Source organism: Oncorhynchus gorbuscha, linkage group LG11 (genome assembly GCF_021184085.1).
Source record: "Oncorhynchus gorbuscha isolate QuinsamMale2020 ecotype Even-year linkage group LG11, OgorEven_v1.0, whole genome shotgun sequence".
Lineage (NCBI taxonomy): Eukaryota > Metazoa > Chordata > Actinopteri > Salmoniformes > Salmonidae > Oncorhynchus > Oncorhynchus gorbuscha.
The window spans coordinates 35999633-36141105 of NC_060183.1; the positions used below are offsets into that span (position 1 = coordinate 35999633).

The following is a 141473-nucleotide window of genomic DNA, read 5'->3' on the forward strand; positions in this document are numbered from 1 at the left end:
CAGTTCTACAGAGTTGATGGCCGAGATGTTAGTGGGTAAGTGAGAGAAGCCACCGAGCTAACAATTCTAGGGAGAGGGAACGTTTTTGTAATTTTACCTGTAAATGTTCCCCTAATGTTTGAATGTCCACTTTTCTGTTAGTTAGGGGAACATTAGTCTAGGTTAGCAAAAACTTTCTCAGAACCTATTTTAGCATTACAGATAGGAGAACATTCCCTTAATGTCGAACAAAACTTACCCAGAACGTGGTTACCATGTTCTCAGAATATAAGATATTCATGTTCTAGACACATTTAATGAGACGTTGCAAGAACACTCCTATGTCTACTTTTCTGAGGGTTAAGAGAATATTCCATTAACGTCCCACCAGACATACACAGAACATGTCAGTTCTCAGTTCATTTGACTGTTCTCTCATCATTCAATTTGATTAACTTATTTCAGCAATTTAAGGGCTTTCTGCATAGTTGTCTATTGCTGATGGGGAATATTAACCTGTTTTAATGATCAAATCAAATCAAATCCAATTGTATTTGTCACATACACATGGTTAGCAGATGTTAATGCGAGTGTAGCGAAATGCTTGTGCTTCTAGTTCCGACAATGCAGTAATAACCAACAAGTAATCTAACTAACAATTCCAAGACTACTGTCTTATACACAGTGTAAGGGGATAAAGAATATGTACATAAAGATATATGCATGAGTGATGGTACAGAGCAGCATAGGCAAGATACAGTAGATGGTATCGAGTACAGTATATACATATGAGATGAGTATGTAAACAAAGTGGCATAGTTAAAGTGGCTAGTGATACATGTATTACATAAGGATGCAGTAGATGATATAGAGTACAGTATATATGTATGCATATGAGATGAATAATGTAGGGTATGTAAACATTATATTAGGTAGCATTGTTTAAAGTGGCTAGTGATATATTTTACATCATTTCCCATCAATTCCCATTATTAAAGTGGCTGGAGTTGAGTCAGTGTCAGTGTGTTGGCAGCAGCCACTCAATGTTAGTGGTGGCTGTTTAACAGTCTGATGGCCTTGAGATAGAAGCTGTTTTTCAGTCTCTCGGTCCCAGCTTTGATGCACCTGTACTGACCTCACCTTTTGGATGATAGCGGGGTGAACAGGCAGTGGCTCGGGTGGTTGTTGTCCTTGATGATCTTTATGGCCTTCCTGTAACATCGGGTGGTGTAGGTGTCCTGGAGGGCAGGTAGTTTGCCCCCGGTGATGCGTTGTGTAGACCTCACTACCCTCTGGAGAGCCTTACGGTTGTGGGCGGAGCAGTTGCCGTACTAGGCGGTGATACAGCCCGCCAGGATGCTCTCGATTGTGCATCTGTAGAAGTTTGTGAGTTCTTTTGGTGACAAGCCAAATTTCTTCAGCCTCCTGAGGTTGAAGAGGCGCTGCTGCGCCTTCTTCACGATGCTGTCTGTGTGAGTGGACCAATTCAGTTTGTCTGTGATGTGTATGCCGAGGAACTTAAAACTTACTACCCTCTCCACTACTGTTCCATCGATGTGGATAGGGGGGTGTTCCCTCTGCTGTTTCCTGAAGTCCACAATCATCTCCTTAGTTTTGTTGACATTGAGTGTGAGGTTATTGTCCTGACACCACACTCCGAGGGCCCTCACCTCCTCCCTGTAGGCCGTCTCGTCGTTGTTGGTAATCAAGCCTACCACTGTTGTGTCGTCCGCAAACTTGATGATTGAGTTGGACGCGTGCGTGGCCACGCAGTCGTGGGTGAACAGGGAGTACAGGAGAGGGCTCAGAATGTACCCTTGTGGGGCCCCAGTGTTGAGGATCAGCGGGGTGGAGATGTTGTTGCCTACCCTCACCACCTGGGGGCGGCCCGTCAGGAAGTCCAGTACCCAGTTGCACAGGGCGGGGTCGAGACCCAGGGTCTCGAGCTTGATGACGAGCTTGGAGGGTACTATGGTGTTGAATGCCGAGCTGTAGTCGATGAACAGCATTCTCACATAGGTATTCCTCTTGTCCAGATGGGTTAGGGCAGTGTGCAGTGTGGTTGAGATTGCATCGTCTGTGGACCTATTTGGGCGGTAAGCAAATTGGAGTGGGTCTAGGGTGTCAGGTAGGGTGGAGGTGATATGGTCCTTGACTAGTCTCTCAAAGCACTTCATGATGACGGAAGTGAGTGCTATGGGGCGGTAGTCGTTTAGCTCAGTTACCTTAGCTTTCTTGGGAACAGGAACAATGGTGGCCCTCTTGAAGCATGTGGGAACAGCAGACTGGTATAGGGATTGATTGAATATGTCCGTAAACACACCGGCCAGCTGGTCTGCGCATGCCCTGAGGGCGCGGCTGGGGATGCCGTCTGGGCCTGCAGCCTTGCGAGGGTTAACACGTTTAAATGTTTTACTCACCTCGGCTGCAGTGAAGGAGAGTCCGCATGTTTTCGTTGCAGGCCATGTCAGTGGCACTGTATTGTCCTCAAAGCGGGCAAGAAAGTCATTTAGTCTGCCTGGGAGCAAGACATCCTGGTCCGTGACTGGGCTGGTTTTCTTCTTGTAGTCCGTGATTGACTGTAGACCCTGCCACATACCTCTTGTGTCTGAGCCGTTGAATTGAGATTCTACTTTGTCTCTATACTGACGCTTAGCTTGTTTGATAGCCTTGCGGAGGGAATAGCTGCACTGTTTGTATTCGGTCATGTTACCTTGCCCTGATTAAAAGCAGTGGTTCGCGCTTTCAGTTTCACGCAAATGCTGCCATCAATCCACGGTTTCTGGTTAGGGAATGTTTTAATCGTTGCTATGGGAACGACATCTTCAACGCACGTTCTAATGAACTTGCACACCGAATCAGCGTATTCGTCAATGTTGTTATCTGGCGCAATACGAAACATATCCCAGTCCACGTGATGGAAGCAGTCTTGGAGTGTGGAATCAGCTTGGTCGGACCAGCGTTGGACAGACCTCAGCGTGAGAGCTTCTTGTTTTAGTTTCTGCCTGTAGGCAGGGATCAACAAGATGGAGTCGTGGTCAGCTTTTCCGAAAGGAGGGCGGGGCAGGACCTTATATGCGTCGCGGAAGTTAGAGTAACAATGATCCAAGGTTTTTCCGGCCCTGGTTGCACAATCGATATGCTAATACAATTTAGGGAGTCTTGTTTTCAGATTAGCCTTGGTAAAATCCCCAGCTACAATGAATGCAGCCTCAGGATGTATGGATTCCAGTTTGCAAACAGTCAAATAAAGTTTGTTCAGAGCCATCGATGTGGGGGGGGGGATATATACGGCTGTGATTATAATCGAAGAGAATTCTCTTGGTAGATAATGCGGTCAACATTTGATTGTGAGGAATTCTAAATCAGGTGATCAGGTGAAGGATTTGAGTTCCTGTATGTTTCTTTGATCACACCACGTCTCGTTAGCCATAAGGCATACGCCCCCGCCCCTCTTCTTACCAGAAAGATGTTTGTTTCTGTCGGCGCGATGCGTGGAGAAATCCGCTGGCTGCACCGCCTCCGATAGCGTATCTCCAGTGAGCCATGTTTCCGTGAAGCAAAGAACGTTACAGTCTCTGATGTCCCTCTGGAATGCTACCCTTGCTCGGATTTCATCAACCTTGTTGTCAAGAGACTGGACATTGGCGAGAAGAATGCTAGGGAGTGGTGCACGATGTGCCCGTCTCCGGAGTCTGACCAGAAGACCGCCTCGTTTCCCACTTTTACGGAGTCATCTTTTTGGGTCGCCGCATGGGATCCATTCCGTTGTCCTGGTTGAAAGGCAGAAAACAGGATCCGCGTCGCGAAAATCATATTCTTGGTCGTACTGATGGTGAGTTGATGCTGATCTTATTATCAGTAGTTCTTCTCGACTGTAGGTAATGAAACCTAAGATGACCTGGGGTACTAATGTAAGAAATAACACCTAAAAAACAAAAAACTGCATAGTTTCCTAGGAACACGAAGCAAGGCGGCCATCTCTGTCGGCGCCGGAATGACTATAATCAATAAAAGTTGTCTTTTTTGTGTACTTTTAACAGAGTTGAGATCTACTTCGGAGTGTTTTCACCCTATTGCTTACAGCCTTACACCTATCAGATCTACAAAATACTTCGTAAACAACAGGTGTAGACTAATAGTGAAATGCTTACTTCCCAACAATGCAGATAAAAACAAATATATATATATATATAAATATATATAATATATATATATTAATTGAGGTAGATATGTACATATAGGTAGGGATAAAGTGACTAGGCAATGGGACAGATAATAAACAGTAACAGCAACCTATGTGATAAGTCAAAAGATCTAGTGCAAAAAGGGTCAAATCAGATTGTTCTGGGTTGGTTAGCTATTTAACTAACTATGTAGCAGTCTTATAGCTTGGGGGTCGAAGCTGTTCAGGGTCCTGTTGTGTCCAGCCTTGGTGCATCGGTACCGCTTGTCGTGCGGTAGCAGAGAGAACACTCTATGACTTGGGTGGCTGGAGTCTTTGACAATTTTTAGGGCCTTCCTCGGACACCGCCTGGTGTAGAGGTCCTGGTTGACAGGGATATACTGATAAACTACCCTCTGTGGCGCCTTGCGGTCAGATGCCAAGCAGCTGCCATACCAAGCGGTGATGCAGCCAGTCAAGATGCTCTTTTGAGGATCTGAGGGCCCATGCCAAATCTTTCCAGCCTCCGAAGGGGAAAGAGGAGTTGGGGTACCCTCTTCACGACTGTGTTGATGCGTGTGGACCGTGATAGTTCCTTAGTGATGTGGACACAGAGGAACTTGAAGCTCTCCACAAGTGCCTAGGGAGGTGGGATTAGGGTTTCTTCTGGACAGGGCCTAACTATACAGGCCCAATAAGTACATGTCCTAGGGATATCCCTTATTGGGACAGTGGTTAGGGTGTCCTTCATTGATGCTGATGGCCTAGGTTTGAGACCCGCTAGGGGATTTGCTGTACTCTCACATTCTTAGCAAATCATGTTAAAAGGGCCTGCACTTCCTAATTTGGCATTGTTATGGATTTGGTTCATTAAGAAATTCTAGCAACCATTCCAACATGAGTTGGTTTCAGGTTGTGGTTTGATATGGGTGTTTTGTGTGTGTGTTCACAAGTGGGAAGAGTTGGATAAATTATTTTGCCAATTAGCTTCAGCCGGCTGGTGTACACTGTGGCAAAGTTTGACTTTGGATAGCCTGCCTCGGGCTAGTTAGGGACCGTCAATAAATTACACAATGTGAATTAGACAATATTTTCATGTTGCACACCTTTTAGTTTTCTCATGAAATCCTTTCAATATATGTATATGAATTTCTACAATTTATAGTTGGTTTGAGGTTTTTACGTCATTGAAACCTGGAGCTATTGGAATTTTAACATATTGTCCCATATGTACATTGTGTAATTTATAGATGCCAGCTGTGGGCATGTGGGTAGGATTGAAGCAAACCCAACCTTCATTTATGTTGTGATGCAGTCACAACCACAAGTCTCACAATCTCTGTTTTGGATAAGACTGACTTTATGACAAAATGTAACAAATGTACACTTTGTAGTACATTTTGTCAGTAGAATAAATGTTTCGGACTCATATCGATGCCACATAGGCTGTTTTCAAAATTAGACGTTTTTAGGGGAATTTGCTCTTTAATGTCATTATTTGGCAACAGTTACACAACACACCTATCTGATCTAATAAAATTAGTTTCTCATTGAAAGATGGGAATCCATAGGATTTCCCTTTGAGCACGAATTATGACCACATTCAATTATCAGTATTTATTGATTGTATATAGCTGAGCATCTCAAAGAGAATACTATCGTCTTTTTGAAATCTAACACCACATATTTCATGTAGAACAAACATGTGTCAATGAGAAATTAATTGTAATTAGGTCAGATAGGTGTGTTTTAACTGTTGCCAAATAATTACATTAAGATTGCTAAAAATGTGAGAGTAGGGTGAGGGGGGGGATTTCTTTGGGACAATCAGGCGATGTCCTGACAACTGATACACAGAAATGTTCTCGCAAAGTTACTATGGAACGTGTCAAGAACGTTAATATCTTATTTTCTGAGAACATGGCATCCAAGTTCTGTGTATGTTTTGAGGGACGTTGATAGAATATTCTCCTAACCCACGGAAAACTGGACACATTACTGTTCTTGCAGCGTTCCCATGAAACATGTCTAGAACATTCATATCTTAAAAAATCTCTCTCTATTTTTTTTCTCCCCAATCGGTAGCTACAGTCAACTTCGACGGACTCAGGAAAGGCGAAGGTCGAGAGCCATGCGTCCTCCGAAATACGACCCAACCAAGCCGCACTGCTTCTTGACACAATGTCCGCTTAACCCGGAAGACAGCCACACCAATGTGTCGGAGGAAACACCATACACCTGGCGACCGTGTCAGCGTGCACTGCGCCCAGCCCGCCACAGGAGTCGCTAGAGTGTGATGGGACAAGGACATGCCTGCTGGCCAAACCCTCCCCTAACCCGGACACTGGGCCAATTGTGCGCTGCCCCATGGGTCTTCAGGTCGCAGACTGCTGCAAAAGAAGCCTGGACTCGAACCAGGATCTCTTGTGGCACAGCTAGCAACTGCTATACAGTGCCTTAGACCACTGCGCCACTCGGGAGGCCTCATATCTTAAATTGTGAGAACATGGTAACAATGTTCTGGGTAAGTTCTATTTAACATTAAGGCAATGGTCTCTTGGAAACATTCCTTGCACCTCACAGGAACATTCTTATGCAAACCTTAGTTAATTAAGGGAACATTTTCTAAAGTTGTGGGAACGTGTTGTTAGCTGGGCAGGTGGAAGGGTGGAACATAGAATTATGGACACTCCGTAGCTATTTCCTGTGGACAAGCTGTTGTGACTATTATGAGCTGCTCTGAGGACTCTCTCTCCGTGGCAACCATCCAACAGGACTGCCTGTATAGAGAGAGGACGGTAAAATGAACAAGTTGTAGAGTAGAACATGTGTTGTCAACTTGGGGTAGGGACTGACATTGGCATGGTAGTTCATCTAAAGGGTTCATAAAAACTCCTATGAAATCTTCATAAAAGATCTTCACCCCGTATCGAGACTTCACTCTTATATCGATTATCACGATCAGATTGATTAGATCATGTCAGTTTAATCTTTGACAGTGAAAGTAAACCATAGCTGTTTTAACCAGACATCCTACTAGGGAGTTCTAGAACTACCCTGCCCTAGGACAGTTCATCTCTCTGGTAGCTACAGAACGGACAGTTGTCTGTATCCTTTTTCTCTTCTCTGGCCACTTTCTCAGATCTATGGACAGATGAGGAGGGAGTCCCAGCTGTGAATATAGCCTGGCTTGGTCCGCTGGTTTCACAGTCTACCGAATGTTTGTCACATAATTAAAAAAAATCTGTGACTGACGGGAGAGACAAAGGATTATGCAAATAAAAATGGCACCCTATCCCCTACATAGTGCACTACTTTGGACCAGAGCCCTATGGGTCTCGGTCCAAAGTAGTGCACTATATAGGGAATAGGGTGCCATTTGGGATGGCTTCTCCTTTGAACTTTCTCTTTGTCCTCTGCCACCAAGGGATGGGTGCATCACTCCACTAACAGACGATTGAAGATGCATAAAGACATTTGATCTAACAGAAGATTGTCACCGTCTATGACAGACACATTCAAACAAGCCGAATTGTAGGCCGACAACTGCAGCAAGCAAACGTATTTGATATTTATCCATTTCTCATTCTCTGGAATCATCCAAAAATAATTATTATTACACTAACAGATGATTAGCAACCATGAGGGATGGAATGAGTAATAAATAATACATAATGAATTAAGGATAACAATTGTTTGCATAGCAGTGATTGTGAAATACTTTTGTATGATTTCATCTTTGAGAATCTCATCCATTCTGTCCTTGAAAGCAAGCATTGATGTTTGTAAATCTGCTTTCTTGGAAGCTTGCTTTCGCGTCGAGCATTACAATTCATGACAGCTATTGGGAAAGGCATACTAATAGATTTGGCCTGTACAAAGAATTGTTTTTGGAGTGTCAGTAACCTGAAACAATGGTTTAGTTTAGTTTATTAGGATCCACATTAGCTACTGCTCATACAGTAGTTACTCTTCCTGGGGGTCCACATAAAACATACAAATACATTACAAAGTACAGAACAGTTATAGACAAAAACAACATAAAATATTACATTCAATTCAAAATAAAAAATTATTACGCGGATTGACCTGCGATTTCTGGGAATTTGTGACAGAGACACATAAAACAGCTATATCCGATTGGAAACAACAAACAGAACGCAACTATAATCCCTGACATCAACAACAACTACAGAGTACCGTTATCTGATAACTTTATTAACAAGTTAAAAAAAGACAATGAGTTACAATATTTACAGAATATCCAGAGATAAAATAGAATACAATTGTAAACAATCATTCTAGGTAATATCACAACCCACCATCAGGAATCAGATTTTCACAGGAGAAAGGCAAGATGGAGAATCTAAGGTAGTCAAACAACGAAGAACAGTCTGAAGAGAAGAAGAGAAACATCATGGAAACAAACTAAATATATACATACAAGTATCCAGTGTGCTATGACGAGCAGGGGTTCAATTGGGATGCGGGAGGAAGGGGTGAGACCAACAAAGTCTCATCACCTTATGGTACAGTGGGACACTGAATACAGTGAGTATTTAACAGATGTCTATTCAAAATGGACAGTGGAAAAGCAACCAATTTGGGATACAGAGAGACAGGACAGTTCCAACCACCTTACAAAATCACAAATTAACCCCACTTCAAAAAAGCTTATTTCCTCAAACAAACATTTCTCTATTGGGTTCATGTTTAAAAAGCTAAGCTAGTCCTTTTAAAGGAGGATGGGTAAAAGATTCAGCACCAAATCACCCCCATGTTGTTGTTCTTAAAGGTACAAAATAAAAGAAGACATATTTCTTATCAACCAGACGTTGTACAACAGCTTATTATTACGTTTTGATTTGGGAGTCTGAAAAACAGCTCACTCCACAAAGGTTTTCATGTTTTTACTTGATCTATTTTTGTTTATTTGTTTCATATGAGACCAACACCTAAAAGGAAAAAGGTAAACATTTCCTTTCTGAAACACCACAGTTTCAAACACTTGACAAGTAGTTTGTTTTTCTATACACAACTGCATATCACATATGTACATGCATGACTCTCGGAATGCACCCTATAGGGGACTAGGATTTTACCAGAGCCATATATACATGTATTATGTCTCTGGGTTCCAACCCCCTTTGCAACAATGGTTCGTTACTCAGGAAAGAACATTGTAGCAAACATAGCCAGCTAAATATTTTGGTACCAAGAGCACATTTCCATTTTTGTTTTGTTTTTGCGTTTCTCCTTTGATGACTCAAAGGAGTCATATTACAGATACACTGTCAATCACTTTGTATTGGTTTGTATCGGTTCCAACCAACCAGTGTTGGAAGGAAAGCATTTATATTGACGAAGCTTGAGATAATTGCTATTCATTATTCTAATAAGGCTTTGGGGTATTTGAGCAGCAACTTCTAACATATACAATCTCTGCCTTATTTGTCAAAACAGTGTAGTCTAAAAAGCATACAGGAGACCAGACTTCAGAATCATCTTCACACACAATAATAGAACACAGCACTGTACACTGCAAAATGTAAGTTAAACACCTAAGTGTTGTACTTTCACATGGCTGGCCAGTCACGTTTTATAATCCGTTTCTCTAGCGTACTTACACGTTCTCTTATAAATGCTGTCACAATTATCGGTTGATGAGGTGAATTATCTGCTTGCATCATGCCATTTCCCCCATGTTTAATGTCAGAAAGAGAAACTATAGCTTCAGGATGTACAGCATTCCCTCTATGTTCTTCTGACATTGATGACAAGCACTGTGTCACAGACTACAGTGTAGGTTTTACAACAACATCTGACTTGTTATTGATAAACAAAAATAACAAGGAAACCAATCAATGGCACAATAATAAACATTATTGATTCAATTGCTGGTTATCATGTTGTGGGGACACTTGTGTCAGTTCACTTTCAAATTTACAACTGTCAGAGGATGGACAAAAGACAAAAGCTGTATTAAAGAGTGGAAGTGCTGGGAATGCCTAAGGCCTTTGGGGCAAAAGTCGAGTCAATATTCTAAAAATGTAACAAATCAAAGTTTGAAATCTACTATAGACAAATAAGGTGCAACTATTCCTCAAGGAATTATTCTACTTGATTAATAACACAAGGCTAAAAATAAAAAGATGAACTAATGTAAAGTTACCATCCGGGTCAAATCACAGAAACCGTTCTACCGTGTGGTTTTACAGCTAGTATGGATGGGGTGGAGAGTGACAGCTGAGAAGATTGATCTAGGATCAGGTCCCCCATGTCCATATAATCATATTCAGTTTGATCTAAAAGGCAAAACAGCTCTCCTACTCGGAAATGTTTTATGAATACAGGCCCAGATCATGGTGAGTCATCTCTCACACACGGCCTGTCCCTCAATATTACAACACTAGATGATGGGATTATAAGTATATTAGGATCTTGTTGGTAGCAGTGAGGTTAAAAGGGCGTCAGGGAACTGAATGTGGTAGCTCATACAGTAGGTTATCTATATTTATAGAATCCCTCATTTGGAACTTCCAAGGGGTCAGTATATCTACGTATATATAAACAGAAAATTCCCCCAACATTTCTTCCCACAATTTCAAACACGTTTTTGGGAAATGTGACCTACTCTTTCTTTCTACAAAATATTGTAGTTAGTAGACATGATCTCGGACTTTAAACTGTAGAAACTGCAGATTTGACCATAATGTGTGCTTTACAGTAACATTCACTATTGGTTACCAATATATTAACATCTGTCCTACGGGACCATTGACTCATTTTAAGGTTCAGCCATTTAAAAAATGTAGGATGTAACACAACCTATAGTTTCCAATATGTAACACTTAAAATCTAACAGTACTCCAAAAGGTGACGATTCTTTTTTGTTTCCATAATTTTCTTTTCTTTCTTTAGCAGCCTATTTTTGATACCCAACCCAATATCAATATCAATACAACCTAATGTATAGTCTCTAGCAAAGTGACTACAATGTTAGGCCCCAGTACTCTTCTCTTCCATCTTCTTATATGTCATTTTTTGGTTTCAAGCATTTCTTTGTTGTCTTCCTCATTCAGATTGTTACTACTCTGTAATAGGTCGGAGGCATATTCTTTCCCCACTTCCATGCTGTTGCTAGATAGGTCCAATCCTCTGTCCGTCATCGTCCCAATGGTCGACGAGCCAATAGAAGGCAGAGCTGAGGCTGATGCGTCTATTGCGGGGGTGGTGCTAGTGTCTGTTCTGCTGTTGGTAACAGTCCTGTATTATGATGAGAGGGGGAAAGGTCAATGTCCATTACCACAGGAGAATATTGAGAGAAAACATACAGAAGACAGAGAAAGGGAGGAAGAGGGGTAAGGAGAGAGAGATGGGGAGGGAGGGAGAAAGTATGTGAGTGAGGCAGAAGGAGAGACGGAGGTAGGAAGAGAGAGAGAGAAAGAGACTTACATGCCGTGTCGGAGGACGTGCCGTTCCCACTCTATGCTGTTAGTGAAGCAGCGACCACAGAACTCACAGGGGAAGCGCTTCTCAGCGGAGGCAGCCACACTGCTGCTGCTGGGGGAAACTACTGGGACGTCTGGGGAACAGACAGAGATCAGCATGATGAGAGGGGCGTATGATACGATATCAGCCCAGACAGATACAGCAGAGACCCAGTCATGTCAGATTACAAGGCTTGAGTGAATCCCATTTAAATTCAGGAAGTAACTGAATTGGAATTTCTGAATTGACTGCATTGAAATGGGACTGAGCCCAAACCTTTTGGTAGCAGCCAACAGAGATGCAATTTGGCATTGTTAGTCATATTGTTAGTAGTAAGTAAGTAGGCTTGCATGAGCCTTGGCTTGTGCGAGCCAGAATGGCTCATAGGGAAGGAAACTATCTTCTGTTTCTGTAGCGAGAGGCAGTTTTATGTACAAGTACACCCCCTGGACAGGACCCTAGTCTATCGCAGGGCCTTACCCCCAATATATCTCCTTAATGCTGAGTTCCAAACGGAGAAGCATCAGGTCCCATTTTTACAGTATTTGGTATGACTCGGCCAGGGATTGAACTCACAACCTTCCAATCTCAGGGCGGACACTAACCACAAGGCCACTGAGTTGTTAGTCATATCAATAATGATGATGAAGATCCTTGTTAACCTTTTGGAGCTGGCTTTTCTGCCTCTGCCTCTTCCTCTTCAATCCTCTTCTCCTCCTCCTCTCCCTCCTTCTGCTCTAGCTCTTCATCTATACTCTCCTCCATCTCCACCTCATCCTCCACAATCTCTTCCTCCATCACTCCTAATCCATCCTCCTCTATCGCCTCTTCCTCCTCGGCACTACCGTTCCTCTCCTTTATAGCATCCAGCTGATCCAGGTTGATCTGCCCCATCAACTCAAAGTTACGGATCACCTGATCAACAAAAAAAGACAAGAGGTATGATTGATTGATTAATTAATAATTGATTGATCAGTATGATCAGTGTTGCAGTGGAAGGTAAACGCCTTGAGAGTAAAAGTGCATTGAAAGTATAGGAAGTGTTACTTTATTCCCCGTGAATGGCAGTTTATTTTTTCCCCACTACATCACTGAGTATGAAGACCCCATTGGGTATTACTGGAACTGATACAATAAATTCTGGTTGTGAACAGGTTGTAATGAAGTCATTTCAATATGCTGCCCAATGGGACTGTCTCTGAATACACATTCTACAGGCTGTTCAAGTTGCTCATGTTTAGTGGTCCTGTATATAATACTATTATTCAACAAGAAGTACATTTTTATTTTACAATCTATGAGCACTCCACCACACACTATGATTGACAGGTATCGTGTCAGAAAGAGTTGCTGTAATTGGCCAAAAATGAGCACACAGTAAGAGTAACTTCTCTCTTCCTTCCCTTGAAAGGGAGCAAGCACTGCTGTCTCCGTCTCTGCCCCTTTTAAGTTTAATGTATACTTCAACCTCCTGAAATGCCATGTGACCTCGCTCAGCATCTCATGCATTATCCCCATTATGGGACTAAGGGAAATGAAACCTATTATTTGTGATATGCACTCAGAATAGATAGCAGGCAGCTTCTTCCTACCAAGCATATGTGTGTGGGATTTGAATAATCTGGCATGATCTACTTTGTATGACTACAGATCCTTTTATCGGTAAGCACATTTGATCTGCATGTCATGGAGATATCATGATACAGTACTGAAATAACTCAGAACTTATTAGACACTGATGTTAAAAACACTAAAGACCAATTGAAGCCATTGTTTTACAATCAAGGTATCCAAGCCTTTTGGGTTTTCATCTCTGAGGTTAATTTGTGCCAAAACGGAACTGTATACAAGTTGACACGACCTCGTGACTGTCTCAGGGCGACATCCTTAGAAAACTGCCTGCTTTAAACAGTAAGTAGGTCATTTTGGATCATTTTCTTTTAAAGCCGACCCCTCCTACCAAATGCTAGCTCACCAGGTACTTGTATTAAAACAGCTGACTGTAGGTTTGAGCCAGGGTGCATGCTGGGACTTGTAGTTCTGACCTACCTTGTGCTCCTCTCGGAGATGTGTCTCCAGCTGGTAGCGCTGCCTGCTGTCGTAGTAGCACAGCTGGCACTGGTAGGGTTTCATCTCATTGTGCTTGGTGAGGTGCAACTCCCCGCCGGCCAGGTGGCGAGACAGCTTGTAGCGAGACACTTCCAGGGGCACCACACGCTCCTCTGGGGTAGGGAAGGAGGGGGTAGAGGGAGGGAGTGAGAGAGGGGGAGAGAGAAAGAGATAAATATTACATTTACATTTAAGGCATTTAGCAGACCCTCTTATCCAGAGCGACTTACAAATTGGTGCATTCACCTTATGACATCCAGTGGAACAGCCACTTTACAATAGTGCATCTAAATATTTTAAGGGGGGGAGGGGGGGTGAGAAGGATTACTTTATCCTAACCTAAGTATTCCTTAAAGAGGTGGGGTTTCAGGTGTCTTCGGAAGGTGGTGATTGACTCCGCTGTCCTGGCGTCGTGAGGGAGTTTGTTCCACCATTGGGGAGCCAGAGCAGCGAACAGTTTTGACTGGGCTGAGCGGGAACTGTACTTCCTCAATGGTAGGGAGGCGAGCAGGCCAGAGGTGGATGAACGCAGTGCCCTTATTAGGGTGTAGGGCCTGATCAGAGCCTGGAGGTACTGAGGTGCCGTTCCCCTCACAGCTCCGTAGGCAAGCACCATGGTCTTGTAGCGGATGCGAGCTTCAACTGGAAGCCAGTGGAGAGAGCGGAGGAGCGGGGTGACGTGAGAGAACTTGGGAAGGTTGAACACTAGACGGGCTGCGGCGTTCTGGATGAGTTGTAGGGGTTTAATGGCACAGGCAGGGAGCCCAGCCAACAGCGAGTTGCAGTAATCCAGACGGGAGATGACAAATGCCTGGATTAGGACCTGCGCCGCTTCCTGTGTGAGGCAGGGTCGTACTCTGCGGATGTTGTAGAGCATGAACCTACAGGAACGGGCCACCGCCTCGATATTGTGTCAACAGCATCATAGCACCTCTAACTGTGAAGATGTAACTTAATAAGTATAGCTAATCATTTTGGTGTGCGACAATACGGCGCGATGTCAAGCACTAAAATACTAGTACAGGTTTGACTTTTAGGGAGACTCAATGAGCTCCTTCCACCTGGCACTAACAGTTATTTCCTCTAAATTGTCTTAACAATATTTGAGCACATAAAACAAGTAATCACAGGTTTTGTCTTGGCTTACCCCTGTGCAGGACGATGTGATCGATCATATTGCTCTTGTATTTGGTGTGGTAGAGACAGAGGGGACAGTGTAGGTCTTTGGGACCCTCCTCAGGAACCACAGTGTGTCCTGCTTCCACATGCATGGTGAATGCCGACCTGAGAAGAACAGAATAGATCTAGTGAGGCCGAATGGACATAAGAAAAAACAACCCACAACTCCGTTGTCAACCAACCATCATAAAAAGAAGAAAAGGAAGACATAGGCTCTTTCCCAATTTGTCTCGCCATGATTTCGTACGTCCACTCTCTTCTTCACTTTCTCAAAATGCTTTGGAGGAGAAGGTCCGAAATGAGGGACCTTGGATCCTCTCCTCCAATGCGGTTTGAGAAAATGGAAAGAGGACGTGATTGAAATTGAAAAAGAGACCATCTTATGTTGTCACAGTAACATTCATTTCCTTACTTGGAGCAGGTGAAGAAGGAGCAGTCTTTGCACTTGAACAGCTTCTTCCCTCCGTGTCGGTCTCTGTAGTGGCGTCTCAGGCTCTGCATGTATCCCGAACTGAACTCACAGAACTCACAGGTCAGGATGCCGTCCGGCCGGGTGTCAGAGCTCACAGCCTGGGGCCGGGCGGTAGGGCTAGAGGATATCACATGACTACGAGACGCCACCTGGTAGTGACTGAGCTGCCGCCTCACGTCCACTGTCTCATGCATGTACCCAGCACCTGAGAGAGAGAGAAGTGTGTCACTGTCAATATTGACAGTTCTGTAAGTCGCTTTGGAAAAAGTGTCTGCTAAATACTAATATCATAAAATGTTGAGGTCAGAAGTTAACATACACTTAGGTTGGAGTCATGAAAACTCGTTTTTCAACCACTCCACAAATTTCTTGTTAACAAACTATAGTTTTGGCAAGTCGATTAGGATTTACTTTGTGCATGACACAAGTAATTCTACCAACAATTGTTTACAGACAGGTTATTTCACTTATTATTCACTGTATCACAATTCCCCTGGGTCAGAAGTTTACACTACATACACTAAGTTGACTGTGCCTTTAAACAGCTTGGAAAATTCCAGAAAATGATGTCATGGCTTTAGAAGCTTGTGATAGGCTGTATTTCAAGGCCTACCTTCAAACTCAGTGCCTCTTTGCTTGACATCATGGGAAAAACAAAATAAATCAGCCAAGACCTCAGATAAAAAATTGTAGACCTCCACAAGTCTGGTTCATTCTTGGGAGCAATTTCCAAATTTCCATTAGTATTATTGTTTGTACAGATGAACGCGGTACCTTCAGGTGTTTGGAAATTGCTCCCAACGATGAACCAGACTTGTGGAGGTCTTGGCTGATTTCTTTTGTCCCATAAACATCATGGGACCACGCAGCCGTCATATCGCTAAGGAAGGAGACGCGTTCTGTCTCCTAGAGATGAACATACTTTGGTGAGAAAAGTGCAAATCAACCCCAGAACAACAACAAAGGACCTTGTGAAGATGTTGGAGGAAACAGGTACAAAAGTATCTATATCCACAGTAAAATTAGTCCTATAATGACACAACCTGAAAAACCGCTCAGCAAGGAGGAAGCCACTGCTCCAAAACTGCCATAAAAAAGTCAGACTACGGTTTGCAACTGCACATGGGGACAAAGATCATACTTTTTGGAGAAATGTCCTCTGGTCTGATGAAACAAAAAATGGAACTGTTTGGCCATAATGACCATCGTTATGTTTGGAGGAAAAAGGGGGAGGCTTGCAAGCCTAAGAACACCATCCCAACCGTGAAGCACGGGGGTGGCAGCATCATGTTGTGGGGGTGCTTTGTTGCAGGAGGAACTGGTGCACATCACAATATAGATGGCTCCATGAGGGAGGAAAATTAAGTGGATATATTGAAGCAACATCTCAAGACATCAGTCAGGAAGTTAAAGCTCGGTCGCAAATGTGTCTTCCAAATGGACAATGACCCCAAGCATACTTCCAAAGTTGTGGCAAAAAGGACAACAAAGTCAAGCTATTGAAGTGGCCATCACAAAGCCCTGACCTCAGTCCAATGGAGAATTTGTGGGCAGAACTGAAAAAGCGTATGCGAGCAAGGAGGCCTACAAACCTGACTCATTTACACCAGCTCTGTCAGGAGGAACGGGCCAAAACTCATCCAACTTATTGTGGGAAGCTTGTGGAAGGCTACCTGAAACGTTTGACCGAAGTTAAACAATTGAAAGGCAATGCTACCAAATACTAATTGAGTGTATGTAAACTTCTGACCCACTGGGAATGTGATGAAAGAAATAAAAGCTGAAATAAATCATTCTCTCAACTATTATAATGACATTTCACGTTCTTAAAATAAGGTGGTGATCCTAACTGACCTTGGGGCGGCAGGGTAGCCTAGTGGTTAGAGCGTTGGACTAGTAACCGGAAGGTTGCAAGTTCAAACCCCGAGCTGACAAGGTACAAATCTGTCCTTCTGCCACTGAACAAGAAGCTGTTCCTAGGCTGTCATTGAAAATAAGAATTTGTTCTTAACTGACATGCCTAGTTAAATAAAGGTAATAAAAAAGACAGGGCATTTTTACTAGGATTAAATGTCAGGAATTGTGAAAAACTAAGTTTAAACGTAGTTGACTCAGGTGTATGTAAACTTCCGACTTCAACTGTAATTACAGAGAAGGGCCGAGTGTGGACATGGTGAATGATAATCATGGAGGAAATATTACCATTAACCAGGATACAATAACTTCCTAACACCCTTCCAGAATCTGAGAAGTGTGAGGATTTACCCAAAGACCCAAATAAGTAAACATAGCTTCAGAATCAGAATGGATTTGAAGTGTGCAGGGTTTTTCTTCTGGAATTCCAGATGATCCTGGAATGGAATTCAAACCCCATCACAGCTCTACTATAACATCCCAGAACAGTGGCTGTGATTGTCACCACAACTCCCCCCTCCGTCCCCTCCCATTCCCAGTGTAGTGTATAATATCAATGAGCAACCTCATCTACTTGTCCTACTTCCAGAGTACACCACATCAATAAATAAAACCAAGTACCGGTATAAGGATGTCTGCATGTGAAAAATACTTCATTCAGCAGTGCCAAGATGAAGCGAGCGCAGAAGACAGCAGAAAGACTGATTTAAAAAAAAAATGAATTTCTTACTTGGGAAAGAAAACTGGGTCCCGCTTGAAATGACGTTCAGCTTATAAAGGCTTCATAAGGCTTTCATAAGAACTACATAAATGTGTTAAAGCATCTGTAACTGTATGTCATGCTTTTACAACGGGTTCATAAACGTGTCATTACTGTGTGTCAAAGGTGACATAACTCTCTATCTCGATATGATATAAACATGTGCTTTATAAAGGGTGACATGTTGTACTGAAGGATGGCACACTCTCTAAAGTGAAGTCATGTTCGTCACATTACACCTAATATTTGAATGAAGGCCAAAATGAAGGCCAAGTTCGATGCATTGGTCCACCACGCGTGGAAGGTCTGGTGGACCAATGCATCAAACGTGGCCATTAATTAGGGTTAAGTTTAAAATCCAATTTTAAGAAAATAAATTATGGAAATGGACAGGGTATAGCCATAATGATTACTTTGTGGCTGTCTTTAATAGTGAAAACTCAGTAAGGTCCCTCCCATAGTGGGCGTGACCATAGAATTCTAAGGCCAATATTAAATGGTTGATATCTCAGGCTTAGATGTGCTGTGTGCGCAATAGCCTGAAGACGGCATTATACCAAAAAACACTTATCTTGATGAAAGCCCCCAACATAAGGAAATTGAAAGTGTGTTTCTTCCTGGAAGCAAATCACCTGTTCTTCAGTACACAAACACACACAAAACTATATAACGAGCCATACCGTGCATTGATGGACCAAGTCAGGTCTTTGACACATTCACCCACTCTCCCGCTGAAAAATCAGCCACAACAAGTTGGCACCATTGTAACAGATTGCAATCAAGCCCTGCTCTCCAACATGGGAACAGAAGACGAATACCTGATGCGGTAGTCTCACGTAAGACTACTCCAAATCATCTTGGCTCTGACACACACACACACACTTCATTTATCAGCAGAGCGTTAATAACCTATGTATTGACACTATGTAGGTGTCCTGTAATACTTTGTTTGAAGTGAGACAGCTTCGGTCATTCATAAAACATCCATAAAGATTTATCATATGACGCTTTACTTACGACACTAAACAAAAATTACAGCGCAACGTGCAACAAATCTTTTACTGAGTTACAGCTCATATAAGGAAATCAGTCAATTGAAATGAATGAATTATGCCCTAATCTATGGATTTCATGACTGGGAATATAGATATGCATCTGTTAGTCACAGATAACTTTAAAAAAGATAAGGGTGTGGACCAGAAAACCAGTCAGTATCTGGTGTGACCACCATTTGTCTCATGCATCGTGACACATCTCCTTCACATAGTTGATCAGGCTGTTGATGTTGTCCCACTCCTCTTCAATGGCTGTGGGAAGTTGCTTGATATTGGTGGTAAGTGGAACACACGGACGTACATGTCAATCTATTATCATGCTGAAACAAGAGGTGATGGTGGCGGATGAATGGCACGACAATGGGCCTCAGGATCTCGACACGGTACCTCTGTGAATTCAAATTGCCATCGATAAAATGCTATTGTGTTTGTTGTCCGTAGTTTATGCCTGCCCATACCATAACCCCACCGCCAGCATGGGGCACTCTGTTCACAACGTTGACATCAGGAAATTGCTCAACCACATACCCGTACATGCTGTCTTCCATCTTCCCGATACAGTGGAAACCGGGATTCTCCAGTGGCCATCGAAGGCGAGCATTTTCACACTGAAGTCGGTTTACGACGCCGAATTGCAGTCAGGTCAAGACCCTGCTGAGGACGACGAGCACACAGATGAGTTTCCCTGAAGAAGTTTCTGACAGTTCATGTAGAAATTTGTGCAAACCTACAGTTTCATCAGCTGTCTGGGTGGCTGGTCACAGACGATCCCGCAGGTGAAGAAGCTGGATGTGGAGGTCCTGGGCTGGTGTGGGTACACCTGGTCTGCGGTTGTGAGGCTGGTTAAATGTACTGCCAAATTCTCTAAAACAATGTTGGAGGAGGCTTATGGTAGAGAAATGTACATTCAATTCTCTGGCAACAGCTCTGGCGGACATTCCTGCAGTCAGCATGCCAATTGCACACTCCCTAAAATTTGAGACATCTGTGGCATTGTGTTGTGTGACAAAACTGCACAATTTAGAATGGCCTTTTATCGTCCCCATCATTGTGTTGTGTGATAAAACTGCACATTTTAGAGTGGTCTTTTATTGTCCCCAGCACAAGGTGTATTGATCATGCTGTTAAATCAGCTCCTTGATATGCCACAGCTGTCAGGTGAATGGATTATACTGGCAAAGAAGGAATGCTCATTAACAGGGATGTAAACACATTTGTGCACCAAATTTGAGGGAGATAAGCTTTTTGTGCTCATGGAAAATGTATGGGATCTTTTATGTCAGCTCATGAAACGTTGGACAGACACTTGTTCAGTATATCAAGTCAGACACTTTTGGTCATTCATGACACATACATAAAGGGAATTATCACTAACAAGTAACACATATAAACATACATTAAACCATACATTTCCTTGTATTTATACACATATATTAAGTTTCCAAAAGTCCAGCAATGTAATTTGATACATTTCATTCATTTGCTGTGCATGACTGCACTTTAAAGTGTCTCATCCTGTAGTCCAGCATTTTAGGGAAAGTTGAGGTCAGGTTCAATCTTGGCGATGCACCCAAGAGAAAAAACGGTTGGGCCATCCTGGTTTAGAGTAATATAATGTATGCAATTTAGCAGACACTTTTATCCAAAGCGAATTGCAGTCATGTGTACGCGTGCATACATTTTCATGGGCTGTCCCGGGAATGGAACCCACTATCGTGGCATTGCAATGCTCTACAAATATGCATGACAAGGTTATACATTCTTTGTGAAGCCTCAATCTATTATGATTTATAAATGCGTTATTATTTTATTATGCGTTACTTAAAACACAGCTTTATGTAATATTTGACATAGTGGGTTGTGTCGCATTTGACATGGGTGGTTATGCCACACTTATGCCACATTTATTAACCCTTCATAGAGCATGACATACAACTATAGATGATATGTGACACATTTACAGTGGGGCAAAAAAAGTATTTAGTCAGCCACCAATTGTGCAAGTTCTCCCACTTAAAAAGAGAGAGGCCTGTAATTTTCATCATAGGTACACTAACTATGACAGACAAAATGAGAAAAAAAAATCCAGAAAATCACATTGTAGGATTTTTTATGAATTTATTTGCAAATTATGGTGGAAAATAAGTATTTGGTCAATAACAAAAGTTTACCTCAATACTTTGTTATATACCCTTTGTTGGCAATGACAGAGGTCAAATGTTTTCTGTCTTCACAAGGTTTTCACACTGTTGCTGGTATTTTTGGCCCATTCCTCCATGCAGATCTCCTCTAGAGCAGTGATGTTTTGGGGCTGTTGCTGGGCAACACGGACTTTCAACTCCCTCCAAATATTTTCTATGGGGTTGAGATCTGGAGACTGGCTAGGCCACTCCAGGACCTTGAAATGCTTCTTACGAAGCCACTCCTTCGTTGCCCGGGCGGTGTGTTTGGGATCATGCTGAAAGACCCAGCCACGTTTCATCTTCAATACCCTTGCTGATGGAAGGAGGCTTTCACTCAAAATCTCACGATACATGGCCCCATTCATTCTTTCCTTTACACGGATCAGTTGTCCTGGTCCCTTTGCAGAAAAACATGCATGATGTTTCCACCCCCATGCTTCACAGTAGGTATGGTGTTCTTTGGATGCAACTCAGCATCCTTTGTCCTCCAAACACGACGAGTTGGGTTTTAACCAAAAAGTTCTATTTTTGGTTTCATCTGACCATATGCTATTATCCCAATCTTCTTCTGGATCATCCAAATGCTCTCTAGCAAACTTCAGACGGGCCTGGACATGTACTGGCTTAAGCAGGGGGACACGTCTGGCACTGCAGGATTTGAGTCCCTGGCGGTGTAGTTACTGATGGTAGGCTTTGTTACTTTGGTCCCAGCTCTCTGCAGGTCATTCACTAGGTCCCCCCGTGTGGTTCTGGGATTTTTGCCCACCGTTCTTGTGATCATTTTGACCCTACGGGGTGAGATCTTGCGTGGAGCCCCAGACAGAGGGAGATTATCAGTGGTCTTGTATGTCTTCCATTTCCTAATAATTGCTCCCACAGTTGATTTCTTCAAACCAAGCTGCTTACCTATTGCAGATTCAGTCTTCCCAGCCTGGTGCAGGTCTACAATTTTGTTTCTGGTGTCCTTTGACAGCTCTTTGGTCTTGGCCATAGTGGAGTTTGGAGTGTGACTGTTTGAGGTTGTGGACAGGTGTCTTTTATATTGATAACAAGTTCAAACAGGTGCCATTAATACAGGTAACGAGTGGAGGACAGAGGAGCCTCTTAAAGAAAAAGTTACAGGTCTGTGAGAGCCAGAAATCTTGCTTCTTCCCCACTATCCCCTGGGTACTTATACCTGTGTTCTCTGTTTGGCTGCTGCCAGTTGGTCTTGCTTGTCAAGTCAACCAGCATTTTGTCTCAGCTCCTGTTTTGTCCAAGTCTCTTTTTTTTTCTAGCCCTCCTGGCTTTTACCATTGCCTGTCCTGACTCTGAGCCCACCTGCCTGACCACTCTGCCTGCCCCTGACACTGAGCCTGCCTGCCGTCCTGTACCTCTATTCTGGATTATCGATCCCTGCCTGCCTTGACCGGTTGTTTGCCTGCCTCTGTTGCTGTAATAAACATTGTTACTTCAACACAGTCTGCATTTGGGTCTTACCTGAAACCTGATACTTACACAGCCTGGAGGTGTGTTGGGCCATTGTCCTGTTGAAAAACAAATGATTGTCCCACTAAGCGCAAACCAGATGGTATGGCGTATCGCTGCAGAATGCTTTGGTAGACATGCTGGCTAAGTGTGCCTTGAAATCTAAATAAATCACAGACAGTGTCAGCAGCAAAGCACCCCCACACCATCACACCTCCTCCTCCATGCATCACGGTGGGAACCACACATGCAGAGATCATCCGTTCACCTACTCTGCATCTCACAAAGACACAGCGGTTGGAACCAAAAATCTCAAATTTGTATTCATCAGACCAAACGACAGATGTCCACTGGTCTAATGTCCATCCTCTGCAGCAGCGGTAACTCTGGTTCTTCCTTTCCTGTGGTGGTCCTCATGAGAACCAGCTTCATCATAGCGCTTGATGGTTTTTGCGACTGCGCTTGAAGAAACTTTCAAAGGTCTTGAAATGTTCCGCATTGACTGAAGTCAATGTCTTAAAGTAATGATGGACTGTCGTTTCTCTTTGCTTAATTGAGCTGTTCTTGCCACCTCATGAAGCTGGTTAAGAGAATGCCAAGAGTGTGACAGCAAAGCTGTCATCAAGGAAAAGGGTGGCTACTTTGAAGAATCTAAACTATAAAAGATATTCTGATTTTGTTTAACATTTGTTTGGGTAGTACATGATTCCATATGTGTTATTTAATAGTTTTGATCCCTTCACTATATTATACAATGTAAAAAAATAGTAGCAATAATGAAAAACCCTGAAATTAGTCGGTGTGTCCAAACCTTAAACTGGTACTGTATTTAATAGTGCAAAACCACCATGGAGCAGCAAGCAGCAGAGTCGTTGGGGAATTTAGAAGATCAGCCAAGGAGAGAAGCCCTTTAAAACGCCAAAGACACTACAAGGTTGTAATGTCCTGCATTGCAGCAAAGTTCTCCAACGGCGTGATCGAATTAAAACTGTAGCAGCCTCCAGCAACGATAGCTCGTCATCTTAAAAATTGTTTTACACTAGTATCATTACGATCACAGACAGTCAAGCAACAGACGAGATCGTTCATAGCTTAAAAACTCTACACCTAACTAAAAGTTTAGCAAGCAATCCACCAGCTTTGCCGTGTTACCAAGCTACAAAGATTGAGAGTGAGAGAGAGATATTTGATGGGCTCTGGTCCTCCTCAATGCTTAATTTGTTTTCTGTAGCCAACGGTGACATGGGGGTTGCATTCCATAGTGCTTCTCTGCTCTGTCTGTGTTCCATGTTTTGTGTTCCACTTCCACCTAGAGGGAAAATTCCATTGTGCCAGCAGCAGATGACAGCTGCCAAGAACATTCTTGAACAGAGCGGACGGTCGGTTGGACAAATGGAGAGCCGGGCACCTGACACGCTAGATTAACACCTTCTGGTAACCAGTCATGGGCACAATCAGAAAGATATATCCTGTTTGATCAGGTCTAACACCGTGAATTCTGTGATCTCAGAGGAAGACCATGCTTTTACTCCTACCACAATGTTTCCCAAAGCGGTGAAATGGGCTGCTCTGCTGAGTTCTGATGCTCTCCAGACATGAAATGAACAAGACTTGAACTGGTAGTAATTGAAAATGTGTATTTGTGTCAACAGCTCCTAAACTGCATATCATCGAATAAATTATAAATTAGGGCTAATTTGAAAAAGTGATCTATCTAATTGTGAATTTCCTGGTAACTAAAGAATAAATAAATAAGACAAAAATAAACAAAACCAAAAACTCTAAGATCAATAAAAGTCCCCCAATCTGTTAGATGCTACAGATGGAGCTCTTACCGTCAAGGTCAGAGGTCAGGAGTGTCTGGTGAGGATCTGAGCCCAGCCTGAAGGGCCTGATCTGGGGATCGTGGCCGGCCTGGGGAACCTGGGTGTGGGTGGTAGTGCCAGCGCGCAGCTTGGGGAGGGTCAGGGCCTGCCCATGGTCCCTCAGAGAGTGCTCCTTCAGTTGGCTGATAGTCATTGAGGAGAAGGGGCAGGACAAGCACTTATACGTGTTCTCGCCTGTAAAATAATAATAATAGAAGGGTTTTATAGAGCACTTTTTAAGGACCTAAAGACGCCTGTGTGTGTCAAGAGTAAACAGGAATGAAATAAATTTTTCATGAATCTCGCAGTTTTATTATGACCCCCTCGGACATGAATAATTATCGCCCAATCTCTAAACTACGTATATCTGTTGCTTCTTTGGTAATAAATTACATTGTAAATAGCATTGACCAAAGGCATTGTGCTGCCCTTTTATAGACCTGTTAAAGGCTTTCGACACTGTTGACGTTCCATTATTCATTCTTAGACTGTCTAACATTGACCTGGGTCAGGCAGTTTGCAATTGGTTTGAAAATTACCTGATAGACAGGACACAATGGGTTGCTTCTGATGGTGCTAAGTCAGGTTTCTTTGACATTATGAAAGGTGTCCCGCAAGGGTCAATTTTAGGTCTTGTACTTTTTACTGTCTATATAAACAATATTTGTCTTTCTGCAATTAATTTTTTAATACATACTATACTCCTGTAGGCAGATGACACTGTTGTTGTATGCTATTGCCCCCGCGGTCGGCTCTGGCTCTTTCGGAGCTCCAGTCTGCCTTTAATGCCCTGCAGAAAGCCTTCGTGTAACTCAAATTGGTACTAAATGCAGGTGAAACCAGGTACAGTATGTTATTTTCTAATTCACGTAAAAATACATCTGATTATTTATATATAATTATGTACATTTGATGGTGCCCTCATTGATCGTGTCCCCGCTTATAAATATCTGGGCGTCTGGATTGACAAAAATCTTTCAGAAAGGATGTTAATGAGTTAGTTATGAAATGAAGACTACAAATGGGTTTATTCCAGCTTTAGACTATGGTGAGATTGTCTATATGAATGCAGCTGCCACTGTATTGAACGCAGTTTATCATAGTGCACTAACTTTCATTATACCAATAGGTTCAGTATACATCACTACATTCTTTATCAGAAAGTAGGATGGACCTCTCTCAAGTCTCGTAGAACAATTCACTGCTCTGTTTTTGTTTATAAATCCTTCTAGTGCAAACTTCCACGATACCTTACTTCATTGTTAAATTACAGACATACGAGTTACCAGACCCAATAGCAGGGATGGCTAACGCTAGAGGTCCCGTTGATCACTAAAGAATGAGGAAATCTGCAAAGCCTTCTGCACTTTGATGGTCTGGTGCCTCGAGGGCAGTTCAAGTCGTTAACGAAGGACCTCATTGTGTTTGTTCTTAAATTGCTTGTAGTATTGTATGTTTTTTATTACGTTGTATGTTTGAATGCTGTACATTTTATGAATTGTGCTCATGCCGGGCTTGATTTCAATGGGACTCCCTAAAATGCTAAAATGAAGTAAACAAATATATACTTCTAATTTCATTAATGCCGAAGTCACAGTTCAACCCAGCTAAAAAGAAAAAGACAGAGTGCACAAGCAAGGACTCTCTCTCTTTGGCAAAGGAGCATTAACTTTGGTCAGAGAGAAACTCTTTTGAGTGGCTTTATCCAACTTAGTATAGAGTTGAGCATGTCATTCAGTGTTCAGACTTCGAGTAGCACAAGACACAAAAATCTGCCTCCGTCAACAATTTTCAATTTTTTTTCAAAAACTATTTTTATGATGACCACCCTCAGTCCATTCAAGGGAAAATCGATAGGCTTGATACTATATAGTAAGCCCAAAAGCTTTCAGCCAGACAGACAGAGCCAGCCGACGGATCTGAAAAGAGGGGTGTTGACACTCATTTTCTGCTAATCTACCCTTGAATGACTTTTGCACCTTATCGAGAGAACCAGCATTCACATACCACACGTTACCCACTGTGCACACCATGTCATTTCAACGAGGAAATGTTGGTAATATTTAGTTGAGATGTTGATCAATGACATTTCAATCTTTATTCAGCCACTCACAAGGAGGGTAAGTAGTTTGTTGAATTCCCAACGTATTATCACTATGCTTAAAACCATCTAAAAGAACAACCAAATTCCAATAAAAAAAACAATGTTTGATTTTTGGTTTAGTTGTCTTGAAACACTGCGCTTTCAACTATTTAAAAGCATGACAAAGGCCTAGGTCAGATCAAGCATTAACCGGCGATAGCCGACACCCGCATAGGTAGTGCTTTGGCGGTGTCTGAGGTAGAGCTGTCAAATCAGAACGGCTGCTCCTGTGGTCATTGTCACGAAGCCACCCACTTGTGTTAGAAGTTTAGAACGAGAAAGTGTCGGCTAGCACGGATCTGATAGAATCTGGCCCAAGGTTCAAATGGGAATACAATGTCAGATATTCTGTATTTGTACTTCTTATAAGTTGTATTGCTCCTAGGTTTTACACAGTCAAATGTAACAAATATCTAAATTTTCTATGAAAAGAAATGTACAAATGATACATTTGTGACATCAATATATATATATATATATATATATATATATATATATATATATATATATATATATATATATATATATATATATATATATATATATATATATATATATATATTTACATTTGACATTTTTGTCATTTAGCAGATCTAAAATCTATGAATCTATTACTGAGAACAGTAATATTTTACACAAACATGAAGGTACCCATAAGCAATCATTTCTGAACAAAACAGACAAATGTAAAAAAAAAACGTTAAAAAAAAGGCGGATATGGCGTTTTGAAAATAAACTCTTTAAATACTGTTACAATAGTTTGCAAGATGGCATTTACTTTAGACTATTTACTGTATTGCAAAAGTAATAATGAATTGTGTTTGGTTGACAATGCAAACAAATATCAACATGAAGTGCATTTAAAGTTTGATTTGATTTATTCCTATCCTTTATCTTTGATTTTTGGCTGGAGACGTGAATCCAACACGTTCATTATTAACTTGACGATTACATCTGAAATCAACCTATGCTTGAAGTCCTAGGCTTATATGTATTGGACATTTTTTGTTGAACACTGGGTTGAATTGAAACGTTAGTTGTTACTAACTTCAAATGCCGTAGGCCTAAATAGTATCCTTGACGATATATCACTTATAAAGTAGGGTTATATTTTATTTGCCCTGTTAAACCTACTCTTTAAAGGACTTCGATAGCAACAGTGAATATATTTAGTTATTAATAGATAGATTCAATAATCATTCTCACGATAGCACATTGGCAGTAGTCAGTGACAAATACAAAGCTCAGCAGGGCTGACCTTAGTTAAAACCCTGGATGGGAGACTAATAGGTAACTGTACTGTAGATAGGTCAACTCTCCAGTAGAGGGTGCAGCCCAGCTTATCATTTTTTTTCTCTGATGGTGGATATAACATTGAAAATATGACGTTGTTTCAAAGGTACAAATTCAACATATTTTATACAAGGTGAAAATTGGTGACCATGATGACATAATCCTGTGGTTGAAATATTATCCTCAAAACAACAGTTTTGATGACTTTTAGTAGATTCTACGTCACAATGAGTTGACAAATTACGTTGAAACAACGTTGACTCAACCAGTTTGTGCCCAATGGGTATGGATTCCACAGCATAAACATTATTCATTACCAAGGCAGCAATCAAAACCCACAGGCAAATAAGTGGCTGGATGATTGTGAGATTGATACAATACACAACAGAAGCAGAAAACATGGTGTTTTTGACACCACCACCAACAGACCATGTCAGAACACTTTCAAAATGTAATCAAATTCTAAATGGCTCTGGTTCGGAAGTCGATTATCTGAATCAACTGTTGATTGTTGTTGACTCATCTTTCTGTGTTATTTTCCAATCATAACTGTAGAAAACCATTCATGACTACTTTTTGTACTCTCATTGTCATTTGTGATGATTGACTATCTATTCCTCTGCTCGGGCATTGGTTCACTGGCTGCATCTGTGGAATCAATTTCTGTAGACTACAGAATCCTTTGCGAAAATACAAAATATCTAATGAAAGAAACATAACATTGAACAGAGAAAATATATAGGCTGCGTCTGCAATGGCACCCTTTTCCCTAGGCACCCTTTTCTCTATATAGTGCACTACTTTTTGACCATTTTGGACTCAACCAAATACTTGCATAGCTATGATATTCAATGTACTCAATCACAAGACTCAATTTAAGATATTCCCATAGGGGACATCCTAAGGGAATGACGATATTAGTGTTGATTTAAGATTCTCAAACAGCTGTGGTAGTCAGACATTCAGACTAGCCCACAGCCCAATACACAGGTGTGGTCAATAACCCACTAGTCTGTTTCAGGATCAGTTTGTGCTGTTTAGCCAACTACGAGTAAAAATTCTACTTACAGTGCCTTCCGGAAGTATTCACACACCTTGACTTTTTCCACATTTGGTTGTGTTACAAGGTGGGCTTAAAATGGATTCAATTGTCATTTCTTGTCAACGATCGACACAAAATACTCTGTAATGTCAAAGCGGAAGAAAAACATTTGTAAAACATTTATGAAAAATAAAACACTAATATATTTTGATTACATAAGTATTAAACCAATACATGTTAGAATCAATTGATTACAGCTGTGAATATTTCTGGGAAAGTCTAAGAGCTTTGCACACCTGGATTATACAATATTTGCACATTATTCTTTAAAAGATTTTTTTACACTCCGTCAAGTTGGTTGTTGATCCTTGCTAGACAGCCATTTTCAAGCCTTGCCATAGATTTTCAAGACGATTTAAGTAAAAACTCAGGAACATTCAATGATGTATTGGTAAGCCATGCCAGCGTATATTTGGCCTTGGGTTCTAGGTTATTATCCTGCTGAAAGGAGAATTTGTCTCCCAGTTTGTTGGAAAGCAGACTGAACCAGGTTTTCCTCAGATTATTTTTATTTAAAAACATCCCTAGTCCTTGCCAATGACAAGCATACCCATAACATGATGCAGCCACCACCTTGCTTGAAAATATGAAGAGTGGTACTAAGTGACGTGTTGGATTTGCCCCAAACATAACACTTTTTTATTCACAACATAAAGTTTCACTTTAGTGCCTTATTGCATACAGGATGCATGTTTTGGAATATGTTTTATTCTATACAGCCTTCCTACTTTTCACTCTGTCATTTAGGTTAGTATTGTGGACTAAGTAAAGTCACCATTGGCCTCAAGGTGAAATCCCTGAGCGGTTTCCTTCCTCTCTGGCAAATGAGTTAGGAAGGATGCCTGTATCTTTGTAATGACTAGGTGTATTGATACACCATCCAAAGTGTAAGTAATAACTCCACCATGCTCAAAAGGATATTTAATGTCAGAATTTTTTTTTACCGATCTTCTAAACATTCCTGGTCTTTGTTGTTGAATCTGTGTTTGTAATTCACTGCTCGACTGAACGACCGTACAGATAATTGACTTATTGACTCAAGACATTTCAGCGTACATTTTTTAAATGAATTTGTAAAAATGCCTAAAAACATATTTGTACTTTGACATTATGGGGTAGCGTAGGCCAGTGACACAAAATCAAAATTTAATCCATTTTAAATTTAGGCTGTAACACGACAAAAATGTTCAACAATTCAAGGGGTGTGAAAACTTTGAAGGCACTGGAAGTAGAAGTTTTGCCCCATAACAAACAATGACCACTCCAATGACCACTCGTGAAGTCGTGGTGAGCACAGAGTAGTGAGGTGTGTGGTTTTTACCTGGGTGCGCTTTGTGCAGATGACTCTTCAATCGGCTCAGGTAAGCAGACTTAAAAGGACAGAGCTTGCATCTGAACGGCTTGTGGTGCCTGTGGTGAGACTGCACATGTTTGTCCAGACTGAGGAGAGAGACACAGACAAAGAGGAGCGAGAGTGAATGAGAAGAAAGGGTGGGAGACAGAGAGGGGGGGGGGGGGTCAGAGTGGGATGTAGAGAAAGAAACTTCTACACCAGGTGTGGGCAAACTACGGCCCATTCAATCCAGCCCACGGGAGGTTTGATAAAAACTTTCTTCTTTTTTTCTTTTTTTTTTACTCTTGAACGTCTAAAACTAGATAGAAAGTATGTAGAAATTAGAATGGACTTTTCCTGGCCTGCAAATGGATTTACAATCAAATAAATTACAAAAAATCTGTGCGCCGCTTGAAATTCTGTGGCCCTTGAGCCGAAATGTTTGCCGACCCCTGGTCTGCACATGTTTCAACACATCACAACAGAATACTTCCAAGGAAGCAGAGGGAAGCTGATTGTATCCAACTTGATTTTCCGAACCACAACTAGCAGAGAATTTCTAGTGACTATTGAACAGAGGCCATAGCAGAAAACCATCTACCATGGTCCCAGTATCCCTAGTGTATCTCTGTGTGTCTGACTGCAAACCACATAGAAGGGATCTGGGGAATATGAATGTGTTTTCATCCCAGCCTCTTGGGTGGCATAGGAACACATTTACTTTCTGGGTCAGCAATACAGTGGGACTACACAAGGGAGCTGAGATGAGGTCTTTCAGCTTTGGATAAGAAGACAAATTACACTATCAAAATGTCTGCCATGTCTACAGTGTCTCAATGGATTCTACTGGAGTGAGTTTTGGAGGAAATGTGCATTCCATCTAGCCTGGTGCAGGATCTCTTTGTGCTCTTTTCTACCCCGTTGCTCTGTCATTGTCAATCACAAACAGACTGGCACTTAGGCTACATTCCATCCAGAGTGTATGTCCGATATAAAGCACAGCTCAGATGACAGATGGCGTCGACAGATAGGGCTGCCGTGCTTCTAGCGCATAGGAAACTTTGCAGTATCTATCTTTTTTTGTGTTCTCTTACATTATTAATCCATCATTTTTTTGTGTTATTACAGCCAGGAAAAACTTTTGGATATCAGAACGGCGGTAACTCACCAGCATTACCAGCACTACGACCAGGAATACGACTTTCCTGAATCTGATCCTTTGTTCTTACCCCCCAGGGCAATTGAACTGATTTCAGAGGCTGACAAAAAAACACCGCCGGCGGAGGAGAGGTCCTTGGAGTGGACTTCTAGTCCGACACAGGAGGTGCGCACACCACCCATTTTACTCACTAAAGTTCAGTCTCTGGATAATAAAGTTTACGAGCTCAAGGCGAGGAATTCCTTCCAGAGAGACTTCAGGGATAGTAACATACTCTGTTTCACGGGAACATGGCTCTCTGTCTGAATTCATACAGCCAGTTAGGTTCTCAGTTCATCACGCAGAACATGAATAAATATCGCTCTGGGAAGAAGAAGGGCAGAGGTGTATGTTTCATGATTAACTACTCATGGTGTGATTGTGATAACATACAGGAACGTTTTGTTCACTTAACCTAGAATACCTCCAATCAAATGCTGACCGTATTACCTCCCAAGAGAATTCTCTCCGGTTAGTCACAGCCATGAATATTCCCCTGAAGCAGATACCACGACGGCCCTCAAAGAACTTCACTGGAATTTAAGCAAACTGAAAACCACATATACTGAGGCAGAATTTATTGTAGCTTGTGATTTTAACAAAGCAAATTTGAGAAAAACGCTACCGAAGTTCAATCAACACATTGACTGTAGAAGTCGTGTTGCTCAAACACTCGACCACTGCTACTCCAACTTCTAGGATGCCTACAAGACCCTCCCCAGCCCTCCCTTCGGCAAATCTGATCATGACTCCATTTTGCTCCTCCCTTCTTATGGGCATGAACTCAAACAGGAAGTATGCTAAGGACTAGTCAACGCAGGTCTGACCAATCGGAATCCACGCTTCAAGATTGTTTTGATCACGTGGATTGGGATATGTTCCAGGTACCTCCGAGAATAACATAGATGAATACACTGATATGGTGACTGAGCTTATCAAGAAGTGTATAGGAGATGTTGTACCGACTGTGACAATAAAAACCTACCCTAACTAGGAACCGTGGATAGATGGCAATATTCAAGCAAAACTGAAAGCTTGAACGCATTTAACCATGGCAAGGTGACTGAGATATGGCCGAATACAAACAGTGTAGTTATTCCCTTCATAAGGTAATCAAACAGGCAAAACGTCAGTATAAAGACAAAGTGGAGTTGCAATTCAAAGGCTCAGACACGAGACGCACACTTGAAGTCAAATACATTTAAACTCAGTTTTTCACAATTCCTGACATTTAATCCTAGTAAAAACTCCCTGTCTTAGGTCAGTTAGGATCACCACTTTATTTTAAGAATGTGAAATGTCAGAATGATAGTAGAGAGAAAGATTTATTTCAGCTTTTATTATTTTCATCACATTCCCAGTGGGTCAGAAGTTTACATACACTCAATTGGTATTTGGTAGCATTGCCTTTAAATTGTTAACTTGGAACATGCATTTCGGGTAGCCTTCCACAAGCTTCCCACAATAAGTTTGGTGAATTTTGTCCCATTCTTCCTGACAGAGCTGGTGTAACTGAGTCAGGTTTGTAGGCCTCCTTGCTCACACATGCTTTTTCAGTTCTGCCCACAAATGTTCTATAGGATTGAGGTCAGGGCTTTGTGATGGCAACTCGAATACCTTGACTTTGTTGTCCTTAAGCCATTTTGCCACAACTTTGGAAGTGTGCTTGGGGTCATTGTCCATTTGGAAGACCCATTTGCTACCAAGTTTTGACTTCCTGACTGATGTCTTGAGATATTGCTTCAATACATCCACAATTTTCTTCCCTCATGATGCCATCTATTTTGTGAAGTGCACCAGTCCCTCCTGCAGCAAAGCCCCTCCACAACATGATGCTGCCATACTTTTGTACCTGTTCCCTCCAGCATCTTCACAAGGTCCTTTGCTGTTGTTCTGGGATTGATTTGCACTTTTCGCACAAGTACGTTCATCTCTAGGAGACAGAACGTGTCTCCTTCCTGAGCGGTATGACGGCTGCGTGGTGTTTATACTTGCGTACTATTGTTTGTACAGATGAACGTGGTACCTTCAGCTGTTTGGAAATTGCTCCCAAGGATGAACCAGACTTGTGGAGGTCTACAATTTATTTTCTGAGGTCTTGGCTGATTTCCCCATGATGTCAAGCAAAGAGGCACGGAGTTCGAAGGTAGGCCTTGAAATAGATCCACAGTTACACCTCCAATTGACTCAAATTATGTCAATTAGCCTATCAGAAGCTTCAAAAGCAATGACATTATCTTCCGAAATGTTCCAAGCTGTTTAAAAGGCACAGTCAACTTAGTGTATGTAAACTTCTGATCCACTGGAATTGTGATACACTGGAATTGTGATACACTGAATTAAGTGAAATAATCTGTCTGTAAACAATTGTTGGAATAATTACTTGTGTCATGCACAAAGTAGATGTCATAAATGGCAAAACTATAGTTTGTTAACAAGAAATTTGTGGAATGGTTGAAAAACAAGTTTTAATGACTCCAACCTAAGTATATGTAAACTTCTGACTTCAACTGTATACACTAAGTGTACAAAACATTAGCAACCTAATACTGAGTTGCACCCCCTTTTGTCCTGAGAACAGCCCCAATTTGTTGGAGCATGGACTCTACAAGGTGTCGAAAGAGTTCCAGAGGGATGCTGGGCCATTTTCCCACACATTTTCCCACAGTCAAATCGGCTGATAGTGGATCCCTCCGAATAACCCAGGTCATCCCACAGATGCTCAATTGGATTGAGATTTGGTGACTGGGCAGGCCACTGCAGTAAGATGAATTCGCTGACATGTTTGTGGAACCATTTCTGGACAATCCTAGCCTTGTGGCATGGGGCATTATCCGGCTGAAAGAAATCTATTTGCACTGCTGCCGTGAAGTGCTGCACCTGATTGGTAATGATGTTCAGACATCCTGTGACATTCAAACATTGCTCCACTTTTATTAAGGGGTCCAATGTGTGCCATGAAAACAGCCTCAACACAATCACACCACCACCACCAGTGTGCAAAGTTGAAACACTGATGAATGTATGTACCCGTGTGGTTTTCTCCATACCCTAAGTCCTCCCATCAGTGAGAAACCGCAGGAACCAGGATTCATCAGACCAGGCAATATTTTTCCAATTCTCAAGTGTTCACAGTGTTTTCGTTCCTTAGCCCACTGCAACCGAGGTCTCTTGTTTTGATGCTGAAAGAAGTGGAACTGAAATACCACATTGTGTCAAGGTACGACGAGTTATTTTATGTCTTTGGGCATCAATGGTGTACCGGACTGTCAGTTGACTAACCGTAGTCAGTCTGTTGCTCTGCACAATTCGTGTCAGCCTCCTTTGTCTTCTTTCATCAATGGCCCGTTTTTGACCACTGGCTGGATGTCCTTTTGGTGGTGGACAAATCTTTATACACACAAGGAACTGTTGAGGGTGAAAAACGCAGCAGAATTGCAGTTCTTGACACACTCAAACAGGTGTGCCTGGCACCTACTACCATACCCCATTCAAAGGCACTTACATATTTTTTCTTACCTATTCACCCCCGGAATGTCAACATACACAATCCATGACTCAAGGCTTAAAAATCTTCCGTTAATCTCCTTCCGTTCATCTACACTGATTGAAGTGGATTTAACAGCTGACATCAATAAGGCTTTCACCTGGATTCACCTGGTTAGTCTATGTCATGGAAAGAGCAGGTGTTCCAAATGTTCTGTCCACCCAGTGTAATATAATATATTTAGCAGAATATTTTATCCAAATCAACTTACAGTCATGCGTGCATAAATTGTACGTATGGTCCCGGGATACAAGCCCACTAGCCTGGCGTTACAAGCTTAGGTGGGCTTAGGTGGTGTGCGTGGCATGGGGCATGGCAGGGTACATAGCAATGTGCTGGATTTTAGATAACAATTTAGAGGCCCCCATCTTGAGGTGTAGAGAAATGTTTTCATATTTATTCCTGGAATTCTACCAATATCTCCTTGGAGTTAAGTAAAAATGTAGTAGTTTTAAAGCTAATTTCCTGTGATTCCACATATTCTGCCATGGAGCTGAGAGAAAATTGTGCAGTTATAAGCATTTTGCCATGTGTTAACGCTGTGTTCTTTTGCTCAAATATAATAGCAAAATCAATACTGCTAAATTCATTGTTTTGGGAATTTTAGCTTTTATTTTGGTGAATGTTAGTTCTCAAAGATTATATTATAAAAAAATATATAGGTCCATTGTCTTTTCTACATATTATATATGGTTTTAGTCAGTGAAGTTTACAGTGATAACGTGTTTCCATCCCGTAAATGTATTTACAAAAAATATATATATTTATATGCAGTACCAGTCAAAAATTTGGACACCTACTCGTTCCATGTTTTTTCTTTATTTTTCCTATCTTCTACATTGTAGAATAATAGTGAAGACATCAAAACTATGAAATAACACATATGGAATCATGTAGTAACCCAAAATGTGTTAAACAAATCATAATAAATGTTTTATTTGAGATTATTTAAAGTAGCCACCTTTTGCCAGCTTTGCACACTCTTGGCATTCTCTCAACCAGCTTCATGAGGTATTGACCTGGAATGCATTTCAATTAACATGTGTGCATTGTTAAAAGTTAATTTGTGGAATTACTTTCCCTCCAGTCAGTTGTGTTGTGACAAGGTAAAGGTGGTATACAGAAGATATCCCTATTTGGTCAAATACAAAGTCAATATTATGGCAAGAACAGTTCAAATAAGCAAAAAGAAACGACAGTCCATCATTACTTTAAAACAAGTTTCTTCAAGTGCAGCCGCAAAAACCATCAAGCGCTATGATGAAACTACTGGTTCTCATGAAGACCGCCACAGGAAAGGAAGAAGCAGTTACTTCTGCTGCAGAGGATAAGTTCATTAGAGTTACCAGCCTCAGAAATTGCAGCCCAAATAAATGCTAACAGACACATCAAAACATCAACTGTTCAGAGGAGACCGCGTGAATCAAGCCTTAATGGTCGAATTATCGCAAAGAAACCACTATTAAAGGACACCAATAAGAAGAAGAGACTTGGTTGAGCCAAGAAACATGAGCAATGGACATTAGACCAGTGGAAATCTGTAATTTGGTTTGACGAGTCCAAATGTTTGATTTTTGGATCCATCCGCCGTGTCTTTGTGAGACACAGACTAGGTGAACGGATCATCTCTGCATGTGTGGTTCCCACTGTGAAGCATGGACGTGTGATGGTGTGGGGGTGCTTTGCTGGTGACACTGTTGATGATTTATTTTGAATTCAAGGCACACTTAACCAGCATGGCTACCACAGGCATTCTGCAGCAATACGTAATCCCAGTTGGACTATCATTCGTTTTTCAACAGGACAATGACCTCCAGGCTGTGTAAGGGCTATTTGACCAAGAAGGAGAGTGATGGAGTGCTGCATCAGATGGTCTGGCCTCCATAATCACCCAAACTCAACACAGTTGAGATAATTTGGAGTTGAGTGAAGGAAAAGCAGCCAAAAAGTGCTCAGCATATTGTGGGAACTCCTTCAAGACTGCTGGAAAAGCATACCAGGTGAAGCTGGTTGAGAGAATGCCAAGAGTGTGCTACTTTGAAGAATCTCAAATATAAAATATATTTTAAATGGTTTAAAACTTTACATTGCGCATGGTGATCTTAGGCTTGTGTGCGGCTGCTTGGTCATGGAAACCCATTTAATGAAGCCCCAGACTAACAGCTCGTGCTGATGATGCTTCCAGAGGCAGTTTGGAACTTGGTAGTGAGTGTTGCAACCGAGGACAATTTTTACATGCTACAGCACTCGGCAGTCCCGTTCTGTGAGCTTGTGAGGCCTACCACATTGCGCCTGAGCCGTTGTTGCTCCTATACTCTTCCACTTCACAATAACAGCACTTACATTTGACCGGGGCAAATCTAGCACTGCATAAATTTGAAGAATTGCTGGAAATATGTGACGTTGAAAGTCATATATGACGTTGAAAGTCACGGAGCTCTTTAGTAAGGCCATTCTACAGCCAATGTTTGTCTATGGAGATTGCATGTCTGTGTGCTCGGTTTTATACACCTGTCAGCAACGGGTGTGGCTGAAGTAGCTGAATCCACTAATTTGAAGGCCATGACTTTTGGCCATGTAGTGTAGAATGGTAGTCATCTTACATTTGGGAACTTCACAGACCTATAGATCAAACAACAACCATGAAAAAAGTATGCTCCCTCCCTCAGTTGCCTATGCACATCAACAAAAACAAGATCAACTAATGCTAGCCAGAGAGAGATGAGATCAAATCTAACGAGGGAACACTAGATAAACCCCCTCAAACTTTGCAGCTAGTTGGCCGTCAAAATTGCACTGTTAAACGATGGGGAGTAACGTTAGTAGCCTGCACTTCCTTCTGCAAGTTGTCTGCCTGGACTAACCCACATTTTGACAACTGAATGGGAACTTTCCTGCCTGCCTGCCAAATACATTGACTGACAGCTAAGAGATGTGCTAACTGTGCATAAGTTCAGCATAGCTAGCTAGCAACACGATTCACGTGTCTGTACACTTTCCCACCACTGCTCACTGTAAACGGGACAAACAAATGCAAAGCAATTGAAGTTGAATTCAATGATGCAAATGCATCAGCCTGTAATTTCATTGAGTAGAACTCAACTGTTGACTTGCTTGTGTGTCCTATTCGGCCCGCAGGCCTTGTGTTTGACACTTACGCTAGCCAATTAGCCAAGTTATGACTGACTTGTGATCATTGCCCTTGCTAGTTTGATTGTATTGACATTCCCAGCCTTAGTTACAGTAATCAGTTTTTGCTCAAAATATTGAGTCGTTGAAATTGAAACAGTGTATCCCGAATGAGTGGAGGCAGCAAAAAATGAACCAGGCCAGCTGTGATTTACAACCTGATAGCAATATTTTTTGGACTACCAAGTACTGGTGAATTATATTAATTATGCATTGAACTGCATCTATCTATTCTGCCAACACTGTACGTCATAGAATTTTGAGTCAAATAGAACCTATTTGTAAAACCTCTTATAAAGTTGGTTTTGTAGCATAAACTAGGCATTTTATATTTTTGACTGATAATATGATTGTCTGTTTGTTTCACATTTGCAAAGTAGTTAAAACACTGTCAGTTCCACTTTAAGTTTATATTATGTCCTCTTACTTGTGTCTGAAGGGGGAGACGAACTGGCAGTACTGGCAGCTGTACTTGTCCTCTCTGGTGAACATGGCCATGGCTGAGTGGCTCCTCTCGTGGGACCTCAGCCCCTGCATGGACATGAAGACACGGTCGCACTGGGCACACGGGTGTCCCCCCGTCAGCCTCTCCTTCACCTGGTCAACGGGCAACACCGCCGCCCCAACCACCGGTGACATCCCAACTGCCATCTCTGCCGTCTCCATGGCAACAGCAGCCCCGGCGACCACCGGGCACATCGCAACGGCCACCATCGTCAGGTCCTTGGGGACTGACTCCATGACAGAGTTGTTGGTCACCTCTTCCACCTCCCCGTTAGTGAGGCTGCTCTCAGCCGGGATGGTGGACAACGGCACATCTGCGACTTCCTGCTGTTGAAACATTAGAAGATAAATATTTACTCTCAATTTCCATTTCACAAATATGCTCTGGCAAGTAACATGACATCCAGACTAGAGGTCGACCGATTAAGCGGAATGGCCGATTAATTAGGGCCGATTTCAAGTTTTCATAACAATCGGAAATCGGTATTTTTGGACACTGGTATTTGGTATTTTTTTAGTTAACTATACATGGTTGACGATATTACTAGATATTATTTAGCGTGTCATACATAATCTGACTGAGCATACAAGCATACAAGTATCTAAGTATCTGACTGAGCGGTGGTAGGCAGAAGCAGGCGCGGAAACATTCATTCAAACAGCACTTTAGTGCGTTTTGCCAGCAGGTCTTCCTTGTGCGTCAAGAATTGCGCTGTTTATGACTTTAAGCCTATCAACTCCCGTGTTCCTGGTTTGAGACCAGGTAGGGGCGAGGAGGGGGACGGAAGCTATACTGTTACACTGGCAATCCTAAAGTGCCTATAAGAACATCCAATAGTCAAAGATATATGAAATACAAATGGTGTAGAGAGAAATAGTCCTATAATTCCTATAATAACTACAACCTAAAACTTCTTACCTGGGAATATTGAAGACTCATGTTAAAAGAAACCACCAGCTTTCATATGTTCTCATGTTCTGAGCAAGGAACATAAACATTAGCTTTCTTACATGGCAAATATTGCACTTTTAATTTATTCTCCAACACTTTGTTTTTGCATTATTTAAACCAAATTGAACATGTTTCATTATTTATTTGAGACTAAATTGATTTTATTGATGTATTATATTAAGTTAAAATATGTGTTCATTTCATATGGTTGTAATTGTCATTATTACAAATAAAATTAAAATTGGCCGATTAATCGGCATCGCCTTTTTGGTCCTCCAATAATCGGTATCGGCGTTGAAAAATCATAATTGGTCGACCTCTAATCCAGACTCATGTACTGTACTGCGAAATGTTGCCATTGTACGGGAGGTGAGTAACCTTGCCTGTGACCTAGGCACCTTGCCTGCGACCTAGGCTTTAGCTCAGGCTAAAACAGTCTTGATATTCAAAGAGCACCTGGAATCGAACTCAGTCAGTCACACCTTTGTGGCGGTTATTTGATTCCTGATTTATTTGCCATAGAAAACTAACTTTGCCTTCCTGTAACTGAAGAGGCCTCCTACCAGGAGACCAGAGACCACAGCCTGCCCTAAAAATGTTTTGCAATGGAAAACAGAAATGAACATTTCTTATTAGAGTCCAAATCAAATCAAAATCAAATCAAATTTTATTTGTCACATACACATGGTTAGCAGATGTTAAATGCGAGTGTAGCGAAATGCTTGTGCTTCTAGTTCCGACAATGCAGTGATAACCAACAAGTAATCTAACTAACAATTCCAAAACTACTGTCTTATACACAGTGTAAGGGGATAAGGAACATGTACATAAGGATATATGAATGAGTGATGGTACAGAGCAGCATACAGTAGATGGTATCGAGTACAGTATATACATATGAGATGAGTGTGTAGACAAAGTAAACAAAGTGGCATAGTTAAAGTGGCTAGTGATACATGTGTAAGTCGCTCTGGATAAGAGCGTCTGCTAAATGACTTAAATGTAAATGTAAATGTGTTACATAAGGATGCAGTCGATGATGTAGAGTACAGTATATACATATGCATATGAGATGAATAATGTAGGGTAAGTAACATTATATAAGGTAGCATTGTTTAAAGTTGCTAGTGATATATTTACATCATTTCCCATCAATTCCCATTATTAAAATGGCTGGAGTTGGGTCAGTGTCAATGACAGTGTGTTGGCAGCAGCCACTCAATGTTAGTGGTGGCTGTTTAACAGTCTGATGGCCTTGAGATAGAAGCTGTTTTTCAGTCTCTCGGTCCCAGCTTTGATGCACCTGTACTGACCTCGCCTTCTGGATGATAGCGGGGTGAACAGGCAGTGGTTCGGGTGGTTGATGTCCTTGATGATCTTTATGGCCTTCCTGTAACAACGGGTGGTGTAGGTGTCCTGGAGGGCAGGTAGTTTTCCCCGGTGATGCGTTGTGCAGTCCTCACTACCCTCTGGAGAGCCTTACGGTTGAGGGCGGAGCAGTTGCCGTACCAGGCGGTGATACAGCCCGCCAGGATGCTCTCGATTGTGCATCTGTAGAAGTTTGTGAGTGCTTTTGGTGACAAGCCGAATTTCTTCAGCCTCCTGAGGTTGAATAGGCGCTGCTGCGCCTTCTTCACGACGCTGTCAGTGTGAGTGGACCAATTCAGTTTGTCTGTGATGTGTATGCCGAGGAACTTAAAACTAGCTACCCTCTCCACTACTGTTCCATCGATGTGGATAGGGGGGTGTTCCCTCTGCTGTTTCCTGAAGTCCACAATCATCTCCTTAGTTTTGTTGACGTTGAGTGTGAGGTTATTTTCCTGACACCACACTCCGAGGTCCCTCACCTCCTCCCTGTAGGCCGTCTCGTCGTTGTTGGTAATCAAGCCTACCACTGTTGTGTCGTCCGCAAACTTGATGATTGAGTTGGAGGCGTGCGTGGCCACGCAGTCGTGGGTGAACAGGGAGTACAGGAGAGAGCTCAGAACGCACCCTTGTGGGGCCCCCGTGTTGAGGATCAACGGGGAGGAGATGTTGTTGCCTACCCTCACCACCTGGGGGCGGCCCGTCAGGAAGTCCAGTACCCAGTTGCACAGGGCGGGGTCGAGACCCAGGGTCTCGAGCTTGATGACGAGCTTGGAGGGTACTATGGTGTTGAATGCCGAGCTGTAGTCGATGAACAGCATTCTCACATAGTTGTTTCAGTCTGTTTTCTTCCATTTCGTGCCTAATGAATACGACCTCAGGCTGCCCTGGTCTGTACGTCCCACTTCCTTGATCTGGGAAAGCAAAATATTTGGTTTCTGTCCTGTCTCTCACACACACACACACACACACACACACACACACACACACACACACACACACACACACACACACACACACACACACACACACACACACACACACACACACACACACACACACACACACACACACACACACACACACACACACACACACACAGGCTTTTTATGGCCTACGGGAAGCTCACTATTTCTGCTGAAGGACCTGACCCTGCACTTCATAGGACCATAAATAAGATGGGCGTCCACAGTGCTGCCCAGCCTTGTATCATCAGCCTATTCTCACCAACTCTATGAGAGCGCTAGGGGACAGACCAGGGCCAGTCACAATGTAAATGGCAAGAGTACAAATTGGTACAGAAAGTTCTAATAGCCTTCATGTTCATATGAAACTAATATAGTAGAATTATTCCCTTTCATTTGTGTTTCTCTGGCAGACTTCATATCATCATATTTAAAAAAAAATCCAGCACACCTATGGCCAAAACTCAAAGGCGAGCATGCATGTGATTCATTTCAGAATGCCTTGTTTTGAATTATAATGACCCAACCAGGCGGGTTGTCCACTTTGACGCCTCTCTCAATTCAAAGGTGTCTATTTTCAAAGGTGTTGTTGTTTTGTTTTTTAATTGGAAGAGGTAGCTAAGTGTTGAGGCTTTACCATTCATACTAAATTAGACCAATTTGTCCACTTATGGAAACACAACATCACTATCAGCAAAGATGATTGTAGATATGGACTATCCTGCTAGCATACAGTCAGGCTCGGATTAATTCAAAATACACCAGAGAACATAATTTGGCCACAGAGGATAAATCGTTTCTTCCGGAGACACCTGAAACCCCACCTCTTTAAGGAATACCTAGGATAGGATAAGTAATCCCTCTCACCCCCCCCCCCCTTTAAGATTTAGATGCACTATTGTAAAGTGACTGTTCCACTGGATGTCATGAGGTGAATGCACCAATTTGTAAGTCGCTCTGGATAAGAGCGTCTGCTAAATGACTTAAATGTAAATGTCTAAAAAAAAATATATAACTGTGGATTGTTTTATCACAAGCACATACAGGTAACTGCCAAAATAAAGGAAACACCAACATAGTGTCTTAAAAGGGTGTTAGGTCACCATGAGCTGCCAGAACAGCTTTAATGTGACTTCGCATAGATTCTACAAGTGGACCTAAACCATACCAGGAAAATGCACCCCCACACCATAACATATACATATACTTTGTATCCTTCATTTACTCAAATGTTTCCTTTATTTCGTCAGTTATCGGTATGCCTACAGTTGGGAAGGCTTCAATTTGGGCAGCATTAGGGCTGTTGCGGTGCTCCACAATGGCAGTCTTGAGTCATGACTGCAGTAAAAATTTCCAGTGATTGTTGAGTCACAGTAATCTCCTTTTATGCAGCCTGGACATGTGTTGGTAGGACCCAACTCGCTAACGACCATCAGGTCGCTAATGGCCTGGTACTCAGGGCTCCATTGTCCTTCTAACCACTCTGACAGCAATGCAAATGCTAGAGAAAACCCCATCAAACACTTATCATCGAAACAGTAGGTGTTTTTATAATTCACCTCACTGTGATTTGATCAATTCGAAGAAAGAAGTTCAGCATGTGGAAAACATGGTCATTGTGGATGTTGTTTCAAAGCCTAACACAATGAAATGGACTTTCTAATGATCAATTTAAAACACCCATGTGCATTTTAGAGAAACCCTGAATTACAATAATGATTGTACTGTTATAAAGATTGTGCAGAAAAACCATTCGAAAAAAGAAAAACTGGATTTAAGATGTCTTTGGTACATAATTGGTCTAGCCTACCTCCAAAATTAAACACATTTTAGTAAATCGCCTTTGAATGTGGACTGTATTACTATGCACACTGACTGGGCTGGTTACCTTATGCTATGATCCAAAATGTTCTATTCGTGAGTCTGGGAGAGAATGTACAGGCCTAGGCGATGCTGTGGGTTCACTGACTATGCAGGGCGTCTAAGCCTACAATTATAGTTATTTTGTATTTGATATTGAATAGCCTAGTAATAGGGACTTAAAATCCCAATTAAAAGGCTGACACATTTACCGTTAGCTACAGAATATCTCACCCCTGTGCGTTTCCATATCCTCTCTCTCCTTCACATCCCTTTCTCCAGCGTGCTGAGAGAGTGGCTGTCAACAATTTAATGATATATGTTTTGTTGTGAATACATGCTACTATCGATGTTCCCGAACAGATTTCACTAGGTTTCCCAAATTAAGCACTGGGTAAATGCAAGAACAGGGTTGGAGAGCCCATGGCATACAGAGTTTGGGCGGAATATCACCTGTCGGGCAGTGGTTGATTAATGGTGAAATAACCGGAGTAGCCTGAAGAAGGAACCAGTGGAAAGTGGCATCCATTCACTATTTGAGTGCATATGGATGACATGTCTTTTGGAAACAAATTTCACATCTTAATAAAGACTAGATTAAATTGAGAATAGTGAAAATATGATCACTTGTTGAGAGTGTGCAGCCTGAGGCAAGCAACAGAGTGCAAGCTTTTTTTGCTACTTTCTCAAATCATCAACAGCCTATAGTTGTATCATGCAGCCCATATATGTTTTGATTTCTAAGACATTATAAGGTTTGTTTCATTCATTTACATTACATTTAAGTCATTTAGCAGACGCTCTTATCCAGAGCGACTTACAAATTGGTGCATTCACCTTATGACATCCAGTGGAACAGTCACTTTACAATAGTGCATCTAAATCTTAAAGGGAGGGGGGGGGATACTTATCCTATCCTAGGTATTCCTTAAAGAGGTGGGGTTTCAGGTTTCTCCGGAAGGTGATGATTGACTCCGCTGTCCTGGCGTCGTGAGGGAGTTTGTTCCACCATTGGGGGGCCAGAGCAGCGAACAGTTTTGACTGGGCTGAGCGGGAGCTGTACTTCCTCAGTGGTAGGGAGGCGAGCAGGCCAGAGGTGGATGAACGCAGTGCCCTTGTTTGGGTGTAGGGCCTGATCAGAGCCTGGAGGTACTGAGGTGCCGTTCCCCTCACAGCTCCGTAGGCAAGCACCATGGTCTTGTAGCGGATGCGAGCTTCAACTGGAAGCCAGTGGAGAGAACGGAGGAGCGGGGTGATGTGAGAGAACTTGGGAAGGTTGAACACCAGACGGGCTGCGGCGTTCTGGATGAGTTGAAGGGGTTTAATGGCACAGGCAGGGAGCCCAGCCAACAGCGAGTTGCAGTAATCCAGACGGGAGATGACAAGTGCCTGGATTAGGACCTGCGCCGCTTCCTGTGTGAGGCAGGGTCGTACTCTGCGGATGTTGTAGAGCATGAACCTACAGGAACGGGCCACCGCCTTGATGTTGGTTGAGAATGACAGGGTGTTGTCCAGGATCACGCCAAGGTTCTTAGCGCTCTGGGAGGAGGACACAATGGAGTTGTCAACCGTGATGGCGAGATCATGGAACGGGCAGTCCTTCCCCGGGAGGAAGAGCAGCTCCGTCTTGCCGAGGTTCAGCTTGAGGTGGTGATCCGTCATCCACACTGATATGTCTGCCAGACATGCAGAGATGCGATTCGCCACCTGGTCATCAGAAGGGGGAAAGGAGAAGATTAGTTGTGTGTCGTCTGCATAGCAATGATAGGAGAGACCATGTGAGGTTATGACAGAGCCAAGTGACTTGGTGTATAGCGAGAATAGGAGAGGGCCTAGAACAGAGCCCTGGGGGACACCAGTGGTGAGAGCGCGTGGTGAGGAGACAGATTCTCGCCACGCCACCTGGTAGGAGCGACCTGTCAGGTAGGACGCAATCCAAGCGTGGGCCGCGCCGGAGATGCCCAACTCGGAGAGGGTGGAGAGGAGGATCTGATGGTTCACAGTATCGAAGGCAGCCGATAGATCTAGAAGGATGAGAGCAGAGGAGAGAGAGTTAGCTTTAGCAGTGCGGAGCGCCTCCGTGATACAGAGGAGAGCAGTCTCAGTTGAATGACTAGTCTTGAAACCTGACTGATTTGGATCAAGAAGGTCATTCAGAGAGAGATAGCGGGAGAGCTGGCCAAGGTCGGCACGTTCAAGAGTTTTGGAGAGAAAAGAAAGAAGGGATACTGGTCTGTAATTGTTGACATCGGAGGGATCGAGTGTAGGTTTTTTCAGAAGGGGTGCAACTCTCGCTCTTTTGAAGACGGAAGGGACGTAGCCAGCGGTCAGTGATGAGTTGATGAGCGAGGTGAGGTAAGGGAGAAGGTCTCCGGAAATGGTCTGGAGAAGAGGGGAGGGGATACGGTCAAGCGGGCAGGTTGTTGGGCGGCCGGCCGTCACAAGACGCGAGATTTCATCTGGAGAGAGAGGGGAGAAAGAGGTCAGAGCACAGGGTAGGGCAGTGTGAGCAGAACCAGCGGTGTCGTTTGACTTAGCAAACGAGGATCGGATGTCGTCGACCTTCTTTTCAAAATGGTTGACGAAGTCGTCTGCAGAGAGGGAGGAGGGGGGGGGAGGAGGATTCAGGAGGGAGGAGAAGGTGGCAAAGAGCTTCCTAGGGTTAGAGGCAGATGCTTGGAATTTAGCGTGGTAGAAAGTGGCTTTAGCAGCAGAGACAGAGGAGGAAAATGTAGAGAGGAGGGAGTGAAAGGATGCCAGGTCCGCAGGGAGGCGAGTTTTCCTCCATTTCCGCTCGGCTGCCCGGAGCCCTGTTCTGTGAGCTCGCAATGAGTAATCGAGCCACGGAGCGGGAGGGGAGGCCCTAGCCGGCCTGGAGGATAGGGGACATAGATAGTCAAAGGATGCAGAGAGGGAGGAGAGGAGGGTTGAGGAGGCAGAATCAGGAGATAGGTTGGAGAAGGTTTGAGCGGAGGGAAGAGATGATAGGATGGAAGAGGAGAGAGTAGCGGGGGAGAGAGAGCGAAGGTTGGGACGGCGCGATACCATCCGAGTAGGGGCAGTGTGGGAGGTGTTGGATGAGAGCGAGAGGGAAAAGGATACAAGGTAGTGGTCGGAGACTTGGAGGGGAGTTGCAATGAGGTTAGTGGAAGAACAGCATCTAGTAAAGATGAGGTCGAGCGTATTGCCTGCCTTGTGAGTAGGGGGGGAAGGTGAGAGGGTGAGGTCAAAAGAGGAGAGGAGTGGAAAGAAGGAGGCAGAGAGGAATGAGTCAAAGGTAGACATGGGGAGGTTAAAGTCGCCCAGAACTGTGAGAGGTGAGCCGTCCTCAGGAAAGGAGCTTATCAAGGCATCAAGCTCATTGATGAACTCTCCGAGGGAACCTGGAGGGCGATAAATGATAAGGATGTTAAGCTTGAAAGGGCTGGTAACTGTAACAGCATGGAATTCAAAGGAGGCGATAGACAGATGGGTAAGGGGAGAAAGAGAGAATGACCACTTGGGAGAGATGAGGATCCCGGTGCCACCACCCCGCTGACCAGAAGCTCTCGGGGTGTGCGAGAACACGTGGGCGGACGAAGAGAGAGCAGTAGGAGTAGCAGTGTTGTCTGTGGTGATCCATGTTTCCGTTAGTGCCAAGAAGTCGAGGGACTGGAGGGAGGCATAGGCTGAGATGAACTCTGCCTTGTTGACCGCAGATCGGCAATTCCAGAGGCTACCGGAGACCTGGAACTCCACGTGGGTCGTGCGCGCTGGGACCACCAGATTAGGGTGCTAGCTGGCAGTGGGTGCGTTGTTGACACTACACTAATCAAGTCGTTCCGTTGAGTGTAATAGTTTCTACAGTGCTGCTATTCGGGGGCTAGCTGGCTTGCTAGTAGTGCTGTTTACGTTACGTTGCGTTAAAAGAACGACAATAGCTGGCTAGCTAACCTAGAAATCGCTCTAGACTACACAATTATCTTTGATACAAAGACGGCTATGTAGCTAGCTATGTAGCTAGCTACGATCAAATAAATCAAACCGTTGTACTGTAATGAAATGAAAATGTGATACTACCTGTGAATGCGACCGGGTTGTTGAGTTCTATTCAGAAGACGTAGGCTAGCGTTGGCTAGCTGTTGGCTAGCTAGCAGAGTCTCCTACGTTAAGGACGACAAATCGCTGGCTAGCTAACCTCGGTAAATTAAGATAATCACTCTAAGACTACACACTCTAAACCTAAACAACACAATTATCTTGGAACGAAGATACGAAGACAGCAAAGACAGCTATGTAGCTAGCTAACACTACACTGATCAAGACGTTCAGTTGAGTGTAATAGTTTTCCCAGTGCAGCTAATCAGTGGACGTTAGCTAGCTGGCTAGTGAAGACTACGTTAGGACGGCGAAATACGATAATTACGCAATTATCTTTGATACAAAGACGGCTATGTAGCTAGCTGAGAAGAAATTGCTAAGATTAGACAAATCAAACCGTTGTGCTATAATGAAATGTAAAAAGTTATACTACCTGCGGGAGCGAAGCCCCCGATGCGACCAAGCCGATGCGACCAAGCCTTGACAACTAAAGTTGCAAAAATCTCTAAATCTAGCATATAGGACCTTTTTCAAATTAACACTTTTAAGCTCAAAATAGCCACTTCATATGTTCACTCGCTCCAGATGGGAAACATATATTTTATTCAGCTATGATCATTTATAATCTTATTACTATAAAATCATATAATATAAAATAATGGCATGGGACTTATAAGCATATCTTCTCTGCTAAATGATCTTATCCTTATCTCAGCATAAGCAGCACCCACCCGTAGCACCCACTCCAGCAGGTATTTCTCACTGGTCACCCCCAAAGCCAATTCTTCCTTTGGCCGGCTTTCCTTCCAGTTCTCTGCTGCCAATGACTGGAACGAACTGAAAAAAAAATCACTGAAGCTGGAGACTCATATCTCCCTCACGAGCTTTAAGCACCAGCTGTCAGAGCAGCTCACAGATCACTGCACCTGTACATAGCCCATCTGTAAATAGTCCATCCAACTACCTCATCCTCATACTGTATTTATTTATTTATCTTGCTCCTATGCACCCCAGTATCTCTACTTGCACATTCATCTTCTGCACATCTACCATTCCAGTGTTTAATTGCTAAATTATAATTACGTCGCCACCATGGCCTATTTATTGCCTTACCTCCCTTATCCTACATCATTTGCACATACTGTATATAGACTTTTTCAACTGTATTATTGACTGTATGTTTGCTTACTCCATGTGTAACTCTGTGTTGTTGTATGTGTCGAGCTGCTTTGCTTTATCTTGGCCAGGTCGCAGTTGCAGATGAGAACATGTTCTCAACTAGCCTACCTGGTTAAATAATGGTGAAATAAAAAAATAAAAAAAGAATGAACAATCCTACAGTGTCATGTTGGTATGAAGAGATTTGGGAGAAAGGCGCAGGAATGCGCAATTAAAAATAAAAATTACGCCCAAATTACGGTGTGCCGTGTAAAGGCATGGGCACAAAGACCAAGCAAACACCTAGTAAAACACAGGGTAGAAACCCAAAACAAAAGAGCGAGGAGTACCTCAAATAAATAACACACGTGCACAATGATTAACACCTGGGACGAGACCAGTAATCATCTGCGCAATCCACAATGGCAGGAAAGCCTAAACACACAGCACAGGTACTCACACACACCAACAGACATAGTAACAATAATGGACAGCCAAATGGAAACCAAAGGGCACACTTATACAAGTACTAATCAGTGGGAATAGGGGACAGGTGTGCGTAATGAAAGTTCCGGAGGGATCTGTGATATACAGCCAATGGCATGACGCATAGCCAGATAACATACAGTAGGCCATCCCATATTTTGTTCTTCTGAAACAAAATGTCTTCCTATCATAATGTTTCTTTGGACCTGCTAAAATAAAAAATGGATTTATTGTGATGGTGTGTATTAAACTGATTTATTCTACTTTTTAATTTTTTTTAACGTAGATGTTCCAAAGGTACGCATCAGTGGCTTGTATGCAAGGAGACGCTAAATGTGTTTATGTTAATTAACGGTCAATTACAGTGAGACCGGCACACTTTTGCATGACAATAACCGTCTGGCAAAATGTAATTACCGCCACAGCCCTAGGCAGCACGCTTGCCAAATATAGAACAGCTTGTTGCTTTGTGGCCATAGACATGTAGCATAATCCATAGAAGGGTTTTAGAACCTTTTTTTTAGAATAATGGATCCCAGTCCTGCCTTGACTGTGAACTGCCATCTCTGGATTATATTTCTATAGTTAGTTGCAGCTGTAATTTTGCCTAAAGCAAACTTCAAAATACAATTTTGGGGAGAATGTACAAATCGGAATGCAAATGCCTACTGTTGAAAAGAGAAGACTAATCTTTCTGTAGAAGCAATATAACAATTAATTCTCAACAACTCCAAACTTTAAGCGACCCTCGCCATTTTTTAAATCAAAGTAGCTTATCTTCAGATAGGATATTGCCATGACGAGTGCATCGGCCATAACCGGTAAGTCAGTGTGTCACTGGAAAGTTTATTTAGAAGCCTACTATAGCCTGCAATACATACGGTTGAAGTCGGAAGTTTACATACACCTTAGCCAAATACATTTAAACTCTGTTTATCACAATTCCTGACATTTAATCCAAGTAAAAAATGACCTGACTAGTATCCCTGTCCCTGCCGCTGAAAACCATCCCCACAGCATGATGATGCCACCACCATGCTTCACCGTAGGGATGGTGCCAGTTCCCTCCAGATGTGATGCTTGGCATTCAGGCCAAAGAAGTTGAGTCTTGGTTTCATCAGACCAGAGAATCTTGTTTCTCATGGTCTGAGAGTCTTTTAGGTGCCTTTTGGCAAATTCCAAGCGGGCTGTCATGTGCCTTTTACTGAAGAGTGGCTTCCTTCTGGCCACTCTACCATAAAGGCCTGATTGGTGGAGTGTTGCAGAGATGGTTGTCCTTCTGGAAGGTTCTCCCATCTCCACAGAATAACTCTGGAGCTCGGTCAGAGTGACCATCAGGTTCTTGATCACCTCCCTGACCATGGCCCTTCTCCCCCGATTGCTCAGCTTGGCTGGGCGGCCAGCTCTAGGAAGTGACTTGGTGGTTTCAAACTCCTTGTATTTAAGAATGATGAAGGCCACTGAGTTCTTGGGGACCTTCAATACTGCAGAAATTATGTGGTACCCTTCCCCAGATCTGTGTCTCAACACAATCCTGTCATGGAGCTCTACGGAAAATTCCAGGCTTAGTTTTTGCTCTGACATGCATTGTCAACTGTGGGACCTTATATTTTAACTGACCTTTATTTAACTGGGCAAGTCAGTTAAGAACAAATTCTTATTTTCAATGACGGCCTAGGAACAGTTGGTTAACTGCCTTGTTCAGGGACAGAGCGACAGATATAGACGGGTGTGTGCCTTTCTAAATCATGTCCAATTAATTGAATTTACCACAGGTGGACTCCAATCAGGTTGTAGAAACATCTCAAGGATGATCAATGGAAACAGGATACACCTGAGCTCAATTTTGGGTCTCATAGCAAAGGGTCTAAATACTTATGTAAATAACTCCTTTTTAATTTAGCTAATATTTTTCTTACTTTTGAACTATTTTGAACTCAAATCCTTAGGGCCTATGATTTCTTAATCCGGCCCTGCATACAGTCACTGCTCTGCCTGTCCAGTCCTCACTCTGCTTGCTCCGCTCACCCGCTTCTCGTGAGTTTTTCACTTTAGTTGGGGGCAAATTTACAGCGTTTTTGGTATGAAGATGGCTTCTCTCGCTCTCTTTTTTTTTTTTTGGGGGGGGGTGTAAAATAAACATACGAACAACAATTTACAAACACCCCTATCCTTAGTGCCTGCATTGTTTGCCACATGGACTTAAATTATGCCAATTCGTTTTTTTCTCAATCGCCCACGCTATATTTCAATAATAAATCATTCAATTTTTCCATTGTGTTAATGATGGCAGATTACGTTTTTTCAAGATGAGAAGGGAATCGTCCAGCCCATCGGGTATCTAACTACACCCCCATATTCCGTGTTCTGAAATATGCAGACAGACGGATTAAAAGTAAGTGTGCATAACTTTTGGACTTTACAGCATTCCCAGAAAGCATAGATTATTGAATCATTGTTAGTTCTAGACTTAAGATATGACTCTGCCGTTGTACTGTAGAATGTGTAAATTTAGTCTTTTGTATAATAAATTCTATACGTTAGTTTATACTGGATTAAGCGTACATTTTTATTAACTGTAATTTCATTAGTTATGCTTCAGCTTTCCCTCCATCTTGTGCCAACATCAGTTCTTTTTAAGTCAAATTTTACTAAGAGATTGTCAGTTGGATAGGCTCTCTGCAAGGTTTTGTACATCTTATCTATCATATGAACATCCCTTTCTGACTCAAATAAGATTCCCTCATGGGTTGCTCTGATGATCAAAATATTTCAAATCGAAATTGATTGTGATATGTAACTTTTGTGATATGTATTTGAAATGATCTACGTTGGTCAGTCCAAAATTACTTTTGAAACTCTGGAACGGAAATACGGAAAATATTTCAAGTTACCAAAGTAAAATGATGGTTTCGACGCCTTTCCTTATCCAGGTTGTGTTTTTAGAGAGTGATATTGGTTCTTGTAGAATAGGTTACATTTTCTTCTATATTGTTAAAGTGTTCTTAACTATGAAGTTGTTCATGTTTTTAGCTTTATCCTTTGAAAAATAGACACATAAACAGATTCTGGGGATGAGCATGATCACCTTCAATATGTACCCGTTGTTCCTCGTTAGTGCAATTAACTACATGTCTCAAGTAAAAGCCCTGGGTGGTGAGGTGATACCACCCGCATGCTTTCATATGGTTGAGTAATGGAATTCTGTTGTCTTTATATATTTGTTGTTTGTTGACACTTATTAAGCATTACATGTATAATAATCCACAAAGGATTGTTGTAGATTGTGAGTTATTCTTTTTCCTATTGCCATTATTATTATTTTTTTTACTCCACGTTATTTTTTATCCTGAGATTTCAGAGTATTCTGAAAAGGACTTCAGACAGGCCATCTTCTGTATTCAGTGTACAACTGCCTGGACTGGCCTGGCCCTGGTCTGCAAAACCAACAAGGCCTTCATTTGGCTTCTGTCTTGGGTGAGGCGTTAAATCCTCAGGCCTGCCGTCCCTTTGCCAAGTCCCTGGCGACCTCATCGGAATACTAATGTTGAAACGGATACCCGCTGCCCTCAATGTTATGGCCTCTTTTCCCCTTGCCTGCCTGCAACGGTCAGGAGGGACTACCTCGCTTGTTTTCTCCAGGGGAAGTTGACAGACTGTCTACCCAGGGGTCTCCGTTGCAATAAAAAAAAAACTGGAAACAGAACCCTGCCATCCGTAAAAACAGATTTCGGCAGTGTGGGGTCTCTTAGGGCTGAGAGTCAAAGGTCAAGTCGGACTCTGAACTAAAGAGTTGGGGGACACATTGGAATTTAGAGAGAAGTTGTAGGGGAATTCTACATATATTTACAATCAACTTTACAAATGACATCCTATAAGATTTTAGAAACTCACAAATGTTTTACGATCTCCGCTTTAATCTCCTCTAAAAGTTGTCCATCTGTGAAGAACACAAAGGTTTTGTTTCACATCTACAAATATTTTTTTTTGTTTTGTTTTTTAAACTTGATATAAAACCATTTGTGTTTGTTGTAGAACGATCCGACTGGGCACACAACATCATTTCAATGTGGATAATTGGGTAATATTTGGTTGAGATGTTGATCAATGAGATTACAACCTATACTCACCCACTCAAAAAGACAGTCAAAAATGTTTATCACTTCCAATATGTTATCACTATGCCTTTAACCATCTAAAACCACATCCACATTCCAATGGAAAAACAATGTCTGATTTTTGGTTTAGTAGTCACACAAACTATTTAAAAGTTCAAATGAGAATACAATGTCAGATATGTTGTTTATTTATACAACAGATGAATGTGTTATCCCCGTGCTTCATCTAATAGCACAACCAAATGACATGGATTGCAGATGAGAATACATTTAAAGTATATAGCGCAAGTGATCAATGCTGTTCGAGATTCTGCACAGATTATTATAGCAATTGTAAAGATCTCCACAGACCTATTCTTTAACTTAGATTTTTGTTTGAGATGGGGATAGAAATCACACAAATAAACTATTCATTTGTTGACAAACTGGAAAACAAGCCAGAATAAGTCAGTGGCACAGATGGAACTATCCAAGCAGAACTATCCAATCTCCTTCAAATGTTGATATTTGGTTGGACAGACAACCAAACAGACAACCAAACACAATTCAACATCCAGTTTGTCTACAACTTAATAATTGATGTGTTGGATTCACATCTTCATCTCAACCAAACCTCAAAGATAAAGAAAAGGACTAACTCTAATCCAATCAAACTCTAAATGCACTTCAAATAAAGTTGTTTTTTTTTAGTCCCATTTTTTCAATTAATCCAACATATTCATAATTAACTTGAAGCCAAAACCTTATTTGTGTTGTCTATTTTCTGTGGAAACCTGGGTTGAATTGAAACAGCTCTTGATGACTTAGCCATAGGCCTGAATAGTATCATTGATGATATATAACTTATAAAGTATGGTTACATGTAATATTCTCTGTTAAACATACCCTTAGGTAGCAACAGTGAATATGTTCCGTTATTCAGAGACCTCTCAATAAGGTTCCAGCTTCCAGTGGCTGTGGATATGTAACCTGATACCCCAGGGTCTTCTGAGGCAAACTCAATTCAATGAAATAATAACGTAAGTCCCCAGAATTGCGGAGTTTACGCTTAACCGGTTAAATCCTGAAGGTATAATGCATTATGATGTGGTTATAATGCATTGTAAGAGCATGCATGACCCCCGTGTGTTACCAAACTCTTGGCTATTTGATCTTACCTTGACATGGCCCTCTTTGACCTCCCCGTACTGGACATGTTTCCTCAGGTGGTTACAGATGGCTCTGAGAGTAGGGTGGACCTCCACACAGAAGTTACACCTGTAGCCGATCGGTGCTTTGTCAGCATTATTCACCAGCTAAAAGAAAAGAAAAAAGGGAAAAAAAGGTGGTAAATCTAACAGCCTTACACTCATTCCACTGCTATTCTCTATAACTGATTTCATTTCTAACGATAAAACTTTAATCATCAATACTATGTGTAACATTTCTATGTTAGTCCAATACAGTGGAAATGCTTCATATACTGTTAGTTATTATTCACAGTCTCATTTTCGTTCTCATTCTAGTCCAAAACAATGGCCACATCTAGTATTTTACTGAGATGATAAATCACCATCCTTTTGTAAACTCTTCTACTCACTTTCTCAGGCTTTGTCTCCAGTGGCTCGGATGACTTCTGCTTGCAAAGGAGCTGTTTCCTCCTCTCTTGCCGCATCGCCCTCTTCTGGAACTCCTCGTTATGGTTCATCAGGTGAGTGCTGAGGAGAGGAAGGCCCAGGAACTTCAACTCGCAGTGGGAACACTGATAGAGCTCTGTCTCCGTCCCATCTTCCGTGAGGCTGGGGTGGATGACAAAGTCCTGTTTGTGGTCCTTGCCACTGTGATGGTCGTTGTAGTGCATGGAGAGAATTTTCACTGTGCTGAATCGCTGGAAGCATTTTAAACACTTGAAAGGTAGCCACTCGGCAACCTCTCCCTCTGGCTCGGGCTTCGGTTCAACCTCCACCACTTCTATTACCTCTTCAACATGTTCTGGTTCTTTGGCATAGAGCACAGTGAAGTAGCGTCCAAGCTTGCTGGTGTGTTGCCGCTTGGGGAAGACTCCTGGATGGCGTTTGATGTAGTGTGAAACTATGCTCTTCCTGCTGAAGGCCTGGAATGCACAGAGCGAACACTCCCTCCTCTCCACGGCCAATCGTAGCTCCTCGCTCAGCTCCGACCCTTCAGCCTCCGATGCCATGGGCACCACCACTTTACTGGGCTTCTCCGTCAAAGTCTTGGAGGCTGCCAGGCAATGTGTGTAATAGGCATCAATGTCATGACGTTTCTGGTAATGTGCCGCCAGGCCTTTGCGAATGGGATTGGTGTATGAACAGAGAGCACACTTGAAGACGTTGTTCTTGCCTTCCGGTTGAGCTCTGACGTTGTTGTGTTTGATGCGGTAGTGTCGAGCTATGCCTTTCCGGGTTGAGCAGAAGTACTTGCAGAGCTGACACCTAAACACAGCATGGGTCTCTCCTTTGTTGATAGGGAACTGGGTGAGAGCAAGTTTGAATTCGCTAACCTCTTGTACCTCTGATGATACACTTGTGGCACTGCATTCAGCGACCACCTCATCCTTCACAGTGGAATATGGCACGAGGGAAGGCTTGAACATATCTGAAGCAGGTTGATTGTGATATTTCTCATAGTGAATTTTCAGTTTCTCCAATGTTCCATGAGTGTACGGACACATTTTGCATCTGTATGCTCCATAACCCTGTCTTTGGGTCTTGCACTTGTCATCCACTTCAGTTATATCTTTAACCTGCTCGATGTCATCCGCAAAGTCCTCAGCGGTGACTTTCACCAACGGATGCCTCTTCTGGTAATGAGTAAGAACTCCATGGATGCGTGAATTCACATATGGACAGTGTCGGCACTTGTAAACTGAACTTGGATTTATATCAGCTTCTTGTGCGAAGTCAGCCGCCTTGACTTTCATGCCTGGGTGTTTTTTGCCATAGTGTGTCAGAAGTCCATGTAGGCTGTTATACTCAGACAGACATACAGTGCACTGGTAGGGGTTGTTGGAGATCGAGTTGCTTGTGTGGGAGAGCCTGGGATGGTATTGGTGGTGTTGGTGCTCTTGAGGCGAGGTAGGGATATCCAATGGTCCTTCATCGTGAGCAGTTGGAAGAAAAGTGAAAGGTGGTCCTTTAGCCATTGAGGGGTGGACTTTCTCTTGGGATCTTGGACCTTTGATTATGTCCAATAGTACAGACTCATCCCCTTTGACAGCCCAGGGGTGGACAGCTTGGTAGTGGTTGGTAATATCCCAGATGGAGCACGCCTCAAAAGCACAATCTCTGCATTGGTAGTGCTTACTGTCCCCAGCGTTCCCCCCTGGCTGGGAGGTGGTGGTATCAGGCCCGGCCCACAGCTTGCTTGCCATGTACGTGTAGTCAACATTGTGCTCTGGGTGGCGTCTTTGGTAATGCATTAGCAGCCCGTTGGGTTCCGCATGGGAGTAGATGCACCACTCACAGTGATAACCAGCCTCCAGGATGCCATCTTGGTACGCCCAGTGTAAAATGGTCATGGCTGTGGCTTTCACAGTAGGATGATCCTTCTTCAGGTGCTTCTTCAATGCGTAAACGTATGGAGATGTATAAGAGCAGTGCCTGCACTTCAGTGAGCGAAGACATCCAGAGGATGCCTCCGTCTCGGTGGGAGCAGCAGGGGCTATGGCAGAGGCGGCAGTGCCTGACTGGCCCATCTGCGCTCGCTCTCTTTGACTGCGGACCACTGCAGTGTGCCGGCGTACAAGGTCAGCATTGGACTTTGCTTCCCTGTGCTTCTTCTGGTAGTGAATAAGCACTCCTTTTACAGTGCGGTTCCCGTAGTCACAGTGCTGACAGAAGAAAAGCATCTCTGCTTCTCCTTTCTCTGTAACAACTCTAGCGTGAGAATTGCTGGACCCATCAAATCCATTGTTGTTGAACTGTTTGAGAAACTGCTTTGGGGGTGCAATCTGAAGCTCATCCATTAGTTTCATCAACCCAGAGGTGGGAGCGGCGTGCTTGATGTATTTCGCAGTCACCTTTATTTCTGGATGTCTCTTTTGATAATGGACAAGAACTCCCACTACAGAGCGGTTGCTGTACACACAATGTTTACAGTAGAATATCTCCTCATCTGTACCAAATGGCATGGCGGCGCTTGGCGACTTAGCAGGGGTTGGTATATTGATGTTGTAAGAAGAGTTGCCTGCTGACTGTGGCCTATCGATTGTGATAACTCTCATGGTTTTCTGAATGCGGAAATATGAGGCCTTTTGCTCTGGGTGCTTTTTCTGATAGTGAACCAATACAGAGTGCATGTTAGGGCTAGCAAAGGAGCATAAGTCACAGTCATAGACCACAACATTACCAACCTCTTTCAGGGCCTCTGTCTCAGAGCTTGAATCTTGTGTCTTTCCAACACTTTTGAGCACAGGACTGGACGAGGACTTGGGTGTGGAAGTGGTGGAGCTACATGTGAAACTCTTGGGACCGGAATTTAAAATTTCTCTAAGCGTTTGAGATTCTGCTCCCTTGTGCTGCTGTTCCACCACATAACTCGAGAAGATCATAGCGTTGTTTATTTTCACCTCAGGGTGCATTCTTTGGTAATGGGGCATCAAGCTTCTGACGTTTGGACTTGTGTACGAACAAAAGCGACACATGTACACCAAATCTGGCTGGTTGAAGTTCAGCACATTGCTGGCTTCTGGGTGGTGATCCATGTAATGCTCATGAAGGTTGTTGAAGTTGGTGTATTCGATGAAGCACTCCAGACAACGAAATACGGCACTTTGGTCCTCAGGGTCGAGAATGTATCTAAAGCTAAACTTAATGTAGGGGTGCATTCTCTGGTAGTGGGTGCTCACACTGCGGGCTGACTTGTTATGGTAGTCACAGTGCTTGCAATAGAATCGTGCCATCCCTGAGTCCTCTGTATAGTCAAGGTTCTCCTGGAAAGAGGTGTCCCGGCTGTCTTGGCTGCTCTGGTCTTGGAGATCCGATTTAAGATCAACAGACTCCTTGTCCTCATCATCAGAGAGTGTCATTGCAATAGGAATGTTTCTTAGCTTTGACGTGAGGGTTCTTTTTCTTTTACCCACCCGGCCTTCGTAAAGCTTGTTGTAAACGTAGCCATGATTTTTACTCTCACCGTTGTTCTCCTCCTTGTCTCTGCCTGCATCTTCATTCATGTTGAGCTCTCCTTCCTCTTCATCATCAATTTCTTCCAGATTAATCACTAGATCCTCCTGTTGCTGACTGATCTTGCTCTGAAGGTTGTTGGCAATTTCATCAATCCTAGTTCTCTTCTTGACTGGGGACAGATCCAAAGGTAGATCATTGATGGACTTCCTTGCAGTTTTCCCAGTTAAGTGCTTTTTGGATCCAAGTCCTAGAATTGAAGTCTGTGTTTTTTGTACCTGGCTCGGAGAACTGGAGAATGTTTCCAATTCCGAGTCCTGTTGCTCATTTGTAGAGCCCTCCAAGCTGGCAGCTTGCATGTCGTCACAGTAGGAGTGCTTGTGTTGCTGGTGAACTCGCAGCCCTTTCAGCGTGGTTGTCGAGAAGCTACAGAGTGTACAGCGGTGAGGATTTTGCTGGTTTAGATCATTGCCCACATTACTTAGCTTTTTCCCATTGACTTTGGAAGCAGCAACGTTTCCTCCGTTCACTGATTCTGGTGTCTCGTTATTCTGAGGACCTGGGCTTTCACTGGTCAGGTCCATGGTGTCCCAGTCTGAGGAGTGACTTTGCTTGTGCGTGCCTAACTTGAGAGGGCTGGTGCAGATAAAGGGGCACTCATCACACTTGTATACCGTCGTCTTCCCAGATAGGTGTATGTTCTCAATGTGACGGGAGATGCTTCTGCGATGCATGGTGAGGAAAGAGCAGAAAGGACACTGGAACCTATTCATGTACCTTCTGAATGGTATCCCTTTAGTCTCCAGCATCTTGTTATCCTCTTCGGACAGAAGCTGCTTGGCAGAATCCCCAGTTGACAAGGGGTCGGTGTAATTGGGATCATCCTCATCACCCAGCTCCTCGTCATCTTCCTCAGAGGTGCTCCTGGAGTCGTCAAGCATGCTCAAATCCATCTCCATGGCAGAGTTGGAAACATCAGACATGACGAAGGTGGACCTGTCAGACAAAATGGAGGATCCCGTGCTGTTGGGCGCTACCGATTGAATCTGTGAATACTGATAGGGTGATATCCCAGAGGCAGGCTTGTTGAGCTTGAAAACTGAGGAGTTGACTATAGAGGAGCCTTCATTACCACTCAGGTCTTTGAAAACCATTTTGGAGTTAGGGGGGCTTCTGGGGGAGGAAGGGGAATCAGATTTAGAAGAGCCTGCGCTTCCTTCTCCTTCTCCACCCGGCTGGATGGTTGAGATCATTTTCACCATGTTGCGGTGCTTTTTCATCATGTTGTCACACCACTCTCTTCGAAGTGCTTGGTTTCCCCTCGACTTCCCCAGAGGTTTAACCATGGACTCTAGGATACCACGCTCTACCACATCTTCTGATAGTTCCTCACTGGGCTCCTCGGACGACAATGACTCAGGGTCATCAACAGCCTCAGACAGAGATTCTGGGGGGTCCAGATTTCCTTTATGATACATCTTCTGGTGCTTCAGGATCCTGGCTTTGCGTGGGGACTTGTATGTACAATACTGGCAGGAGAACACTTTCCCAAGACTGTCATGAATAACGATGTTATAGTTGGACTGTTTGGACGTATGGGAGGCAGGTGAGTTCCCGCCACTTAGTGAGGTTCCATGTACCTTCTTGGTGTGTTCAGACAACAGAGATTTTGATCTGAAGTAACGAACACAGATTTTGCACTGGAATAACTGGTTTGCAGTTTTGTTGGGATGGTTTGCTGACTTGCTGTATGGCATTTGGTTTGAACTTGAAAAGTCTGTTTCAAAGGGGTGGCCAATGGAAAAGAAAGGAAAAAAAGAGATGATAAAACTGTCTTTCCTTAAATAGCAATATCAATGTTAATATACTGTAAATAGTAGAATGTACTCATACCCCTAGACTTACTCCATATTTAGTTGTGTTACAGCCTGAATTCAATCAAAATGGATTAAATAGATTTTTTCCCTCCTCCATCTACACACAATACCCCATAATGACAAAGTAAAAACATGTTTTTGGAATTATTTTACAGAAATATCTCATTTACATAAGAATTCATAATTTGTTGAAGCACCTTTGGCATAGATTACAGCTGTGAGTCTTTCTGGGTATGTATCTAAGAGCTTTCACACCTGAATTGTACAACATTTGCACATTATTATTTTCAAAATTCTTCAAGCTTTGTCAAATTGGTTGTTGATTAATGCTAGACAACCATTTTCAGGTCTTGCCATAGATTTTGAGGTAGATTTAATTCCAAACTGTGACTCGGACACTCAGGAACATTAACTGTCACCCCGCTCCTCCGCTCTCTCCACTGGCTTCCAGTTGAAGCTCGCATCCGCTACAAGACCATGGTGCTTGCCTACGGAGCTGTGAGGGGAACGACACCTCAGTACCTCCAGGCTCTGATCAGGCCCTACACCCAAATAAGGGCACTGCGTTCATCCACCTCTGGCCTGCTCGCCTCCCTACCACTGAGGAAGTACAGTTCCCGCTCAGCCCAGTCAAAACTGTTCGCTGCTCTGGCTCCCCAATGGTGGAACAAACTCCCTCACGACGCCAGGACAGCGGAGTCAATCACCACCTTCCGGAGACACCTGAAACCCCACCTCTTTAAGGAATACCTAGGATAGGATAAAGTAATCCTTCTCACCCCCCTTAAAATATTTAGATGCACTATTGTAAAGTGGTTGTTCCACTGAATGTCATAAGGTGAATGCACCAATTTGTAAGTCGCTCTGGATAAGAGCGTCTGCTAAATGACTTAAATGTAAATGTAAATGTAACTGTCTTCTCGGTAAGCAACTCCATTGTTGATTCGTCTTGTGTTTAAGGTTATTTTCCTGCTAAAATGTGAATTAATCTCCCTGTGTTTGGTGGAAAGCAGACTGAACCAGATTTTACTCTAGGATTTGCCTGTGCCTAGCGCCTTTCTGTTTCTTTTTTTATCTTGAAAAACTACTAATTATTGACTCAGGGGTGTGAAAACTTACAGTACTAGTCAAAGGTTTGGACACACCTACTAATTCAAGTATTTTTCTTTATTTTTACACATTGCAGAATAATAGTTAACACATCAAAACTATGAAATAACACATATGGAATCATGTAGTAACCAAAAATGTGTGAAACAAATCAAATTATATTTTAGATTCTTCAAAGTAGCAGCCTTTTGCCTTGATGACAGCTTTGCACACTCTAGGCATTATCTCAACCAGCTTCATGAGGAATGCTTTTCCAACAGTCTTGAAGGAGTTTTCACATATGCTTGTTCGCTGCTTTTCCTTCAGTCTGCAGTTCAACTCATCCCAAACCATCTCATTTGGTTTGAGGTCAGGTGATTGTGGAAGCCAGGTCATCTCATGCAGCACCCCATCACCCTCCTTGATCAAATAGCCCTTAAACAACCTGGAGGTGTGTTAGGTCATTGACCTGTCGAAATCATAGTCCTACGAAGCACAAACCAGATGGGATGGAGTGTCCCTGCAGAATGCGGTGGTAGCCATGTTGGTTAAGTGTGCCTTGATTTCTAAATAAATCACAGACAGTGTCACCAGCAAAGCACCCCCACATCTCCTCCCCCATGCTTTAGGGTGGGAACCACACATGCGGAGATCATCCGTTCACCTACTCTGCATCTCACAAAGACAGGGCGGTTGGAACCAAAAAATCTTTGGACTCATCAAACAAAAGGACACATTTCCACCGGTCTAATGCCCATTGCTCATGTTTCTTGGCCCAATCAAGTCTCTTCCTCTTATTGGTGTCCTTTAGTAGTTGTTTCTTTGCAGCAATTCAACCACGAAGACCTGATTCACGCAGTCTCCTCTGAACAGTTGATGTTGAGATGTGTCTGTTACTTGACCCTGTGAAGCATTTATTTTGGCTGCTATCTGAGGTGCAGATAATGAACTGTAATGAACTGCAGCAGAGGTAACTCTGGGTCTTCCTTTCCTGTGGCAGTCCTCATGAGCCAGTTTCGTCATAGCACTTGATGGTTGACGGACCTTCATGTCTTAAAGTAATGATGGACTATCGTTTCACTTTGCTTATTTGAGCTGTTCTTGCCATTATATGGAATTGGTCTTTTCCCAAATAGGGCTATCTTCTGTATACCACCCCTACCTTGTCACAACATAACTGATTGGCTCAAACACATTAAGAAGGAAAGAACTTCCACAAATTAACTTTAAACAAGGCACTCCTGTTAATTGAAATGCATTCCAGGTGGCTACCTCATGAAGCTGGTTGAGTGAATGCCAAGAGTGTGCAAAGCTGTCCACAAGGTAAAGGGTGGCTACATTGAAGAATTAGTTTAACATTTTTTTGGTTACTACATGATTCCATATGTTTTATTTCATAGTTTTGATGTCTTCACTATTAATCTACAATGTAAAAATAAAGAAAAACCTGGAATGAGTAGGTGTGTCCAAACTTTGGACTGGTACAGATTAGATATTTCTGTATTTCATTTTCAATAAATTTGCCAAAATGTCTAAAAAATATGTTTTCACTTTGTCATTTTCACATTGACATGTGTTGTGTGTAGATGGGTGAGAAAATCCATCTAATTCATCCATTTAAAAAAAATTGAATAAGTCAAGGGGTAAGAATGCTTTCTGAAGGCACTGTATGCAAAGAATAAAACCTATGCCTATACATACATATTATATTAATATCATAAAAAATAATAACAAACATTTATCTTTAGCATAATAATCATAACCTTAATCATTTGTCCGTAAACATCACCGTTGATGCAGTTCCCTTACCCGTTTCAGTTTGTGGAGATGTATCCTGCTCTTCTTCCTCCCCCTCTGTCTGGTTGGGGGAGTTCAGAGAGTCTGCCCTGGACTGGCAGGGACTCCCATCCCCCTCTCCAACATCAGTGGGCTGCAGGAAGGCCGTGTGTACATCCTGGATGTGGGTCTTGAGGTCGTCGTACGACTCAGCACGGAAGTCACAGCCATCGCACTGTAGCACCTCCATCGCTGAGGACTCCCTGGAAAATCAGGGAAAACTGGTAAGAAAAAGACAAAAGAGAATGGGTGAGGCCTCAATCTCAGACAATAACATGTCACATTTAGGCCTCAGGGGTGGAAACACAAAAGTCTGAATCTTTAGGCCGTGCACCGGTGTAGGCTAAAACCCGGTGATAGAAATGTAACAGAGAGATTGAGAAAAGGCTGGATTCTTCAGCTCTGACATTACTGCATTGCATACTAAGAAGAAGATCTGTTTTTTTTTTGTTCCATGGTTCCAAGAACTATGGCGAGCTGAGGAGGGATTACTGAGTTGATTTGTTCCATTTTTATTACCTTGGGATAAGCCACAGCTGGAGTGCAGCACCGTCAAACTGCATCCCAAAAGGAACCCTATTCCCTATATAGTGCACTACTTTTGAAAAGAGTCCATAGTGCTCTGGTCAAAAGAAGTGCACTTTATAGGGACTAAGGTGCAATTTGGGATGCAACCCATCAGACTGCATCCCCGTATCTACATCACACATACAAACAATTCCCTCAGATTGCATCACGCCCTAGCTCCCTCTCAAATAAGATTGAATGAATCCACTGAGAGAGAGAGAAAGGTTTGTGACTACAGTGTATTCTGTTCCTTGATGAAACACACAACTGATGATAAGGTCAACATCACTTCCGAGCTGGTATGACCTGTCACCTCTGACCTTGGCATTCTAACTAACCAATGGCATTGCTTGATAGTCAAACTGACTTCCAGTACTTACTCATAGCCACCAGATATATAGCCACCTCATTCATATTTTTGTTTCAAATGGATAGTATTTCATGTAGACCAATGCCACAGATGTATTGTTGTTGTGAAACAAACATAAATCCAGAACTTGTGTGGCAACCACAAACACTCCAAATGGTAACCTTTCCATTCTAAAATATGTTTCAACAAATACAGTATGTAAAATAAAACAGGCCAGTTCTTAGAGCATAAAAAAGACCAATAATAGGAGTTTATATTCAGTGTTATTTAAAGAGGGAAAAAAAACATATTTCAATGCATTAATAAAAATGACAGAGTGAAAAGTGACTGGGACATAAAATGGCTGTTTATGTGGCAGTTATGACAGTTTTTTCATCAAATGGTTTTCTCCTCTTGTCCACCCTTTGTACGAGAGACACATGGCATTACATTGAAATGTAACTCGTTATAGCAATTAAACTGGTCATGATGCGATGTACACTCTTTTTTTAAATATTATTTTATTGGATTTAACATTTTCTTTAAGCTTAACTAAAACACTAGGCCTAAATCTGCAGATAGCAGAAGCAATATTTAATACATTTTCCATCCATTTGCCAGAGGTCATCTGTGCTGTGCATTTGTCTAGGCCAAGGACATTAATATTGCCATGTATTCAAAGAGGATTAATGCTTCACACTACTAGCACAGTGTAGCCCATTGAAAAATCACAACATAACATTCTGGGGGTCATTTATTGGTAAGATGTCTATAAAATTTGACCAGCCCTTATGGCAATGGCCTATAAAATCAGTGCCAGACAGTTCCTGTTCAGATAAATAGAAAGTAGAGAGCTTACAAACTGTTACATTGTAGAAATGCTGTTATTTGACTCGTGTTCCCGTCTTACAGAGCCATCCAACAGCATTCCCTTCCTAGGAGAAGCATTTGCACTTTCACCATGAGCAGCTAACCGATTGCTGCAGGTGTACATAGCCCATCTGTAAATAGCCCACCCAATCTAACTACCTCATCCCCATATTGTTTTTATTTACTTTACTGCTCTTTTGCACACCAATATTTCTACTTGCACATAATCTGCTCATTCATCACTCCAGTGTTAATTTGCTAAACTTGCTAAACTGTAATTATTTCGCTACTATGGCCTATTTATTGCCTTACCTCCTCACGCCATTTGCACACACTGTATATAGACTTTCTTTTTTTCCCTATTGTGTTATTGACTGTACGCTTGTTTATTCCATGTGTAACTCTTGTGTTGTTGTTTGTGTCGCACTGCTTTGCTTTATCTTGGCCAGGTCGCAGTTGTAAATGAGAAGTTGTTCTCAACTAGTTTACCTGGTTAAAAACAGGTGAATTCAAAAAAACTTTTTTTTTGTTTAATAATGCCCAGTATTTCCTGATTATTTAAAGCTCCTGCACCTGTGACAAAATGGTGTCCTCTAAATGTAGCCTACCATTTTCACTATACAGAAGGTATAATTTGCTAAAAAAACAACCTGTTGCAGAGCTCGAAAGCCACATGACATCAGCCTTCCTCACCTATGGCTAACCAACAGACCTCTGGACAAAATGGTGTCCTCTAAATGGAAATGTGAATTGAGCACATTCTCTCCCTTTGCCTGGTCCTGTACATGTTCACCATACAAAGGTTAAAAAAAAGGATTAAACATGGCTAACAACCTGTTGCAGAGCTAAAAAAAAAAATACAAAGAAATGAGACCTCCACAACTATGCCAAACCAACGGAGCTCTGGTAGAAAGGGAAGAGTCGTATGTCCATTTGTTTTGCTATTACCCCTATCACAGGTCGTTTTTTTTTGTTGTTGCTGCAGTTCTCTGGACTTAAACCATAACAGTTGACGTTCAGTAACCAGTCTACCTCCACTGGAACAACCCTCGCTGCCTGCCAGTGTGTCCCTGAGAAGACAGCCTTATTGTTGTCCAGGGTCAGGTTACTGCGCCATGAAAGGCCCATCCCTGATCTGTTGGCAGCTCTCTTGTCAGAACTCAGAACACAGAACAAAGTTGCATTCTAAAGCCAGGTTCCTTGACATGGATATCAAGAAGAATCCTTTGAGGTAAAAAAAAAAAAAAAAAAAAAATGAAAGGAGAAAACAACCTAAAATTACTACCTCAACCTAAAATTACTACTACTGCTATTTCTCTTGGTGTCAGCTTAGTGACTCCATGACAGCCACACCAAGTTAATGGATGGTATTTGTAATGCTTTCATCTACTCTATCAGGGCTTTGACAGTCAGGCAACGAGCTGTGCGGCAGATCCTTTGAGCTTCAAGGGCAGCCATTTTAGGAGCCAGCCAGCTACGTGTGCTTAGGTGTTCAGCCAGTGCTCTCACTGCACAACATGGACCCATGGATCAGATCCTCCTCACAGCTCGGCTGTGTCCCAAATGGCAACTTATCCCATATGGGCCCTGGTCAAAAGTAGTGCACTACAATTGGGAAAAGGGGGTACTTTGTGATGGGGCCTGAGACAACCCAGACAGTGACTGGAGAGCTGCTGACATAAATCTATCTGCCCAATGTACTGTACCCAAGTCCTTCAGCCTGGCGGCCTCGGTACGGCCTGCAAAGCTCAGCAAAACCACCTTGCACTTGCCAGCCATCCCGACTTAGCCCTTTCATTTATTGGAGACTTATAAAATGGATTTATAAAATGACTGTACCCAAATAATCGAGAGGGTCGGATGTTTGGAGTGACACCACACCATTTCTTTAACAATCAGGAAGAGAAAAAAATTGCATTTGAGGAATTGTGTTTAAGCTGCTCAAGGGGTTTAACAATGCAAAGCATGCCTGGACTTCCTTTTCAGAGCAAAGAAAAAAATCTGCAGCCTTGAGCTTGAAGTGCCAGAGAGGAGGGGTGAGGAAAGAGGGGAGAAAGAGAGGAAAAGCATGCCAGCATGACCCGGCCACCTGGGAGACCTTCCTCTGAGCACAGAGGACAATGCCATCTGACTCGGCTCCCCAGATTCCAAAGTCTACTGACATTTGTTAATCACCAACCGGTCTCTCTGCATCGGCGAGGCCTGCCAGCAGTCACACCCTCTAACTCAAACTGGGCCCGGGCCCGGCGGCAGCAGCTGCTCTGTCTGAAAGAGGGCCTTTGAATAAGCCAGCAATAAGCTGATTAAGAGTACAGAGGTTTTGTCCTTAACCGTCAGTCGGGCTGGTCGCTCCAGTCCACCATCTCATGTAGTATACAGGAGAGGGAGGTCACAGATTATATAATGTGACCACAGTGGGGACACAGATTCATCTGATAACATGGATTCGCAGTATTGGACACAGATTGTGAACGTGTAGAGATCCTCAATTATTCATGCTTGATTGATTGAGAACATCAACATTTAATAAACAAGTAATAATAACACCCTACAAGCCGCCAGAAATCTATTCTTGTCCGTGAGAGATGACACACAACACACCACCAGAGCGAAATCAATCAAATTAGCCTGTGATTCCTTATTTGAAAAGGTTTAGGCTAGAAATTGCAAACATAAAACCAGATTTTGATTGTAACCCACAGGGACTCTAGCCTACCTCTCGTCTTGTGCCAGTAGAAGTCATGGAGTAGAAAGCTTCTATTGTCCCAACAGCAGAGGGGAGGTTGCGTCACAAATCAGTGAGCCTGTTCTGTTGGCCTCATGCACAAACAGAAGATAAAGGAGAGGGAGATAAAGATGGAAGCTCCAACAGCTCCCGGTCACTTTGTCTTATGATTTTGAAAAGTAAAAAGTCGAAGCAGCGCCTGCGCACCAATAAAAAACTAGATTTTATTTCAGCAGCTATTAAAAGCATGACGTTTCGGACTTAATCAATGGCCTTCATCGTGGCTTTTAGAAAGAATATGAAGCAAACAAAACTAGACTACCACCTAAAAGCCAGTGCCTCATCATCGATGGAATGAAGTGGAATTATTTCCACCACGCTCTTACAAATAGCCAAGGTTGTCACTCAAATCCACTGGTATATATGTTGATTGCTGAAAATACAGCCGTATAGAACAATGTCAAAATAATAGCACCAAGGACCACTGTTGAGTCACAGCTTCATGTCTCCATTGGATCTTACTAGCCTATGCTAGTGCACCTAGCAACTAAACTCTATTAGGGGCAATCAAAGTTTTTTTTTAAATCACCAAAATAAATAGCCTATGTTCTTGACCATAATAACTGTAAGAGTGTATTCCCACTGGGCACACAACATAATTTCAACGGGGACATTTCGGTCATATTTGGTTGATCAATGCGATTTCAACCTTTAATCACCCACTCAAAAACACAGCCAGAAGTATGTTGAATTCCCAATGTGTTATCACTATGCTTTCAAGCATCTAAAAGCATAACAAAATTCCAATTGATCATTTGTTTCTGATTTTATCAGCTATCTCTGCACTTTCACCATTTCAAAGTACAACACATGGGAATTTAAACGGGAATACGGGAATACAATGTCAGATATTTAGTATTTATATCACAACTTAATGTGTTCTTACTGCGCTTCAGCAAATAGCACAACCAAATGACCTGGATTGCAGTTGAGATTACATTAAAAACACATAGTGCAAGTCATAAATGTTGTTAGAGATAATGCACAGATTACTATAGCAATTGTGAAGATCTCCACAGACCTGTGACTTTTGCATGCAATCGTGAAAATGCAGGCTTTCTATGATTACATAAGAACACATTTATAGTTACAGTAACCTCAAAATGTGACCATGGATGTTATTAATTTTAAAGGACAGGTTACACAATATATTTCCACAAAACAAACATACTCATACTACCATTTGCACACTCTTGGCATTCTCTCAACCAGCTTCATGAGGTAGTCACCTGGAATGCATTTAAATTAACAGGTGTGACTTGATTTAAGGTAATTGTCACGCCCTGACCTTAGAGAGCAGTTTTATTTCTCTGTTTGGTTAGGTCAGGGTGTGATGTGGGTTGGGCATTTTATGTTTTGTTTTTCTATGTTTCTTTATTTCCTTGTTTTGGCCGGGTATGGTTCTCAATTAGGGACAGCTGTCTATCGTTGTCTCTGATTGGGAATCATACTTAGATAGCCCTTTTTCCCCTCCTTCAGTGTGGGTAGTTATCTTTGTTGGCGGCACTTAGCCCTTGTAAGCTTCATGGTTGTTTACCTTGTTTTGTTGGCGTCATTCCATAAAGGAATATGTACGCTCACCACGCTGCACTTTGGTCCAATTCTTTTGACGGCCATGACAGTAATTTGTAGAATTTCTTTCCTTCTTAACGCGTTTGAGCCAATCAGTTGTGTTGTGACAAGGTATGGGTGGTATACAGAAGATAGCACTATTTGGTAAAAGACCAAGTCCATATTATGGCAAGAACAGCTCAAATAAGCAAAGAGAAACAACAGTCCATCAATACTTTAAGACACTTATTTGGTTACTACATGATTCCATATGTGTTATTTCATAGTTTTGATGTCTTCTCTATTATTCTACAATGTATAAATCAGTAAAAATAAAGACAAATACTTGAATGATTAGGTGTTTCCAAACTTTTGACTGGTACTGTATATAAACACAACATGTAAAGTGTTGGTCCCATGTTTCATGAGCTACAATAAAATAAATGTCCCATAATCACAAAAAGCTGATTTCTCACAAATTCTGTGCACAAATTTGTTTACATTCCTTTTAGATAATCCATCCACCCAACAGGTGTGACATATCTAGAAGCTGATTAAAAAAAATTGAGCTAGGGGGCAGTATTTTCAAGGCCATATGAAAAGCGTGCCCAAAGTAAACTACCTGCTACTCAGGCCCAGAAGCTAGGATATGCATATTATTAGTAGATTTGGATAGAAAACACAATGTCTGTGAGTATAACAGAACTGATTTGGCAGGCGAAACCCTGAGCACAATCCATCCAGGGAAAACAAATGTTGAGCTCAATGTGTTTTCCATTAGTTTTCTATGGTAATCCCTAGCTTCCACTAGATGTCAACAGTCTTTAGAAATTGTTTGATGTTTTTCCTTTGAGAAATTAAGAATTAATCCTGTTCTTTACATGTGTCACAAAGTGACTCAAGTCATTTGGAGATCGCGACCTGGAACCAGCTTCACTTTGTTTTCGTCCGGTATTGAGCACAGTATTTCCCGTCTTAAATTTTATTGATTATTTACATTTTAGGATACATACATTTGGATTAGGAACGTTGTTTGAAATGTTTGGACCAAGTTTACAGGTAACTCATTAGATCATTTGTAGGCGAGTTGGAACCGGTGTATTTCTGAATCAAACGCGCCAAATAAATGTACATTTTGGGGATATATATAATGAAGGAATTTATCGAACAAAAGGACCATTTGTGATGTTTATGGGACATTTTGGAGTACCAACAGAAGAAGATCTTCAAAGTTAAGGCATTAATTATATCGTTATTTCTGATTTTTGTGTAGCACCTGCCTGGTTGAAATCTGATTTTCATGTGTTTGTATGCGGGGTGCTGTCCTCAGATAATCGCATGGTCTGCTTTCGCCGTAAAGCCTTTTTGAAATCTGGCATTGTGGCTGGATTAACAAGAAGTGAAGCTGTATTTTGATGAATAACACTTGTATGTTTAATGAATTCTTATTACGAGTATTTCTGTTTTTGAATTTGGCGCGCTGCAATTTCACTGGATATTGTCAAATCAATCCCGTTAACGGGATCCGAGCGGGAATGGGGGTGAAGGGATCCCTAAGAAGTTTTAAACAGCATGATCATTACACTTAATAACTTGTCCTACTTTGTGCTGAGGACAATATAAGGCCACTCTTAAATGTGCAGTTTTGTCACATAACACAATGCCACAGATGTCTCAAGTTTTGACGGAACGTGCAATTGGCATGCTGACTGCATGAATGTCCACCAGAGCTGTTGCCAGATTATTGAATGTTACCTTTCTCTACCATAAGCCACCTCCAACGTCATTTTAGAGAATTTGGCAGTAAGTCCAACCGGCCTCACAACTGCAGACCATGCCCTCCCAGGCCCACCTATGGCTGAGCCCATAGATTAGGGCCTAATGTATTTATTTCAAATGACTGATTTCCTTACATGAACTGTAACTCTGTAAAACTGTTGAAATTGTTGCATGTTTTGCATTTATATTTTTGTTCTTGTAGTGCTCCTCTCATTATAGGGTGTCCAATTAAAATTCATATTTTGACCAATAGGTAATAGGTAAAATAATATATTAATTGTGTAGATAATCATCTAAGAAAACCAATGATCGAAACCTAGTTACTGGAGTTTTTACCGGTGTAGGGTGGCCAGAATTAGGGTGACTAAATAAATGCAGGCATTAGAAGAAAAAAATAAAATAAATGTAGGATTTAAAAAATTGCATTGCGTCAGCTAGATTTCTTCTTCTTCTTCTTCTTCTTCTTCTGTGGGTTTTATGGCAGACTAGAACCCCAAAAGGTGTATTGCCGCCACCAACTGGATGGGGTTGAAAAAACAAGGTAAAAAGAAAATCCACACGTGATAGTGAAAACAAACTTAATACGTACATTGACAAAAACAACAACAAAACTCCATATCTCCCTTCTCAGGCTCTAGAACATGCAACTCTTCCCTGCCGAGAAGTCTTTCAGTCCCAGGAACTGCTCCGCCCCATCCACAATGATATCTATTTTCCTGGACTTCTTCTCCACCTTGGCAGTGCCTTCTTAACCTTTAAAATATCAGAGTCATGCTGGTGAAAGGCAACCCCTGCAGCCTGCAGTGAAGGCCTTTCCACCACCACCACGGACTCTTCAAGATCACCATTCGAACCCTCAACAGCCGATTTTAACAGCCGCTGCATATGAAATGCTCTGGACAGCCCCGACTTTGGCCACCTCAATCTCTTTCACCCTTGTCCGTTATTCCAAAGAGATGACTTTATGGTTCCCACCACAATTGCAACATGTCACACTTTCATCACTTTTAAAACATATATGATATTTTTCCACAATGCGGACATCTCGGCTTCTCCCTTCTGCAAATACTTGAAACATGACCAAAAGCTTTACAGTGATCACACTGCATTGGTCTTGGAATAACTGATTTGACTCTGTAGTTTACATTGCCCAACTGCACTTCACTTTTTTTTCATTCACCACACGATTCACCCAACGTGCATCAATCACTCCAGGAATATTTTTAATATCTTCAACATAGACTTCCCACGAGACACCAGATATTACCCTCTTGAGGGGTGCCCTGTTCCGACGAGACACACACGACACGTCAAACTTCTCAAATCGGGTGAGACACAAAACAAGTTCCTTCTGATCAAAAAAATCGAAACAAGGCCGCCTCTCATGATCCCCACAGCCTTCACTTTATCCAGCACTCTCTACACCAGTTTGGATATCTCAAATGGATTATTCAAGATTGGTAATCCGATCAACTGCTCCTCAATAACAAACCTATTTTGGACAATAGTCCAATTCTCCTCGATTCCACCGCCATTAGATTCAAGATCCACATCAGCATTCACTTACGCCATTAATCAGGTAGCCACCTGACATGCTGACGTTACCGCTGAATATGACGACCACAACGTGTAAAATCCTCAAATGGTGTTACGAGAAACCTGCAATTCTCTGTCAACAATAATAATCATATTTGTCTTGGTAAAATGTATTTTATAACATAAGAAAGTGAAATTTCAACACCAAAGTGCGTTTTCACCCACTCTGGGCAGACACCCTTCTCTTTACATCACTTTTCCGAATGCTTTTCCAACTTCGGTCAAATGCGGATAAAATAAACATTTCTCCCAAAATAGAAATGTAAATTGTGATATGTTGTATTTGGACTTTTAGTTGGAAGGCTGAAACAAATCAGAATGTTAAAAACAGCAACCTAATTCTGAAATATTTTCTTTAAGGTTGAATAAATACTGTTACATTAGTTTCAAATCAAATCTAACTTTATTTGTCACATGCACCGAATACAACAAGTGTAGGCTTTACCGTGAAATGCTTACTTACAAGCCCTTAACTCTTCTTGAAATGCACTTTTGGTTAAGAAAATATTTACCAAGTAGACTAAAATAATAATGTAGAACCTTTTGAGGATATGGGGACCCATGCGAAATCTTTTCAGTCTCCTGAGGGGGAAAAGGTATTGTCGTGCCGTCTTCACAACTTTCTTGGTATGTTTGGACCATGATAGTTCATTGGTGATGTGGACACCAAGGAACTTGAAACTCTCGACCCGCTCCACTAGTTTTCAGGATTTACTGTGTTACAAAAGTAATAAAGCAACCAAATAATAACACTAAATAAAATCAAACTGTATTTAAAGTGCATTTAAAGTTGGATTTGAATTAGCCCTATTCTTTAACTTAGATTTTTGGTTGAGATGAAGATGTGAATCCAACATATTAATTATTCATTTGTAGACTAACTGGAATTAAAGCCAGTCAGAGTCAGTGGCACAGATCTATCCAAGCAGAAGATTCAAATGAGTGGATTCGGCTATTTGAGCCACACGGTTGCTGACAGGTGTATAAAATCGAGCACACAGGCATGCAATCTCCATAGACAAACATTGGCAGTAGAATTGCCTTACTGAAGAGCTCAGTGACTTTCAATGTGGCACCATCATAAGATGCCACCTTTCCAACAAGTAAATTCATCCGATTTCTGCCCTGCTAGAGCTGCCCCGGTCAACTGTAAGTGCTGTTACTGTTAAGTGGAAATATCTAGGAGCAACAATGGCTCAGCCGCGAAGTCGTATGCCACACAAGCTCACAGAATGGGACCGCCGAGTGCTGAAGCGTGTAGTGCGTAAAAATGGTCTGTCCTTGGTTGCAACACTCACTACAGAGTTCCAAACTGCCTCTGGAAGCAATGTCAGCAGAAAAACTGTTCATCAGGAGCTTCATGAAATGGATTTCCATGGCCGAGCAGCAGCACACAAGCCTAAGATCACCATGCGCAATGCCAAGCGTTGGCTGGAGTGGTGTAAAGCTCGCCGCCATTGTACTCTGGAGCAGTAGAAACGCGTTCTCTGGAGTGATGAATCACTCTTCACTATCTGGCAGTCCGACGGACCAATCTTTGGCGGAAGCCACAAGAATGCTACCTGCCCCAATGCATAGTGCAAAGTAAAGTTTGGTGGAGGAGGAATAATAGTCTGGGACTGTATTCACGGTACGGGCTAGGCCCCTTAGTTCCAGTGAACGCTACAGAATTCAATGACGTTCTAGACGATTCTGTGCTTCCAACTTTGTGGCAACAGTTTGGGGAAGGCCCTTTCCTATTTCAGCTTGATAATGTCCCCCTGCACAAAGCAAGGTCCATACAGAAATGGTTTGTCGAGATCAGTTTGGAAGAACTTGACTGGCCTGCACAGAGCCCCATCGAACACCTTTGAGATGAATTGAAATTAGGGATGCACGATATATCAGTGAACATATTGGAATCGGACGATATTAGCTAAAAATACCAACATCGTTATCAGCCCGATGTTAAAAAATGATGTCAAAGCTACCGTGCATACCTATATAACCTGGGTACAGGACGTAATGACGCCACATAAAATGTTGCGCTACACGGGCAACACAGCATTCCTAACCTAGCCCACAATGTCTGCTGTGTGAATTGAGTAGTCAACAAGTCGAGCAGTCATTGAAAGAGTAAGATAATTTCAGCAAGACAACTCAAAGGCAAAATTAGATCCAAGGTAATGGAATTCATTGCCCTTGAAAATCAACCGGTCTCTGTTGTGGGTGATATTGGCTTTCGACCGACTGGTCGAGGACCGGCACACACTACCAAGTGCGCTATTTTTCGTTTCCCTACAGGAGATACACAGTAATAACATCACTGCTATTAGCTTCACAACATACATACTATGGAATGCCGTTTGGGACTTTGCGTGTCAAAAAATATACAGTAGTACTGTCAAAGCTGTACAAAAAGGTCTGCAAACAAGTAAACACCGGCCACGAACGATGTGTTTACAATACCGCGTTGGTAATAAAGCATAATTTGTTCGATCGCAACTTCTGTGGTAGCTAGCTCTAGCTTGGTACCTAGCTAGCACCAATTACAACCAGCCTGAAAACAACGACCAGTAGAGACTGCAGTCATTTTCATTATTCTTAGCAATGATTTAGGAATCCTTGTGAGTAAGTATTAGCTAGGTTGCCACATGTTGTTCGCCTATTGAAATTTACCTTCAGTTCATGAAAATAAATAGCTAGCCAGCTACTTAACCCCGTTGCCCACCTTATAAGCAGCCAACTAGCTTCATCTGGCTAGTGACGCTCGACCGGACTGGGTTATGTGTTGTGAAGCTAGCCACAATCAGGATTAGGCACAGTAGTGATTTGCAGTTTGCCTTCAAAATAAAAGTACGTCATTGACAATGATGCCAATGAACACAAATAGTAGAATTATGCTATACTTTTATTTTGAAGGCTAACCGCAAAGTCCACTTATTGTGACTAATCCTTATTTTAGCTAGCTTCACATAGATGTGTTATTAGGGTTATTTTAGATGAAGACACCTAGCTATATAGTTAGATAGCTAACTATAGCTACTGAAACAGATTAGGTCGTTTTGCTATGTTTTTGGGGAAGAACTACATTGTTTGCATCCATGAGCTAGCTAGCTTTTTTTATGACCAGCACTGTACGTGCACGAGACAACTTTACCAACATCATAGCATACTTATTGATGAATCGCTGTGACATATGAAATACGAGTGATAGTGTAATCAATGTGTAATAACTACTTTAAAAAATGTATGAACGCATTAAATTATTATTTGACGTGCAGTCATATTCAGGTCCTGATTGGTCAAAGTGTTATTTGACAGGTCAAATAGTGTTTGTTTTTTTGACACGCAAAGACCAAAGCGGCGTTCCATAGAAATCCTGGTTGAGAATGAAACGACTGAACTAATGAACAAGGAAACAGCACAGCAAGTAAGTGAAGGAAATAGGTTTTGATTATATTTCACTGGTAATGGGGACATGCACAAATGCCAACTGAATAACTTCTTGGTCAGTGCAGTGTGTGTGTGTGTGTGTGTGTGTGTGTGTAACCTTTACTTAACAAGTCAGTTCAGAACAAATTCTTATTTACAATGACGGCCCGGATGATGCTGGGCCAATTGTGTGCCGCCCTATGGAACTCCAAATCACGGCCGGATGTGATTCAGCCTGGATTCGAACCAGGGACTGTAATAACACCTCTTGCACTGAGATGCAGTGCCTTAGGCCGCTGCGTCCATATGTGTGTGTTACCTATTTAACTGAACTAGAATGCTTAAAAGGCCGCAAAAATGTTCAATATCGGTTATCGGCCAAAAATGTCATTTCGGTGCATCACTAATTGGAACTCAGATTGAGAGCCAGGCCTAATCGCCCAACATCAGTGACTGACATCTAGTGTAAAGCCTTCACAGAAGAGTGGAGGAGTAAAATCTCCCTCTAAAAACTCCCCAGACTGAGCTTTCATTTCATTTTTGGTTGAGTCCTACATAAAAAAATTATCCGTAGGGGAATGATGACATAAACCTGTGGTTGAAATTTTACCCACCCTCTACGAGCGTTTTCCAAGTAGAATCAAAGTCACGATATGTTGACAAATGACGTTGAAACAACATTGATTCAAGCAGTTTGTGCCAAGTGGGTTGATACAGGAAACTCACTAAATAAAGGAAACACCCACATAAAGTGTCTTGAATCTCCAGAATCTCCCGTAAGATCTGGTGACTGAGACAGCCATGACAAATGGTTTACATGGTTTTCATGCTCATCAAACCATTCAGTGACCACTCGTGCCCTGTGGAATGGGGGGCATTGTCATCCTGGAAGAGACCACTCCCATCATGATACAAATGATTCATAGGTTGAAGGTGATCACTCTGAATGGCTGTGTATTTTTTGGCCCTTGCTCTCTAAGGGTTTGAGTGGACCAAAACCATGACAGGAAAATGTACCCCATACCATAAAATACCATAACTTTGTATCCCTCAGATCCTTTATTTATTTCCTTTATTTTGGCTGTTACCTGTATGTTCTTTACCATAATAACTGTAAGAGCATGTTTTGATAGTGTAGCCTTTATGTTCTTTACCATAATAACTGTAAGAGCGTGTTTTGATAGTGTAGCCTATCCCTCAATTATGATGAAAATTACAGGCCTCTCTCATCTTTTTAAGTGGGAGAACATGCACAATTGGTGGCTGACTAAATACTTTTTCCCCCCCACTGTGTGTGTCTATAGATAGATAGATAGATAGATAGATAGATAGATAGATAGATAGATAGATAGATAGATAGATAGATAGATAGATAGATAGATAGATAGATAGATAGATAGATAGATAGATAGATAGATACAGTGCCTTGCGAAAGTATTCGGCCCCCTTGAACTTTGCGACCTTTTGCCACATTTCAGGCTTCAAACAAAGATATAAAACTGTATTTTTTTGTGAAGAATCAACAACAAGTGGGACACAATCATGAAGTGGAGCGACATTTATTGGATATTTCAAACTTTTTTAACAAATAAAAAACTGAATAATTGGGCGTGCAAAATTATTCAGCCCCTTTACTTTCAGTGCAGCAAACTCTCTCCAGAAGTTCAGTGAGGATCTCTGAATGATCCAATGTTGACCTAAATGACTAATGATGATAAATACAATCCACCTGTGTGTAATCAAGTCTCCGTATAAATGCACCTGCACTGTGATAGTCTCAGAGGTCCGTTAAAAGCGCAGAGAGCATCATGAAGAACAAGGAACACACCAGGCAGGTCCGAGATACTGTTGTGAAGAAGTTTAAAGCTGGATTTGGATACAAAAAGATTTCCCAAGCTTTAAACATCCCAAGGAGCACTGTGCAAGCGATAATATTGAAATGGAAGGAGTATCAGACCACTGCAAATCTACCAAGACCTGGCCGTCCCTCTAAACTTTCAGCTCATACAAGGAGAAGACTGATCAGAGATGCACCCATGATCACTCTGGATGAACTGCAGAGATCTACAGCTGAGGTGGGAGACTCTGTCCATAGGACAACAATCAGTCGTATATTGCACAAATCTGGCCTTTATGGAAGAGTGGCAAGAAGAAAGCCATTTCTTAAAGATATCCATAAAGTGTTGTTTAAAGTTTGCTACAAGCCACCTGGGAGACACACCAAACATGTGGAAGAAGGTGCTCTGGTCAGATGAAACCAAAATTGAACTTTTTGGCAACAATGCAAAACGTTATGTTTGGCGTAAAAGCAACACAGCTCATCACCCTGAACAAACCTATCCCCACTGTCAAACATGGTGGTGGCAGCATCACGGTTTGGGCCTGCTTTTCTTCAGCAGGGACAGGGAAGATGGTTAAAATTGATGGGTAGATGGATGGAGCCAAATACAGGACCATTCTGGAAGAAAACCTGATGGAGTCTGCAAAAGACCTGAGACTGGGACAGAGATTTGTCTTCCAACAAGACATTGATCCAAAACATAAAGCAAAATCTACAATGGAATGGTTCAAAAATAAACATATCCAGGTGTTAGAATGGCAAAGTCAAAGTCCAGACCTGAATCCAATCGAGAATCTGTGGAAAGAACTGAAAACAGCTGTTCACAAATGCTCTCCATCCAACCTCACTGAGCTCGAGCTGTTTTGCAAGGAGGAATGGGAAAAAATTTCAGTCTCTCGATGTGCAAAACTGAGAGACATACCCCAAGCGACTTACAGCTGTAATCGCAGCAAAAGGTGGCGCTACAAAGTATTAACTTAAGGGGGCTGAATAATTTTGCTCGCCCAATTTCAGTTTTTGATTTGTTAAAAAAGTTTGAAATATCCAATAAATGTCGTTCCACTTCATGATTGTGTCCAACTTGTTGTTGATTCTTCACAAAAAAATACAGTTTTATATCTTTATGTTTGAAGCCTGAAATGTGGCAAAAGGTCGCAAAGTTCAAGGGGGCCGAATACTTTCGCAAGGCACTGTAATTAGAATCACATTCCCATGTATTATTTATGTTGAACAGACCAGACTACCAGACCTAGGGCTGCTCCTGCTGGCGCTGCTGCTCCAGCCTTAACCTCCAACCCAAGGCCGCAGTGTGGTAAAATAAGACAGTATAGATGGCTAAGCTATCACGCCTGGGTCAAATACAGTACATGTGAAATACTTGACGTGTGCTTTAACAGAAGTCCCATTGAGGTCTGAAGACCTCTTTCCCAAGGGAAGAACAGGCCAAAAAGGGCAGCTAATGCATCTTGGGCATGCAGGGTGAGTGGAGCTTGCATTACATTATTCCATTGGTTCCATTATAGCGAACAAGTTAAATCAAGCGCACCTCAAATATTTGTTAGTATTTGATCCAGGTCTTGTAAAGGGAAAGGGGGATGGATACCTTCTCAGTTGTACAACTGAAATGTGTCTTCTGCATTTAACCCCTCTGAATCAGAGAGGTATGGGTTGTAGCTATACAGGTCTCCTTCAAAGTTCATAGGAAGGCCTGTTACCTAAAAATGATCTACAAAGAATGTCCTAATGCATGCTTTGGGAATTATTTTCATCTAAATTGTGACTGATGCCCTCACTATGCACACAAGGGTTATGCAAGCAACCAAAATAACTATCTCTAGTTCAAAGCGATATTTCAGCTACATGCACTGTATACAACACATATCTAATTCGCCAACAGTTGGGGTTGGTTGTGTAGATTAGAACCTTTCTGTAGTCTAGTTGAACTTTTCAATCTGCTCGTAGTGGATGACATCAGTAGTTAAAGATGGAGTCTGGGATCTTAAGCACAACAAATGTGTAACATATTGTACGAATGTGACTTGTAACATATAAGAATTGCAAATAAATATATATATAGTGCCTTCAGGAAGTATTCATACCCCTTGATTTATTCCACATTTTGTTGTGTTACAGGCTGAATTCAAAATGGATGAAATAAAAAAATGTTGAAAATGAAATACAGACATATCCCATTTACATAAAGTATTCACACCCCTGAGTCAAGACTTTGTATAAACACCTTTGCCAGCGATTACAGCTGTCAGTCTTTCTGGGTATGGTCTCTAAGAGCTTTCCACACCTGGATTGTGCAAAATGTGCCCATTATTCTTTTGTTTTTTTAAATCAAGCTCTGTCAAATTGGTTGAAGATTATTGCTAGACAACCATTCTCAGGTCTTGTCATAGACATTCAAGTAGATTTAAGTCAAAACTGTCAAATTTAAGTCAAAACTGACTCGGCTATTAAGGAACATTGCATGACTTCTTCGTATGCTCCTCCAGTGTAGATTTGGCCTTGTGTTTTAGGTTATTGTCATGCTGAAAGGCGAATACATATCCCAGTGTCTGGTGGAAAGCAGACTGAACCAAGTTTTCTTCTATGATTTTGCCTGAGTTTAGCTCCATTTATTTTTTTATCCTGAAAAACTCCCCAGTCCTTAACGATTAGAAGCATACCCATAACATGATGCAGCCACCACTGTGCTTGAATATATGGAGAGTGGTATTCAGTAACGTGTTGTATTGGATTTTTCCAAACATAACACTTTGTATTCAAGACAGAAAGTGAATTGCTTTGCAACATTCTTTGCAGTATTACTTGAGTGCCTTGTTGCAAACAAGATGCATGTTTGGAATATTTTTATTCTGAACAGGCTTCCTTCTTTTCACTCTGTCAATTAGGTTAGTATTGAAGTAAGTACAATGTTGTTGATCCTTCCTCAGTTTTCTCCTATCACAGCCATTAACCTCTTGGATTTAGGGGGTGCTATTTTAAACAACATATTTTGTCACTAAAAGATTCTCGACTATGCATATAATTGACAGCTTTGGAAAGAAGACACTGACGTTTCCAAAACTGCAAGGATATTGTCTGTGAGTGCCACAGAACTGATGTTACAGGCGAAACCCAGATAGAAATCCAACCAGGAAGTGACACATTTTTTAAAACTGCCTCATGCCAATGACTCCTTATATGGCTGTGAATGAGCTACGAATGAGCTTACATTTTCCACGTATTCCCCAAGGTGTCTACAGCATTGTGACGTCTTTTTAGGCATTTCCATTGAAGAATGGCCGTAAGGGACCATATATAGCATGTGGTCACATGGTGTCTCCCGCAGAAAATCTCACGTAAAATACTAATGTAGCCATTTTTCCAATCGTTTCTTATGAGAAACCAATTGCCTCGACGGATATATATGTTAAAAACACCTTGAGGATGGATCCTAAACTACGTTTGCCGTGTTTCTGTTGATATTATGGAGCAAATTCTTTTTTAAGTTTGCCGTTATAGTTGCAGCATTTTCCGGTCTATTTCTCAGCCAAGCATGATGAAGAAATGGGAGCTATTAAATAAAAAATTATATTTTTGGAAAAAAAGAACATTTGCTATCTAACTGGGAGTCTCCTAAGTGAAAGCATCCGAAGTTCTTCAAAGGTAATTTTTTTGTGAAAATGTTGCCTGCTACCAGCAGAGCTAGCATAGCATTATGCCATGATAAACTTACACAAATGCTTGTCTAGCGTTGGCTGTAACGCATATTTTGAAAATCTGAGATGACAGTGTTGTTAACAAAAGGCTAAGCTCGTGTTTGAATATATTTATTTCATTTAATTTGCGATTTTCATAAATAGGAAATGTTTCTAGGGGTATTTATGTCTGCTGCGTTATGCTAATGCATTTGAGGCTATGATTACGCTCCCGGAAACGGGATTGCTCGTCGCAAGAGGTTAAACTCTAACTGTTTTTAAAGTCACCATTGGCCTCATGTTCAAATCCATGAGAGGTTTCCTTCCTCTCCAGCAACTGAGTTAGGACGTATGCCTGTATCTTTGAAGTGACTGTGTTATTGCTACACCATCCAAAGTGTAATTAATAACTTTACCAAGCTCAAAGGGATATTCAATGTCTGCTCAATGACTGAGGTAATCATTCAATAATCAGTTCCTGCAACTACTATGTGATTTGTTAAGAAAATATTAACTCCTGAACGTATTTAGGCTTGCCATAACAAAAGGGTAAAATACTTACTGACTTAACACATAAAAATGTCTAAAAACATAATTCCGCTTTGACATTATGGGGTATTGTGTGTAGGCCAGTGACAAAAATTGTAATCCATTTTAAATTCAGGCTAAAACACAACAAAATTTGGAAAAAGTGAAGAGGTGTACTTTCTGAATGCACTGTATATACAGTTGAATCGGAAGTTTACATACACTTAGGTTGGAGTTATTAAAACTCATTTTCAACCACTCCACACATTTCTTGTCAACAAACTATAGCTTTGGCAAGTCGGTTAGGACATCTACTTTGTGCATCGTTATGTTTAGAGGAAAAAGGGGGAAGCTTGCAAGCCGAAGAACACCATCCCAACCATGAAGCATGGGGTGGCAGCATCATGTTGTGGTGGTGCTTTCCCGCGGGAGGGACTGGTGCGCTTCACAAAATAGATGGCATCATGAGGCCAGAAAATGATGTGGTTATATTGAGGCAACATCTCAAGACATCAGTCAGGAAGTTAAAGTTTGGTCGCAAATGGGTCTTCCAAATGGACAATGACCCCAAGCATACTTTCAAAGTTGTGACAACAAAGTCAAGGTATTGGAGTGGACATCACAAAGCCCTGACCTCAATCCCATAGAAAATGTGTGGGCAGAACTGAACAAACTGAGGAGCAGACAGATAGAGGGGCAATCAACAAAGTAATGGAGTCCAGGTGAGTTCAATGTTGTGCTGATGCGCGTAATGATGACGACAATTGTGCGTAATGATGGGCCGCCTGGAGGGAGCGGGAGCATTGTCATAAGAGTGACATTGTCATAAGAGGAGAAAATGTAAATTATTTGATTGTGTGGCTTTACTCATTTGAGCAGGTGTCTAAAAACAGAGATTAATCACTGATTCCACCTGGCTGGTGGATGAGTCAAATTCAAAACAGAGGACAAAATCAATAGTCTGCAGTTAGAATGGGTACAATGTCTTAAGATTAATAAGATATCAACTGGTGTGTGTCTGAAATGGCACCCTGTTCCCTATGTATTCACTTAAGAAGCCAATTTATGCTTGATCTGAAAATGTGGTGGGAGCCTCGATACACAGTGCATTCAGAAAGTATTCAGACCCTTTGACTTTTCACATTTTGTTACGTTACACCCTTATTCTAAAATTGAATTCATATTTTTTCCCTCATCAATCTACACACAATACCACATGGCACACAGCTATGACAAAGCAGAAGTGTCTTCGGGACAAGTCTCTGAATTCATTGAGTGGCCCAGCCAGAGCCCGATCTACAGAGAAGAATGGGAGTAACTCCCCAAATACAGGTGTGCCAAGCTTGTAGCATCATACCCAAGAAGACTCGAGGCTGTAATCGCTGCCAACGGTGATTCAACAAAGTACTGAGAAAGGGTCTGAAAACTTAATAAGTGACATGTTTTTACTTTGCAAAAATTTCTAAAAAAATGTTTCTGCTTTGTCATTATAGAGTATTGTGTGTAGATTGATGAGTACATTTTTAGAATAAGGTTGTAACGTAACAAAATGTGGAAAATGTCAAGGAGCCTGAATACTTTCCGAATGCACTGTAGAGGGTGTGAAACAATTGCGGAGCCTCCGAATGCATGCAGAGGCCAAATTGCACTCCATACCGCATCGCCGTATGCCTCCCAAATTTTTAACAATGAAGAAGGCCCCATATAGCTCCATTTAGCTGATTGATTGACGGTAGGTAGCGGGCGGAAGGTCTTGTATAACCACAAACTCACTTCCTTGATAACTTACTTCACAACAGCTGAATAGGTCTGCGCTGCGCTGCAAAGCGCAAGAAGTATGAATGCCCCCTTGACTTCTGCAGAGGCCGTATCATCGTAAATGCTGCACGGCCAATGCAGACATCAGATTGACCATGCAGCGCCTTTATGTCTGTGTTTAGACCAATGACTGTATATATGAATGGACAAAGCCATCGATCACGTGACACCATTCATTCCAATGTAAAGACTCAATAGCGCATTGAAGTCAAATAAAGCCGGTTAAGATTGCGCCTCATGGAGACATAACATGCACAATTTGAGCTACTCTAGGAAGTGACGTTGCAGGCTAGCTCAGTGCTGCCCCCTCTCATGGAGTAGGAACTCAAATTGAAGGCCCCTGCAGTACCCCGACCGGGCTGCCATTAGCAACCAAATTGTGCTTCTGTCTGTGATTTTAAAATGATCAGTTCTGCTAACAATGCCTGCAGTGCCTGCAGTGTCGTGGTGGCCTTGAACTTCCGTGACTTCAATGAGAGGGGAATCTTTCTCCCCTGGTTTCAACAGGCAGCCCAGTCCTGATCTTGTTTTCACTAATTGGTCTTTTGACCAATCAGATCTGAAAATGAAAAGTTCTGATGTGATTGGTCAAAAGAACAATCAGTGGGTAAAGAAATCTGCTGGTATAATTTGACCAGAGCTCTGTGGCCAAAGAAGTGCACTACATAGAGAATATGGCTCTGGTCAAAAGTAGTGCACTTTAGGGAACAGTGTCATTTCAGCCCTGGTATCATGGGTCGGGCCCTGGTCAAAAGTAATGCACTGCATAGGGAATAGGGTGCAATTTCAGAGGCACCCTGCTGGTATCATGGGCCATATGAGGTTACATCAGACAGTCATCTTCCAGTGAGTCCCTGCCCAGCGGGCAGCTGCTAGGCATGGTGAGTGGTGACATCAACCCAGGCTGGGAGTAGGAGATACAAAAGTATGTGGACACTCATTCAAATGAGTGGATTCGGCTATTTCAGCCACACCCGTTGCTGACAGGTGTATAAAATTGAGCACACTGACATGCAATCTCCATAGACAAACATTATCAGTAGAATGGCCTTACTAAAGAGCTCAGTGACTTTCAACGTGGCATCGTCATAGGATGCCACCATTCCAACAAGTCAATCCATCCGATTTCTGCCCTGCTAGAGCTGCCCCGGTCAACTGTAAGTGCTGTTGTTGTGAAGTGGAAATGTCTAGGAGCAACAACGGCTCAACCACAAAGTGGTAGGCCACACAAGTTCACAGAACGAGACCAGCGGAGTGCTGAAGAGCGTAGCACATAAAAATCGTCTGTCCTTGGTTGCAACACTCACTACTGAGTTCCAAACTGCCTCTGGAAGCAACATCAGCACAATAACTGTTCAGTCATGAAATGGGTTAACGCTACAGGATACAATGAGATTCTAGATGTAACTGTGCTTCCAACTTTGTGGCAACAGTTTGGGAAAGGCCCTTACCCGTTTCAGCATAACAATGCCCCCGTGCACAAAGAACAAAAATGGTTTGTCGAGATCGGTGTGGAAGGACTTGCAGAGAGCCCTGACCTCAACCCCATCGAACACCTTTGGGATGAAATGGAACGCCGACTGCGAGTCAGGCCTAATCGCCCAACATCAGTGCCCAACCTCACTAATACTCTTTTGGCTGAATGGAAGAATGTCCCTGCAGCAATGTTCCTAAATCTAGTGGAAAGCCTTCCCAGAAGAGTGGAGGCTGTTATAGCAGCAAAGGGGGGACCAACTCCATATTAATGCCCATGATTTTGGAATGAGATGTTCAATGAATAGGTGTCCACATACACTACATGACCAAAAGTAAGTCGTTAACCACTTGAGTAAAAAAAAAGTCTTTAAAAAGGTCTTAATCTAGTTTTTTGTAGACCTTTCCTGCAGTCAAATGACCAAATCTCCCTCTAGTGGCCTCATGGGTGGAATGTTATTCATTTGTTGTTATTAACTTTTTCTTCTTCCTTTTTTACGCCAAAAATCGTGTTTCTATCGCTGAAAATCCGGTGTTTCTATGTCAAACCTTTTTGTTATATTGGAATGCAAACTCAAAATTGAATACATTTCAACTCTATATCTGGTACAGGTGTTTTCTTGTTTTAACCCATAACCATGTGGATTAGGCGTATACTTTTGTTTCAAAGTAGATTTGTTTAAGAATACCAAGAAACACTATGTGACCCTGATTTAGTCCACTGCAGACCACTGTGAATATGATGAATCAATCAGCATGGATGGATCAGGATTCTAATAATCCAATATTTTACATTGTTTTCAAAATTAGTCAACATATTTTAATATTATTCCACCTTGGCTTGAAACCTTACTAAATGAGATGATTAAAAAAAAAGTGCTTTTATTTTAGATGAAATGTGTTCCAGGAAGCATAGGGCAGCCGAGTTGAACTAGGTCAACCATTAACCAACTAACATGAAGTTTCTCAGACAGAGAACCCCCTAACACCCAACTAAAAGCCCTGCTTCTACACAGCCAGATGTTTCACTGACCGTCGTTAATATCACAATCCGACTGAGGGAGTGGAGATACAGACTGGGTGACGACAGGACCCGTCTGAATCATGGTTATTCACAGAAAATGGCCGTGTTTTACTATAGATATGTAAACGTGGTAGCAACAGCTTCTCCTCTGAAATAAATATCTTGATCTTCTCCATTTTCATTTATCTCTGAGTAATAATGAGCTAATGAATTAAATCGACAATGTAAATGCTTATAATGACTATCCTTATCAACAACAACAACAAAAAAACGCTTCTTGAACACTTGTTGTGTTACATGTCATTACTAAACCTGTGTGGCTTCAGTACTAATAGAGCAAGAGGAGGCTTTTGATCTTTGGACCTCAGACTTGAAATGCTGACAGAGCTTGAAGCAGGACTTCACTTCAAAAAACACCATGAGGATAGCTAAGCACAATTTTATGCTAATCCACAGTGAGAAATTGTCATTTGCTATTGATGTTTGGGAATCCCATAGTCCCGCAAATTCAGAAAAGGAGCCTTGTCCGACAGACATAATCAGATGACAGATAGTCATCTGACATCAACCGAGCTAGCTACCGCTCACCAGCGTTTAATACTTAATAATCGCCACATTTTTTTGTTCTTTATGCGGTCTGAGCTGCCTGCCTGCCAAACCAAACCATTTCCCATTTCCTCTTTCCATCAAAGCCACTCCATGGTTCAGAGGGTTGAATCAAAAGAGCACGTCATGGCACAGTACAACCTTGCTCCGAGGGTAGCATTTTCTCTTATAGAAAGCTTTTATTGTTGCTACACTGCTTCTAAAAAGGGTGGTTGTGACACAGAGCACTCAAGAGCAATGGCCCCTCTTGCACAAGCAGAAGATCATGGAGCTGCAGATCAAGAAAGAAAAGTGCTCTCCTCCATAGTTGTCCCTCTCATGTCATTTAGCTAGCTATGTATTTAATCATGGTATAAAGCCTCAAAGACAAGGCTGCTACGATCTACTCATAGATCAATATGCTAGTATAATATTCTCCTAACATTTAACATGGCCTTCTGAAGCAAACATACACCACATTCAATATTAACAACAAACATTGCTGGATTAATCCAAAGGGGAAGCCATTAGCATTTCACCAACTGACTGTGTGACCTTCAAAACTGCAAAAAGCAATCAACAAAAGCAACAAAACATGGCTTAGTAAACCCTTAAAAACCTGGTCGGTTTGGTTTGATGGCAGCTAGGCTAGATAAGAGTCTCAGTACTCTGGATCCTTCCTGCCATGCATGGCTGGGGTACAGTGATGTCTCATCAGACTATTGCTCAACCTGTTTTAAGCAGAGTCACCTCACATGGCTTGTTGTTCCCTCTGGCCTGACAGAATTATCTTCTGCATCACAGAGGGCAGCAGAGCCGAGGCTGGGGTGAACAGAGCTAGCTACACAGAGACAGCACTCCATTTCACTGCCTGAGTCCCAGCCCACTGCAGAGCAGGAGAGAGAGAATGGGGAAGTATCAGTGGCTCAGTGGCATTGGACGGTCATCCACCATTTTGTGATCCTCAAGGTCTGCATTGGCAACCCATTCCCCCTCCATACCCTGCTACCAGCCTTTATCCTGCTATCTTGTTACACAGATAGGACTGTTTAGCTAAGAGCACAGACCTGGACCAGTTTCCTTTCTCATTTTCTGCCGTCATAGCTGCCAGGGAAAGGAGAAGTTGTTTTCTGGTCGGTGGATGCATGATCACCACAAGGTCTTCTTCAGACAGACAGATCTCAAGAGATTTGAGGATCATAGTGCACACCGCCACCAAATACGGAACTTGAGAAGGGCCATGAGAGGCCATGAGAAAGGTTTACAGATAACACAATGTAACACAAATATAGACCGATCTACCTGGTGACTCCACGTTTTGTGTTTAATGAACTACATTTGCCGTGCTTCATATTTAGTTCATATGTTTCTATTTCTGATAGAAACTGACAAAACTCTTGCTTTTAGGCTCACAGCAACCAGGTTAATTAAATATGGCATCCTCAAAAATGATTAAGTGCACAGACTAATTGCAAGCCTTGAGCATGATTATTTTATTATTAACAAAATAGGTGGAGGTATTTCTCGCCAGGTTTCTCTGCCTCTTGGGTTGGAGTATTCTCCATGGTCTGTGCTGAGACATGCACCTAAGCAACTTCTCAGATGACACAAACCTTGCTTTACTTTGATGTTACTCCTGCTCAAAACAACTGCATTTGAGTGCTACATTGCAACGGAAAGGAATCAACATATGTACATGTAGGCTAAGCACCAACAAGATGTGTTAAATTATATTTTGTTCAAATGTCATTAATTTAATGTAATTCTTGAGGCCATATCCTGCCAATGCTTTGCTTGGCATAGTGTCAGGATTTCGTCATTTGTATCCATTTTCTCATACGTAGTAAAGGGAAAACGGTGTGCATTCGAGTTGCAGAAAAACATCCGACACACCAACTGTCTCAAGACACAACTATTCCGCAATCATTCAGACCAGCCGTATGCAAGGCCACTATGAAACAATATCTGCCTCCCATATCTAAAACCATTACCGTAAAACCATCACTTTAGTACTCAATTAAAGGGTCATCTCACATTGTGGAATCTCCACGATCCTACCCAAATGACAGCTGCTCAGCACAAGGCTATGCAAATTACCATTATAAAGTCACAAGAAATCTCTCGAAATCCAGAAATCTCAATCAAATGGTGTGATTGTCGAAAGGCCTCAAGTTCAAGGACCCAGGCCAAAAGGTCAGCATGGAAACAAACAAGCTGAGCAAATGGCAACACTCATGTTCCCGTTTACAAATGTATGAGAACTTTAAATGGTGACTAGTGATCACCGACCTTAAAACAAGATTGTAGATTTCGTGACCAGTTGAGAGGAGACTCCCAGTCAAACCCTCGGTCTGCTGGTTGAAGTTATGGCTCTTTCTTTCAAAATGGCTTGGTTTTGTATTTCCCAAAGGGAATGTGCTGGGTCAAGGATTAATAAGTGGAGTTAAAGAAACAGAAGAAGGATCTCCAAGGACAGTCTCGGAGAGTAACCAGGAAGTGTTTTTCCACAAAGACAATTACTTCAGGAAAGGAAACTATGTGTCTCAAATAGTACCCTACTCCCTTTATAGTGCACTACTTTTGACCAGGGCCCATACCTCATGGTGCATTCAGCCTTCCACAATACAACCATGCAGCCAGTCCATAACCCATCTGTTTGGCACCGTTTTTCCAATGTTACAAAGCCGATCTGAATCTACCAATGTGTCCGATTCAAAATAGACTTGAGGCACACGGATTTCATTTCTCCCTTGAGGGATCACACATACTACACAAAGCGTGACTATCATTGGTCTCTGTTGACAGACACCCACATGGGTATGAAACAAAGGATGTGAATAGGTTGTAACAAGATTAGCCCACTACAAGATTACTATAAGATTACATCAGCTCACTCTCTCCATGCGTTGGGGTTTCACTATGTTCAGAGCTGTCATCTGAGGAATCAAACCATTCAATAAGTGCATGGTTCTTCTACCTCGCTTCAGTGATGGTCAACACCAGAAGAATTTTGAAGGCTGTCCTCTATTTTTAGACTTGGGTCAAAAGGTCTGTAAATTATGTCTCTTTTTCCTTTAATCCTTTAATATAGCTGCAACATTTAAAGATAAACCAGAGCATGACTAATCTTAAAACAGTATTGCTTTTGATGAGGTGTAGGCCAAATTTCTCAAAATAACATTCTCTCTGTACGTCTGCCAAAACATTCACCATTTTACCGTCATCTTCCTTGTAACCTTGACATAGCAGATACTACAGTTACAATGTTTGGTGAGGTTACAAGCTGGTCCAGAGGTCTTGATATGACCGGAAGAGGACATAGACAGATCCTACTGGTGGAAACTGGAAAGCCTAAAAGACGTGCGACTTTCTAGACTGGATCTTTTGGAACGTCTTTTTAAACCTTTTCAGCTTTTTGTGACCCTCTTATTTGTAGAGGAGACGTATCCCTAACGTTCCCTCTTCAGGTGAGCCGAACCACCCACTTGAAGAGCAACACAAATTGTGATGGAAAGATGAAGAGCCCCATTAATATTAACTTACCAGTGGGGCCTCCATTCCAACTCCTGAAATATTTAAAATCGCCGTTGGACAGCTTTGCTCCGTAGGCTGAGGCCAGTGGATCGTCTCTACAAGACCACTCCTGTTCCCTCTCAAAGACGGCCTTGTGCCCTGCCACCAGACTGCCTCAGCAACAGGCATCTCCAGGTGTCTCCCTCTTTCCACCACAGATAACTTGGAAGTAGCTCAGAGTCAACTGGCAGGGTTAGTAATACTGTACCTTGCTTGAAAAGCATTGGGGATGAGACTCACCAGACTAGCTGACCTCTGACCTAAAGCTAAAGCTGGTGGCTAGCATATATCAGTCTGATTTAAATATGGTAACTTGTTAGAAGACTTGGCGTCGACCCACACAATGGGTCTTCTTCCACTTGGGTCAAAATAGGCCTAGATGTGCCATGATGGGCCCTGGACATTGTGTCTTGTTTCCGTGCCTCATCATTTCAAAATATAAGTGTAAGTGCAGTCATCACATACCGTAAAGCCAAATGCTTAAAAACATTTCACACAAAATTATATATAGTGTCAAATGTTTCTACAGATAGAACACATAAGAAGCTCCTTCCACAAGCTGGCGCAACCTGGGAAAAACTCCCTGGCCCTAATGTATTTTATAATGCAAAGTAAATATATATTATTTTTAAACAGTTGAGCAAAGTTATTTCATAACCACTTCCAAAGTTAGCATACAAAGTAAGATGACGCCATTGGCACTGAAGTGAAACATGGCAACAGTAACCAGAATGTCATTTCCACAAGAAAACCACCTCATTATCCAGTTTAATTTATTCTACCATGACCTGTGCGCATTCACCTAAAGACAAAATCAAGTTCAGAATAGAATTAGCTGTAACGTAAGCTAGTGTTTGAATCAAATTAACGTTCATCAACAAGCAGGAAGCTGTGTTTTGAGAAGTCAAAACACATTTAATGGCCAATATTGACACATAGGGGCCCTTCTGAAATAGGGTCATTTAGCCTCATATATAAAAATGTGAGCCAATGCATCATGTCAAGAAAGCACTCACTGGACCATTTCAGTTGGCTTTTGTGTGTCTCTCTCCAGTCTCTACCTCTGCCCCAGGTACCTACAGTAGAGTGCATCATTCTGCCTCATGTGTGAGCTCCATTTCCTACCTCCTCCACTTCCAAACCACAACTAACTATTCATTATGTTGTATAATTCTTCTCCTTTTAAAAAAAATACACTGAACAAAAATAGAAACTCAACAATTTCAAAGATTTGACTGAGTTACAGCTCATATAAGGAATAAGTCCATTGAAATAAATTCATTAGGCCCTAATCTATGGATTTCACATGACCGCGAATACAGATATTGTACCTGTTGGTCACAAATAGGGGGATAAAAGTAGGGGTGTTGATCAGAAAACCGGTCAGTATCTTCTGTGACCACTATTTGCCTTATGTAGCGCGACACATCTCCTTCGCATATAGTTCATCAAGCTGTTGATTGTGGCCTTTGGAATGTTGTCCCACTCTTCTTCAATGGTTGTGCGAAGTTGCTGGATATTGCCGGGAACTGGAACACGCTGTCGTACATGTCGATCCAGAGCATCCCAAACATGCTCAATGGGTGACATGTCTGGTGAGTATGCAGGCCATGGAAGAACTGGGACACTTTCAGCTTCCAGCTTCCAGCAATTGTGTACAGATCCTTGCGACATGAGGCTGTCTATTATCATGCTGAAACATGAGGTGATGGCGGTGGATGAATGGCACAACAATGGGCCTCAGGAGCTCGTCACAGTATCTCTGTGCATTTAAATTGCCATCGATAAAATGCGCTTGTGTTCATTGTCTGTAGCTTATGCCTGCCCATACTATAAGACCACCGCCCCCATGGGGCTCTCTGTTCACAAGGTTGACATCCGTAAACCGCTCGCCAACACAACGCAATACACGTTGTCTACCATCTGGCCAGTACAGGTGAAACCAGGATTCATCCGTGAAGTGCACACGTCTCCAGCATGCCAGTGGCCACCGAATGTGAGCATTTTCCCACTGAAGTCAGTTACGATGCTAAACTGCAGTCAGGTCAAGACTCTGGTGAGGACGATGAGCACTCAGATGAGCTTCCCTGAGACGGTTTCTGACAGTTTGTTCAGAAATTCTACAGTTGTGCAAACCCACAGTTTCATCAGCTGTCCGGGTTGCTGGTCTCAGACGATTCCACAGGTGAAGGAGCCGGATGTAGATATCCTGGGCTGGCATGGTTACACGTGGTCTGTGGTTGTGAGGCCAGTTGTACATACTGCCAAATTTTCTAAAATGACGTTGGAGGCAGCTTATGGTAGCAAAATGAACAGCAACAGCTCTGGTGGACATTCCTGCAGTCAGCATGGCAATTGCACGCTCCCTCAAAACTTGACACATCTGTGGCACTGTGTTGTGTGACCAAACTGCACATTTTAGAGTGGACTTTTATTATCCACAGCACAAGGTGCACCTGTGTAATAATCATGATGTTTAATCAGCTTCTTGATATGCCACACCTGTCAGGTGGATGGATTATCTTGGCAAAGGAGAAATGTTCACTATCAGGGATGTAAACATATTTGTGCACACAATCTTTGAGAAATAAGCTTTTTGTGAGTATGGAACATTTCTGGGATCTTTTATTTCAGCTCATGAAACATGGGAATAACACTTTACATGTTGTGTTTATATTTTTGTTCAGTATAAATGGAGGCTTTCTTTCTGTAATCCTTAAATACCTAACCTTCAAATCCTGCTGTGCCATTTTTCAAAGTTTCTGAGCTGTTCTCTAACGTCCCTCTTTATGTTGCATATCTGATTGTTCTAAGAACTGGACTAATGTTCACAACAGAGCCATGTGTTTAGAAAGTTGGGACAATGAGGTTTCTGCATTATGATGCATTTACACGACACTACATGTCATGGCAGCCATGTTAGCTCACCATGGGCAATATTGACCAATAGCAGTTCACAGAATGTAAACAATGCTATGCACAAGATTCCAATAAAGCAATTGTACACGAGAGGGCGTGCTAAACAATTTCTCTAGCATGGCTGTGCTGCGGTCCGCAGAGTACAGCACTGTAACGGCTCTCGTTTGTGGAATGACCGGACCAAGGTGCAGCGTGGTAGGCGTACATCATTTTTTTCTTGATGACACCAAAAGTAAAATAACAACAAACAAAAAAAAACACACAGTTCTGCAAGGCAAAAAAATTATACAGAAAACAAGATCCCACAAAACCCAAATGGAAAATAACAACTTATATATGATCCCCAATCAGAGACAACGATAGACAGCTGCCTCTGATTGGGAACCACACTCGGCCAAAAACAAAGAAATAGAAAACATAGAATGCCCACCCAAATCACACCCTGACCTAACCAAATAGAGAAATAAAAAGGCTCTCTAAGGTCAGGGTGTGCCAAGCACAACCTCGAGTGTACAATTGCTTTTCTACAACGGGTTACCAATTAAATAAATACAAATATTTGGAGAAATGTATTCATAGACTACTATTTCATCCCTCAATGAAAATATAGGCCTAATCCCGACACATTTATGGTTGCTAGCCAAGCCGGCTGGCAGTTCATTCTATCAGTTTGGTTGCCTAGTCGCAAAGTCTTTTAGTTCTATATCTATGGGCGTGACCCAGTCGTTTGTTTTAAATGTTCTGTTGCCATGCTGCCTGGCAACGCACTTATCCCTTGCTTGCTAGCTAGCCAACTATGGCTAACACGGTCAGGTCAAACAGTGCAGCTGGAATAACAGCAAAGTAGCTGAATTTCATTTCATTTGACCTCTTTTAGTATTGACATTTCTTGCTTATTCATGATTTCTACTGGCTGAGAAAAGATGTCCTGACACGTTAATTCTCAATAGGACACTGGAGATCGAATTTCAATATTGAAACACTTTTGCAAATGTCGAAAGGCAGACAACAAGGTTTGTACAAACCCCCTGGATGCGCAGAGGTTTCTCAAATGGAACAGAAAACAAGATTCCCCATTATGGCATCATAGGCTTACTCGTGCTAAACGGGTTATTTAGTGTGGCTTTGAACACGTCTCAGTAAAGAACAAGAAGGCCCGCACACTCTTTAAGCTCAAAATTCACTAACACCGTTTTGATCCGAAACGGATCTTCATCAGGTCAAACAAACGAGTCTCAACCTATCAATGCTTGTTTTTTGGGGTTTTTCTCACCTTTGTTTAACCAGGTAGGCCTCTTGAGAAAAGGCTCTTATTTACAACTGCGCCCTGGCCAAGATAAAGCGAAAAACAACAGTTACACATAAACAAACGTACAGTCAATAACACAACAGAATATATGTACAGTGTATGGGTTTTGACCAACCAGTCATAGAAACACTGATAATGAATGGAATGCTTAAAGGTGCGAACATGGCGGCTGTTCTAAAAGTTGGCCGAAACTCTCTAAATAAATGGCTCCGCTTACAACTAAATAGGGATAAAACATCTACCTAATATCAATACTTGTATAGGAACTTTTAAAAAGTCACCTTGTTTAATTTGGAGAGACTTTGTAGCGCTTTCTGTGGCATAATCCTGATCCTTGCTACAGCAGTCCACAAATATTTGAACTAAACATTTCACTATTAGTAATGAGTACAAAGACGAACAAAATATATATCAGGATTAATGCTGAAGTAAAAATACTTCAATAATGCCATGCCCTCTGACCTCTATAGTTGTAAACTAATCACACATCCTGTGGAGGTCTTGAACAAACCACCAGTTGGGCTAGTAGTAGTAGTAGTATTGTGTAATAAAGTGAGATTTGGGAGTAAAAAATAGACATGAAGTTCACTTCAAAGAGATGTTTTATCAGTTAGTCTTTGCATTATAGACCAGGAAGATGTTATTTAAAGAAACGTGGAAAATACAATGTTTTTTTTTTCATCTATTATATTTTAGTTATTGTGGAAATCCAAGAATACTCTAGCGCGAGTAATACTAAGGAAACATGTTGCTAGTGGACTGAAATGACAAGTTGTTTAGCACAGTGATGAATTGTGATCATAGTATATTATAACTCAGGTAACTTGGGCTGTAACAGTATCCTTCAGATAGGAAGCAATTATGCATTGCACAAGATGTCTGTAAAAGATTACACGGGAACTATAGTGTGAAGTCTAACAAGATATCTAGCAAGAACATAATTTCCCAGCAAACACAAGAACCTGCTCTGAAGCTATCTGAGAAACACATTTCTCAACCACGAGCCTTCATATTTTCAGTCCAGCTAGCTCCACCTTGAGGAACTGGTTCCCTTGACATGACGAGACCGAGACTAGCGCCACCATTTTGATTGCCTCCTAGCCCACAGTTGTCGCAGAGTGTGTCTAGCTCCGTCTCCTTGTCAGCAAGATTTCACCGTGGCCAGTGTGAGTGAGTCTGTAGGAGAGCACGAACACGCAAGCAGGCAGGCACACAAGGCAGGCAGGCAGGCGCACATGGAGGAGCACACCTTGTTTTCTTCTGACTGAGTGACAAGGAATGCCATTCCTTCAGTGATAGGTTCGACAGAGTCAAACTGAGGTTGAAGAGAACGACATTTACTTTACATGCCGAGAACTAGTACATAAACAACAAATCAATGAACAAACTACTTAATAGCCCAAGTATCACCTTGTATTCAAACTCTAAATCACAAAACACGTGTCATACATTTGTAATCAACTTTAAATCTCAAAACAATATGTGTAATAAAGCATGTCAATTGTTACCCTTTGGAGAGCTCTGTCTACATCATTTACTGAAGCCTAAATTGTAGAATAACCACAGCCTGCAATGCGAGATGGTCGGGATGTAAGCAAACTGTTTTTCAAAGGTGTCTACTTTACTCTCAGTAACTTTCCTGAGTTAGCCCAACTTCATACTCCTCATCGTGTGTGTGTGTGTGTGTGTGTGTGTGTGTGTGTGTGTGTGTGTGTGTGTGTGTGTGTGTGTGTGTGTGTGTGTGTGTGTGTGTGTGTGTGTGTGTGTGTGTGTGTATTTCATCCATGTGTGTCTTGACTGTCCTCTCGCCTCTCTGATTGTCAGCTCCAAGCCATCACTGACTGTCCTACCACTGGGACCCAAAAGTAACACCCTCCATTTCTCCCCAACATCAATGGCAATAATGTAACAGGTGGAAAGGAAAATAAATAAAATAACTGAAGGTTGTAAAAAAAAGATAAACTTCCCCTTTACTAGTTCTCACAAATCACGACAAAAATAAAACAAAAACATTTGGAAGTACCCCCCAAAAAACTTTCAAACTACTGAATATAACAACCCAAAACTGGCTGCTGTACAGGGCAACAACAACAAAAAAGTCAACCTTTGTTCGTTCCATGAGGGCTCCTGTCTGACTCCAGGCTCTCCTCTGAGAGTCATCTGCCTTCCTCCATTTTATGGTGAAGCCCCACAATGACATACCTGACTTCAGAGCCCTGGCTGACAGCATACGCATCCAAAACAGCTATGCTCACAGCTCCAGAGCAAGAGCCCGGGTGATCAGACTCAAATAAAATAAAAAATTTAAAGTGTAAACTGAAAATAAAAAGGTGGCAATTCATCCATGAAGCTGCCATGTAGCTTGATAGATCAAATCATAAGGAGAACCATACGAAATCCCCAGCAGATTAGATTTTAATTGAGGGAACAAGCTATGGCTTTTTAGTGAGTGTCTGGAAGTGTACCAGCGGCTATGCCAGCCAGACTGTCGCTAATGGAGGCTGGACTCTCTCTCTCTCTCTCGGCTCTGGCTGGCTGGTTTGCTGGCTGGGCTAGAAGAGGAGGTAGAGCAATCCGTGCAATGGCTTCTTCTTGAAGCAATCGCACAACACAGACGGGGGACCGACGCTAAATCCCCTGGCCAGACATGCCAAAATAAAACTCTCCCGACCTAGTGCTGAAACACGCAGCTCACAACCTCGGTTCTCTTTTTTTCCCTCCTTGTCCAGTTTGACTAGTTCAACAAAACGCTAAACGAAAGACGGATAGATAGAAAGCTAAACGAATGGAAGGTTGGGAGTATATTGTGAGTAGGTAGAAGAACCTAGATTACTTTGAATGCAATGGGTGCCATCGCCAGCTCAAGCGTTATTCGTTCGTTCACCCGTTTATTCTCGCTCGCACCGGCTGGCTATCTCAATTCACCACGTCTGGTCCTACACCAAGAAAACGAGATGAGCTCTTTGCAGGTCATTCACGAGGCGCTCGCTTCTGTATTTCATCTACCACACAACGACGTGCTGCTGAACCATGAAGCCAAGTGAGCCGTGATCTTGAACAAACTGGTAAATTGCGTTATAAACTCACAGGTATGTCTTCTTCTGGTGGAGAAGCGATCTTCTTCCTGAAAGTTGTCCTGTATTTCATGCGTGCGTCCGGTCTAATGGATGATCGCCATCTTTCCTGCTTCTCCGTTGCTGCAGCCGCAGATGACCTGAGATCCGCCTGTCTCTGAATAATGAGCAACCACAGAGACAAGGAAGACAATCTGCAAAGCAGGCAACACAAATAAGTTTTGGAGACTAGCAAGCACCAGAGGGTGCACAAGAGTTTGCTATAAGACGACAGGAAAGGAGCAGGAACAGCAAGATGATGATCAACGTGTGTATCCCCAGAGGAACTCATCCTCCATTGAGTCAAATTAAACCCATGTAGGCTACAGTCAGATTGAATGGACGTCGTTAACATCTCGACTGCGTGGATATAGAAGGATTATATCCATATGCATGCGTCATCAGGGTTATCTGCAGTTCACAGACTGAACCTTGGTAATGATGCTGTCTGTATATCCCCACATCCAATCTGATATACATACTAGACAGACAGACTATACAAAGGGGCAGACAGAAAGACGTGAGAATAGAATAGACAGGCAGAATATAGTAGAATATTCGCTTCCCCATCACCATCTCATTTTGTAATAAAGTACTGGTTTAATAAACAGATTCAAGAGAAAATTAAAAAGGCACAGCAGGTGGATTATGACTAATGAGGTCTGTGATGATACCCATAGCCTAGTAGTGTACTCCCTGGCTATCTAGTCAATGCTGCTCCATCAAGATGGAAACAAAGGTAAAGCCCAGGGGAGAATCTCAATTGGATGCTCAACTCCTAGCATCCTCTTCTCTGTCCTCTCCTCGCCTGCTTTGAAAAGGGTCAAAGGTAATCGAGGAATGGAGACAAGGAGAGGAAACGTGGAAACAAATTCAAAATGTATGGAAGGAAACTCTCCACTCGTGCATCATCTGGCATTTTTACATTTACAGTGGTGGAATCCCAAAATAAATGTGTAAAGTGATCACAACACTTAGTTGTGCAAGACATTTTACAGATAAAAAGATAAGCGTATCATTTTTAAATGTGTAAATGCTTTTCTCCTTTGAGAAAACTGCTGATTCAAAAAGGGGCGTTGAGGATCTTTAAAAACTTCTGCGCTCGCCGGCGGGAGGATACTCTTGTGCATCCTCTGTCGAAGTAGGTAATCGAAGAGGGGAGCACACTCCTCTGTTCGCCTACAAATGAATTGGCACGCTCCTCAACCACTTCACGGTTTCTGTGTCATGAGAAGAGGAGGACAGAGGAGTCAAGAGGAGGACAGAGTCCTCGAGGAGAGGACTTTTCTTTTTTTAATTGAGAATCTCCCCAGGACAAAAGTATTGGGACATCCTGTTGTGATTCTCTATTAGTGTGTGTAGAGAGAGAGAGAGAGAGAGAGAGAGAGAGAGAGAGAGAGAGAGAGAGAGAGAGAGAGAGAGAGAGAGAGAGAGAGAGAGAGAGAGAGAGAGAGAGAGAGAGAGAGAGAGAGAGAGAGAGAGAGAGAGAGAGAGAGAGAGAGAGAGAGAGAACTACGTCCCCAGTTGAAGGGAACGTAAACAAAAGTGAAACTCATCTAAGTTCATTTGTCCGGCTCTTTTATTGCTTCAGTTACAATATCATGTTCCAAGTTGTATCAGAACCCCAAGATACGAATATGAATGTACAGTCAGTGTAGCAAGCAGTTAAATATGAATATAATAAACACCTAAAACAATGTCCTGCTAATTATGGGTTATTTATTTTTCTCATTATGTAATAAAGCATTTAATTTACATGTAACTGTGCATAAAGCATGTGCATAAAATTGTTGGTTAAGTTCATTATTTTATGATGGATAATATCAAGAGATTATTTGACACATTCCTGACACAAAGAAATACAACATGTCCCACAATCAGGACAAATTGGATACGTCCACCTAGGATGATCGACTTCTGTACTCCTTACCACGCTTGCTAAATATCAGAACTCAAGATTCTAGTTCAAGGGCCTCCCGGGTGGCGCAGTGGTGAAGGGCGCTGTACTGCAGCGCCAGCTGTGCCACCAGAGACCCTGGGTTTGCGCCCAGGCTCCATCGCAACCGGGAGGACAGTGGGGCGACGCACAATTGGCCCAAAGTCATTAGGGAGGGCTTGGCCAGTAAGGATATCCTTGTCTCATCGCGCACCAGCATCTCCTGTGCGGGCTGGATGCAGTGCGCGCTAACCAAGGATGCCAGGTGCATGGTGTTTCCTCCGACACATTGGTGCGGCTGGCTTCCGCTTGGTTGTGTATTGGAGAACACATGACATTCGTCTCTCCCGAGCCCGTAGGGAGTTGTAGCGATGAGACAAGATAGTAGCTACTAAACAATTGGATACCATGAAAAAGGGGTAAAATTCAACAAAACAAAAAACTCTAGTTTTTAACTATAGTTCAAACAATAATAAGCTTGCATTGTTTTTTTCCTATCCAACCATGAAGCCAAACAGAACCATACTCCACAGACTAATTTCACTGAGCATGTGCGCCAAATTCCATGACTGAGTCAAACAGATCAATACATATATATATATATATATATATATATTGCACCACATTGCAGTGAATTGCACCACATTGCAGTGAATCTGATTGTTCTTACAGTGTTTGGAACCTGTGTATCAAGTTGTTTCAATACAAATGAACGTGTCTGATTAATATGCATTTATGTGCCAGACCAATCCCACATCAATGTTTATTGGTCAGTAGCAGCCATGTTGTTTGAGATGCTAGCCTGGAAAAACATAATTTAGAGCTTGGTCCATAGATGCCATGTATCAAGTTTTCTGCAGATCGGTCATTCGGTGCCAGAGGAGTAGCGTTTTTAGTGTTTTTCACAAAATCCAAAATGGAGGAAAAATCTATCTTGCTGGACCTTAATGGTCTTTCAGGCAAATGTGTTCCTTGTGAGGAGAGGGACCTATGTACCAAATTTCAGGACTATAGTTCACACACTGAGGGGCGTGACCTTTCAAAGTTATAGTTCCACTATGTGGCCAAATAGCATGGCATTGGATGATAGGGTGTGGCCCTTGGCCCTTTACAATCTTGCAAAGTTTCACCCTCCTGGGCCTTACCATCTCACCGGAGTTTGCATTTGTTTTCACCAAATCGCCGGAAGGAGAATAATAATAACGGCAAACAAATATGATAGTGTTTCACCCAGCTTCCCTGCTTGAACTTCTCTGTCACGCTCATCTATTGAAGGAGTGGAACAAAGCGCAGCGTGGTAAGTGTTCATGATTTATTTTCAAAAACCACTTGAACAAAATAACAAAGAGCAAAATGACAACGAACAGTTCTATCAGGTGCAGAAACACAAAACAGAAAATTACAAAACAGGTGGGAAAAGGCTACCCAAGTATGGTTCCCAATCAGAGACAACGATAGACAGCTGTCCCTGATTGAGAACCACACCCGGCCAAAACAAAGAAATACAAAACATAGAAAAATGAACATAGAATGCCCACCCAAATCACACCCTGACCAAACCAAAAGAGACATAAAAAGATCTCTAAGGTCAGGGAGTGACACTATCATTAATTACGCTTCGTTTGAAATGTGTTCATGTCATTCATGAGTTTTGAAATATGCCGTGCATACAGTATTTTGTATACAGAATAGAATTGAATGATTCAGACTGGAAATCATATTTCCGTCTGTCGCTCACTTGGTGCATCATTCAATATGCTATTTGTGTCATGTTACAGAGCCTGAATGGAATCAATTCAAGATGATGTCATAAAATCCAGTGACTAATAAATGGTACCTTGACAGCTGAAACTCAGATACAAGAGTAGGAGATATTTTCTTCTCCTATCTCTCAGGTGACAGGTGGGATCTGATTGTAACACACAAGGTGTGTATGGGGCGGCAGGGAGCTGAGTGGTCAGAGCGTTGGGCCAGTAACTGAAAGGTTGCTAGATTGAATCCCCGAGCTGACAAGGTCAAAATCTGTCGTTCTGCCCCTGAACAAGGCAGTTAACCCATTGTTCCCAGGCCGTCATTGTAAATAATAATTTGTTCTTAACCGACTTGCCTGATTAAATAAGCAAAAAATATGATTCCTTGGGTGAGTCTCAGTTGTCTTTTCTTGATTCCTCATGTCCTCTCTCCTCGTCTCCTTCATAAAACGCATTGGAGGAGAAGATTCCTCGATTCAAATCTCCTCCAATATGTTTGGATATGAAGGCAAGGAGAGAGGACATAAGGAATCAAGAAAATAAGGTTTAGATTCACCCATTGAGATGTGTATAGGCTGTGGGCTCCGTTTTGGACACTCCCTAGCCACACCCAGTCACTACCTGGTTTGACTTGATATAGGGAGTGGGTATGCCAGGAAATGGGGGGGGGGGGGGAATCTATCTTGACTCCATCTTGTAAAAAATAAAATTGTGACCTAAGCTGCATTCATAAGTGGAAACTCTGAAAATACTACTTGTAAACTGGGAGAAAAGAGTTGTGTGCATTCACATGCTTTAAACTCGTCGAGAACACTGATTGGCTAATGGCAAAAAGGCCGTGTCAACCATAAACAAAAATGACAGCTATATCATGCTTGTAAACAAACAATAGTGTTCAAAATACATATTAATAGATTGTTTTCCTATAAATAATGTTTTGTTGCATTTTACTGCCAAAAATGTGTTATCAGGGCCATTTCCTTAGTATGTGACATCGGAGTTCAGCATGTGGGTAGACGAGTTTGCCACTAGTAATTACCAGTTGGAGAGGCATTCAAATGGATTTTTCTGAGTCAAATGCAGTTTAGTCAGTGTTATGAACGCAGCTTAGGAAACGTTGATAGTTTAAAGGGGCAGTACAGTTACTAATGTGGTTTTCCTGTATTTTATTTCCATACTATGAAGTCGAAATAACTCTTAAAATGTGAAAAGGATGATAATGCCCTTTGTGTGTAAGAGCTGTTTGGAAAAAATGGCTGGAATTTCAGTCTGTTTAGGTGGGATGGAGTTTTCGGCCCAAATCATGACGTCACAATCTGATCTGATTATAACAGACCAAAGTTCATCTGGGTAAGGGGGTGGGCTCTAGACCATCATATCAGCCAATCAGGGCTGTGTATGTAAATATCTTCACATGAGCATTTCAATGGTCAAAGACGCTCAGGGAAATAAATGATAAACTACCAAGTGGTAACTCCCGAGTAGGAGCACAGCAGTCTAAGGCATTGCATCTCAGGACTAGAGCCGTCACTACAAGACCCTGGATTGATCCCAGGCTGTATCACGACCGGCCGTGATCGAGAATCTCATAGGGCAACGCACAATTGGCCCAGCGTCGTCCGGGTTAGAGGAGGGTTTGGCCGGAGTAGGTCGTTATTGCAAAATAAGAGTTTGTTCTTAACTGACTTGCCCGGTTAAATAAAAACTATATTCGAGTTATTTTCATTAAATACACACACAGTGATTTAGACAGTGATGATTCAAAAATGTAAGTTAAAAAGACTGCATAGGGGCTTTAAAGGCATAGTTTTTGTAACGGCGTCCGTCTGTTGAAGGAAGAGAGTCGGACCGAAATGCAGCGTGTTTGTTACTCATGATCTTTAATGAATGGAAAAAAGCGATACATGAAATAACTCAATACAAAAACAACGAACGGAACGTGAAACCTATTACAGCCTATCTGGTGAACACTACACAGAGACAGGAACATCAAGACACTAAGGACAATCACCCACGACAAACTCAAAGAATATGGCTGCCTAAATATGGTTCCCAATCAGGGACAACGATAAGCACCTGCCTCTGATTGAGAACCACTCCAGACAGCCATAGACTTTGCTAGATAACCCCACTAGCTACAATCCTAAATACATACACACCAAAACCCCAAGACAAAACACACCACAATACAAAAACTTCATGCCACACCCTGGCCTGACCCAATACATGAAGAAAAACACAAAATACTTAGACCAGGGCTTGACAGAACCCCCCCCTATGGTGCGGACTCCCGAACGCACCTCAAAACAATAGGGAGGGTCCGTGGGGGCGTCTGTCCATGGTGGCGGCTCCGGCGTGGGACGTGGAGCCCACTCAGTCAATGTCTTAGTCCCCTCTCCTCACATCCCTGGATAGACCACCCTCGCCGCCGACCATGGCCTGGTAGTCCTCACCCAGAACCCCACTGGACTGAGGAGCAGATCGGGACTGAAGGACAGCTCGGGACTGAGAGGAAGCTCGGGACTGAGAGGAAGCTCGGGTAGGTTGATGGATCTACCAGATCCTGGCTGGCTGGTGGATCTAACTGATCCTGACAGACTGGCGACGCTGGGAAGACTGGCGGCGCTGGGCAGACTGGCGGCGCTGGGCAGACTGGCGGCGCTGGGCAGACTGGCGGCGCTGGGCAGACTGGCGGCACTGGCTGCGCTAAACAGGCGGGAGGCTCCAGCAGCGCAGGAGAGGAGAAAAGCGCTGGCTGCGCTGAACAGGCGAGGCGCACTGAAGGCCTGGTGCGTGGTGCTGGAACTGGTGGTACTGGATCGAGGACACGCACAGGAAGCCTGGTGCGGGGAGCTGCTACCGGAGGACTGGAGTGTGGAGGTGGCACAGGATGGGCTAGACCGTGAAGGTGTACTGGAGATCTTGAGAGCAGTGTTGGCACAGGACGTGCAAGGCTAGGGATGTGCACAGGAGGCCTGGTGCGTGAGGCTGGCACCAACTTCACCAGCTGACTAACACGCACCTCAGGACGAGTATGGAGCGCTAACCCAGGTGCCATCAAATCCCCAACACGTTCCGTCAGGCGAATTCTATGCAAAAAGCACCAACACAGCAACTCCCTCATTTCTCTCTCCTCCAATTTCCCCATTAACTCCTTCACAGTCTCTGTTTCGCTCACCTCCAACACCGGCTCTGGTTCTGGTCTCCTCCTTGGCTCCTCACGATAAACAGGGAGAGTTGGCTCAGGTCTGACTCCTGACTCTGCCACACTCTCCCTGAGCCCCCCCCCCAAGAAATTTTTGGGGCTGATTCTCAGGCTTCCATCCGCTACGCCGTGCTGCCTCCTTATATCTGCGCCTCTCAGCTTTCGCCGCCTCCAGTTCTTCCTTGGGGCGGCGATATTCTCCAGGCTGAGCCCAGGTGGTGCAGCCTCTCCCACTGCAGCTGCTGCTGCTCCTGCTGCTGCTGCCTCTGCTGCCTCTCCTGTGGCTCCTGCCTGTTAACACACTGCTTGGTCCATTGGTGGTGGGTGATTCTGTAACGGCGTTCGTCTGTTGAAGGAAGAGAGTCGGACCGAAATGCAGCGTGTTTGTTACTCATGATCTTTAATGAACGGAAAAAAGCGATACATGAAATAACTCAATACAAAAACAACGAACGGAACGTGAAACCTATTACAGCCTATCTGGTGAACACTACACAGGAACATCAAGACCCTAAGGACAATCACCCACGACAAACTCAAAGAATATGGCTGCCTAAATATGGTTCCCAATCAGAGACAACGATAAGCACCTGCCTCTGATTGAGAACCACTCCAGACAGCCATAGCCTTTGCTAGATAACCCCACTAGCTACAATCCCAAATACATACACACCAAAACCCCAAGACAAAACACACCACAATACAAAAACTTCATGCCACACCCTGGCCTGACCCAATACATGAAGAAAAACACAAAATACTTAGACCAGAGCGTGACAGTTTTCTCATGTCATACAGGTGAGAACTTTGTCAAATATTTGTAAAGGATATTGATAATCAAAATAAGTTTCCTATTGTGGACTATTGACTTCTTTTGGAGGCTATTTCTAACGCCTACTTATATGTGTGGTCCTTCTGTAGCTCAGTTGGTAGAGCATGGCGCTTGTAACGCCAGGGTAGTGGGTTCGATCCCCGGGACCACCCATACGTAGAATGTATGCACACATGACTGTAAGTCGCTTTGGATAAAAGCGTCTGCTAAATGGCATATATTATTTATTATATTATTATATGTTGGGATTTTTGCTCTGTGGACTATTTTCCTTTGGATTATTATACTGAATTATGCAACTAAACTGGTTAAATAAATTCTTATTTAATTTCTCACAGCTGGATTAATTGGGATTTTTGTATAATTTTGGATTTCTTGCTGGATTGTTGGACATAATTTAATCAAACATTTACTTTTATTGGTGGAAAATTACATTGTTGACAAAACAGAGACTTGATTTAGCATTTTAATTTGTGTTTCAGAGACTGAGTCTATATTTGAGATTATTTGGGTGAATTTTGGATTCTGTAATGCCTTGTTGTTTATTTGTGAATATCTTTCTTTACATGACATTTGTACCCTACCTTGTATTTCTATTAGTGGCATTGGATTTAATGCTAATTGACTGTTGTAAAAGATATAATAATATGAACTAGGTATATCTCTCACTATATCTTTCTAACTGTATGTTCCTCCTATCGATGGGGCGAAGCTACATCAGATGACAGATGGAGGACAGATAACACGTGACTTGTACATACTGTATCAACACAGGCTCCTCAAGATTAAACAATGACTGTGTATTACACACACACGCACGCACGCACGCACGCACGCACGCACGCACGCACGCACGCACGCACACACACACACACACACACACACACACACACACACACACACACACACACACACACACACACACACACGCAACAGATCCTGCCCAACTAATCTGTAGCTCCCTGTATTTACTGTAGCCGACGCAACATTCTGGAATCCATACGGTCCAAAGCACCAATGAGGGCACCAAGATTGTTGTTGTTGTGAAAGTGAGTGATCATCATTTGGCAACCTCTTCATCCTCACCACTTTTGAGCTCTCTGTGATTTTAGTTCTTGAGTGTACCATTTTCTTCTTCACCTTTACCACAGAGAAGAATAGAGTTCCAGAGCCATCATGTAGGCGTAAGATAGCCCATGACCTTCACTAATAGCATAGGAATGTGTTTGGATTTGGAAGGAGATCCTTGTGAAAGACACACGCAGCCAGGCCAGGTTTGTGAGTTGGTTGTGGTTGGGTCTATCACGCTGCTACGACATATGGCTGCTGAGGAAAATCTGATTAATATGGGAGGGCCAGGGCTGTGTCCCAAATGGCACCCTATTCCCTATACAGTGCACTACTTTTGACCAGAGCCCTATGTGCCCTGGTCAAAAGTAGTGCACAAACGAGGAAAGGGTGACATTTGGGATGCAGCGCGGCAGAGGCTGCACCGGGAAACACCAACCGTTTCCACGTCCCCCTCCGTGCCTCAGTGCCAGGCCTTGCTCCAGAGCATGTAGCTAAAAACAGACAGACGTCAGGGATTCATATAGTTCCACCATGGGAGGGTGGGAGGTACATCCAACAGTAGGAGGAGAGGGGGGAGGAGAGGGAAGGTACAGATTTGGAAGATGACCTCAGAGAATATGGTCCTCCTTGTGGATCCAAATGGTTAATACTGTGTTGTCCTTTTCCGTGTATAATTGATTGGGATGATTGAATTCACTTATTTGATTCGATCAAATGGATCGATTCATTTTTGGGAAACTTAAAAAAAAAAAAAGATATTCCATGAGTATCCACAGCTTATGATACAATGTTCCAGTAAACATCCTCTGTTGGTATTGATACACAGGACCAATGTACTGTATTGTGAACAATTGAAGAGGCCTCCTCAGTTAGCATTGTTGTCCATTTCATGAGCTACCTTCTTTAGCAGTCTGTCAGTATCCCACGACCTGTTCAATCAAATCCACGTGTCACTGTCTGATGCCTCTCAGGTTCTCGCTGATGTCAACCGGTGAGGTGCTGGGCTGTATGTAGAGATCAATGAACTGTTAACAAAGGTGAAACATTGGGGCAGAAAAGACAGTTAGACAGACAGACAGAGACATACAGACAGACAGACAGACAGACGGACACCAGACAGACACCAGAATGAAAGCAGGCTGTTCAAAGTGTGTACAAACATTGACAGTGTCTGCAAGATTCTTGGTCTTATCTGAGAGTGCTTAGAGAGCTATTTGTTGAGTTTGTCAAAGCCTTTAGTCTTTCATTAGGTTTTTGATCTTCTGAAAGACATTTTCAAGTCAAATTCTTGCTAAAAATCGAAACTAAAAAGACTGCTTTGAGGACACACTTAGACATAAATACAAAAAAGCAACCATGGACGGAACAATGACTGTGCCTGCTGTGTAATTTGAATGCAATTTTGAGTGAAGAAAAAGCAGTACTTTTCAAGGGAGGCTCTATTGATATGTTTTGACAAACACAGAAGCACCAGACTATCAAGGGCAATTTTAAAAAGAGAATATTGTAGTACAAATATACATAAATGCAGCCTCCAAGCATACGTGATAAGGGCTCTTCAACACTGTAGGCTGATTATTTATCTGCAAACATAAATAATCTATTTTTTTTAGCCAAATCACACTCCCTTTCCTACGTGTAGCTGAAAGACGATCAAAAACAAGGAGGAAAGGGAAATAACACAGATTAGTTGTATGATCAATTACTCCCCCTGTGAATTTGAAAAACGCTAGGAGAAACCTTGCTCTTATGTTTGTCAGGCCATGAAACCCCCACATCAACCCTGGGTGATAAGAGCGGTGATCGCCCCACCCACAAACCAGCAAGAAAGATGGTTGAGATAACATCATTACAACTACAACTGGTTGAAATCTGACATTGTTTCAACCATCTTCGCCCACTGAGAACACACGTCATCAAACCATGTAGATTTGAGCAACACATGAAGATACATGTACAGCTCCCTGGCATTGGCTCACCGCCATCAGTATTAGAAACTGTGGAGCTGATGCTAAAGAAAGATCCCTCCCTCTTTGTCAGAGGCTGCCTCTTCTGCTGCCTATGCAGAATGCATTCCATATTTGCATAGCACTTACACACCTCATTTGGCTATGGATATTTTAATCAGGAGGTGTTGTCACATCTCCCATGGTCTGGGCCAGGCTGAAGGATTGCCCTGCCACTCTTGTTTGTCTCTGTTCTCCCTCATATGACACCTCATGACGTCCCGTGCTACTGTATAACGCGTACAAAATGGAACCCTTTAATTCCCTGCATAGGGCTCTGGTCAAAAGTAGTGCACTATGTAGGGAATAGGGTGCCATTTTGGACACGGCCCAAGAGAAAGGAGAAAGACTACTCAACAGTCTAACAGGTTGCCCACAGCTGCCCTCTCCATTGCATGACACAACAATGGCTCAACAATACATGTGCAGTATATCTGTCCTTAAGTGTGTTAATATGGGATTAGAATACAGATTTCTATTCTTGCCCTCCTCACCAGCTCTATAATCCTAGTCTGGGTTATAGGACAAGGCTATAGGCCCAGATATCATACAGTATGAGGACGGTATTGTACTCTAAATCCTCCTTTTAATTATGTTAGATTTAATATTGTAGTACAGCTTTCACAGAACAGCACCTACTATTGATTGACAAGACAATGTCACCTATTTTTGTGGATGTCCTTTTTGTTGCAGTGTAAGGATTCCAGTGTAGAATGTATCCTTTTCATGGATATGTTCATGATATGTGGTTTTATGGTACAGATATGACATGTCCATGACACACATATTTCACAGTTAGACAGTGTGGATCATCATTCTCCCTCCAGTGACTGGGTCAATACTGCCAGTCGATGGGTAGAAATGTTTGATTCTAGAGTGATAGGATGAATATCAAAGATTCCAAAGAACAAAATGATCTCGTCATCTTCTGTCTCCAGGCAAAACGCAACCAAATTCAGCAACTGTCTGGACGATCTCAGTTAAAGAGTATACATATTGTAGATGTGGTTCTGTCCTTTGTTTAAATAACAAATAATTAACAAGTCACTAGTAACAATATTCAAGCTCAACATTAAAATGATGTTTTAAAATCACATCAAATCATCCAGGAGTCTTAGAACACGGGGGTTTTCAGTTCATTAATCCCATGTTCTAAGACTCCTGGATGATTTGATGTGCTGCCGTTGATCTACTCGAGTTCCTGCTTTCCTCCTCAGCTTTGGGAACACCACGAGATGTCACATGAGTACAATCATTCAAATACAATTGGGGCTGTCTTTCTCCTGTATTTCTCCGTTTCATTGTATCATGCTGCACCACTGCCACATTGACACTGCAAAGCCTGGAGACACCTTCAGGTCCATCTTGTGTGGTATAAACTAGCTGTTTGGTAAGATAAACGTGATCCTTCATGGAGACAAAGAGGTCCCAGGTGAGAGGATAAGCGAAGACGAACCAAGACCACCAATCAGACCGGTGACCAACGGACCGTGCAGTACAGAGGACATCAGCTAGCGCCATGCACTCTGAGGATTAGAAACTGCTGCATCCACTGCTTCTCCTGCTCTATTGATGGATGGATAAAGCCTTGGACTTTACCTTATTGAAATAGGAGAAAGTGCCTGGGGAGCCATGAAATCCATAGACCCTGCTTAAATGGGTTTGTAAGAGACTTTTGCCAAGTGGACCATGGATGTGTCCCAAATGACACCCTATTCCCTATATAGTGCACTTTCCTTCTTCTTCTTTTTTTACCAGTGCCCATAGGAAAACCAATAGGGCTCTGGCCAAAAGGAGTGCGCTTTATAGGGAATAAGGGGCCATTTGAGATGCAGAACCATGGCTGAGAGAGAGAGCCCCTTAAACACAGCCAGCGACTACCCGGGCAGATTCCAAGACCAGTGCAGATTCATCAGAGAAGGAAGACAAAGAGAATGATCACGCACAGCCACGTGTGAGACATTTGCGCCTTTGGTCTGCTCCAGGGGGACCCTGTGAATAATAAAATGGCCTTTTTAAAATGTCTTTCTTTATTTAACCTTTATTCAACTAGGCAAGTCAGTTAAGAACAAATTCTTATTTACAATGACGGCCTACCAAAAGGCAAAAGACCTCCTGCGTGGACAGGGGCTGGGATTTTAACAAATTAAATACAAAAATAACAAATAACAAATATAGGACAAAACACACATCACGACAAGAAAGACAACACAACACTACATAAAGAGAGACTTAAGACAACAACATAGCAAGGCAGCAACACGTGACAAAACAGCATGGTAGCAACACAACATGACAACACCATGGTATCAACACAACATGGGAGCAGTACAAAACATGGTGCAAACACTATTGGGCACAGACAACAGCACAAAGGGCAAGAAGGGAGGGACGACAATACATCACGCAAAGCAGCCACAACTGTCAGTAAGAGTGTCCATGATTGAGTCTTTGAATGTAGAGATTGAGATAAAACTGTCCAGTTTGAGTGTTTGTTGCAGCTCGTTCCAGTTGCTAGCTGCAGTGAACTGAAAAGACGAGCGACCCAGGGATGTGTGTGCTTTGGGGACCTTTAACAGCATGTGACTGGCAGAACGAGTGTTGCATGTGGAGGATGAGGGCTGCAGTAGATATCTTAGATATGGGGGAGTGAGGCCTAAGAGGGCTTTGTAAATAAGCATCAACCAGTGGGCCTTACTCCTCTCTCCTCCTCCTCTTCTACTTCTTATTCTCCCTCTTTCTCACTATCTGTCTCTGTCTCTCTCTCTCTCTCTCTCTCTCACTGTCTCTCTCTCTCTCTCTCTCTCTCTCTCTCTCTCTCTCTCTCTCTCTCTCTCTCTCTCTCTCTCTCTCTCTCTCTCTCTCTCTGTCTGTCTGTCTTTCTTTTTCTCTCTCTATATTTTACACTTTCTCCCTCTTTCTATCTCTCTTTCTCACCTTCTATCTCTCTTTCTCACCTTCTATCTCTCTTTCTCACCTTCTATCTCTCTTTCTCACCTCTCTCTCTCTCTCTCTCTCTCTCTCTCTCTCTCTCTCTCTCTCTCTCTCTCTCTCTCTCTCTCTCTCTCTCTGTCTGTCTGTCTTTCTTTTTCTCTCTCTATCTTTTACACTTTCTCCCTCTTTCTATCTCTCTTTCTCACCTTCTATCTCTCTTTCTCACCTTCTATCTCTCTTTCTCACCTTCTATCTCTCTTTCTCACCTTCTATCTCTCTATCCCCAGAAACCTTCATCAGCAGACCCCCCCCCCCCACTACCTCCAAGCATGTTTCACTTTGACAAGCTAAAGGTGAGTGGGTTTGCTATGTTTTGTTTTGTTTTTGTAGTTGTAATTTGTTATTTCTTGGTTGTCTAATGGTGCCTGTTTCTCTGGTTTAATCATTAATTAACCTACCCTCATTACAGTAATATGTAATTTACAGCATATTTTTTATTTAACACTAACTAAACCAGGTAGCCCAATTGAGGTCCCAAGTGGCACAGCTGTCTAAGGCACTGCATCTCAGTGCTAGTGGCATTACTACAGACCCTGGTTTGATTCCAGGTTGTATCACAACCGGCCGTGATTGGGAGTCCCATAGGGTGGTGCACAATTGACCCAGCGTCGTTACGGTTTGGCCGGGGTAGGCCGTCATTGTAAATAAGAATTTGTTCTGAATTGACTTGCCTAGTTAAATAAAGGTGAAATAAAGTCAAGGTCAGAAGATCTCTTTCTCGAGGTAGACCTGGCCAAGAAAGGAAGCTCAATAGAAAGTGACAGTGAACACAGTATGTTCCAGAACAAACATTTCATTTAGACATAGCTACAGTACAAAACACTCTAGTGTCTGTGTCACCACCAAGGCCTTACCTCTGGGAGCGTATATGATTAAAATCAATAAACGCAATAATGGTACAGAATGAAAAAAAATGTTGTTGTTGTTCGGAACGTGGTGGCGACAGACTACAAAACAACACGGCAGATTACTAGAGAACGTATTCCAGTTCAAAAGAGACGTTTCCCTTGTCAGATCATCCCTTTGAGCCCGCTCCCCTGTTCCCTGTTCTGTTCCACTCCTGTAGGAATTTTGCGAAGGGTAGGAACCAGGGAGAGGAGAAGACATTAACCCTGCCCTGTTCCTCCGTAGGTATGCAGCAGCCTCAGAGCCCTTTGTGTGGCAGCTGAGGATGGAATGCTGTGTAGATTTGAATATCAATGTGCCAGGGGAGGAGGAGGAGGAACAGTGTAAGAGTGTAAGAGGAGCAAGGAACAGTGAAGGAGAGGGAGAGGGGCTCCTCTGGCAGGACAGTGAGAGATGTGTCATTTGCTCTTCGTTCCACCTGCTCCCCTGTCATGCATCCTGTCCGAAAAAACACATTCCTTCCCTGACGTCTGTCTGACAGAAGAAGTGCTGAGGGGAGAGGAGAAGGGAGAAATGTATGCATGCCATTGGGCATTCTGGGGGCCTAAGATGCAGTATTTAGCAACAGGGGCTGGCAGGTATGCAAATAGGAGGGATGTAGCAGTCAGCCACCAGATTATATTCTAGCACATTTGCTATTCATAATTTGCAAGGTGACTCACTTCAGACAAAGCAGGTGATCAAGAGCTCTTTCTTTCTCTCTCTCTCTCTCTCTCTCCCTCTCTCTCTCTCTCTCTCTCGCTCTCTCTCTCCGCCTCTCTCTCTTTCTCCCTCTGCCCCCCCCCCTCTCGCTCTCTCTATCTCTCCTTACGTCTCTTTCTCTCTCCCTCCCTCCATCCATCCGTGAGGCAGAGGAGATGAGAGGGAAAAGGCGTGATTGATCCAAAGCTTCAGCAGAAGTCATAAGCCATGCAAATGCCGGAGTGACAATTGCACGCCGCAGATTTGATATGTATTCCGTCAGCAAACCCCATTTATTAAATTGAGCTGTCAGGTCCCTTTAAAAAGTGCCTCAAATAAGACAGAGTTCAGTGGGAAGAAAACAGGTACTACACGGATGTGTTATAACCACCGGTGGTTACAAATTTAAAGTATTTTCTTATAATTGTTCCCGCATTACAAACCCGTGGGCTGGTTAAAGATGGACATAAACAAGCAGTGGTTTAAGTGATAAACAAATGATCGTGTGAATATGAACACTTCCTACAGTACCATTTACAACAGGCCCTAACGTGTAGAGCCACATAACAGGTTGGTAATTGATGTACATTGCGAGCATGTTGGAAGGACATCAGCTTGCCCCCGCTGTTAGTTTAATGAAGGCCACTGAAATAGGACAAATCATAGCTTATAGTGCTCTCTGCATACAAATGAAATGCACCATACACCACCCTGCCTGCCCTGACCAAAATGAATATGTTAGTCGGATAGAAGGCTATAGATACAGATACATGTATTTAGGAGATGGCAGTGTGTCCTAGATACGAACCACTGAAGGCAAATGAGATATTTCCCTGCCTTCTATTTTTATTATTGCAACCTTCAGCTATAACTAACATACTCCAGAGCTCCAGTAACATGACATGAGAACTAACCCTTTAGAGTTCCATCTCAAATCATCACATTCATTGCATGATGCCACTAGAGAACGACAACATCAACCCAGAACATATCGGACTGCTTTTCTCCACCGTATCCCAGTTAGCTAGCTGCTATCCGAGTGGCTACTCCTGGCTAACGTCTCTGTCCCGAAACAAGCACCAGTTAGCCTGGAGCTAGCCTCGAACTAGGCCCATCTCCCGGGTAGCCGAAGAGATCCATCAAGCAAGTCCTGGGCTTCAATTACCTCTTTTTCCAATTGGCCTGGACCCTTTGCTGCCGACACGGAGCCCCGCCGATCCATCACGACTGGTCTGCCGAAGTAACCGTCCGGGGGGGTTTCAGCAGGCTCTCCCATTGCGACGTCCCCCTGAGGCCCATCTGCTAGCCTGCTGCTAGCCCCGGCCTACTAGCTGTATGAATCTCCGTGCCTCCAGCTCACCTAGCTACTCACTGGACCCTATGATCACTCGGCTACACATGCCTCTCCCTAATGTCAATATGCCTTGTCCATTGCTGTTTTGGTTAGTAATTTTTGTCTTATTTCACTGTAGAGCCTTCAGCCCTGCTCAATATGCCTTAGTCAGCCCTGTTGTTCCACCCCCCAACACATGGGGTGACTGCACCTGGCTTAAATGGTGCCTCGTCACTCAATGCCTAGGCTTACCTCCACTGTACTCACATCTTACCATGCCTTTGTCTGTACATTATGCCTTGAATCTATTCTTCCGTGCCCAGAAACCTGCTCCTTTTACTCTCTGTTCCGAACGTACTAGACGACCAGTTCTTTTAGCCTTTGGCCGTACTTTTATCCTACTCTTCCTCTGTTTCTTTGGTGATGTAGAGGTTAACCTAGGCCCTGCAGCCCCCAGCATCACTCCCATTCCCCAGGCGCTCTCATTCTGTAACCGTAAAAGCATTGGTTTCATGCATGTTAGCATTAGAAGCCTCCTCCCTATGTTTGTTTTATTCACTGCTTTAAGACACTCCGCCAACCTGGATGTCCTAGTGTAACGGATGTGAAACGGCTAGCTTAGTTATCGTTGCGCGCTAAATAGCGTTTCAATCGGTGACGTCACTTGCTCTGAGACCTTGAAGTAGTAGTTCCCCTTGCTCTGCAAGGGCCGCGGCTTTTGTGGAGCGATGGGTAACGATGCTTCGAGGGTGACTGTTGTTGATGTGTGCAGAGGGTCCCTGGTTCGTGCCCGGGTATGGGCGAGGGGACGGTCTAAAGTTATACTGTTACACTGGCCGTGTCTGAATCTTGGCTTAGGAAGGCCCCTTCAGCCCCCAGCGTTGCCCTGGACACCAAATGTGAATTGATCGCCCCCTCATCTATGTTCAGAGTTCGTACTGTTAGGTGACCGAAACTGGGACATGCTTAACACCCCGGCCGTTCTACAATCTAAGCTAGATGCCCTCAATCTCACACACATTATCAAGGAACCTACCAGGTATAACCAAAAAATCCATAACCAAATCCATTATACACAGAGGCAATCACAGCCTCATTGCCTCTGTGTATAATGGGTCCATGGTCAAATGACCACCGCTCATCACTGTTAAACGCTCCCTAAAACACTTCAGTGAGCAGGCCTTTCTAACCGACCTGGCCCGGGTATCCTGGAAGGATATTGACTTCTTCCTGTCAGTAGAGGATGCCTGGTTGCTCTTCAAAAGTGCTTTCCTCTCCATCTTAAATAAGCATGCCCCATTCAAAAAAATGTATAACTACGAACAGATATAGCCCTTGCTTCACCCCAAACTTGACTGCCCTTGACCAGCACAAAAACATAATGTGGTGTTCTGCATTAGCATTGAATAGCCCCCGCGATATGCAACTTTTCAAGGAAGACAGGAACCAATATACTCAGACAGTTAGGAAAGCTAAGGCTAGCTTTTTCATATGGAAATTTGCTTCCTGTAGCACTAATTCCAAAACGTTTTGGGACACTGTAAAGTCCATGGAGAATAAGAGCACCTCCTCCCAGCTGTGCACTGCACTGAGGATAGGAAACACTGTCACCACTGAGAAATCTACGATAATCGATCATTTCAATAAGTATTTTTCCACGGCTGGTCGTATGTTCCACCTGGCTACCCCTACCCGGGCCAACATCTCAGCACCCCCTGCAGCAACTTGCCCAAACCCCCCCGCTTCTCCTTCACCCAAATACAAACAGTTGATATCCTGAAAGAGCTGCAAAATCTGGATCCCTACAAATCAGCTTGACTAGACAATCTAGACTCTCTCTTTGTAAAATTATCAGCTGAAATTGTTGCAACCCCTATTACTAGTCTATTCAACCTCTCTTTCGTATCGTCTGAGATCCCCCAAAGATTGAAAAGCTGCTGCGGTCTGTCATGTTTTGTCATATATTGTCTTGTCATTATGCTTTCCCTTCTGTTCGTTTCCCCCTGCTGGTCTTATTAGGTTCGTTCCCTTTTTCTATCCCTCTCTCTCCCCCTCTCTCTCTCTCCTCTCTCTATCGTTCCGTTCCTGCTCCCAGCTGTTCCTCATTCTCCTAACTCACTCATTTAGTCTTTTTACACCTGTTCCCTATTTTGTCTTCTGATTAGAGTCCCTATTTCTCCCCTTGTTTTCCACTTCTGTCCTTGTCGGATCCTTATCTATTGTTCACCGTGCTGTGTTTGTGTATCGCCCTGTCGTGTCGTGTTTCCCTCAGATGCTGCGTGGTGAGCAGGTGTCTGAGTCTGCTAGGTTCAAGTGCCTTCCCGAGGCAACCTGCTGTTCAAGATCGAGTCTCCAGTCGGTTCTCGTCATTACGAGTGGAAGTTGTGTTTTTTGATTGTATTTTACTTTACTGGATTAAAGACTCTGTTTTCGCCAAGTCGCTTTTGGGTCCTCATTCACCTGCATAACAGAAGGATCCGACCAAGAATGGACCCAGCGACTATGGATTCTCTCTACTCTACTCTCGAGTTCCAGGGAGCGATGCTCGGCAGACACGAGCAGGAATTGTCTGCTGCTCGGCATGCCGTTGAGACCCTGGCCGCTCAGGTCTCCGAACTCTCAAGACAGTATCAGAGTCTTCGTCTCGTGTCACCAGCTACTTCCGGTTCTTCCGAGCCTCCGGAACCTAGGGTTAATAACCCACCTTGTTATTCTGGGCAGCCCACTGAGTGCCGCTCCTTTCTCACCCAGTGTGATATCGTGTTCTCTCTCCAACCCAACACATACTCAAGAGAGAGAGCTCGGATTGCCTACGTCATATCACTCCTTACTGGTCGGGCTCGGCAGTGGGGCACAGCTATCTGGGAGGCAAGCGCTGAGTGTACTATCAATTATCTGAACTTTAAAGAGGAGATGATAAGGGTTTTTGATCGCTCAGTTTTTGGGAAAGAAGCTTCCTGGTCCCTGTCTTCCCTATGTCAAGGTAATCGATCCATAACGGATTACTCAATAGAGTTTCGCACTCTTGCTGCCTCCAGTAACTGGAACGAGCAGGCGTTGCTCGCTCGTTTTCTGGAGGGACTCCACGCTAAGGTTAAGGATGAGATTCTCTCTCGGGAGGTTCCATCCAGCGTGGATTCTTTGATTGAACTCGCTATTCGCATTGAACGACGGGTAGATCTTCGTCACCGAGCTCATAGAAGAGAGCTCGCGTTAACTGTGTCTCCCCTCTCTCCGACACTACCGTCTTTCCCCACTGACTCAGGTGTTGAGCCCATGCAGCTGGGGGTATTCGCATCTCGACTAAGGAGAGGGAACGGAGAATCACCAACCGCCTCTGTCTCTATTGCGGTTCCGCTGGTCATTTTGTCATTTCATGTCCAGTTAAAGGCCAGAGCTCATCAGTAAGCGGAGGGCGACTGATAAGCGCTACTAGACGGTCCTCTCCGTCAAGTACATGTACTACTTTACCGGTCCATCTACGCTGGACCGGATCGGCAGCATCCTGCAGTGCATTAATAGACTCTGGGGCAGAGGGCTGTTTTATGGACGAAGCCTGGGCGCGGGAACATGACATTCCTCTCAGACAGTTAGGGGAGCCCACGGTCATGTTTGCCTTGGATGGTAGTCCTCTCCCCAGTATATTATGTGAAACACTACCTTTAACCCTCACTGTATCTGGTAACCATAGTGAGACCATTTATTTTTTGATTTTTTGTTCACCTTTTACACCTGTTGTTTTGGGTCATCCCTGGCTAGTGTGTCATAATCCTTCTTTTGATTGGTCTAGTGGTTCTGTCCTTTCCTGGAGCGTTTCTTGTCATGTGAAGTGTTTAATGTCTGCTATTTCTCCTGTTTGTTCTGTCCCCTCTTCTCAGGAGGAACCTGGTGATTTGACAGGAGTGCCGGAGGAATATCATGGTCTGCGCACGGTCTTCAGTCGGTCCAGAACCAACTCCCTTCCTCCTCACCGGTCGTATGATTGTTGTTCTGATCTCTTTAAGAAGCGTTTTGCATCCGCTCCTATCCTTGTTGCACCTGACGTCACTAAACAGTTTATTGTTGAGGTTGACGCGTCGGGGGTGGGCGTGGGAGCCATTCTGTCCCAGCGCTCCGATACTGACGATGGGGTCCACCCTTGTGCGTATTTTTCTGCTTCTGCTCCTGGTCTTGCTGGGTCTCAGTCTGTTCCCTGCCATCGCATCTCTCCTGTTCTTGTTCCTGCCCTTGCTGTGTCTCAGTCTGTCCCTAGTTGTTACTCTCCTGGCCTGTTTGGTCCTGTTTGCTCTAAAGTTTTCAGTTCTCTACCCGTGTCTCATTTTTTTTTTAGAGTAGTACCCTAGTTTCCCTTTTTATCGTTTTTCGTTACGGTCCTGAGGAGAGGAGTTGGGTTCTTTCTCGGGACGTGCTGGACCGCTTGATCTATGATTTCCTCCGTTGCCGCCAGTGTTCCTCCTCGAGAGCGCCAGGAGGCGCTCGGTGAGTGGGGGGGTACTGTCATGTTTTGTCATATATTGTCTTGTCATTATGCTTTCCCTTCTGTTCGTTTCCCCCTGCTGGTCTTATTAGGTTCGTTCCCTTTTTCTATCCCTCTCTCTCCCCCTCTCTCTCTCTCCTCTCTCTATCGTTCCGTTCCTGCTCCCAGCTGTTCCTCATTCTCCTAACTCACTCATTTAGTCTTTTTACACCTGTTCCCTATTTTGTCTTCTGATTAGAGTCCCTATTTCTCCCCTTGTTTTCCACTTCTGTCCTTGTCGGATCCTTATCTATTGTTCACCGTGCTGTGTTTGTGTATCGCCCTGTCGTGTCGTGTTTCCCTCAGATGCTGCGTGGTGAGCAGGTGTCTGAGTCTGCTAGGTTCAAGTGCCTTCCCGAGGCAACCTGCTGTTCAAGATCGAGTCTCCAGTCGGTTCTCGTCATTACGAGTGGAAGTTGTGTTTTTTGATTGTATTTTACTTTACTGGATTAAAGACTCTGTTTTCGCCAAGTCGCTTTTGGGTCCTCATTCACCTGCATAACACGGTCATCCCACTCTTCAAAGGGGGACACACTCTAGACCCAAACTGTTATAGACCTATATCCATCCTGCCGTGACTTTATAAAATCTTCAAAAGCCAAGTTAATAGACAGACCACCGATCATTTCGAATCCCACCATACCTTCTCCACTATGCAATGTGGTTTCCGAGCTGGTCATGGGTGCACCTCAGCCACACTCAAGGTCCTAAACGATATCATGACCGCCATCGATAAAAGACAGTACTGTGCAGCCGTCTTCATCGACCTGGCCAAGGCTTTCGACTCTGTTAATCACCGCATTCTTATCTGCAGACTCAATAGGCTTGGTTTCTCAAATGACTACCTCGCCTGGCCTCCTTCCCTCATGCTGCCAAACATACCCTTGTAAAACTGACTATCCTACCGATCCCTGACTTTGGCGATGTCCTTTACAAAATAGCCACCACCACTCTACTCAGCAAACTGGATGTAGTCTATCACAGTGCCATCCGTTTTATCACCAAAGCCCCATATACTACCCACCACTGCGACCTATGTGCTCTTGTTGGCTGGCCCTCACCACATATCCGTCGCCAAACACACTGGCTCCAGGTCATATATAAGTCTTTGCTAGGTAAAGCCCTGCCTTACCTCAGCTCACTGGTCACCATAGCAACACCCACCCGTAGCACGCGCTCCAGAAGGTATATTGCACTGGTCATCCCCAAAGCCAACACTTTCTTTGTCCGCCTTTCCTTCCAGTTCTCTGCTGCCAATGACTGGAACGAATTGCAAAAATCTCTGAAGCTGGAGTCTTATATCTCCCTCTCTAATTTTAAGCATCAGCTGGCAGAGCAGCTTACCGATCACTGTACCTGTACAAAGTCAATCTGTAAATAGCACACCCGACTACCTCATCCCCATATTATTACTTACCCTCTTGCTCTTTAAAAAAAAGGTGAAATAAAAAAATAAATAGAGTTATATACAGTTGTATATATATATATATATATATATATATATATATATATATATATATATATATATATATATATATATATATATATATATATATGGCTCTGGATACCACCTTAGTTTGGTGTAAATTTCTATACCATATTACACTTCACTTGGACAGTATTTGAATAGGTGAGCGCAAGGTGGACTAGCAGTGTCCTGTTTGTCTTTGGATCAGCAGAAGGATGAGGACAGAGACAATAGAGAGATACTTAATTGGGTTCAGTACCCTCTAAAGAGCTGCTCATGACTCCACTCTGATTGCTTTCTCCTGATGAAAGTCCTGCATGATGTATTGAAGAGGAGAGTGAAAGTACTACCTTCAGCCCAGAAGTGACAGCGTTAGGCAACAGATAATACACAGTAGCATTTTATCCGTTTCAAATAGGTACAAACATACAATGTGTAACACCAGTAAATAAGAGTTGCAAAGCAAACAATTTTCACGATCAGGTGTAATACCACTCTAACCAGAGGTTGTACCGTTAGTAACAGGTCAGATTGATCAATAAAAAGGTATGAAAGTGGGAAAATAAATATTGTGGCAGCAAAAGAGAAACTAATGAGAGGAAGAGAAGTTGTTGCCATTTCATTTCATATGAGTTCTTTGTTGAGATTTGAGACTGAGACAGGGCCTTGGTGTCAGCAGATTCCTCCCGGCTACAGCAGCAGCACTAGGACTGCGTCCCCAATGGAACCCTATTTCCCTATTAGGTGCAGTACTTTTGACCAGGGCCCATCAGACTCATAGGGCTCTGGTCAAAAGCAATGCGCTTAAACAGGGACTAGGGTGCCATTTGGGACACAGAGCATAATTCACGAGACAAGTGACCGAGTCAGCGTTTTCTCACACAGCCACTGTATTAAGGAACATCACAGTTGTCAGCCTCACCAAGCAAAACTTTTAAGGACAGATAAAGCTGCCTGTCTAGTAGTCTGCAGACTGCACCTAGCTCCACAAGATGAGGAGGAATTTCAAAGAGGAGGCTAGCATTCCCCATTGGATGGATTGGAAGAGATGGCTCATGGTTTGACAAAGATACATAATATCCATATATTGTGTGTGTGTGTGTATGTGTGTGTGGGGGGGGGGTGGAGGTGTATGTGTGTGTACTGTACGTGTGTGCTTGAGTGCGTGCTCATGTGTGTATTTATGCACATGTGCACGTACAGCTGTTAGTGTGACTGTAGGGCAGAGACCATCAGACCGTATCATTTGCATTTGGTTTATAGAGGAGAGGTGAGTAAGGGGTTGGGATTTACTGTCTGACAGGTATTGGTTCTGGTCTCTGTTCATTAGAGACAAAGTAATACCACGATAATCCCTCCTATCCACTTGTCATGCTCCATGAAACCTGCAAAACTCCTCTCATTAAAAAGTTTTAATTTTACATTCACTTGATCATAACAACTACAACAGCCCCCTTCCTTCCCACGTTTTGAACCTCAGACAGAGAGAGACACACTGATGATAGAGTTGATGATGTAACACAGAGTAAAGGAAGAAGGGATGGTGGAATAACGGTTTAAGATTCAGCTCAGGAAGACTTGAAGGAAAGACAAATAATTAACAGACCCATCCCCGTCTGAATAATGTTAGTTAGTTAGTTAGTTAGTTAGTTAGTTAGTTAGTTAGTTAGTTAGTTAGTTAGTTACCTTTCCAGGGGCTTTACAAGCCAACGCGACATTTAGCGATCTAGAACCAGAACCCTGCTGGGCATCATGGAACTTAATTAGGAACATGTGTGATCCCAACGTTCTGATCCCCGAACACTCTGAGGACCCACATCCACATAGGACCTCATTATGACCCTCAATCCAGACACTACTGAACCCGTTTAAACACTGGAGACCAGTAACTTTACTGTATGACTGAACATGCTCATCATTGAGTACTTAGAGCAAAATAGTGAAATAATGAATTTATTCTGATACAGAATTTATCATGTATTACTGTCTGTTGACAAAGTGAAATATTCTTAATCCGTGAATGGCGAAACAACTTTGATTTGACTGTGCCTTTTGTTTAATGAAAACTACAGTATGTGCATTGCACACTCATTTATTGTCATAATTATGAGTGAAGAGGTGTGGAGTCAGGCGCAGAGAGCAAAGATGTGGGAAAAACAACACGCTTTAATGTCCCGAAACACAACGTGAACAAAGTGAAAACACAAATGAACAGAAATATAAATGGACAGCGTGTAACCCAAAAATACAACAAAATACACTCAACCAACAAAACAGACGAACAAGCCCGCACGAAACAGAAGCGGGCTAAACAGACTATATATACCCTATCCTAACAACCAAACTAGAAACAGGTGCTACCAATTAGACAAAACTAAACGAACACAGAACAACGGATCGGCGATAGCTAGTAGACCGGCGACGACGACCGCCGAGCGCCACCCGGACAAGAAGGGGAGTCACCTTCGGTAATATTCGTGACATTTATCCAAGTCATGCATAAGGAATTTCTGTTTTTTGACTAGGGATGACTGATCTAGTGCCTAAGAGATATGTAGACAAGTGGTATTCCTCCGCCTCACAAACAAGACTGTCTTGTTTGTAAGGCGGAGGAATACCACTTGTTTACAAATCTCTTAGGCACTAGATCAGTCATCCCTAGTCAAAAAACAGAAATTCCTTATTCACATAAGTATTCAAAGCCTTTACTATGAGACTCGAAATTGAGCTCAGGTGCATCCTGTTACCATTGATCATCCTTGAGATGTTTCTACAACTTGATTGGAGTCAGCCTGTGCTAAATGTAACTGATTGGACATGATTTGGAAAGGTACACACCTGTCTATATAAGGTCCTTTAGTTAACAGTGCATGTCAGAGCAAAAACCATGAGGTCGAAGGAATTGTCCATAGACAGGATTGAGTCGAGGCGCAGATCTGGGGAAGGGTACCACAAAAGGTCTGCAGCATTGAAGGTCCCCAAGAATACAGTGGCTTCCATCTTTCTTAAATGGAAGAAGCTTTGTCACGAACCTTGCCGAAGATGGTGCCTCTTCCTGTTCGGGCGGTGCTCGGTGGTCGTCGTCGCCGGCCTATTAGCTACCATCGATTCCCTTTCCGTTTGTTTTGGGTTATTGGGTAATTGGGTACACCTGTTTTGTATGAGCGTTTGTTTGTAGGGTATTTAAGGGCACTAGGCCCGATGGGTATTTGTGCGGGCTTGTTTGTGTTACTCTGTGTTTGATGGTGTGAGTTATTCGTATATTTATTCTCCGGACTATTTTGTCCTGTTGTTTGGACTGGAAACTTATATACGCCCTGTGTGTTGGCGTGACTGTTTTGTTGCGCTGGAGAATAAATTTGAAAGAAAGACTGAACCCTGCTCTCTGCGCCTGATTCCACCCACCACTCCTAGTTGATCGTAACAAGCTTCGAACCTCCAAGACTCTTCCTAGAGCTGGGCGCCTAGCCAAGCTGAGCAATCGGAGAGAAGCGCCTTGGTTAGGGAGGTGACCAAAAATGGTCACTGACAGAGCTCCAGAGTTCCTTTGAGGAGATGGAAGAACCTTCAAGAAGGATAACCACCTCTGCAACACTTCACCAATCAGGCCTTTATGGTAGAGTGGCTAGATGGAACTTGCTTGGAGTTTGCCAAAAGGCACTTAAAGGACTGTCAGCCCATGAGAAAAAAGATTATTTGGTCTGATGAAACTAAGATTGAACTTCTTGGCCTGAATGCCAAGCGTCATGCCTGTAGAAAACCTGTCACCATCCCTACAGCATCATGCTCTGGGGATGTTTTTCAGAGGCAGGGACTCTGAGACTAGTCAGGATCGATGGAAAGATGAACGGAGCAAAGTACAGAGAGATCCTTCATGAAAACCTGCTCCAAAGCACGTAGGACCTCAGACTGGGGTGAGAGTTCACCTTCCAACAGGACAACGACCCGAAGCACAAAGCCAAGACAGTGCGGGAGTGGCGTCAAGATAAGTCTCTGAATGTCCTTGAGTAGCCCTGCCAGAGCCCGGACTTGAACTCAATCAAACAACTCTGGAGAGACCTGAAAATAGCTATGCAACGACGCTCCCCACCCAGCCTGACAGAGCTTGAGAGGGTTTGCAGATAAGAATGGGAGAAACTCCACAAATACAGGTGTGCCAAGCTTGTAGCGTCATACCCAAGTAGATTTGACGCTGTAATCGCTGCCAAAAGTTATTCAACAAAGTACTGAGTAAAGTTTTGGCAAGTCGGTTAGGACATCTACTTTGTACATGACACAAGTAATTTTTCAAACATTTCTTTAGAAGACAGATTTTTTTTCACTGTATCACAATTCCAGTAGGTCAGAAGTTTAGATACACTAAGTTGACTGTGCCTTGAAACAGCTTGGAAAATGCCAGAAAATGATGTCATGGCTTTAGAAGCTTCTGATAGGCTAATTGACATCATTTGACTCAATTGGAGGTGTACCTGTGGATGTATTTCAAGGCCTATCTTCAAACTCAGTGCCTCTTTGCTTTCCATCATGGGAAAATAAAAAGAAATCAGCCAAGACCTCCACAATTGTAGACCTCCACAAGTCTGGCTCATCCTTGGGAGCAATTTCCAAATGCCTGAAGATACCACATTCATCTGTACAAACAATAGTATGCAAGTTTAAACACCATGGGACCACGCAGCCGTCATACCGCTCAGGAAGGAGACGCGTTCTGTCTCCTACAGATTAAAGTCCTTTGGTGCAAAACGGGAAAATCAATCCAAGAACAACAGCAAAGGACCTTGTGAAGATGCTGGAGGAAACAGGCACAAAATGATCTATATCCACAGTAAAACTAGTCCTATATCGACATAACCTCAAAGGCCGCTCAGCAAGGAAGAAGCCACTGTTCCAAAACCGCCATAAAAAAGACAGACTACGGTTTGTAATTGAACATGGGGACAAAGGCCGTACTTTTTGGAGAAATGTCCTCTAAATGTCTGATGAATGTCTGATGAAACAAAATTAGAACTCTTTGGCCGTAATGACCTCCGTATGTTTGGAGGAAAAAGGGGGAAGCTTGCAAGCCAAAGAACACCATCCCAACCATGAAGCACGTGAAGCCGTGCAGCATCATGTTGTGGGGGTGCTTTGCTGCAGAAGGGACTGGTGCACTTCACAAATAGATGGCTTGATGAAGAAGGAAAATTATGTGGATATATTGAAGCAACATCTCAAGACATCAGTCAGGAAATTAAAGCTTGGTCGCAAATGTGTCTTACAAATGGACAATGACCCCAAGCATACTTCCAAAGTTGTGGCAAAATGGCATAAGGACAACAAAGTCAAGGTATTGAAGTGGCCATCACAAAGCCCTGGCCTCAATCCTATAGACAATTTGTAAGCAGAACTGAAAAAGCATGTGCGGGCAAGGAGGCCTACAAACCTGACTCAGTTACACCAGCTCTGTCAGGAGGAATGGGCCAAAATTTACTTATTGTGGGAAGCTTGTGGAAGGCTACCTGAAACATTTGACCCAAGTTAAACAATTTATAGGCAATGCTACCAAATACTAATTGAGTGTATGTAAACTTCTGACCCACTGGGGAATGTGATGAAAGAAATAAAAGCTGAAATAAATCATTCTCTCTACTATTATTTTGACATTTCAGATTCTTCAAATAAAGTGGTGATCCTAAATCAGGGAATTTGTCTAGGATTAAATGTCAGGAATTGTGAAAAACTGAGTTTAAATGTATTTGGCTACGGTGTATGTAAACTTCTGACTTCAACTGTAAATGTGATAATTCATTATTTTTTTTCTAAATTTCCAAACATGTCTAAAAAACGGTTTTTGCTTGGTCATTATATGATATTGTGTGTAGATTGATGAGGGGAATAAACATTTGAATTCATTTTAGAATAAGGCTGTAGCGTACCAAAATGCTTAAGAAGTCAAGGGGTCTTGAATGTTTGTTGGCTCTAATTCAGCCTGTCTTGTTTAATCTCATGATAGTGTAAACCAGTAGCCAGGAATAGTTTTTAGATTGAAGTTCATCATCATTATTGAGTAAGTAAACCAATATAAATACAGGACCAGTCAAAAGTTTGGACACACCTACTCATTCAGGTTTTTCTTAATTTTTTACTATGTTCTGCATTGAAAGGTGAACCTTCACCTCAACCCAATTGAAATGTTTTGGGATAGACCGCAGAGTTAAGGAAAAGCAGCCAACAAGTGCTCAGCACATGTGGGAACTCCTTCAAGATTGTTGGAGAAGCATTTGAGAGAATGGTTGAGAGAATACCAAGAGTGTGCAAATCTGCCATCAAGGCAAAGTGTGGGGCAAAGTGTGGCTAAGAAACTCAAATATAAAATATACTTTGATTGTTTAACATTGTTTAACACTTTTTCCATATGTGTTATTTCATAGTTGTGATGTCTTCACTATTATTCTACAACGTAGAAACAGTACAAATAAAGAAAAACCCTTGAATGAGTAGGTGTGTCCAAAACTTTGACTAGTACTGTATATATTTTACAGTTAAGGAAGTTCTCAAACAAAGGCAATGCAAAAAACATATCTGCTTTCAACACATTTTGTATAATCTCTCATCTGAAAACATAATCAAAGACATTACCTCAGGAAATGTGCTGCGCGCTGCATCTCAAATGTCACCGTATTTCCTATATAGATCACTACCATTGACCAGGCCCATAGTGCTCTGTTCAAAAGTAGTAGATCTCATCAAATCAAATTATTGGTTGCGTACACAGATCTGCAGATGTTATCACAGGTGCGGCTAAATGCTTGTGTTTCTAGCTCCAACAGTGCAGTAATAGCTAGCAATAAAGAAAATAACAATATAGAATTTGATTTAAAATGTTAAATAGGATGAGGCGTTAGTAGATGTACAGACATATAACGTGGATGACACAGTATGTTAACATTATTAAAGTGACCAGTGTTCAATGACTCTCTGTACGGCTCAGGTGGCCGTGATGATCTTCTTGGTCTTTCTGTGACACCGGGTACGGTAGATGTCCTGGAAGGCAGGCAGTGTACCCCCCCCCCCTGGTGAGATGTTGGGCTGACCACACCAGCCTGTAGAGAACAGGTTGCCATTTGTGAGGTAGCTCGGTTTATGTGCGGCGAGCCTATTGCAAGCTATGATAATAATGAGCTACATCTTGGAAAGTGTGGGCGGACTCATTTCTTCACAGCAAACACGGTTGCTGATTTATTTCGGTGAGTTGTTTTTGTTGCCATTTATTTCTGATTGTGATGGATGCATAATACAGAAGTAGTTCAAGACATAGTTAGTGATAATGGTCACATTTCCGGTGGGAAGAGAGAGAGTGAGTGAATGGGAGTTGAGTTTTATTTGTGTCCTTTCGCATATTAAATACCTCTCTATCCTAGAAATTCATCCCTGTAGATTGAGATAATCAGGTTAGATTTTTGCATGTAAATTATTTTATACATTTTGATACAGTTCCTTGTGTTTGTGTTAGATGCTTGACAGACTTCCTGCCATGGGAATTTGATGGCTTTGTAATACCTATAAACATGTCTGTGTTACCCCAAGAAGAACTATATTCAACAAAATTGGACTAATCATCTTTAATCGTCAAATTATTCACATCTCACTGTTGTTAACAATAGGTTGAATTTGGATTTGGTATTCACTTTCTTTGTAAACACCATGATTACACTGCTATTGCAGCAGTCATATACGTAAAAAGAAATAAAAAAAGACATGTATAGCACAACAAAGGAATGAGGCTTCTCTGAGGCACAGTGTATAGATTCAGTCAGGTCACACCACATTCCTCCGAGGTCGAGCTCAATGCAGGCCTACAGATGCTGTATCATAATTGGATTACCCCGTTGTTGCAGGAATTTTCCTGCACAGTAGGAAAAGCAAACTTGTAGTGTTTTCAAAGTTCTAAAAGGCTTCTAAAAGTTTGTCATTTCCACTTTAAAAGTTCAGACGTGATTAACCCTAATGTTAAATGTATTAACCCCTGCAAAAAAATGCCTGTTCATTATAGTGGTCCTTCTGTGGCTCAGTTGGTAGAGCATGGCGCTTGTAACGCCAGGGTAGTGGGTTCGATCCCCGGGACCACCCATACGTAGAATGTATGCACACATGACTGTAAGTCGCTTTGGATAAAAGCGTCTGCTAAATGGCATATATTATTATTATATATATTATAATCCACATAATAATTCGCATTTCCTGTTGCTGCAGGATTATTTTCATGCTGTAGCAAACTGTCTCAAATTAAGATCCTACATATGTAGTACATCAAACCCCTGATACTGGCCCCTGCTCTTTTGTTGTTTGTAACATCTTGTCTCTGAAGGCGAGAGGACTCAAGCTCGTAATTCTGAAGGAGTATTTCAAGAGAGCCACACGTTGCCAATCTTGTTCTAGTGCACTCCCCAGTGATTGCATTCAGCAGTGACTTTTGGGCTGCCAACATAAGAGACAGACACACCTCATCTCAAATATGTCCCTAAAACCTCTTTCTATGCTGTCAAAGATGTTTTTCACTCAATAGCCTTTATCCCTCAGTGACCTCTTAAGGAGGGATTATGTTCTTTTTACAGAGACAGTCAGTTACCTTTTGGCCGTTTTTTTGGTACAAACTATTATAGAACATGTGGATAGAGGACTTCAATTTTGTCACACTCATGGGTGGGATTTTCCATGGCCTTGTGAGTTTCCTGGATGTCTTCCTGATGCACCACAGCTTGCTTTGTTGCATTGTTGCATTGTTTGGTTTTGAACAATAGAGAAGCTATTTTCTACAAACTTCCATTTGTCATCCAAGAGTGACTGAACTCCTCTCATATGCAATTTGTTCTTCTGTTCATGAACTTTGGTTGGACTGTGAGGTAGCAACAGCATGCAGTATGTTTTCCCTTAGCACTGATGTAGCACAGCACAGAGACCCAGTCAGGTGGAAGCACACTATTTCCTGTTTCCTGTTTGAGGTCGTGGTTAGGTTGGCCCTGTGATCTTACGGTTGGTTGGAGGAGATGCTGCTAAGCTGTTCAGATTGCGAGCAAGCCTTGCTAGCTAAAACCTCCTCCTTAAAAGCTATGATTAAAACCTTCATCCAAACATGCATCCGTTACCTAAAACTGGCCTCATCCAATCACAGACCAAAATGTTGAAGTAAAAAAAAAAACGTTCCACCCCACCATTACCCACCTCCCAGTCACGGATCCAGATGAATCTGTTTTAAACTGAGCTACAGTACATCTGCAGGATAAGGAAGCATGCCCTCCTGGCACTCACCCAAGCAGCTTATTGATGGCCAGATTTAACCCTCATTAATTTCACCGAGATTCCTTTATCAAGCCACCATGTCACGCACATGTCATTTTAGTTGGTTGATTAAAAGTGTGAAACTGAAAAGCCCAGAAGTCAAGCAGGTCAGATGTAGCTACTTTAAAAGAAGACAAATTGAGTTGTTAGAATAATAATGCAAAAGGACTCTGAATAAAATAAGTGAAGTGTTGATATGGGCAATGCTGCCTCCTTCTCAAACGGCTTCCAGAAGGACAGCATCATTTTAGCATAATAAATAATGCCAATATTCATATCTGATTTCTCCACTGCTGTCTGCTGTTCGGACAAAATTGTCACTTTTCGCACCTGGCAGACATGATCTGTGTCAGAGTACAGGCCTGTGTGTGTGTGTGTGTGCGTGTGTGTGTGTGTTGTGTGTCTGCACGTGTGTGTTTGCCTGCCTGTCTGTCCATGTGCGTTCATGCCTGTGTCTGTGCGTGTCACTGCAGACTGCTGTCATCTCTTGTGCCAGAGCTTCTCATGTATCCTCTGGCTCTGTGGCAGACGCATACCGCCATGTTACTCATTCCACCGATCACGCCAGGGTGATTGAGGCCACGCCACGTTTTTATCTCAGACCGTCTCTCCTCTCTGAACATAAAAACAACCTCAAGGTCTCCCTATTATTTTTGCACTTCTATCTGTATGGATTACCCTTTTGTTTTAGTTCCTCAAAAGGATCTACCTTCGTGCTGTTCATCCTCCTCTTTAAAACAAAAAAAATACACCCTCTCCGCCCTCCCTCCCTTTCCCAGGCCTTCACCAACAACTAATAACCTTGTGACTCGTTTAGTGCCACCCCGTAATAACCTTGGTACTTGTGTGTAGTTGCCACCACCTTTCCTTCTGACATCTGCTACCTGGGAATCGTCCTTCTCGCTGCATGTCGCTCATGCATTTCATTATTTGGGGGAGAGCCGAGAGAGAGAAAGAGAGAGAGAGAGAGAGAGAAAGAGAGAACATTCCAACGCAACACAAAAAGAAAGAAAGAGAGGGACAGACTCCCACTGTGATTGTCTTTCTTCTCAAGCAGGAAATGGCATGTCTCACGCTCCTGTCGCATGGAGAAATCAAAATGCAGGAACAAAGGAAGCGTGAAGGTTGAGGAGAGATTCATCAGAGGGACTCGGTAGATTTCCCTCAAGGGGGGAGAACAGAGCATAGATTAATTGAAAAACAAAAACAGGTGATTATAATAGAATTTGTTACCAGCCAACCGCAGATCTAATACGGCACAAAGAGGTCTTGTGGGGGCAACAGAAAATTCTCTGTTCACATTGTTTCTGCCGTAGAGCTCCACCTCAAAACAATTAGATTCCACACAAACGGACCATGTTTTCCATTTATACTGGATCTCTACGGATGTGGTTGATTTTCCAGCTATTCAGTAACTTGTGCACCTGACACTGTAGGTCTTCAGAGGCGGGGTGGGGGGATACAGTATGTTGTTCCCTCCACAGCAGAGTTTGATTGCCATGCTTGTTCTTAGACTACAGAACTGCTCACAATTGGTATTCAACGAAGACATCAAATATTATCTGGCCACAATCTGAATAGAGAGAATGAGAGATTCAGAATATGATGTGTTTTTGCAGCCTTGGGTTAAGCCTTAGACGATTAGAGTGTCAATCAGTCAACACATAACAAGGAAGTAGTCTCCAGTTCCTTTAACTGGACACAGTAGTAATAGTCTAACTGAGGAGATATGAGAACCAACTGACCAAACATACATAGTTTACAGTCAGAATGATCTCTAAACACTTGGTTTATGTGGAGCAGTGTAGCGGCAACGGAGAAACAGTGATATTATTTGTATGATGTCACTCAAAACAGAAATGGAGTGACACTTCAATTAACTGGCCATCTTCTCAACTAAGAGATTCGAGCCATCACTATTTTCATTTCCCTGGCTTAACCAATCATTTTTTTCCCAATCTCGTGCTGTCATAATGCAGCATTCCTGTGGAGGTGGGGAAAGGAGACAAGACTTTCCCTCTCCCTCAGTCTCAGTCTCAGGCCAAATAGTAAATGCTTTTTGCTTCCTGGAGCATGTTTCCTCGACGTTGCATTTGCCATATGAGGTAATAATTCTATTTTAGAATGAAAATCCCCCCCTATTCTTGAAAAGAATACAGTGCTCTTCACAGAGGATACTAGTAGTATAGGGAGCATCCGTTTGGGTGTTGCTTCATTAATGTGGCATGTTCATCAAAAGATCCATGTCATTCATATCAGCTGCATGGGTCAGCTGAGAGAGTCCACCATGGCGCCAGACAGGATGTCAGAGGAACATCTACCTATCAGAGCACATAACCCCCGATGACCTCGTGGCCCTCCTGTCTTCTCACCAACACCGCAGTGGTCTTGTGTAAGTCAGTCTGAGGGGAAAAAAGGATTTGATATTCCATCTCCATGGTGTAGGGCGCCGTGGAAGATGAATTGGTGGGCAGACAACGAAAGACAATGACACAGAGCAGCGTTGCATTGAGTCAATATTACCCAAAGCCTCCGTGAGCCAACATCTCTACTGATTTATTATCTTTGCTGTCAAAAGAGAGCCAATCTCAACGCGACAGCGTAACTCATCCCATCCCTCCTCCTCTCACCCCCCTCGCCACTCATCACTTCATCTCGTTCAACAACAAACAATCTCCCCTACACCCAGGTAGCTGGGAGTCCCAAGATCAAACACCCCAGACACACAGAGATCCAATCTGCATTTGTCTTTGTTCATTTAAATGCCAACGTGTCACTCAACATGTCAGACTCATCCTGTTGAAATAGAGAAAATAAAACGTGCTCCCTCAACGGCCATAGTGTGATACTGTGGCTTTTATTGGACTGTAGCTATAGTCTGTTGTTAATCTGTCATGGCCAAATACTAAAGTACTGCTGCTGTGTGTGTATGTGCCTATGTACAGTATGGCTATTATCACACAGCAGCTTTATGAACGCTGGGTGAATAATGAATGAATGAATCAAAGGTGTGGACCCGTTATTCATTATTCATGTTGAAACTTGCTGTTGGACCTGATCTAGTTTGACTGAACTGAAGAGGACAATGGTCTCTAATGCCCTGCCAGGTCCTCAGCAGGCAGTCCCTCCCCCTAATTGACACTGTAGCAATATGAGCCTGTGTTCACACAGTCAGTAGAAGTCAGCTGGCCAAGCTAAGTGACAGTTTTGTCGGATGTCTTTTACAGACATGACAAAACATTCAGATAGAAACGTGTATCCTGTAGGAGAGATATGATCGTCTGTCTGAGAGAATAGGGAATTGTGTCCGCTCTATTCATTCTATTTCTATCTGCAATGCTCAAAACCCTGTTGTCTTGTCTGTTGTTTTCTTTTCCCCCGTTGTTTTCCATCACAGAGGAAGGCACATCCTCACTACACAAGGTGAGCTGTTTAAAATAACTTTTATTGACTATTAATCCTTATGGAGCTACGAGCTTCATAATGTCCTTGACCTTGGCTTCCTAATGTAATGACCTGTGTCATTATACAGCCCTTTTAGCAGCTCTTCACACCAAGGGAGAAAGGTAAACACGGCCCAGTGAACCCCTCCTCCATCATCTTTCTGTAATGCCAGTTACCTTGGCGCTGTCAGATGTATCATCATAATCATGAAGGGGATTTAAACGGGAAGCGAGGAGGGACATACACCTCTCACACGACCCTCTGGTGTAAACAAACACAACGCCCTCTGATGGTGATGAGAATAAATGCCCAATCTGTTAAAAGGGGAGGTGTTTTTTTACGAGTTTTATGAATTCTCTGAGTAATTTGAAGATGATTATTAGAGAATGACAGTAATGATTTCAAATATGCAATGTTATTTCATTTATCTCCTTGGCGTCTGTGAGACAGCGTCCTCCGCGGTTGAGAGTCAGCAGCACCTCTCAGGTTTATAGAGCAATAACATCTCTCCAGGCACCACCACGTGTTCTGAGATTGAGTACAGACGTTCTTCTCTCAGCGCTCCGTTCTGCACAGCACATGTTCTAGGGTCTACAGAGCTCTGAGTTCTCTCCTTGCACTCCTTTACACAGCACATGTTCTATGGTCTACAGAGCTCTGAGTTCTCTCCTTGCACTCTTTTACACAGCACATGTTCTATGGTCTACAGAGCTCTGAGTTCTCTCCTTGCACTCTTTTACACAGCACATGTTCTATGGTCTACAGAGCTCTGAGTTCTCGGCCTCAGCCTGACGGAGCGACCTGCAGTCTGGCGCGCTTCTCAGTATCCTTGCACTCCTCCCAGCTGTTCCTATTCCCTAATCATCATTTTTACACAGCACATGTTCTATGGTCTACAGAGCTCTGAGTTCTCTCCTTGCACTCCTTTACACAGCACATGTTCTCTAGTCTCTGACCAGTCAGCCCACATCCTTCCTGTTATTCTCTATTTTCTCTGCCATGAATCACCGTCTATTTAGTCATCCTCACACACTGTCTTGCTCTACTTAACACACCCTGTGAACATACGTACAGTCTTGACTTACTTGACTTTTACCTTTTAGCAATGGGCCTCTAGATTGGAGATTCAGTATATCCCCATATTTCCATTGAAAAAACAACAACATTTTGAATAGTTCAAGTTCTCAAAGAGTGGATAAAGCTCTCTTTCTTTCTTTCTTTCTTTCTTTCTTTCTTTCTTTCTTTCTTTCTTTCTTTCTTTCGCTCTCTCTCTCTGTCTCTCTCTCTCTGTGTGTGTTTCTTGTTTTGGTTTTAGTGGGTTGTTCAGTTGACTGTTTCCTGGTTAATGTATTCTCTACCTACCCTGTAGTGGCCTCTAGCCAGACAGGCTCTTGTGCAGTTCAACAATGGGGAGGAGGTCAATGACTCTCCATTCTACCCCCTGGGCAGCACTCTCTCTCTCTCATTTTCCCTCGCTCACTTTCTCGCTCGCTCTTTCTCGCTCTCTCCCCCTCTCTCTTTCTCTCCCTTTCTTTGCTCTCTCTTTCATTGCTCTCTGTCTTTCTCTCTCTCCCCCTCTCTCTCTCTCTCTCTCTCTCTCTCTCTCTCTCTCTCTCTCTCTCTCTTTCTCTCTCTCTCTCTCTCTCTCTCTCTATCTCTCACTGTCCCTCTTTCTCACCCCCCCCTTCTCTCTGTGGAATGTTTCAGGTTGCAACCCAGTGAGTTGTGACTTCCTTTTCCTAAGAAACCCACAAATCAAAAACCCACTCCTAGCAGGCAACAGTAACTGTTGCTGACACCATGTGGAGAGAATCATCATGGAGACCTTAGAATTACATTTACATTACATTTAAGCCTGATGCGTTATCCCGTCTGTTTAGTTCTTCTGTGGTGATGGGATTCTTCCTTATGGGTCGTGTTGTGGGTTAACAGTCTGGGGATTGAAAGACAGGTGAAGCAAGCACTCACGACTGCAGGCTACAGTAACTGTTGTGACACGTCTGGAATCTGTTCTTCAGTTTTGGGCTTTAGATCCATTACAGTTACATCCCGGTTTGGGTCCTCTTTTCTGTGCCATTTAGCAGACGCTCTTATCCAGAGCGACTTACAAATTGGTGCATTCACCTTATGACATCCAGTGGAACAACCACTTTACAATAGTGCATCTAAATATTTTAAGGGGGGAGGGGGTGAGAAGGATTACTTTATCCTATCCTAGGTATTCCTTAAAGAGGTGGGGTTTCAGGTGTCTCCGGAAGGTGGTGATTGACTCCGCTGTCCTGGCGTCATGAGGGAGTTTGTTCCACCATTGGGGAGCCAGAGCAGCGAACAGTTTTGACTGAGCTGAGCGGGAACTGTACTTCCTCAGTGGTAGGGAGGCGAGCAGGCCAGAGGTGGATGAACGCAGTGCCCTTATTTGGGTGTAGGGCCTGATCAGAGCCTGGAGGTACTGAGGTGCCGTTCCCCTCACAGCTCCGTAGGCAAGCACCATGATCTTGTAGCGGATGCGAGCTTCAACTGGAAGCCAGTGGAGAGAGCGGAGGAGCGGGGTGACGTGAGAGAACTTGGGAAGGTTGAGGAGCGGGGTCTGAGAGAATTGGGAAGGAGTTTTCTCTTGATACACTAGTCGGGCTGCGGCGTTCTGGATGAGTTGTAGGGGTTTAATGGCACAGGCAGGGAGCCCAGCCAACAGCGAGTTGCAGTAATCCAGACGGGAGATGACAAGTGCCTGGATTAGGACCTGCGCCGCTTCCTGTGTGAGGCAGGGTCGTACTCTGCGGATGTTGTAGAGCATGAACCTACAGGAACGGGCCACCGCCTTGATGTTAGTTGAGAACGACAGTTTGTTGTCCAGGATCACGCCAAGGTTCTTAGCGCTCTGGGAGGAGGACACAATGGAGTTGTCAACCGTGATGGCGAGATCATGGAACGGGCAGTCCTTCCCCGGGAGGAAGAGCAGCTCCGTCTTGCCGAAGTTCAGCTTGAGGTGGTGATCCGTCATCCACACTGATATGTCTGCCAGACATGCAGAGATGCGATTCGCCACCTGGTCAATTAGATGTTTAGATGTCAGGAAATGTTACAAATATGTTTTCAATATTTATATATTCTATGAATATGAGTGTATGAATATTGTAAAATAGTACAGAACAAAAGCCACAAGGAAATATTCCCGTATCATAAATGATGCATTACTATTCCTACTGACTGAGTGTCAGATGCAAAGAAGAGTCCAAACCTCAATCATTTACATCATTGAGCTGCTGGTTTCTGTTGTTGCGTCACCATGACATCATCAAGAGAAGAGAAATCTCTCAAGCAGTCCCTCAATCATTGTATGATATATGCTACATGCTACATAGTAGAGTAGATTCATCTCCCTTCCCTTGCTTTTTATGAGTATCTCCTCTCCTGTACTCCTTCCTTTCCTTTCCTTGCTTCCATGTCCTTGTTGTTTTACCTGCGTATCTTCTCCCCTGTCATTCATGCCTCCTAGCTCTTCAGAGCCACAAGCTCCTCCACCCCACCACACCCCACACCAGGTCCAGTCAGGCCATCTAGTGGCTGTGGAGCTCCCTCTCCCCACCCATACCCAGGCTGAGGACAGCTACCACCTAGTGGCTGTGGAGCTCCCCCTCCCAGTCCCATGGTTAGCTAACGGCTGTGGCTGTGGAGTCAGCAGAGGATGTGCCATCAGACCGTGATCGACTTCCCTCCACCACGGTGGCCATGATGAATGATTCATTCTCAGCATTCTGCTGACTCATCCCTCCAAGCCTGTATCTCTTCTCTCTTCCCTCCCTACATCCCTGTATCTCTTCTCTCCTCCCTCCCTTCATCCCTCCATCCTTGCACCTCGTCTATCAGCCCCCCATCCCTTCCCCTCTCCTCCCTCCCTATCCCTACATCCCTGTATCTCTTCTCTCTTCCCTCCCTCCATCCCTGTATTTCTTCCCTCCTCCCTCCCTATCCCTACATCCCTGTATCTCTTCTCTCCTCCCTCCCCATCCCTCCATCCCTGTATCTCTTCTCTCCTCCCTCCCCATCCCTCCATCCCTGCATCTCTTCTATCAGCCCCCCATCCCTTCCCCTCTCCTCCCTTCCTATCCCACCCATCCCCGTATCTCTTCTCTCCTCCCTCCCCATCTCTCCATCCCTGCATCTCTTCTCTCAGCCCCCATCCCTTCCCCTCTCCTCCCTTCCTATCCCTCCATCCCCGTATCTCTTCTCTCCTCCCTCCCCATCCATCCATTCCGGCATCTCTTCTATCAGCCCCCATCCCTTCCCCTCTCCTCCCTTCCTATCCCACCCATCCCCGTATCTCTTCTCTCCTCCCTCCCCATCTCTCCATCCCTGCATCTCTTCTATCAGCCCCCATCCCTTCCCTCTCCTCCCTTCCTATCCCTCCATCCCCGTATCTCTTCTCTCCACCCTCCCCATCCATCCATTCCGGCATCTCTTCTATCAGCCCCCATCCCTTCCCCTCTCCTCCCTCCCCATCCCTCCATCCCTCTATCTCTTCTCTCCTCCCTCCCCATCCCTCCATCCCTGCATCTCTTCTATCAGCCCCCCATCCCTTCCCTCTCCTCCCTTCCTATCCCTCCCATCCCCGTATCTCTTCTCTCCTCCCTCCCCATCTCTCCATCCCTGCATCTCTTCTATCAGCCCCCATCCCTTCCCTCTCCTCCCTTCCTATCCCTCCATCCCCGTATCTCCTCCCTCCCCATCCTTCCATCCCAGCATCAATTCTATCAGCCCCCCATCCTTTCCCCTCTCCTCTCTCCCTATCCCTCCATCCCTGTATCTCTTCTCTCCTCCCTCCCCATCCCTCCATTCCGGCATTATTTTTTATTTTTTCCCCCATCCCTTCCTTTTCGTATCTCAGCTCGCTCCCCATCCGTCCATCCCTGCTTCTCTTCTCTCTCAGCTGCCTCCATATTTTCAAAGCAGGAGGAGCTAAATGGGTTTACTAATGCGGCCTTCCTCCTGCTGCTCTTTCTATAACTAGAACCACCAACGTCTATGCTGAATGAGAAAGTAAGTAAAGAGACCCACCTGCTCCTCTCAGGAAATCAGTAGGCAGTTCGTAGTGTTTGAGGTATACACACACGAAGAGATGCAGGCGCGCACACACACACACACACACTAACAATGGGGCATGGATATGATGATTCCAGTTTCTGTACAAATGTTGAGGAAGCAGAGAGAACATTTGAGTTCTTGTTGTCTACCAACAGAGAGACAACTAATGGTCATAGCAGATTCATTTCCTTCTGTATCTTCTTATCTGCAAATGTGAATTAGTGTGTGTGTGTTTTAGGTATTGCTGTCCATCAACAGAGAAAAAAAACAAATGGTCATAGTAGATTAATTTCCTCCTGAATCTTCTTATCCGCAAACGTGTATTAGTATATGTGTGTGGGTACGTGCGTGTCCTTCAAATCCACAACTCCAGTTATTATGGACGTTGTAAATTCAGTGCCAGGCTTTAGATTGAGCGGAGGGGATTACTCATCTGCTGCAGATATTGTGTTCCTCGGCGACGTTGGCTTTTCCTCTCTGACTTTAGAGGAAGGCTTTGTTGTTGTGAATCTTTCTGTTCATGGGAAGAGGAAGGGAAAGGTGCTTCTGATTCTGCTAAAGGTACTCACTCATTCCTCTTTTCCACAATCTCTCTCTCTCTCTCTCTCTCTCTCTCTCTCTCTCTCTCTCTCTCTCTCTCTCTCTCTCTCTCTCTCTCTCTCTCTCTCTCTCTCTCTCTCTCTCTCTCTCTCTCTCTCTCTCTCTCTCTCTCTCTCTCTCTCTCTCTCTCTCTCTCTCTCTCTCTCTCTCTCTCTCTCTCTCTCTCTCTCTCTCTCTCTCTCTCTCTCTCTCTAACAGTACTCACTCTCTTTAACAGCTTTCCACAGTGAAAAGGAATGACATCTAATACCTAAGGGGACTTCCTTATCTTCAGACTGTCAAAAACAGACATGCCCATCATTCACTGAGGCTTTAGTCCACACAGCACAGCACAACACAGGAAGTATCAGGGTTCGTTGCAAATGGCACCCTATCCTCTATATAGTGCACCATTTTTGACCAAGGCTGTGCACTACATAGGGAATAGGGTGCCATTTAGATCACTGTCAAAGTCTCCTCTACCTCAACCAATGGAAATAAGCCCTTCGCTATTTCCCTAAATTGTAACTATGCAACCCAACCTTTATCATTCAGTTCTTGTAGTTACCCCGCGCCCCGATGTGAGAATGCCATTCATTTCATATTTTTAAAGTAACCCTGAAATGCTTCCCAGGTTAAAAATGCAACGAGTTCTGAGGGAGCTTTTACTAAGCAGGAAGTGTACAAGAGGACAAATGGTAGGATTATCTAGTGGGAAAAATAAGATTGTGCTCAATAGATATGCTTACTGCGTGTTTGGATGTCTGTGTAAAGTGTATTGCAGTTTTTTGTTGGTGCTATGTTTGGGGTATGATGTATTTTTCGTAATTACATGCTCTTTTTCTCTTATATTTTTTTTTCAGGACTTGTGATCCTACAAAAGTTGTCCATAAAAGCCTATTTTCAGAAACTTGGCATGAATGATCGTGACTTCATCCGGAATTGACAACGGATGAGCGAAACAGCATCAAAATCTCGAGGACTCGGTGACAGTAAGCATCTTGAGAGCTGTGGAGCTCTGGAACGTATCAAACGTCGGACATTACAAGGCCTTGGTCAGAGTCAGTGCTGCTAAAACCACAAGGTACATTTGAAAACCCAAATCATCCCTGAGATGTCGCGTCGGTGATGAATGGCCAGTGCACTTTCCAATGCTCACTTCACAACACATAAAGTCAAAAAGGCTGACCATTACAGTATAATCAAACATTTATTTTCCATGTGTTTCATAACCATCCACCTCCAGCTGTAATCTTCCTAATTGTCCCTGGTAACAGTGGCTCTAGATTGTTCTGAGACAGTGTATTGAGGACCTGAGGTCTCCAGCTGTAATCTTTCTAATTGTCCCTGGTAACAGTGACTCTAGATTGTTCTGAGACAGTGTATTGAGGACCTGAGGTCTCCAGCTGTAATCTTCCTAATTGTCCCTAGTAACAGTGACTCTAGATTGTTCTGAGACAGTGTATTGAGGACCTGAGGTCTCCAGCTGTAATCTTCCTAATTGCCCCTGGTAACAGTGGCTCTAGATTGTTCTGAGACAGTGTATTGAGGACCTGAGGTCTCCAGAGCACCATGGCTCAGATCCACTTTCATGATGCTCTGATTGCCTGCTTCATTAATTGTTAAGCTCAGAGACAGATGGATAGGGAATTCATCTCCTTCCCCCGAGACGACAGAAAGTAGATCACCGAGAAGAGAAACCATTACTAAAC

The 141473-nt window shown here is 42.9% G+C and overlaps 1 protein-coding gene across 4 annotated transcripts; it reads right to left on the reverse strand.

Moving 5' to 3' along the window:
- Positions 1–8057: 8057 nt before the first annotated feature.
- On the reverse strand, positions 8058–98889 carry LOC124048555 (zinc finger protein 462-like). Of its 4 annotated transcripts, none has more exons than XM_046369467.1 (13): positions 98614–98889; positions 63831–64078; positions 55512–60832; positions 55090–55227; positions 38872–39272; positions 30499–30617; positions 24610–24834; positions 15336–15600; positions 14892–15028; positions 13685–13857; positions 12298–12550; positions 11600–11729; positions 8058–11410 (listed from the first exon to the last, which is right to left on the reverse strand). In XM_046369467.1, exons 2-13 carry the CDS (start codon positions 64045–64047, stop codon positions 11182–11184), a joined length of 7608 nt encoding a protein of 2535 aa, XP_046225423.1. In that variant the 5' UTR covers positions 64048–64078; positions 98614–98889; the 3' UTR covers positions 8058–11181. The 4 variants fall into 4 exon arrangements, with proteins under 4 accessions (XP_046225423.1, XP_046225421.1, XP_046225420.1 ...); XM_046369465.1 differs by having other exon boundaries at positions 38872–39275; positions 63831–64060; positions 98614–98888; XM_046369464.1 differs by having other exon boundaries at positions 38872–39275; positions 98614–98888.
- Between the last annotated feature and the right edge of the window lie 42584 nt (positions 98890–141473).

Coding starts and splice junctions, on each gene's coding strand:
- LOC124048555 (XM_046369465.1), bottom strand. CDS start 64,047: ATGGAGGTGCTACAGTGCGATGGCTGTGACTTCCGTGCTGAGTCGTAC. Junction 15,601..24,609: donor CCTGACCTCTGACCTTGACG/GTAAGAGCTCCA, acceptor TCTCTCTCTCAG/GTGCTGGGTACATGCATGAG. Junction 13,858..14,891: donor TCACATCGTCCTGCACAGGG/GTAAGCCAAGAC, acceptor TCCCTACCCCAG/AGGAGCGTGTGGTGCCCCTG.